The sequence below is a fragment of the Gopherus flavomarginatus genome, chromosome 4 (genome assembly GCF_025201925.1).
Source record: "Gopherus flavomarginatus isolate rGopFla2 chromosome 4, rGopFla2.mat.asm, whole genome shotgun sequence".
Lineage (NCBI taxonomy): Eukaryota > Metazoa > Chordata > Testudines > Testudinidae > Gopherus > Gopherus flavomarginatus.
This window is the reverse complement of record NC_066620.1, coordinates 211,753,063-211,876,652: the sequence shown is the minus strand read 5'-3', so window position 1 is coordinate 211,876,652 and position 123,590 is coordinate 211,753,063. Positions and strand designations below refer to the sequence as shown.

The 123,590-nt window shown below is 48.0% G+C and overlaps 1 protein-coding gene and 1 long non-coding RNA gene across 2 annotated transcripts in view; both read left to right on the top strand.

Annotated features, from left to right (window-relative positions):
• Positions 1 to 49,622: 49,622 nt before the first annotated feature.
• Positions 49,623 to 104,378, top strand: LOC127050134 (uncharacterized). The gene is made up of 5 exons (XM_050951660.1): positions 49,623 to 49,756; positions 50,645 to 50,711; positions 64,519 to 64,591; positions 99,631 to 100,394; positions 102,733 to 104,378. Exons 1-5 carry the CDS (start codon positions 49,623 to 49,625, stop codon positions 102,772 to 102,774), a joined length of 1,080 nt encoding a protein of 359 aa, XP_050807617.1. The 3' UTR covers positions 102,775 to 104,378.
• Positions 104,379 to 119,602: 15,224 nt separating this feature from the next.
• Positions 119,603 to 123,590, top strand: part of LOC127048898 (uncharacterized) — a 4,299-nt gene continuing 311 nt past the window's right edge. Inside the window, exons 1-3 of the long non-coding RNA XR_007773797.1 lie at positions 119,603 to 119,753; positions 121,897 to 122,025; positions 122,745 to 123,590. The exon at positions 122,745 to 123,590 is cut by the window's right edge and continues 311 nt beyond it. This is a non-coding gene — a long non-coding RNA (uncharacterized LOC127048898). The remainder of the gene's footprint in view (positions 119,754 to 121,896; positions 122,026 to 122,744) is intronic.

Sequence of the window (123,590 nt, the reverse complement as noted above, 5' to 3'; positions counted from 1 at the left end):
CAGAAACTTTGCAAACTGCCTGCAGCAATATCTAGGGTGAGAAATACTATGTGTAACCAATTTCTTTAGTGAAACTAGCGTAGTTTGCGGGTTTGATTTCATTTGCTTAGTAATCTGCTTTGTGCTGGTTTGTTACCCCTTTTACCACTTAAAATCTGCCTTTTATAATTAATAACATTTGTTTGCTTTATTAGTAAACTCAGTTTCTGTAATTTCTAACTGCGGAGTGGGGCAAGACGTGTGCACATCACTCTCCACATTGAAGGAGGGGGCAAATTTCATAATATATCTTTGGGTCCGCACAAGGGAGGTGGACATCTGAGTGCTGGAGCAAGTGCCTTAAAATGAGTCTTCCCAGAGCTGATCTGCATCTGGGTGCAGCCCTGCCTGGGTGTGTGTTATTGGAAGTTTTAAGAGCCTGGCTCAGCAAGACAAGTTCAAAGGGGCCCATGGTGGCAGAACAAGTAGACTCAGTGGTATCTCAGCACATCACACTGAGGTCTTGTTACAACTTTCAGGCAACAAGCCATCAGCAGATAGCTTAATCTGGGGCCTAATCCGGCTGCCATTGAAGGCAGGGGGAGTTTGGCACTGACTTCAGTGAGGGCAGGATGGGGGCTTTTGAAAGTAAACCTCCTTGATGTTATTCTGCATGTAGAGAAGTCTAGACAGCAGCAAGCAAAGCAATAAATAACCCTGTTATTTCTTTATTCAAGGTCTGCTTTCCAATGTATGTATTAGTGCAGCAAAAGACCAATGATTGTTCTCTGTACCAGTTGTTTACTGGGTTAGAGAAATAATAATAAAACATAGCTCTCATTTAGTGCTTTACATCAGTGGATCTCAAGGCACTTTACAAAAGAGGTCAGTATCATTATACCCATTTTACAGATGGGGAAACAAGCTCTGGTCAGGTCATTTTCTTTTCTGTGTGGGAGTTTGATTTCAGCAAATTGCAAATATGCTACCTGGCCACACTAGGAATCTGGAACTTAGATCTTGTAATTTTATAGCACTGTGGTTTCCTGAGTGTTGATCCCACCAATCCCTGAGAAAACAGTGGATGGGAGCAGGCTGTGTGGGCTTGATCCTGTGAGGTTCTGTACATCTCAATGTCCACTGAGAGCAGCAGGGTTGCACCTCTTTATTACAGCAGTGCTGATTTAACTCATAAACTTTATATGATTGTGGATGTTGAAAGATTATAGGATCATAGAAATGTGGGGCTGGAAGGTACTTCGAGAGATCATCGAGTCCAGCCCCTTCCACTGAGGTAGCACCAAGTAAATCTAGACCATCCTGGACAGGTGTTTGTCCAACCAGTTCTTAAAAACTTCAGTAACAGGCGTTCCACAACCTCCCTTGGAAGCCAATTCCAGTGCTTAACTATTCTTATAGTCAGAAAGATTTTCCTACCCTACATCTCCCTTGCTGCAAATTAAGTCAATTACTTTTGTCCTACCTTCAGTGGAGAACAATTGATCCCTATCCTCTTTATAACAATCTTTAATATATTTGTAAAAGCAGCAAAGAGTCCTGTGGCACCTTATAGACTAACAGACGTATTGGAGCATGAGCTTTCGTGGGTGAATACCCACTTTGTCGGATGCAGCTTGCAACTTGCATCCGACAAAGTGGGTATTCACCCACGAAAGCTCATGCTCCGATATGTCTGTTAGTCTATAAGGTGCCACAGGATTCTTTGCTGCTTTTACAGATCCAGACTAACACGACTACCCCTCTGATTCTTTAATATATTTGAAAACTGTGATCAGTTCCCCGCTCAGTCTACCTTTCTCAAGACTGAACATGCCCATTTTTTTAAACCTTTCCTCGTAAATCAGATTTTCTAAATCTTTCATAATTTTTGTTGCTCTCCTTCGGCCTGTCTCCAGGTTGATCACATCCTTCCCAAAGTGTGGTACCCAGAATTGCATTCCAGCTGAGTCCTCACTTTTAGCTGGGAAGATAGACAAGAATACCATCAGTGCTGAATCCTTTACCCTCACTCCCAGAGTCCTGTAGTCACTGATGATCTGCTCAGGGTCATGCCTGGCAATATCGTTAGTGCCCATGTGAATGAGCAGCCCGGGGTGGTGGTGGTCAGGGTAAAGAATGAAGTGGATGCTGTGTTCTTCACTGGCAGTTGTTATTTTATTATAATAATGTTTTTAGTAAATAAAGTCTGCCACTCTGTAGAACATAGAAAAGACATGGTCCCTTCTGTGAAGAGTTTACCACTAAGGCCCTGATCCGGCACCTGGTACTATATGGGCAGGCCATTATAGCAGCATGGAGCCCCATATAACAGCATAAGTTAAGTTATTAAAACAGACACAACAAAGTGTGAGGACATCTGTAACACAAGTAGCACTATGGGGGGGGGGGAGAGATAGCTCAGTGGTTTGAGCATTGGCCTGTTAAACCCAGGGTTGTGAGTTCAGACCTCAAGGGGGCCATTTAGGGAAATAGGGTAAAAATCTGTCTGGGGATTGGTCCTGCTTTGAGCAGCAGGTTGGACTAGATGACCTTCTGAGGTCCTGTCCAACCCTGATATTCTATGATTATGTAGGTCTATAAATTATTCCTCACTACATTAGAAACCAGAATGAAGTCAAGTCTATACTGGAAATCTTAGGCTGGCACCTGAGTATTATACCTCACATCCTCTGAAATCAACTGGAGTTAGAAGCTACAAACTCAGCTTGTTTTGTACTAAGTAATGGCTATTCAGGTATTTTTATTAATGGAATAATTTAAACGTGTTTATGGACACACTCAGTGTTTGGTGGCTAAGAACATTAAAGTTTTAGGCCCCTATTCTTGTATCCATGCAGAGCCCTACTGAAGTAAATTGGACTCTGCAGAAGCACAGGGGTTGGCACTAGTGAATCTTGCATCAGGGTGAGGCACTTTATTAGATTTGTCACACTTCCAGTGTTACATATCGAAGAGTGGCATGAGCAGCAGAGGTTAAATATGAATTCAGATTTCAAAGCCTCAAAATTCTACTTTGAATGGCCTCTATTACTTCTAATATTGGGAATGACAGTATTTCTCCTTCCTCTACTTCTTGTTTGTATGGATTGCTCAGGGTGGCCTGAATATCATATGGGATTTGTTTTGAGGTCTTGAGGTTTTCTAAAAGGTCCATCTCCCCTGCTCCTCTACAGGGGAGCTACAACTCTTGGAGGTACTTTGAGCCTCCCTCCTCCCTTGTTTTGAGCAATGTGACCTTGTTGATCTTTCCTAGGAAGGAAGGAGGTGAGATCAATCCTTTCCTAGATTCCTATCAGAATCTTTTAGGACTCTGGCAGAAGTTCTAGCCTCAGAAGTGTTTGTGGCACCAGAAAGATCACCTCTAGGTATGGACCCTAATGCTGACTCTGAAGTCTTGGTATCTTCTATTTCACTTGAGGATAATCTTAGTGCTTCCCTCCCCTTTCACCCATCTGGTCTGAGACAGATGAGGAGAATGGCTAGCAACCTTAACTATCCAGACACTAGTAATGGCTTGTCCCAATTTTATCATCCGAGGTTCTGTGGAGAAAGTTAGAATCACTTTACCCACAACTGAGGGAATCTTCTAGCCTGCTATGAAGATGGTTAACCTCAGTTTCTGGATCTTCTGTGTTTTTACAGAGTCTAGCATAATGGGGCTGTGGTCTCTGAAAGAGGTTCCTAGGCATGACCATAATACAAATAATAAATAATTATAGCTGAAGGGATTATACTAGGAGGCTATGGATTTGTTACAGTACAAATATGTTTCCCTAAGATGAGATCCCTGCAGTTCTGATGCGCTAATGCCAATGTCTGCCTTGTTCAGAGAAGGCCCCAATCTGTATCCAACAGCTTGTCTCTATTCCAGTTTCCATATTTTCTCAGTGGGAGACTGTTGGGGAGATACACAGTATCCAGGCTCTTGTTCTGAAGGCAATACCATCTTTGTTTTTCCTCTTGGTACATTGATCCGGAGAGCAAACTTTCCTGCTGCCCAATCTGGGTTCTGACAAGCATTTAAACCCCCATTAAAATAATCAAAACCAACATGCCTATAAGCTGCAGCCACTGTTGGATGTTCATCTGCACTGCCTGCTGTTAAGATGCTTGGAATTGATGTTTTCTGTGGGCACACTCTTATGTCACAATAAACCTATAGAATCATAGACTATCAGGGTTGGAAGGGACCTCAGGAGGTCATCTAGTCCAACCCCCTCCTCAAAGAAGGGCCAATCCCCAGACAGATTTTTGTTCCAAATGGCCCCCTCAGAGATTGAGCTCACAACCTTGGATTATAGCAGGCTAATGCTCAAACCACTGAGCTATCCCTTCCCCTCAATTTTATGTCAGCTGAGCTTGCTCCTGTGAAGTTACAACTGTATTTACAGTTTTTATATACAGCTTTTAATAAATTACTTAAATACATAGCATTTTTGGGTGCCAATATTCACATTGAGGAAATCTTGAGCACTCAGTTCTGAAAATGTCTCAAGTTGGGGATCCAAAAGTTGAAGCACCCAAACTCACGAGTTGCTTTTGAAAATCATGGTCACTGCCTATATCTACACATTAAAGAGGAGGATTTTGGTCCATTTACCTTAGTGGTTCTCAGCCTTTCCAGACTATGGCCCCCCATCAGGAATCTGATTTGTCTTGCATAGCCCCAAGTTACACCTCACTTAAAAACTATTTTCTTCTGAAATCAGACATAAAAATACAGAAAAAAAAGGGTCACCACACCCTATGACTGCAAAATTGCTGACTCTCCTTTTTACTGTATCGTTATAAAATAAATCAACTGGAATATAAATACTGTACTTGCATTTCAGAGTATGGTATATAGAGCAGTATAAAGAAGTCAGTGTCTGTATAAAATTTTAGTTTATTGTCTTTGCTAGTGCTTTTTATGTAGCCTGTTAAACTAGGCAAATAAGCAGATGAGTTGATGTACCCCCTGGAAGATCTCTGCGTACCCCTGGCTGGGAACCACTTATTTACCTTACACCAAAACAAGGAAGGAAATCATTTTATGGACAGTCACATGAATTTATACACACAGATTAAATTATATACACATTTCTAATCCACGTATAATCAGAAATACTTTCAGAAATGTGCAAAGGAAAAGTGTAATAATTGAACATTCCCTGGCAGTGTAAGGCAATTAGTAAAAACAGTTCTATTAAATAAATGCTTAGGGAAACAATCCATAGAAATGTGATAAAAATTCACATACAAAAAAATAATCAATGATCCATTAAAGAGGCTGTCAACACAAGAACCGTTAGATGTAAATCATTATTGCTGCTATATGTTCTGGTAGGAAGTTGGGTACATACAGTTCTCAGTGAATCCTTTGGAGAGGAGAGGAGAAATTTAAATGTTTTACCAGGAAAAGTAGAGAAATCACATCATTGTAGTTGTGACAATGAGGAAAATAGTCCTGTAAGGTGCAGATCACTTTGCTGGTGATCCAGCAAAGCACTGAAGCATGTTAGGGACTATTCACACTAGGGCCAGATTTAAAGGCAGGCGACCCAGGCAACTGCCTGGAGTGCTGGGCTTACGGGGCTCCATGCTCAGGGTGTGTGAGCTGTTTTTGTTGTAAGTGACAAAGGGGAAAATATAATGTTTGAAGTAAAATATGGCAGGTATTCCGTACGTGGCTTCATTTTTCACTCACCTCCTAGAATGTTCTGAACCTTTGTAGAATCTGGTGGAACCTTCCAGACTTTCTGAGAACTACATTCTTCTCGAACCTCTTAAAATGTTGTCAGCCAGGCCTTTGCGGCTATACAAGGGGTGGGGCATTGCCAGTCAGTCAGTGAGAGATAAGAACGAAGGGAAGTGAGAGCCCACCTGCAATGTTATGAACCTTATTTTATTGTGTAATAGTGAAAGTGTAAATTTATCATATGACAGGGATAAATCATGCATGCAAATCGTGTATCAGAGCCGTGAAATGGGCTACAAATGCAAAAAAAAAAAAAAAAAAAAAGGTATTCAAAAGTTTAATAAGGGCGGGGGAAGGGGCGCCATTTGCTCTAGGGCCAAATGCTTAAGGTAAGCATGTATTTAAGAGCTTTGCTGGTTCTGGGCCAGAATGTTCAGCACCAGGCAGGATCAGATATAATTCCCTGAAACTCTGGAAATGTAGAACCCAATCTTCAGCTGCTGTAAATTAATGTCACTCACTTGACATCCACGTAGAGTCAATACTGACTTACCCCAGCTGAGTATCTGGCCCATAATCAATTATGCAGCTGATACGCTCAGGCTTTTAAGACAATTTATGCCTTTTTGAAGACATACAGTTAAAGTAATAAGACAGAGAATAAAGGGATCCAAAAACTAGATGAATGCCCACTCAGGGTCATACAACACCACTGGAATACAAGTTGGCATGTTTACATTTTGAAAGATACAGCAGCGTTGTACATTACTTAAAGGTTTTAGGTACAGGAAAAATGGGTTGTGGCCTTTTTTTTGCTTCTTTGTAATATATGAAGGAAGTTTTTAAGAGATATTAATCTACTTGTTTTACACATTAGTAATTCAGAGATTGTCTACTTGGCTTTTCTTGGAAGACAGAAGGACTAGCAGAATTATGACATCACGTATATCAAGTGACAGAAAGTTGAGTGGGAAGTGACTTTTATTCAGATTGCTTAAAACTTAGCATTGGTTTTGTTTTTGGAAACAGCTGTTTAACTCAATCCCTTTGTAAACAGTTGGAAGGAAAGATCCGTTTGGTAAAGACGGAACATCACCACTCCTTCAATTAAAGACTTTGAACTCCATTTATATGGCTGAGTCCTACAAGAAGATATCCAGAATAAGATCACATTCGCTGTTCTATTGTTTCTAATGTTAAAAAAATATTAACCCTCTGGCCCTCCAGCCAGGACCGGCTCCAGGCACCAGTGCAGGAAGCAGGTGCTTGGGGCAACCAATGGAAAGGGGTAGCATGTCTGGGTCTTCGGCTGCAATTCAGTAGCGGGTCCCTCAGTCCCTCTTGGAGGGAAGGACCTGCCGCTGAATTGCCACCGAAGACCCCCATTTAATTTCCCTTGCACATCACCTTTAATAATGATAGCAATTGCTCACAATCCTTTCCAGGGAGCACGGCTGCCCGGGGGCAGGAGACAAGTGGGGCAATTTGCCCCAGTCCCTGGGCCCCACAGGGGCCTCCACAAGAATATAGTATATTCTATTCTTGCTGGAAGATTCTGTGCAGCTTGAGATCTTCAAACCACAATTTGAGGACTTCAATAACTCAGACATAGGTTAAGGGTTTGTTATAGAAGTGGATGGGTGAGATTCTGTGGCCTGCGTTGTGCAGGAGGTCAGACTAGATGATCATAATGGTCCCTTCTGACCTTAAAGTCTATAAGTCTATAGTATTGCAACTTTTTTTTATGGAAGAGGCCCCCAAAATTGCTTTACCCCAGGCCCCCTGAATCCTCTGGGCAGCCCTGGCAGGGAGATGTACAGAATCAGCTTGTAACAGTTTAACAATGTCATTTTTACTGAGATAAATATGTTTAAAATCAAGGGCTACATCCTACTCTTAGTCAAGAACATTCTTTAATATTGTAGGGAGGCTGTTTCTGCAAGGTGGAAGCTGGACTGTCCTATCATCAAGGGTCTTTGCTGAATGGCTTAGTAGCACCATGGTGGGATTACTGACCAGCTATATTGGCTTGTCCACAAGCGATGTGCAGAGGTTGGCATTCATAAAAACAAACTAATACCTGCTTCCATGTAAGTACCAAATATCGGAACATTTGGCTACTAGAGGGGAGAGGAAGCCCAATGATTAGGGCTCTAGCCTGGGACTTAAGGTTCCAGTTCAAGTCCCTGTTCTGCCACAGACCTCCTGTGGGATCTTGGGCAAGTTACTTAACCTCTGTGCTGCTGTTCCCAATCTGTGAAATGGGGATCATACCATTGCCCTACCTCACAGGGGTGTCGTAAGGATAAATGCTTAGATATTGTGAGGCAGTCACATCCTGCAGTAACGGGGATGTATAAATACTGTTTAGGAGGAGAAGAGTCATGTGACCAGGGATCTTTCAGTACTCACAATTATAGAAGAGTGGCCACCTCTCCATAATTTATATCAGGGGTCGGCAACCTTTCAGAAGTGGGGTGCCGAGTCTTCATTTATTCACTCTGATTTAAAGTTTCGCGTGCCAGTCATACGTTTTTAGAAGGTCTCTTTCTAGAAGTCTATAATATATAACTAAACTATTGTTGTATGTAAAGTAAATAAGGTTTTTAAAATGTTTAAGAAGCTTCATTTAAAATTAAATTAAAATGCAGAGCCCCCCGGACCGGTGGCCAGGACCCGGGCAGTGTGAGTGCCACTGAAAAAATCAGCTCGCTTGCCGCCTTTCGCACATGTGCCATAGGTTGCCTACCCCGATATAGATTAAAACTCATTTTCTATTATGAATCTCTCAAAATGGAATTTTGGCTCCTGGCCAAAGCAGTTTGCTGCTGTTGTAGTTTTTAACAAAGATGCCAGTTAGTTGGTCAAACTGTTTTTAAAGATGCAAAATTAAAAAGAGAGGGGTTATCAGAGTTATAAAATTCTCCTAAGTCTTTTTTGCCACTTGAGTTAGAAAATGGGAAGTAGACAAATCAAGTGTATTTTGCTAGATCCATCTAGTCAAGAGGTAGAGCACAAGATCAAATTTCTCAGCTTCCTGGAACATTTTTAAAAGTCATAACGTTTTTAAATAGGAACATCAGAATGGCACACCAGCGCTGGAGGGCTTGAAAATAAGGTCACAAATAGCTACTATGACATAAGATTTAATTACAAAATGCACGTGTGGCTACTGGCTTGGTATGCCTCAGTTCTGGGGAGACCCCACCTTGGGTCTGTTTTTCATAAATGCTGAGCACCCGCTCCTCGGTTTGAAAAAAAAAATAAGTCAGGTGCTACATGTCTCAAGTTGGGTACCCTAAGTCAATGGCCATTTTTGAAAACTTTGGCCTAAACCTTGAGCTCTATTCTTTGCAGATGAATGTTAATGTGTAAACCAAACGCTATGGGGGGGGGAAGAAATCTCTGCAAGTTTATCTGCAAGGAACTTCCTCCAGAATCATTCCATCCAGGGGTAGGGTTTGCCTTCCACAGCTCAAGCTCCATGTATGGCCCACAAACTGCACGGATCCCTGAAATCTATGTGGAATCTGGGGCATCCTTGGAAAATTAAACCCACCCTTGCAGAGGCCCTGGAGTTTCTTGCTGGCCCTGAATCCATGGCGGTTGGTTTCGGGTCCTGTGATAGTGCAACTCCTGTCCAGGGCAGTTCCTAGGACACCTCCTAAGGGAATTCCCCAGCAGGGCTCATGGGCCACAGAAAGGTAGTAAAGCCTCAACCTGTATCTCTGCACTGTGATCTGGCAATTCCAGTGTCGACTTGTGAGCACAAACTCTAGACTGCCCTACTCTCACACATACAAGGGTTGCACAAGCCCCAGCTTTCTTTACAACTGAGCATAGTCAACCAAAAAAAACTACGTATTTTACAAATTCCCAATTAGACAGAATAGCATACTGGAGGCCTTTCTTCCATATTTTTCATTGACTCCATGTGCTACCAGTTACACAAGTATCAGTAAAATACCAAGCTAACGTGTCTATGCTTTACCCAGAAAAACAATTCATTAGAAGGATGTGACTGCTGCAAAGTCCAGCACTCTAAAGTTAGGAAACCACCACTAGTTTTGTAAACATAAAAAGACACCAATATAGTAAAATTCCTTCTGTATGCGAGGACGGCATGAGTCAGACAGTGATGTGTTGCTTGCTCAACAGGGCAACAAAGTATTAAAAACCTCATAGCTGATGAGAAGCCAGTATTGCTAAACAACTCACATTGCTAATGATAGGGTCTTTGGTGCTCAAAATATACCTTCGCGGCTATACCATTTTACAAAGTTGGCCCAGCAATCCAAGAGGGGAAAAAGGGAACTAACATATTCTACCCAATATTTACCTTAGCAAACAAGTCATTTCAGCTGAAGTGCACCTGTGCTGGACATCTGATGTGTCAGCAGGTGCCTGTAGCTGACAAAGGAAACATAATCGCCTCCTACGATTCCCAGAAAATAATAGCAGCAAGTGGGGTTGTATTGATTAGGACTGTGGGCAAAAAAGCAATAGGTGCAGTTTCTACAGTGCAGTATTTATTATTCTTTGATTAACTGCACATCATGTACAGCCATTTTCAATATAAAATTTAATAGCACAGGGAAAATGGAACATTTAGGGGCAGTGTAAGATGAATCTAGTCCCAAATTAAACCACACCAGGGACACTGTTCTGATTGCATTTCTCGTTTTCATGGTTAATTCAGTAAAACCATCTAATTTCAAATGTACCTTGAAGTTGCCGCAGCAATCCCAGTCTGCTGCCCAGGAGCGCCATAGACAGCAGGGGCCTTGCCACTGAATGTCAGTTGAGCTCATCATGGAATATACTTCCGCCAGTGATGATGAACTCAAATCCATCCTTTCCCTAGGCAGGACAACTGCTGGGCTTGGTCCCATCAGTGTGGGCAGGATAGGATCCAATCATCTTTGATGCATGGTCTCTCTTCTCCCCCTCTCCACCCTTTATTTCACATTGACTGGTTATTTCAGTGTCTGCACTGCAGCATGATGCACCCTAACAATCAGCCTTGTTACCTGCCTATTTGTGCTGCTTCACCACCATCCGCAGTCAAGGGAGTGAAATCATCTGGCTAATTCCAGCATAATCACTACAAAGCAACTATGTGGCATCACTGAATATGTCACTGCCTCTCTGAGGGGTGGAGGATTTTTAGAAGGTGCCATTTTGGAGGGAGGTGATTTTTAGAGTGCCATTTTGAAGGCTGCAGTACCCGAGGAGGAAATTGGCCATGGCATGGACCATGGAACACTGGAGAACAATCCTGCACTGGGGTCCCCACCAATGGTTCTCACAATTGTCATAATGCGTACTGCATCTTAACAGAGAGATTAAGCCAGATTCTGATCTCACATTAATGTGTCTGCAAAACAACTCCACTAGCTTTAGTGGAGTGACTCCAGATTTACACTACTGCTCAGCATTTGGTGTATTGCCCTGGGGACACAGTCCCCACCATTTGCAATTGCTCAAACCATCTTGCCTTTCACTTGCCATCATATAACATTTCCATGGCAGCTGCTGCAATTCTTTACATGGAGGAGCAATACTAGGAAAGTTTGCATTTTTAGCTGTCTTAAACGGAGAACCAGCATCATCTGATTAACTAGCTCACTGCCCATCACCCATGCTCTGTAGACCACAGCTTGGGACCCACCCGCCTCTCCAGGATTCTTGAGCTTTTTCCACCAGAGGCGCAAAAATCAGACATGGTTTCCTGGAGTGACCTAAAATATCAGCATCTCCTACATTCCTTATGAGAGAAAGTCCTAATCTAGGTCTTCTCCATCTCTGATTTCTGTGACTGTAACAGAGATAGAATTTAGTCATCTGAAATTACCTCTAATCTGGGAGAACTAATAGGAATGTGGAAAGCTGCCTACACATTACTCCAATATGAGTGCAGTTTTCCTAGTTTCTGCCCTACAGACCTACAAATGGATGAAAACCAGCAGCACTGGAAAGTCAACTAGTCACAGCACCCACTGGGCTGAAAGAGAGGGGAGATTTGCCTTCCACTGGCCCAATCTAAGTAAACCCAAGTCTGGCTTGAAGAGTGTCTTCCTTACAAACTGAGACTCTGGGGTTGATTATTAGAATCCATACTCAGTTTCTTTAATTAGATCCTGTCCTTTTTGCTGGAATATATATTTTAAAACCTTGGCAGAAAAAAGTAAAGATTAGTAGGTGTCTCTAGATAGCGCTGTAGGTGAAATGGGACAGTTTTCATAGCCAGGGACTGTGCCAAGGGTGCTTTACTTGCCAGGACCCCATCTCCAGAGCATAAGGAGAATACTGGACTGGACCCTTCCCCACCCATTCTCCGGGTCTTGAATATTCCCTGAATATTCCTATCTACCAAATCCTCGTTCCTCCTGATATGACGGACATCCCCAACCTGGCCTTGCCCCCCTTTAACAAGTGTCCTCAATATTCCATTTGCCCCCATGATGTGCCAGGAGAAGCGACTGGCAGGAAAGGAAGAAGCACTTACTCACAACCAGATGTCAGATGATGTGCAGAGGCCAAGGAAGATACTAAAAACTTATTAGCAGAGTCTGCTAGAAGCTTGCCACAAAGAACAGAGAAGACATGTAATTAGGGTGGAGTCTGCTCGCTTAGTAGCTGAGAAAACATTCAGATGTTTGCCAAGAAATCTACTTACTTTATCAACTTTTCTAGCAGAGTTTGGACTCAGGACCTCAGACCATCTAATCAACGGCCAGAATTTTCAGCAGAGCTCTGCCTCTAATAGCTCCCACTGTGGCACTTTTGGTCAGTTTTAATAGGGCTGAATCCAACATGCTGAGTTCTTCTGAAAATGTAGCCACTTATTTTGGTGCCTAAATGGAATCTCAGCTCTTTTGATAATCTGGCACAATCGTGGGTTGTAAATGGGTTGGGACTCACCACCCGGCATCTCCTGCTGGTAACTCTGGGCATTAGCTCGATTCCAGTGGAGCGCCCCCTCCTGGTGGTGTCCCATCCATTGTTCTGCCCTCTGTTGGCATCTCTGGACCCGCATTGCCCCTTTTACATGGGGTTATGCCCCCTGGTAGCAACCCCTTTTCCTTAGGGGTGTCCCCTCCCTGGGAACCCCCCGCCCTCTATCCCCACTTTGCTTCAGTGTAGGCTACTGCCAGTCATTGTCTAGCCCCACACCCTGGGGCAGAATGCAGTATCAGCCACTCATCATCAGCAAAGGGGTTTGGACCTGCTGCCTTGGCCTACCCCTGGGTTGCACCCTACAACCCCAGTACCTCCTGGCCTAATGCTAGGCCACAGCCTGGGGCTTTCCAGGCAGGAGCTCCCCAGCTTTCCCCCAGCCCTGCTTCATCCTAGGTACCTTATCTCAGCTTCTAGCAGCCAAGCCCTTCTCTCTCTGTGTTCAGAGAGAGACTGTCTGGGTTCTAGGCTTCTGTGCCCTTATATAAAGGCCTGTGGCTCAGTTTGGGGCGTGGCCCCCAGCTGCAGCCACTTCCCCAATCAGCCCAGCTTAAAGGCTGCTTTCTCTAGCCCCAGCCCTTAACCAGGGCTGTTTTAACCCTTTCAGGGCAGGAGCAGAGATCCACTCTGCTACATGGGTGCTGTGAGCCTGTGACAGGGTGTACCAGGTGTTCAGTACCCCAATTCCCACTGGACACCCCACTGCCTTGGTGCACACTGACTGAAAGTAAGTGATGGTATTCACCTTTCAAGGAGGGGAAAGACCCTGTTTGCACACAGACTGGCTGACCTAGTGAGGAGGGCTTTAAACTAGGTTCGACGGGGACAGGTGAGCAAAGCCCACAGGTAAGTGGGGAACATGGAGACCTGGGAGATGGGTCGGAAACAAAAGGGAGCGTGGGCTATAATGGCAAAGAGAAAGGAGGGTCAGAGCAAAACTGGGAGGCAAGCTCAAACCAGTATCTTAGATGCCTATATACAAATGCAAGAAGTATGGGTAATAAGCAGGAAGAACTAGAAGTGCTAATAAATAAATACAACTATGACATTGTTGGCATCACTGAAACTTGGTGGGATAATACACACAACTGGAATGTTGGTGTGGATTGGTACAGCTTGCTCAGGAAGGATAGATAGGGGAAAAAGGGAGGAGGTGTTGCCTTATATATTAAAAATGTACACACTTGGACTGACGTGGAGATGGGCATAGGAGACGGAAGTGCTGAGAGTCTCTGGGTTAGGCTAAAAGGGGTAAAAAACAAGGGTGATGTCATGCTAGGAGTCTACTACAGGCCACCTAACCAGGTGGAAGAGGTGGAGGAGGCTTTTTTTAAACTACTAACAAAATCATCCAAAGCCCAAGATTTGGTGGTGATGGGGGACTTCAGCTATCCAGATATATGTTGGGAAAATAACACCGCAGGGAACAGACTGTCCAATAAGTTCTTGGACTGCATTGCAGACAACTTTTTATTTCAGAAGGCTGAAAAATCTACGGGGGGGGAAGCTGTTCTAGACTTGATTTTAACAAATAGGGAGGAAGTCATTGAGAATTTGAAAGTAGAAGGCAGCTTGAGTGAAAGTGATCATGATATCATACAGTTTGCAATTCTAAGGAAGGGCAGAAGGGAGTATAGCAAAATAGAGACCATGGATTTCAGGAAGGCAGATTTTGGTAAGCTCAGAGAGCTGATAGGTAAGGTCCCGTGGGAATCAAGACTGAGGGTAAAAACAACTGAGAAGAGTTGGCAGTTTTTCAAAGGGACACTATTAAGGTCCCCAAAGCAAGCTATTTCGCTGGGTAGGAAAGAGAGAAAATGTGGCAAAAGACCGCCTTGGCTTAACCATGAGATCTTGCATGATCTAAAAAATAAAAAGGAGTCATATAAAAAATGGAAACTAGGTCAGATATCAAAGGATAAATATAGGCAAACAACACAGGAATGCAGGGGCAAGATTAGAAAGATAAAGGCACAAAATGAGCTCAAACTAGCTATGGGAATAAAGGGAAACAAGAAGACTTTTTATCAATACATTAGAAGCAAGAGGAAGACCAAGGACAGGGTAGGCCCACTGCTCAGTGAGGAGGGAGAAACAGTAACAGGAAACTTGGAAATGGCAGAGATGCTTAATAACTTCCTTGTTTCGGTCTTCACCTAGAAGTCTGAAGGAATGTCTAACATAGTGAATGCTTATGGGAAGGGGGTAGGTTTAGAAGATAAAATAAAAAAAGAGCAAGTTAAAAATCACTTAGAAAAGTTAGATGCCTGCAAGTCACCAGGGCCTGATGAAATGCATCCTAGAATACTCAAGGAGCTAATAGAGGAGGTATCTGAGCCTCTAGCTATTATCTTTTGAAAATCATGGGAGATGGGAGAGATTCCAGAAGACTGGAAAAGGGCAAATATAGTGCCCATCTATAAAAAGGGAAATAAAAACAACCCAGGAAACTACAGACCAGTTAGTTTAACTTCTGTGCCAGGGAAGATAATGGAGCAAGTAATTAAGGATATCTGCAAACACTTGGAAGGTGGTAAGGTGTTAGGGAATAGCCAGCATGGATTTGTAAAGAACAAATCATGTCAAACCAATCTGATAGCCTTCTTTGACAGGATAATGAGTCTTATGGATAAGGGAGAAGCAGTGGATGTGGTATACCTAGACTTTAGTAAGGCATTTGATACAATCTCACATGATATTCTTATCAATAAACTAGGCAAATACAATTTAGATGGGGCTACTTTAAGGTGGGTGCATAATGGCTGGATAACCGTACTCAGAGAGTAGTTGTTAATGGTTCCCAATCCTGCTGGAAAGGTATAACAAGTGGGGTTCCGCAGGGGTCTGTTTTAGGACCGGCTCTGTTCAATATCTTCATCAACGACTTAGATGTTGGCATAGAAAGTACGCTTATTAAGTTTGCAGGTGATACCAAACTGAGAGGGATTGCAACTGCTTTTGAGGACAGGGTCATAATTCAAAATGATCTGGACAAATTGGAGAAATGGTCTGAGGTAAACTGGATGAAGTTTAATAAAGACAAATGCAAAGTGCTCCACTTAGGAAGGAACAATCAATCAGTTTCACATATACAGAATGGGAAGAGACTTTCTAGGAAGTACTACGGCAGAAAGGGATCTAGGGGTTATAGTGGACCACAAGCTAAATATGAGTCAACAGTGGGATGCTGTTGCAATAAAAGCAAACGTGATTCTGGGATGCATTAACAGGTGTGTTGTGAGCAAGACACGAGAAGTCATTCTTCCGCTTTACTCTGCGCTGGTTAGGCCTCAACTGGAGTATTGTGTCCAGTTCTGGGCACCGCATTTCAAGAAAGATGTGGAGAAATTGGAGAGAGTCCAGAGAAGAGCAACAAGAATGATTAAAGGTCTTGAGAACATGACCTATGAAGGAAGGCTGAAGGAATTGGGTTTGTTTAGTTTGGAAAAGAGAAGACAGAGTGGACATGATAGCAGTTTTCAGGTATCTAAAAGGGTGTCATGAGGAGGAGGGAGAAAACTTGTTCACCTTAGCCTCCAATGACAGAACAAGAAGCAATAGGCTTAAACTGCAGCAAGAGAGATTTAGGTTGGACATTAGGAAAAAGTTCCTAACTGTCGGGGTAGTTAAACACTGGAATAAATTGCCTAGGGAGGTTGTGGAATCTCCATCTCTGGAGATATTTAAGAGTAGGTTAGATAAATGTCTATGAATCTATGACCTAAGAAGTGAAAGGCAGAGAGTTTGGACTTCCAGGAGTTGCCTAAAACGGCCTCCCAGGGTCAGTTGCTGGTGGAATCAGTGAGACTTGGTCCTCCAGTGGCTAAAACGACTGGGAGTAGGCAGAGGCCAATCAGAGCAATATCCCAAATTAAAGTTAATAAATTTAATGATACAGTTTAGATATTAGCATCCAAATATTCAGGTACATCACTCATAACAGGTTATACTATGACTAGATTGTGGAAAGCGAATATAGCAATGAGTGTAGATTGTTGCTCAGTAATTGAGAATTTAAGATAGGTTGTCCCTCAGTAAATATAACCCATCTTAGAAGTATTTCAGTTACTTTCCTGGCTTCACTAAAGTGAACTGTAACCCAAAACCAGCCAAAATTGATCACTTTGGCAAAGCAGCTCTGCCTGTTGAATACCCAGGCAGAGTAGGTGTGTCTATGCAAATATTGTCTGCTCCTGACATCTTTTCCACCGTTTTGTCACTAAATGTTAACTGGGCTACTGAAATTAGGCAAGCTCACTTTGCGAAACGTCCTCTGGCTGAGGCGAGCTTGTGACAGAGCCCTTCAGAAAATTCCAGCCAGTGGATCAAATCCAGTGGTGCGATATCATAACCTTCCACTTACAAAGCTCAATGATCAGCAAAAGGATGGTGGAGGGGAATACACCTTGATGTTTGCAGTCTCCAAGGAGTCACATTGCGTCCATCCACATATGATGAAGAAAGAACCTGGTAATGCCAGATGATAGTTTGCTGGTGCATGACTGAGTTGAGTTTCTGGTTATTATGTGGGAGTGGGTTTCTTTTCCTCCAAGTCTTGGAGGCGGATTATTCCATCTTATTCCATCTTCATGATTGCAAACACATCACTCCAGGTTTTGGCTTTCCAAGAGCATGTTTACTTCTTGTATTCTTCTGAGCTTGGACAGTGGAAATAAAGTAGTTATTTTCATTTATGATCTAATTTTGGATTGGTTTCAAATATGCATTTGCCCAATGCTGCAGTGCTTGGACTGCAAACACAGGCTGCAGGGGAGTTGTTTATTATGTATTTCAATTTACATCAAAGCACCCATCCATTACTCTGAGCATTTTTACCAAATTAAAAAAAGCATGGAAGCATTTTTGTTGGTCTTAGGCTTTAGACAATCTTGTTCTTATAAAAGCTAAATTTGGATCCAAATTTGCCCTGATAATGGCACAAAAAAAGTCACTTCAAAGGGAAAAAGAAAAGAAAGGCGGTTTTGTGCAAATAGCACAGGACTGGGAGGCAGGGGATAGGGGCTCTATTGCAGGGCTGGTTGTAGGGGCAGCCACAAGCAGGGTGATTGCCCTAGGCACCAACTTCCAGGGGGCGCTAGACCACTGTACTGTCCGTGCCTGATCTATTCCCTGACCTACCATAGACATACTCTCTGATCCTGGGCAAGCTGCCCCAGTTTTCTCCAGCTGTATAAATGGGGGATAATCCTATCCATTTCACAGAGCTGTTTGGAGTTTTAATTCTCCAATAGCTCCTATCCTTCAACTGGGGTCACATTGACTTCAATGGAACGGGGCAAGAGTGCATGGCCAGATTCCAAGATTGGGGCCAATATTTGTAAAGCTTTTTGAGATGTTGGATAGAATGGGCTATCAAAGTGCAAAGCAGAAGAACTGGAAGGAAAAGAATTCAGCAACCTTATCCAGTCATTTTACACCATGTCCTAGAGTCTCTCCAGTACAAAGTTTCTTAGTCGAGCAAATTCTTGGTCATTAACCTGGTGGGGTACAAGAATTATAAAAAGATACTCCTTTGACAAATAGGGAGGTACCTCCTCCTTGGATCTGCAGCCACATAACACATCTGGAAATATTTCCTCTCCCCCTCAACTGTTCAGTAGGGAGAGGAATTCAGCAAATCAGTAACAGACACTTTGGAGAAGGAAACAATTCACTCTAACCCCCTGGAGCTTAGTGAATTTCTCTGTTCTGATGCTGGCCAGCCAAGTGAGAGTGTGATCATTTTGTGCAAAAATCAGATGCCCTTTTTTGTTCTACCTTCTCAGGGCTAATCCAACGTAGGAATTATAGAATCATGGGGAGATACAAATACATAGGCTTGTGGCCAATGCACACGTCTAGCCATCAAAAGGACAGGGTTCTATTCCTGGTCACGCCGCAGAGTTGCTATGCACCCTTCAGTGGCTCACTTAGCCAATCTGAAACTCAGTTTCTCCATCCTCAAGAGTTTAACTATCCACATCATAGGCTGTTGTGAGGGTTGATTCATGTATCCAAAGGGCTGTGACCCCTGTGGGTTGAGGATGATATTGAAGGTGTCTCTAACATTATTAAAAACAAACCACCACCACAGATAAAAAGCAACACTGAACACACAGGGTGAAACTGACATTGACGTCAGTGAGGCTGTGAATTCACTCATACTGTAGTGAGCTTCCCAACAGATGGTGCTGCTGAACCTGTTGCACAAAGCCAATATGCCCATCAGCTAAATGAGAAGATGGGGGCCGGTGGCTCGCCTTTTACTCTGTGATGATTACTTTGGGAAAGTGTTTGTATGAAGTGCTATCAAAAGTCTGATAGGTTGGGAAACTTGGAAGATTTGTGTGTTACCTTTGGGGGAAAAAATGTTGAAAAATAGTTTGAGGTGCCACAAGGTATGTGGCAAAATTTGGCCCTCTGGACTTATTTAACATTCATAGTGCTTTGGTGACTAGAGACCTTACCCACATCAAACACCATTGTACTAGGCACTGTGCAAACGACAACCCCTGCCCCAAAGAGATTACAGTCTAAAAACCCTTAGAGTTTAATGGCTACACCCTCAGATGGTCCAAATTGGCATAGCTCTGTTGACATCAGTGGAACAATGCTGATTACACCCGATGAGGCTCTGGCCTAGATCTCCTTAGGGAGGCTCCAAGTACATGCTCCATTACACAATAGCGAATAATAATTTCCTGTGCAGCAGGAATCTCCGGGTGCAATCCTGTACCCTGTGTTACGCGGGAGGCCAGATTAGATGACTCAACACAATTGTCCCTTCTGGCCTTAAAACTTACGAATTTATGGCTATTGCTATAGCTGACTGACTGTCAAAAACAAGCATCAGTGCTGCTGGAAGAGCAGAAAAACTAATTCACATTAAGCTTAATTCACATTAAGCTGCCATTTCAGAAGCTGAAATGGGATATTAAGATACTCCCTTTAAACAGACAAAATAAGGTATCTCCATTCTGAAAGGATTTCCAGGCTTTAAAACGTTAATAAATAGCAGCTGCAATAATTCCTGGCATTTGTGAAGAGATCTTTCAATAGGAGGACAAAAAAAACCAAACTTCAACACAGTAAAAGTTTTTGTGGTTAAGCCTGGGATGACTTATTCTCGACTTATTTTCACTGCGAAACCAACAGATTTGTGTTTTACAAAACGGATAGTGGGAGTAATCCTATGTTGGGGAGATGAGAGAGGATTTCTCTAATTTCTTCCTTCCAGTAGTACTTGTGGTGTCAGATAAAAGAGGTTCTCTTTGCTGAGCTGTAGAATGCTCCCCTGGAGTATGGGATTCAAATTGCGTTGAGTACACCAGTTTCAGCAAATTAGATACAACTCATGGCCCACATTCAGCAATCATATCTTCCAGCATAGTACCCTGTTTTGGGGGTCCAGGCAGGTGAAGAAGGCCATTCTAATTGATCTGCCTACAGGATTGCAGCTGAAAACGTAAGAACGAGCTGGAGAATATCCACTGGAGGGCAGTGCAGAGATCTCTGAAATGAGAGTGTAGGTTAATACTTATAACAGGGAAGCAGTCAGCGCCGTGACAGAATATTTAGATGGGCTGAGCACTCACAGTTCAGTTCGGCAACCTGGGAGTTAAGCGCTCTGAAAAATCTAGCCCTATGGGTTACATCAGTTGTGGTGGTAAATAAAATCCTGCTTTTGAGCAACACACAGCAAGCCCCCTTTCTAGCCTAATGTAAGCAGTAGTTCAGTAGCCTTGTTTCCAGGACTTTAGCAACAGACTCTTCCATCGCCTCCTCCTGGAGATTATTCCACACCGGATAAATCTTTGGGAATTTGCATGAATTCCTGCTGCCCTACAGCAAACCCCAAGTGCGGGCAAGGAAAACCCCAATGTGCTCTGGTGAATTTATCCTGGTTTTGAGCAGGGGTAAGTTCCATCAATGCAAATCACAGCTGGCCTTGGGTACTCTGGGGGTTTCCACAGGAGCAGCCTCATTGGTGCAAATTCCCAATGTAGGCCAGGCCTAAATTACATCCTGTTCCTCTTAGTTATGCCCCCTTGTACCACACTAAATCATTCCTCTCCCTCCCACCCAGCAAATATTTGTAGATGGTTATTTTGTCCTGCCCTCCCTTAGTCATCTCTTAGCCAACCAATATTTATTTTGTTTGACACTCATGATACTGCAGCAATAGAGCACATATATAGCTGTCTATGTATCCCAGGGTTGCATTTCCTCATTTTTAGGGTACTTAGTCATAGTCAGAATATAGCAACCTTAACTCTTGGGTAACCAAGATTTTAGAGTGGGAATGTAGATAGATTTTTGTCTTCCCTCTTACACCACTCCACCACGTCCCCTGACAGCTTTTGTTGCTCTTCTTTGAACCCCTTCCCTCTAAAGCAGACTAAATATGCAGGGCATGATTCACCATAGCACTACATGTAGTCACATTCACTAGTGCAGTGAGCGAACAATGCTACCAGCAGGATTTAGTAAAGTTTTACACCAACTTCGCACTGGTGTAAATGATGATACAAGGTGCAAGGCAATGGCGAATCATGCCCATGATTCATAGTAGTATTTTGAGATGAATGCTGCTGCAGATTGGTGGGCCTGATGGGTATGGTAGAAGAGTCTAGAATAGAACAAATGTAAGGGGACAGGATGGGTATTTTAGTATTTCATATTCAAAACAAAGATCAGAAATGTCTTCCCTTTGTCTAATATCTTTGTAAGTGACTCCATTTCCCCACCAAAATCCCTTTTTTTAAGCTCCTTACTCTTAAATGAGTATTTCAATTTGTGTTCTGCTTAGCTGTGGTCCCTTCCCCTTTTGGAAGTCCTGAATTGCTGTCTTCACTCAGATTTCTTCCACAGATTGACTTGTTGCCGTCAGCAGAAGGCTTTCAAAGCTCACGCATTTTTCAAACACTCTCTCCCATTTCAAATAAATGATTCCAATTTTTAAAATTACACAAATGCACGTTGGTTTGGAGTTGCTGAAACAAACTAACCCGAGAGTGATGGGGGAGGGGAGTGTAGTGGTTAAATAGAACTGGGAGAGTTCAGAGGTTTTGTGTTGCTTTTTAATTAAATGACTTACAGTAATTTACTGCCTGAAACAACAGGTTTAAATTATTCAGCTTGCGGATTCCCCCCGCCCCAATTGGGCTTTTAACACTTTTTATTGCTTTTTATGTGCTGCAGTGTCTGAATTCTAATGAAGTGACAGTAAAGTGATTATCTCATTTCAGTAAAACTTGCCATCTTAATTGAATAGAGCAATAATATACATTGCCACAGTTCAGAGACTCGAGGAGGAGCCAGTTCTACCCAGAGGCACAACAGTACAAATTATGGCCCCAATTCAGCAAAGTACATGCTTAAATGAAAGCATAAGGGTAGGTCCATTGACCGTCATGGGACTTCTCATGTCTTTAAAGCTAAGCACATGCTTTAATTCTTTGCTGAGTTATAACCCAGTTTATTTAGTTAAATATGGAACAACTGAGCCCTTAAGAGAACAAAAGATTATTAATGGATTATATTATTTATTTGTATTGCATTAGTGACTAGGAGACCTAGTCGAGGGCCAGGATTCCACTATGCTAGGTGTTGTGCAGACACAACTGAAGGATGGGCCCAGTCCCCAAAAGTGTACAGTCGAAGTAAAAAAACCCAAGAGAACAGATGGATACACACCGACCGACAGGGGACCACAAGGAAAAAATGAGACAATATTGGATATTGGTCACAGCACACCAGCTACCTAACATTAAAAAGATGAGCTTTGTCTGGCACCTGGAAAAGGAAAACTCCATAAACTTCAGTTTTTCCTTCCTCTTTCTCAGCAGCTGCTCTTTTTCTCATCCTTCTTCCACTCAGAGGACATGCCCACTTAACTACAGTTCCCATGGCTTGGCTTCCCCTAAAACAATAGGGAAGCCTAATTTGGTTCTCCTGTATACCCTTTCTCAAATGCCCAAAGAGTCCTCTTGCTCTTGTAAATGAAATGGCATCACATCTAAAATTGGATATGGCGGAATCTCTTATTGCAAAACACAATTATCCTGTGGAACTCACTGCTACTGGATACTTCTGAAACAAACATCTTAAGATGCCAGATAAGATAAAAGATGTTTACAGGATTAAGAATAACATGCAGTTATACTAGTTGGGATAAATGTTATAACAGCTATTAGTGCCCATGCCTCAGGCCATCAATTTGATTCCCAGATAGGGTCAGAATGAATTTTCCCCTTTCCACAACTTTATGATGTTACATTATAGAAGAGCGGCAGTTCTGCTATAGTTAAGGTTGAGTCTCACTTACTGTTTCAAAGATGATGACACTAAATGCTCTAAAATTCAAATGCTCTCTTGGATTTTCTTGAAATTTGCTGTGCCCCATGAGGCTGTAGGGTAGGGTTAATGGACCAAATTTGAGATCATTTGAGAAAGCAGTTCCTGAGATACAGCCCCCCTAAAAATCATGAGTTTACAAAAATCACTTGCTAATTGAAATTTGCAGTGTTGCTGTAGCTGTGTTGGTCCCTGGATATTAGTAGCTCAAATGCTTGTCTCTTTCACCAACAGAAGCTGGTCCAATAAAATATATTACCTCCCCCACCTTTTCTCTCTGGTGTTGGGAATGTTTTATTTGTGCACACCTGGGGCTTAGACTGCGGAATTATAGAAATGTCAGGCTAGAAGGGACCTTGAGAAGTCATCAAGTCCAGCCCCCTGTGCTGTGGCAGGACTAACTAGATCTAGTCCAGGGATCAGCAAGCTTTGGCATGTGGCTCGCCAGGGTAAGCACCCTGGTGGGCCGGGCTGCTTTGTTTACCTGCCGTGTCCACAGTTCAGCCGATCACGGCTCCCACTGACTGTGGTTCGCCACTCCAGGCCAATGGGGTAGCAAGAAGCAGTGGCCAGTAAATCCCTTGGCCTGAGCCACTTCCCGCTGCCCCCATTGGCCTGGAGCGGCAAACCGCGGCCAGTGGGAGCCGCGATCGGCTGAACCTGCAGATGCGTCAGGTAAACAAACCGTGCCAAAGTTGCCGATCCCTAATCTAGACCATCTCTGACAGATATTTGTCTTACGTATTTTTTAAATCTCCAATGATGAGGGTTCCACAGCCTAACTCGGAAGCCTGTTCCAGAGCTTAACATCCCTTACAGATAGAAAGTTTTTCCTAATATCGAACTGAAATCTCCCTTGTGCAAATTAAGCCCATTTCTTCTTGTCCTACCTTCAGTGGACATGGAGAACAACTAATCACTGCCCTCTTTACAACAGTCCTTAACATATGTGAAGATTGTCATCAGGTCCCCACCTCAGGCTTCTTTTCCCATGACTAAACAGGCCCAGTTTTTTTAACTTTTCCTCATAGATGAGATTTTCTAAACCTTTGCTCATTTTTGTTGCTCTCCTCTGGATTCTCTCCAATTTGTTCACATCTTTCCTAAAGTGTGGTGCCCAGATACTCCAGCTGAGGCGTCACCAGTGCTAAAGAGAGAGGAACAATTACCTCTCGCATCTTCCATACGACACAACTGTTAGTACATCCCCAAATGGTATTAGTCTTTTTTGCAGCTGCATCACCTTGTTGACTCATATTCCATTTGTGGTTCATTATAACCCCTGTCTTCTTTTCAGCAGTATGACCACCTAGCCAGTTATTCCCCATTTCGCAGTTGTGCATTCAATTTTTCCTTCTTAAGTGAAGTCCTTTGCAATTGTCTTTATTTAATTTCTTCTTGTTGAATTCAGACAAATTCTCCAATTTGGCAAGGTCATTTTGAATTCTAATCAAGTCCTCCAAAGCGCTTGCAGCCCATCTCAGCTTGGTGTCCTCTGCAAATCTTATAAGTATTCTCTCCACTCCAGGATCCAAGTCATTAATGAAAATACTGACTAGGACCACACCCAGGTCGGACCCCCTGTGGGGCCCCACTAGATACACCCTCCCAATCTGACAGCAAACCATTGATACCTACTCTGTGAGTACGGTCTATGGCTCGGATCCGCTCCCAACTGCTCTCAGCTGCTTGGGATTTATCTCAGCTAATGCATGGCGGCCACTCTCTCTTTGGGGAAGCAATATTAACTGAGAGTTAAGTATAAAACTCCAGGTTGACATGATCTAAACTGGTGCTGAGGAAAGATGAAATGTGCAAATGGAGCTAGACTGTGGCCTGGTCTACATTAGAAATGTAGGTCAGCTTAACTATGTTGCTCAGGGGAGGAAAAAATCCATACCCCTAAGTGGCATTGTCAAGCTGACCTAACCCCCAGTGTAGACAGTGCTAAGTTGACAGAATAATTTTTCCATTGAGCTAGCTGCTGCCTTTTGGGGAGGTGTATTATCTATGCCAATGGGAGAACCCCTCCTGTCGTGTAGGTAGTGTCTATACTGAAGCGCTACAGCGGTGCAGCTGCTCTGCTGTAGCATTTCAAGTGTAGAAAAGCCCTCGGGCTCTGTTTGTGCTAGAATGTTTGCAGGCAGGGTGTTGTCACAGTAACTGGATGGCACAAGGTGATCTGCTGTAGTCATCAAACCTAAGCTAGACCCATGCACTATAAATTCAATCTCTACCCTTGCCAGCTTTCACAGGATTTGTCATTACTGCATGGGCTCCTTTGGTAAGTTTTGCCTGGAGACCAAAATATCTTTTCTAACAGCAATATTTTAAAATGCTTGTGAAATCTACATACAGATTCTGATTTCACTTCGGAAGTGCTGTCAAGCAAAAGCTGCATGAATTAACTAGAGGGAAGATGAAAGACTCTAGCAAGCTATTAGGTTAGCTTAATTGTGACGCATGCTCCTCAATCATTTCCTGAACAAAGGGACTTTGATCATACAAAGGAAAGGAAGTCACAGTGCCAAAGGAAAGCAAATTTTACAAAAGGTAGATCACGTCAGACCAACCTGATGTCTTTCTCTGAGATGATAATCAATTTTCGAGACAAAGGAAATACATAGACCTAATCTACCCGGATTTCAGGAAAGCGTTTGATACAGTTCCACATGGGAAATTATTAGGTAATCTGGAGAAGATGGGGATTAATATGAAAATCAAAAGGTGGTTAAGGAACTGGTGAAAGGGGAAACTACAACTGTGCCTTGCCCGTCGTCACGTCTGCTCTTGGACCCATGTCACCCTCAGGACCCCAGCATCCTCTTCATGACACAGCCCTCTAGCCAGGTCACCATCTATACTCCCCACTTCTGGGGTTTAGTTCAGCTGTCCAACTGTCCAGCCACTTCCCTAATGGGAAGTGTGTGTGGGGAGAACCAGAGCCCGTTCACTACTCTGGGTCCTGGCCCAAGGACCCTGTAGATAGCAGCCACATGCTGTGTCCCCTCCAACTTCTCCTCACATATCCCTGGGCCATGTCCCTGCCACCCCAGCACCTTCTTCACCCTTACCTCAGGGCCTCTGCATGCTAGGAGCTCCCTCTTGCTCCCTTAGTCCTTGCTAGCAGCAGCTCTATCCACGCTTCTAACTTTCATCCGCCTGCTAGGAACCCAGTTCTCCTTCCTCAAACTCCAGGCAGCAACTGACCCTTCTCTGCCTGCAGCTTTTCTTATATAGGCCTGCCAGGCCCTGATTGGCTGCTCCTCGCAGCCCCTCCCCTATTGGCAGCTTCTTGACAGCCTCTCTAGGGCTTTATTAACCCCTTTCAGGCCAGTGTGGGGCCAACGCACTTCACGGTGTGCTAATAAAATTTGTGGATGATACAATGTTAGCAGGCATTGCCAATCTGGAGGAAGACGAGAATATCATATAAGAAGATCTGAATGACCTTGAAAGCTGGAATAATAGAAATGGGATGAAATTTAATAGTGCAAAGTGCAAGCTCATGCACTTAGGGACTAACAACAAGAATTTTTGCAATAAGCTGGTGATGTATCAGTTGGAAGCAACAGAGGAGGAGAAATACTTAGGTATATTGGTCAATTACAGGATGATTGTAAGTCCCCAACATGATGTGGCTGTGAAAAAGGCGAATGTAGTCCTAGGATGCATCAGATGAGGTATCTCCAGTAGAGACAGGGAAGCGTTAGTACAATTATACAAGGCACTGAAGAGATCTCATCTGTAATACTTGCAATTCTGGTCTCCCTTGTTTAAGAAAGATTAATTCAAACTGGAAGAGGTGCAGACAAGGGCCACTAGGATGACCAGAGGAATGGAGAACCTACCTTATCGAGAGTTTCAGAGGGGTAGCCGTGTTAGTCTGAATCTGTAAAAAGCGACAAAGAGTCCTGTGGCACCTTATAGACTAACAGATGTATTGAAGCATGAGCTTTCGTGGGTGAATACCCACTTCGAAGAGGAGTAGAGAGCCCTTACGGAGAGGAGAGGAGAGGAGCTTGGCTTGTTTAGCCTATCAAAAGGAAGGATGAGAGATGTGATTGCTCTCTATAAATACATCAGAGGGATAAACACCAAGAGGGACAGGAGTTATTTCAGTTAAGGGCCAATGTTGGTACAAGAACAAATGGATATAAACTGGCCATCAACAAGTTTAGGCTTGAAATTAGACAAAGCTTTCTAACCATCAAAGGTGTGAAGTTCTGGAACAGCCTCCCAAGGGGAATAGTGGGGGCAAAAAAACCCTAACTCGTTTCAAGACTCAGCTTGATAAGTTTACTGAGGAGTTGGTATGATAAGGTTGCCTACAAAGGCATATGGCCCATCCATGACTGCAAGAAGCAAATATCTCCAACAGCCAGAGCTGGGACACTACATGAGGAGGGCTTTGAATTATTATAGAGAATTCTTTCCCAGGTGTCTGGCAGGTGGGACTTGCCCACATGCTCAGGGTCTAACCGATTGCTGTATTTGGGGTTGGAAAGGAATTTCCCCCAGGTCAGAGTGACAGAGACCTGGTGGTGGGAGGCGGCTATGCCTTCTCTACAGCACAGGGCATGGGTCACTTGCTGGTTTGAACTAGAGTAAATGGCGGATCCTCTGTAACATGAAGTCTTTAAATCATGATTTGAGGACTTCAGTAACTCAGCCAGTGGTTATGGGCCTGTTACAGGAGTGGGTTGGTGAGGTTCTGTGGCCTGTGATGGTCAGGTCAGACTAGATGATCATGATGGTTCCTTCTTGGTTTAAAGTCTGAATCTAAGACACTGTGCCAAAACATAGCCTCCAAACATGAGTGGCTCATAACATTTTCAGATTCTTACAACTGTTTGTGGTGCAAGCTAGATAATATAGGAGTCAGAACAGTGAGGGGAAATGCGAGGGAGGCAGGAGCAGTGCAAAGGGAAAGGGGGCTGGAATGGCGGGGGGACTCTGCACCTTTGCCCACCTTCACTCCTTAGGGTTGTGCCCTGGCACAGCTATCGAGGAGGCAGTACTGTATACGCCTAAATAATGACACTTATTAGTGGAAGGGATCATCCAAACATTATGTTTTGAAAAAACAAATTAAGTGACTAGAGCTTTGATGAAGAACTGGGTTTCCAAAAATTTAGTTTTTCTATGATCACATAGTGAGTCAGTGACAGAGCCAGAAATATAACCCATATCATCTTACTCCCCAGCTTCACAGAAAGGGGCCTTCACCCTCTGTGTGCTAACAGATAAAGCATGAAATGGGGTATTAGTTGGTGTCTGCTACAGACCACCAAACTGCATGAGGGAATAGGGTGACCACCTCCTTACATACGTATCTATAATGTGTAGGGGAAAAAGCTGCGTGATTGTGAGGAACTTTAATCTGAGTGACATATGCTGGAGGTCTTATGCTGCCAGTTCTAAAACATCTCTGGAATTTTTAAACACTGTAGATGTCAATTTCCTAACTCAGGAAGTGTTGTGGCCCATGCAAGGGAATTCTTCATTAGGCATTATAAAGAGGAACTGATCCCAGAACTAAAAATTAATGGTAGCTTAGGTGATCATGACTTGATCACATTTATATGGTGTAATCAGACTACAGTCCAGACCAGTCATATCTATAACTGGTGCTTTAATAGGGCCAATTTCATACAGCCAGGGCCGGCTCCAGGCCACAGCGTGCCAAGCGCATGCTTGGGGCTGCACGCCGCGGGGGGCGCTCTGCCGGTTGCTGGGAGGGCGGCAGGCGGCTCTGGTGGACCTGCCACAGGTGCGGCTGCGGACGGTCCGCTGGTCCGGCGGCTCTGGTGGACCTCCCGCAGACACGCCTGCGGCAGCTCCACCAGAGCCGCGGGACCAGCTAACCGTCTGCAGAAACACCTGCGAGAGGTCCACCGGAGCCGTGGGACCAGCGAGCAGCAGAGTGCCTGCCGTGGCGTGCTACCGTGCTTGGGGTGGCGAAATTGCTAGAGCCGGCCCTGCATACAGCAGAAAACATTTATGAGCCAAATCAGTTGGGAGGAAAAATTTAATATGAAAAATGTGATTGATAATTGGGAGACCTTTAAGAACATCTTACTAGATGTCCAAAAAGCCATGATCCCACAACTAAAAAAGACCATACTGGTTAAAATACTGCCCTGGTTTGGAAGTTAAATGAAGGCAGCTTTAAAAAATATATATATAACAAATCAAAAAAAGGGGAAGTTGATAGTAATGAATATAAATTAGAAGTTAGGAATTGTTAAAAATTTGTAAGGGAAGCAAAAGGACACAAGGAGAAATATATGGCCAGCAGAGTTAAGCATAATTGGAAGTTTTAAAAATATTAGGAACATAAAGAATCCTGACAATGATATTCGTTCATTACTAGGTGGAAAGGGTAGATTATCAATAATAATGCAAAAAAGGCAGAAGTGCTCAATAAATATTTCTGCTCTATATTTCAGGAAAAAACAGATGATATAATCTCATCATATGGTGATGATAACATTCTTTCCATTCTTCTAGTATCTCTGGAGGATGTTAAATAGAAGTTACTAAACTTAGACATTTTTAAATCAGCAGGGCCAGATAACTTGCATCCAAAAGTTTTAAAAGAGCTAGCAGTGGAGCTTCCTGGACCATTGAAGTTGATTTTCAATAAGCCTTGGAGCACTGGAGAAGTTCCAGAAGTCTGGAAGAAAGCTAATATTATGCCAGTTTTTAAAAAGGGTAAATAGTCTGACCAGGATAATCACAGGCCTGTCAGCCTGACACTGATCTCAGGCAAGACAACAGAGCAGCTATGTTATGGGACTTGATTAATAAAGAATTACAGAAGGGTAAGGTAATTAATGCAAATGACCATGGATCCTGTCAAACTAACGTGATACCTTTTTTTGATGAGATTACAAGTGTGGTAGATAAAGGTAACAGTATGGACATAATATACTTAGACTAATGCAAGGCATTTGATTTGGTACTGCCTAACATTTTGTTTGAAAACTAGAACAATCTGATATTAAATGGCACACACACAAAATGGATTACAACTGGCTAACTGATAGGTCTCAAAATGTAATTGTAAATGGGGAATCATCATCAAGTAGGTGTGCTCATAGGCGTGGCGTGTGACTGGCATTTGGGGAGGCTGGGTGGGAGTACCGGAAGCTCCTTAGAAGTGGAAGGGGCCAACTAGCACCCAGACTGTGGCCTCGCCCCCACCTGGCCTCCTCCCCCAAAGGCCCTGCCCGCATTCCACCCCCACTCCACCCCAAGACCCCACTCCACCTCTTCCCCCAAGGTCCCCTCCCCTGAGACACCCCACACCTGTTCCTCTATGCCCCTTCCCTGAACGCCCCCTGCCACTTGCTCCTCTCTGCCCCTTTCCCGAACCCCCTCTGCTGCTTGTTCCTCTTTGCCCCTTCCCCTGAGCCCCCTGCCCACTGCTTGCTCCTTTCTGCCCCTGGTGCCTTAAGGGCAAGTGATGGGGGGAGGAGGCAGAGAGGAGAGAGAGACGGGCAGCGGGTCTCGGGGGGAGAAAGCAGAGCAGGGGCAGGAAGATGCTGAATGAGGGTAAGGGCTGTGCGAGGGTGCGGTGGCCCCCTCAATTCTCAGGAGCTTCCAACAGTGGTGCTCCACAGGCTGCGGGCTGGTGCTCCTCCACCAGCATTTCAGCATTCAGCACACTGCATCCAGCATTTCTTGCCCCATTAATCCTTTTATACATACTGCACATGGGTGTGCTTCCAATGGGGTGCACAGGAATTGGTTCTTGACTATTTAACATTTCATCAATGACCTGGGAGAAGATATAAAATCATCACTTAGACAGTTTACAGCAAAAATTGGGAGAATGGTAAATAATGAAGAGGGCAGGTCTCTGATTCTGAGCGATCTGGATTGCTTGGTAAATGGCCCACAAGCAAGCAAACAATAAGTATTTTAATATGGCTAAGTGTAAATGCGTTATCTAAGAACAAAGAATGCAGGCCATACTTACAGGACGGGGCACTCTATCCCGGGAAGCAGTGACTCTGACAAAAATGTGATGGATAAAGATTCTGATGGATAATTAGCTGAACATGAGCTCTAAGTCTGACTCTGGCCAAAAAAGCCCACAAAAGCTTATGCTGAAATAAATTTGTTAGTCTCTAAGGCGCCACAAGTGCTCCTGTTCTTTTTGCGGATACAGACTAACACGGCTGCTACTCTGAAACCTGGCCAAAAAAGGTAACACGATCCTGGGATGTCTCGAATAGGAGAAGAGAGGTTATTTTACATCTGTATCTGGCACTGGTGCGACCGCTACTGAAATCCTGTGGCTGATTCTGGTGCCCACAGATGCTGATAAATTTGGGAGGGGTCAAAGAAGAGCCACGAGAATGATTTGAAGACGTGTTTGTGTGATACGCTCAAGGAGCTCAGTCTCTTTAGCTTGACAAAGAGAAACTCAAGGGGTTGCTTGACTACAGGTGCCTACATGGGAAACAACTGTGTGATAATGGGCTCTTCCATTTAACAGAGAAAGGTCTCACACAATCCAGTAGCTGGAAGTTAAGCTAGACAAATTTGGAGTGGAAATAAGGCATACCTTTGTAAGAGTAAAAGTAACTAAACATTGAAAGCATTTACCAGGGATCGTGGTGGATTCTCCATCACTGACAATTAAATCAAGACCAGATGTTTTTCTGAAAGTTCTGCCTTAGGAATTATTTCGGGGAAGTTCTCTGTCCTGTATTATACAGGAGGTCAGACTAGATGATCACACTGCTTCCTTCTGGCCTTGGGATCTCTGACTTTCCTAGCCTGCTTGGTGTTTTTTTTTTTAGAGTGTAAAAACTTCAATGATTAACTCAGTGAGCAATGCAAAAAGGTCAGTCCGTTTCCTGGTACTATAAAACAGGGCTAAGTCTCTGTTGCCTTGTGTAATCATATATACCTGTATAAAGTGAGAGTCAGATGCTAGCGCTCTGGTCTGATCCTTTTTAACCCTTACTTTGTACAGGTGTCAATGACAGCACAAGCTGCAAGACCATGGACAATCAGGCCTAATAATTATTCTTTACACAAACCCATTAGGAGGGCTTGGGGGAAACCATTCTTCCTACACTGGAGCGTCAGGATACTCCAGGCTGCCCTGCTCAGACCCCCAACATAAGGTTGTGGCTGGAATGCTTTGATGAGCCCTCCTACCCAGCTGCTGCAGCGGCACTGAAGCTTCTCTGTGTGATGCTGGAAGGTTGAAGCAGCTCTGGGGAAGTCACTGGGGGGTGCCTTACTGTACTTAATTTGTAATCAAAGAGGTGCCAAGACTCAAGCAATTGTTTTACATTCATAACTGATGGAGCAAGCCCAGAGGTGCTGGGGCTAGGAACTGCCAAGCCTAGAGATGCCAAGGCTCAGGGTACCAATTAAGCATTGATACCTTGTGGTCCTGAACCCTGTGCCCCCAGTAGAGCCGCAGGGGGACCATCTAAAGGTACGTCTATATTACCCGCCAGATCGGCGAGTAGTGTTCAATGTATCGGGGATCGATTTATCGCTTCTCGTCTGGACGTGATAAATCGATCTGCTAATCAATGCCTGTACTCCACCTTGGCAGGAGAAGTAAGCGCAGTTGACTCGCAGTTGTAGTGTAGCAGTTGTAGTGTAGCTGAAGTTGTGTATCTTAGTTCAACCCCCGTCCTCCCAGTGTAGCCCAGCCCTAAGTCTCAGAACTGAAGGTGGACACATAGGATCTCAATTGACGATTCAGCCCACTGCAAAGACTGGAGCAAGTGGCAAAACTAGGACACTCATCTGGATTTGAATTTCAGGTATGCAACTGCTGAAGTTCTGGGGTGTTCAGATCTCGGGGGGTTGGCAGGGCCGGATTAATGCAGGGGCTTTAGGGGCTGCAGCCCAGGACTCCGGGCTAAGGTGGGCCCTGGTGCAGAAGAGCTCAGGCGCATAGGTGTTGACTTTTCCCGGCACCAGTGGGTGCTCACCCCTGCCCTGCCCCCATTCCAACCCCTTCCCCAAAGTCCTTGCCCCAACTCCGCCCCCTCCCTCCCCCTATTGGACTTCTTTCCCAAATCCCTGCCCCGGCCTCGCCTCTTCCCGGAGTGTGCCGCATTCCCCCTCCTCCCTCCCAGTGCTTGCTGCTGCGAAAGAACTGTTTTGCAGAGGCATGGGTTGAGATCTAGGGGGATAGGTGGGGACGTGGTGCACTCAGGGGAGGAGGCAGAGCAGAGGTGAGCTGGGGTGGGGCGGGGAGCTGTCAGTGGGTGCAGGGCACCCACCAATTTTTCCTGTGGGTGCTCCAGCCCCGGAGCACTCATGGAGTCTGCATCTACACACAGGCAGGCTGCCTGCATGCCATGCCCCATGTCTCTCCCAGAAATGGATGGCTTCTGGCAGATTTCTGTGGCCCCTGGTGGGGGGAGAGGTGGCTCCACGCTCTGCTCCCATCCCCAGCACCATCCCCACTGCTTCCATTGGCCGGGAACTGGCCAATGGGAGCTGCGGGGGTGGCGCTTGTGGACATGGGCATCGCATGGAGATATGCTATCCCCTTCCCCCCATGGGTGCACAGAGATGTGTCAGCAGCCGGCCGCTTCCGGGAGCGGTATGGGGCCATGGGATGCAGGCAGCCTGCCTGAGCCCTGCTGCACCATCGGCCAGGAGTCTCCTGTGGTAAATGCCTCCCGGCTGGAGCCTGCACCTCACATCCACTCCCTATGCCCCAGGGTCAGAATCTCCTTCTGCAACAAACTCCATCCCAGATTCTGTACCCCTCACCCTCTCCTGCATCCCAACACTCTGCCCCAGCCTGGAGCCCCCTTCTGCTCTCAAACTCCCTCCCAGATCCCACACCCCCTCTTTCACCTCATCACTCTGCCCCAGCCTGGAGCCCCCTCCTGCACCCAAACTCCGTCCTAGAAAGAAACTAATATAACAGCTGTTCTAAGGTAAGACATAGGCTATTCTGAATTAATTTAACTGTATTCTATATGTTTTAAGACTGAAATGTAACCACAGAACAGCTTATGTTAATTAAAAAGCAAGCTTAGTATAGGGTTAACAGCCTCAATTTCATAATTATTAGGATTTTGTTTTAAATTAGGAAAAAAGACTTGTATACATGGCCCCACAAAATCTAATAGTTTCGGGCCCCCAGGAAAGTTAATTCGGCCCTGGGGATTGCTTGGGCCACTCTCTAGAGAGAAGGGGACTTGCTGGGTGAATAGGTCAATATAAAGGTTTGGGTCGGTTCTTTAAAATGGGTACTTTATCCATCCCTAGTGTCCCATTATGGGGCCAGGGCTACTGCCCATGCTGGTTGGACTCTGTCTGGGCCCTTTTTACCTGTATAGCCACAGGTGGATCTGTTGTTTTTGGCAGATGTCTTTGCTCTGTGCCCTGGGCCGACTCTGCGCAACCAGGAAGTTCCTGAGCCAGCAGCTACCCACCCACCCACAGGCTCCTGTTCAAAGTTAAGAGTGCTGGTGAAGGCAGCTCACAGCTGGGAGAAGGCTTCCCTGCAGAGAAGGAAGCCCCCCTCCCCCTTCCAGAAGGCAGGGCAGGTTGGGACCTGCAGGAAACTCTGAGCCAGGGACTTGCTTCTCCTTGTGGTGAGTGGCTTTGTGCTCACAGAAAGTTTGTTCTGGGAGAAGCAAGTAGAAATGAGAGTGGAGGTAGCACTAGTGTGCTCTACCCTGGGGCTTCCCTCTGCACTGCCCTGGGGAAAACCAGCATGGGGGCACCCTGCTCTCCCTGGTGGGATACAGGGGTGACTCCTGCCCCCTTCTCTTCCCTATGGCTCCTCTGCTGTCCCTGAGTTTTGGGATGGGGGGGAATCTACTCTCTCCCATGGGGAGTCCCTTTGCTCTTCTAAGGGGCCTGCCCCATATCCCCTAGTGAGCCCCTTGTCCTCCCCAGGGGGGCCTTCTTCCTCTGCTCTCCTGCAGGAGTTGTGCCTTAGGAAGGTTCCCCTCCCTCCTCCTGGAATTAAACCTGCTGCCTTGAATTGCTCAGACAGGGGAGACTGGGAGGCAAGGCGGGGCTTCTCCTGGTGGGTTTGAAGTGGGGACTGGCAGGATCCAGGGGTGTGTGAAAATGGGATGCAGAGTATGAGGGTCTCCAAGCTAGATGCAGGGGGATCTCAGAGTTGCCAGCAGAAGGGGGCATGGCTCTGTAAAAGTGGGGAGCTCCTGGAATTGCAGGGAGTTGGTTGGAGGACAGTGGTTATGAAGTGCTGTGGGGAGGATGTGGGGGGCATCAGCAGGGTGGTTGTGAAGTGGCATGGGGGTGTGGGGGATAGAGTGTCTGGGAGTGTGGTTGTGAAGTGGCATGGGGGTTGGGGGAAGAGTGGCAGGGGTTTCAGAGGGGTGGTTTTCCTGTGGTTATGAAGTGGTATGGGGGGCGGGGTGGTTGTGAAGTGGCCTGGGGAGGTTGTTGTGGGGACAGTGTGGGGGTTCAGAGGGGTGGTTAGGGAGTAGCATGGGGGTTATGGGGAGAATGGCAGGGTTTCAGAGGGGTGATTTCCCCATGGTTATGAAGTGGTATAGGGGGAGGGGTGGTTGTGAAGTGGCCTGGGGGTTGTTGTGGGGAGAGTGCGGGGGTTCAGAGGGGTGGTTGTGAAGTGGACTGGTGGGGAGGTGGCCAGGGATCGCGACGCGAGGGGATGGCAGAATCCCCAGTTTGCATCCTGGTAGGAGATCTGAGTTGTATGCAAGGCCTGGGGTGGGGGAGCCTGGGAGCCCAGATCAGGCAGAGAGGTGGCTGGTATCTCCTACCAGACTGCTTTTGTGTCCCTAAGGGAGGGAGGCAAATCACTGAGGGACTAAGCCCATGAGGGACTATGTGGCACCTGGTATCTCTGGGCCAGGCCCTCTCTGACTTTATTAGTACTTGGGCACTGGGCAAGCACCGAGTAAGAGCCCATCCCTGCCCTAAAGAACTTGCATTCTATATGCACAACAGACAGTGCGGGGATGAAGGAAACAGGCCCGGGGAGGGAAAATTATTTGCCCAAGATCACCAGCAAGCTGGTAGTCAGGATTAGAACACGGGTCTCCTGAATGTGTCCTAACCATTGGATCACACTGGTAGACAGTTTCAAGCACCCTTCAAGGTGCCTTGACGTGTGGGGGGAAGGAATTTAGCTTAGGCTCCTATTGTGCTGCTTTATGAAGCATAAAGAAGGCCTGAAACTTTGGTGGGTCTCTAAAAATAGTGGTGTTTTGTTTTTTTTTTAATTTTGCCTGTGCTTTTTTTTCCTCCTTAGAAATACCAGTGACAACTCCTGTCTCCCCTCTGGTGTTCAAGTTTTGCTTGGGAGCTTTCTCATCCCTTCACTGAAGAAGTTGTGAAGGTCGGGGGTGGGGGAGATTGGCTCTTTAAAAGAGACATTTCTCCCAAGTGTTTCTCATGTGTTTGAGTTAAATAGGTATGTGGGGTAGAGGCAGAACAATGAGTTGTAAGCAGTCTAAATAAAAATAATTTCCCCTCCGGTTTCACTTTGGTCCTGTGTAGGCTAGAAAAATTGGTTGTATTTGAAAATCTGGTAGCTAATAGGTTTTTGAAAGCACAACTGGATACCTAGCTCAGACGCAGCTCAGCAGCTTTGAAAACCTTTACAACTGCCTTGGCAAACTCCCATGGGAGCCTTTAAAAATATGCTAGCTGGCCATAGCCCTAAGACTGGCCATGACCAGCTACTCTGTGTCAACACTAGGTGCACAATGCCTACTGAACAGCTTCTCTTAATTTAGCATTGTCCATATCAAGGCCATTACATTGGTGTGTGCCCCCCCAGACCGCTGGTGAAGAGAACCGTACTGCTCCTGGTACTGACTAGTGTCCCCCACACCCCGCTGTTATCACTTACCTATTCACTAGCTGTTAGTACTTACATACTTTTCTGTTCACTTCCTTCTTGGTTCTTGTTCCCCAGCTGCTCCTCTTTGAGAACACTTGCTGTGAGTAACTAGGCTGTAAGAGAGACATACCTTGCAGCCAAGATTTTTCACTAGCGCCCAAGGATTTTGGATGCTCCGATATGACACCTTAAAAGGGGTCTGATTTTTCACCAGCCCAGTGTAAGGACCCTTGTCTTGATGTGCACCCAGATCCACTAGTTATTCCTGGAAATCTTGGTCCATATTTTTCCACCTTCCTCTCCAGCTAGCCCACGTCTGCAGTCAGATGGCACCTTCCTGTCTGTGCCACCTGATCAGCACTCTGGTTTTCTTCAGCTCTCAGAGCTTCCATCTCGTTCACCAGGCAGAAGCTCCTGTGGCTTTCACCGTGAGCTGTCTTGGATCCATGATGACCACTCGTATTCCGAGTCTGTCTTTTGCCTTCACATATTCCTCTCCTCTTGTTAGATGGTGTCTGAGAGCAGAAAGTCCTGGTGTGTTCTCTAGGCGCGACCTGTCTAATGCTCTCGGCCCTGTCTGTGCTATTAGACCAACCTCCTGTGTCTCTCACACCTCTGGTCCCTACAGCTCTTTATTAATAAGGACGAGCTCAGTGAGCGGTGGTGATGCAGATTTCATTCTGAATGTTCAGTTAGCTCTGTAATATAATTTAATGTGACCACCATCCTGTCAAGTGTGGGTTTTGCATCTCGTTTGCAGTTTAGATGCCAGAAACACCTGAGTTATTCTGCAAGCACTTTACCCATCTAAGTGGTTCGTGAGATGAGCTTTCTTTAATATTTCTTGGATAGAGATGGAATGCAGAAAAAGGTGACTAGACTGGTTCTCCTTAATTACAGTATAAAGCTCTTCTGTAGTGCAATTCATCTTTTACAGTCAGTATCATTATCCCCACTGTATGGGGAAACTGAGGCTCAATGAGGTGACGCGGCTTGCCCAGTCCAGTGCACTAGGCTACACTGCCTCCCCTAATGAAGAATCTGAAATAACATGTAGCATTTCCCAGCTTCCAAAACCGTTTACAAGCATTCATGAAACAATTCTCAAATCACTAGAGCTCTGCAAATTTGCAGATATCTGCTCTATATCCACAGGCCATGTTTGCCGACCAGATGCAGATACAAATTTTGTATCCATGCAGGGCTCTGCAAAACACCCTGAGGTAGTTCATAATTACTATTCCCATTTTTTTCATGGGAAAACTGAGTCTCAGAGTCTTTGCCATGATCACACAGCACATTAGGGTTAGAAGCCAAGAATTCTTGGATCCCAGCCCTTGCCTCAGACCTCACCACACCATGTTTCTGACCTATAAGTATATTGCAATTGACACTACCATGATGTGCTCTTCTGTCATTATCTGAAATAATTATTGTGCGAGGCATTGTACTCACCCCTAGAAAGAGAGAGCCCCTGTCCCAAAGAGATTACAGTCTAAACAGATATGATAGACAAAAGCGGAGAGAAAGGAAGTTGTATTCTCCCCATTTTACAGATGAGGAACTAAAATGCAGACTGGTTCAAATCCATATAGATAGTTAGGCTCCTAACTTCCATTGAAATCAGTGGCAGTTAGAAACCTAAGTGATTTGACTAAGGTAACACAGGAAGTCTGTGGCAGAGCTATGAATTGACCACCACCCCCAACCTCCTGAGTCCCCAGCCAGTGCCTTAAGTGCAAGGCCAGCCTGCTTCAGCTTAACCTTCCTTCCGCACTTGGGGTCTATTCCTGCAATGTGTCCTTGGAAATTATTGAGGACATTCAGCACTTTTCCATAGCAAGTGATCAGCCAGGATGACTGATGGGGGATTAATGATCTCTTTTTGTTGTTCGAGGGCAGGAGCTTTGTAGCTGTTGAGATCTTCTCTAGATGCTAAATTTAGATGGCCAATTTTCCCCATGGTGTGGTGTTTTAAGTCAAGAAGCTTTGCCCCCACTTGAGCAGCCAGACCACATATCATTGAGAAGAAAATGAGCTATTGTTTTCTCAGGGCTTTCTAATTTGTGAAGGTTCAGAGAGGAAATTCTATAGCGTCCTAGGGAATTGGAGAATCATATTGTTTCTAAGTGTGTTCAGTGTTGGTGAAAGGTGCCAGACTGAAAAACCTAGAGAGCTAAGCCCCCGAGGTACTCAAAGTAGATCTAACATGAATGGGTGATGCAAATCCTCCATTCTATTCTGTCCAGGTTCTTACACCATTGTCATTGCTCATCACTATAGCATCTGAGTGCCTCCCAGTTAGTGCATTAACTGCTGTCCTAAGCACCTGTCACCTATTGTATCTTCTCTCTTCCTCTCCCCAAGGGGAGAAATGCATACACTGGAATGCCTTGTTTTGGTGAGGGTTTTGGGTTTTTGGATTTTTTTGTTTTAAATATACCTGCTGCTCTGTATTTGTTAGAGAAGGCCAGGTCCAAAAAAGGCACCTTGCACTTGGAGTGGAAAGTGGTGAGGTTTGGGGTGGTCCATAGTTCCTGGGGGAGTTCATGCTGCAGGCTCGGACCAGCCCCTGAGAACGTTCTGTCTCCTTCACAGACAAGCTGTTCCCATATCTTTGAGAGTTCTGTTGTGCCAGAGGAGCAGAGTTGCTGAGCAGGGTCTTCATCCTGGAGCTTTTGGCTGTTTTAAATAGGTTGCACCCAGGAGCATTTTGAAGCTAAGAAGTGAGGCCTTGAACTTGATCCCAAAGTGTCTGGGAAGTCAGTGTAGAGAGCAGAGGGTGGATGTGATGTGCTCGTGGTTGCCCATCTTGCTGAAGGGACACTCTGCAGAGTTCTGTACTAGTTGGAGTTTCCTAAGTGCTGAAGGCTTCATGCCCAGGTATAACACATTACTGTAGTCCTGCCAAGCATTGACAAAGGTGTGTGTAACCAAGGCCAGGTCATCATCCATTGGGATGGGACAGAGCTTCCTAGACAACCAGAACTGATAGAAAGCATTATTTGTGGTTGCTGCTACATAACACCTTAGTGTCAGCAAGAGTTGAAGAGTACTCCTAAAGTATAGACTGAACTGACCAGTTCAACCACAGACAACTGCAGCATGGCTGCAAACTCCTCGAAATACTTCCCTCTGCCCACTATCCTCACCTGTCTTGCCTGGGTTCAGTTTCAGCCAGCAGCTTATCCATGAGCTGATCTTGGCCAAGCACTGGGCCAGCTTCATGGCAGTGGCATGGTCATATGTGGTGAAGGATAGGAACAACTCTGTGTCATCTGCATATTGCTGGCACTTGAGTGAGTGTCTTCTGACCAGTCCACCTACTGGTTGTGTGAAGAAGTTGAAAAGGACCAGAGAGAGAACTGATCCTTATGGGACTCCACAAAGGACGGGTCCGGCACTGGAGATATTCTTTCCCATCACTACTCTTTGAATGTGCCCTTCCAGGAAGAATTCAGACCATTTTAGCACATCCCCCTGGGCCCCTGTTACCTCTCTCAGATGAGGGGCACCACCTTGCTGCCTGCATGCCGCTCTGAAAGAAGCCCCTCTAGTGCGGTCCTAGGAGTTTGGTCTATGTGGAGAATTCAGTCCTTAGCCTCCTGGCTGAGAATGCCAACAAGTGTGGTGAGGTTTGGGGATATGACACTGTAACAAATATACATGCTGCAGGTAAGTGTGAATGTCAACTCCCCAAACCCCATTCCAGGAAGTTCGGCCATCAGTCTTAGATTCATAGACCCTAGGACTGGAAGGAACCTTGAGAGGTCATTGAGTTCAGTCCCCTGCCTTCTTGGCAGGATCGAATACTGTCTAGATCATCCCTAATAGACATTTATCTAACCTACTCTTAAATATTTCCAGAGATGGAGATTCCACAACCTCCCTAGGCAGTTTATTCCAGTGTTTAACCACCCTGACAGTTAGGAACTTTTTCCTAATGTCCAACCTAAACCTCCCTTGCTGCAGTTTAAGCCCATTGCTTCTTGTTCTATCATTGGAGGCTAAGGTGAACAAGTTTTCTCCCTCCTCCTGATGACACCCTTTTAGATACCTGAAAACTGCTATCATCTCCCCTCTCAGTCTTCTCTTTTCCAAACTAAACAAACCCAGTTCTTTCAGCCTTCCTTCATTCGTCATGTTCTCTAGACCTTTAATCATTCTTGTTGCTCTTCTCTGGACCCTCTCTAGTTTCTCCACATCTTTCTTGAAATGCGGTGCCCAGAACTGGACACAATACTCCAGTTGAGGCCTAACTAGTGCAGAGTAGAGCGGAAGAATGACTTCTCGTGTCTTGTTTACAACACACCTGTTAATGCATCCCAGAATCACGTTTGGTTTTTTTGCAACAGCATCACACTGTTGACTCATATTCAGCTTGTAGTCCACTATAACCCCTAGATTCCTTTCTGCCGTACTCCTTCCTAGACAGTCTCTTCCCATTTTGTATGTGTGAAACTGATTTTAATTTCCTAAGTGGAGCTCTTTGCATTTGTCTTTGTTAAGCTTCATGCAAAGGGCTCTACCAGCTGAGCTAAAGGAGCATTCCCTGTGGTCCCTAGCCCAGCCACTAAGGTTCTGTCTGTGCTGCAGCCAATGATATAGCAATAGCACGGGTGGACATACCTGCCCTAGCTTGAATCTAACTAGCTGGTAAGGACAGTACTGTAGACGTGGAGGCATGGGCTTCAGTATGAGCTAGCAACCTAAATAGGTCCCCCGCAGGCTTGTACTTGGGCAGCTAGATTAAAGCTAGCACAGGTTTGCCCATCATGCTACAGTAACACCTATTGCTGTGTAGACACAATCTTAAGGGCAACATCACTTCCTTTAACGTGTTTCGCATGTGCGAGGCCTGAGAATGTCTAAGACTTCGTCCCCAGTATTATCATCACTTTGTTTCTATGGCACCATGAATGCACATGGTGGTAGCCCTGTATAATCCTAGATGTTCTGAGCAATAGCCGGAGTCCCTGCTTGCAAGAACTTCCAGGGAGCATGAATGCAGCAGAGAGGAGACATTAAATCTCTGTTGCCAATAAACTGCCTTTGCCAAGACTCAGGGTCCAAGGCTAAGCTGGTGAAGGATCAGCTGGAACACAGCAATGCTGGTATGTGTCTTAGATTCTTTGGTCTGAACGTATCAATCTGAGGCCAGTCAAAACCAGGAGGAACTGAAATAAATCACATCGGTGCAGCTGAAAACAATGCAAGCCTCTCTTGTGAGTCAGGCTCAGCAAAATTGGCTCATCTTGTTTGTTGTTTCCTGGGACCACGTGGATCTTGCGGCTGCTTCTCTGGGGGGTCTCATCTTTGTCCCCTCTGCTCCAGGTTTTTGTTTTTTGTTTTTGTTTTTTTGAAAAAATTCCTTTTCTAAGTTTTACCATTCTCCCGGGGCTACTTATGCTAATATAATCCATCTGTTGCTCCACCCAGGGAACAAGGGTCTCAGCTATTTTTTCCAATGCGGATTGAGGGCCAATTTTCTTAGTTTGTCATCTTAAAAAAGGGAACTTTAATTTCTTTCTAGGGGAGAGAAATCTGCCTGATTTTAGCCAAGCCCCTTCAGCTTCTGGCGGGAGAGAGGAATAATGTGGTTCATGAGGCTGAGAAATCGGTTTCAGGGTCAGGGGCAAATGTTTCTTTGGGGAAATAGTTGGTCGTCTTTTTCTTCCCTAACTTTGGAAATTAGGAACAGAAGGTCCAAGCCTTAGCTGGGGAATCCAACAGGGCTCCACCAACTGCAGATCTGGCTCTGTCTATTTCCAGGTGGGATCTAAATGCAGGGCTGGATTAAGGTGAGAATGCACGGAGATCTAAATTGGGAGGGACCCACTCGGGAGGGACCCACCCACCCACTAATATTAGAGGGGTGGGCACTGTCCGAGTGTGCTGGATCTCTCCTGAGAATGGGGAGCAGGAAGCAGCCACAGAAAAAGAGCCAGAAGCACTGTGATTCGTTGGGTCTATTGGGCCAAGCCCAGTTTCAGCTCAATCCCTCACTGTCTAAGCACATTCCATGCAGTTCATGCTGCTGGAAGGGACTTGTTGCTTTCACTTCTGTATTTTAGTTTGTTTCATTATTAGTATGCACAGGGTTTTATAGGAGAAGGTTGCAGCTGAACAGGTAACACCGCCCTTGCTCGTAAAGGACTCGCTCTAAGTGAATGCAAACCGTACAAGACCAGACAGATCATACACAGAGCAACAGGGTGGGGCCAGCGCAGCTTGACTGGTTCATGGCATAGGTATGTTCTGAAAGTCTCTTCCCAGAGATGGAGGGTGGTGTGGGCCACTATTCCAGGCACATGGAGTGGCCTGGGAAAGGGGTTGCAGATCCAAGCACTGAACACTGAAAATAGTAATCGGCACTCCTTTGAAGTGCCTTTAAATACAGGGTTCTGGAGCTCTTTGCAAACATTCATTCATTCTCCAGACTCCCCAGGGAAAGGAGAGAATTATGGCACAGAGAGGGAACTGAGGCAGGGTGAAGGGAAGAGACTTGTCCAAGGTCACCTGGGGGGTGGAGGGCAAAGCCAAGAGGAGAGCCCTGCTGTAAAGGTCGATACCAGTGTTTCCCAAGCAGTGTGCCATGGCGCAGTGGTGTGGGTGTCAGGTCTGAACCAGTGTGCCGTGTCAGATTTTTTTTTGAAATGCGGGAACAAAAACATCCTTCCCTTCTATTTGAATGAGTGTTGGAGCCGGATCCCAGGCTGTACTTTTTTTCTCTGGGACGAAGTCACATTCCATCCCTCAAAGCCAGGTTAAGATAGCAAGTCTGAGCCCTGCAGGGTGGGGGGTGAGAAAGGAAAGGGGGAAAGCTGCCTTCAGATTGGCTGTCTGCCTCACTGCCCCGCCTCCTCCAGTGGCAGAGCAACCAGTCGGAGCTTCAGCTCCCTCTCCTCCCCTCCGGTGAGCAATGGGTGAGCTCCTCCCCCTCCCCCTCCCTCCTGCAGCCAGGGGTGGGGCAAAGGTGCCCTGGAGTCCCCAGCCTGGAAGGGGAGCGGGGACCCCAGGAGAAACAGAGGTGAGGCAAGCAGGGGAGCTGAATTCGGGTGGGAGCTGGGTGTGAGGTGGTGGACCCAGGGGGGCAGAACTGGTGGGGGCAGCACTGGGGGCAGGTAGGGGCTGGACTGGTGATGGGTAAGGACAGAACTAATGTGGGGCTGCAGGGTAGAACTGATTTGGAGACTAGGGACACAGGATTGATTTGGAGACTAGGGGCAGAATTCATTGTTGGGGAGGGGACAGTAGGGTGACCAGACAGCAAATGTGAAAAATTGAGATGGGGGTGGAGGGTAATAGGAGCCTATATAAGAAAACAACCCTAAAATTGGGACATCTGGTCACCCTAGGGGATGGGGAGATGTGGAAGTGAGAACTCCTGCAGCAGGGGCCATACAAAAGAAGTGCGTCGAAGATGAAAAGGTCATGACGTAAATCTTGATACAGAATAATATTGGCAGCTGTTGTTTCTTGATTGGTACAACTTTTGAATTATTCATTCATCATATAATAAAACAATTTTTGTATTTGGCGTCTGGATGTGAGTGCGTGAGTCGACTGAAAATGCATGTCACAGGCTGCACAATAAAGTGAATGATGTTTGTTGGAGTCTGTTGTAAAGACTGTGAATGGCCAGGATGGTAAACAGCTTGAACCAAGGCGATAAGAGGGCGAGTTCGTTTTGGAGACAAAGTAACTGAAAGTTTCCAGGTGTGCCAAGGCAGAGAGAAGGTTGGGAACCACTGGTATAGATCAGTGATGCTCAAACTTTTTTACGGTGACCCCTTTCACCCTTGCATCTGAAGAAGTGGGTATTCACCCACGAAAGCTCATGCTCCAAAACATCTGTTAGTCTATAACGTGCCACAGGATTCTTTGCTGCTTTTACAGATCCAGACTAACACGGCTACCCCTCTGATACTTGATCCCTTTCACACAGCAAGCCTCTGAGTGCGACTCCGCCCCCCTTATAAATTAATAACACTTTTTAGATATTTAACACCAAAGCGGGGTTTGGGGTGGAAGTTGACAGCTCGTGACCCCCCCATGTAATCACCTCACGACCCCCTGAGCAGTTCCGACCCCCAGTTTGAGAACCCCTGATCTAGATGTTTTGTCACCTCTTTACACCCCCTTCCTTTGCTGTTTCATTCCTTTCCTTGTCTCTGCCCACTTTGCAGGATTTCCCCCCAGCCCGAGTGGGACAATCTCACCTCCCATTTCTGTTCCCACCCACTCTGCAACCCAGGCCTTGTTCCCTTGCAGTGGCTCGGGAGGGCATCATGGTGCTGCCAGTGCCAGGGTAGGAGTTAGGACAGCTCCTTGCAGGGCTGGTGCTTCTATTTAGGCGACCTAGGCGGTCGCCTAGTGTGCCAGGATTTGGGAGGGCAGCATTTTGCCGCCCTTGGCGGCAATTCTGTGGTAGGGGGTCCTTCTGCGCTCTGGGTCATCGTTGGCAATTCTGCGGCGGGTCCTTCACTCACTCTGGGACCCGCCGCCGAAGTGCCCCGAAGACTGGGAGCGCAGAAGGCCTCCCCCCCCCCCGCTGCAGAATTGCCGCCAACGATCGGGACCGCGGAAGGACCCCCGCCTAGGGCACCAAAAACCCTGGCGCCCTCCTGGCTCCTTGTGGCAGCGGGGGTGAGTGCTGAAGCTGCAGGGAGACAGTCCTCAAAGGAGCAAATGGCTCGCTGACTGCCGTGTGCAGCCATGGGAGCTCTGTCCCCTACTGGTGGGAAGCAGGAAGCAATCCCTTAGGCCAGGTCCACACTACAGCGTTAAATCGATTTAACGCTGTAACCGTCCACACTACAAGGCACTTAAAATTGATTTTAAGGGGTCTTAAAATCGATTTCTGTACTCCAGCTAAACGAAAGGAGTAACCCTAAAATCGATATTACTAAATCGATTTAGGGTTAGTGTGGACGGATATCGAAGTTATTGGTCCTATTCTTTTACTGAGCTACCCAGAGTGCACCGCTCCGGAAATTGATGGTACCCTGGGACCATGGACGCACACCACCGAAGTAATGTGCCCTAGTGTGGACGCGTAAAATCGATTTTATAAAACCGGTTTTATAAAATCGATTTTACTAATATCGATTTAAAGCTGTAGTGTGGACGTAGGCCTAATGAGGCACTTCCGCTTCCCCAAGGCTGTGAGATGGCAGACCGGGCAAATGCAAGTAGACTGCACTATCTTTTTAAAATCTTTTTTTACAGTGCAAATATTTGTAATAAAAATAATATAAAGTGACCACTGTATCCTTTGCATTCTGTGTTGTAATTGAAATCAATGTTTTGAAAATGGAGAAAAACATCCACAAACATTTATAATACATTTCAATCAGTATTCTATTATTAACAGAGCAATTAAAACTGATTAGCTGAGATTATTTTTTTAATCGTTTGACAGCCCTAGGTTTTTAATTTTTATTTTTCATATGATCTTATAATAAACGTTTGAAAAGAAAAGTCTTTTTCAAAAGGAAAATTGAAACGTTTCATGACGAAAATGTCAAAATAGGACATGTTGATGGCATTAGGACTTTCCCCTTTCTTACTCTGAAACAAAATTTTAGCAAAATCATGTCAGTTTCATGAAGCGTTTTGATTTTGGCAACACTGCATTTCCTGACAAAATTCTTGTTCAACCTTTTTCTAACCAGCTCTAGCTGAAAGGCAGCTAGCCTGGCAGAAGTGAAGCTTTAGGATGGATCTGGGCTTGAGGTCAAGAGCTCACTAATCATTTTCGCTTTCTGGTTCCAATATTCTAGCACTTGGTGCTGTTCATTTGATGTTCCTCCCTTGCAGTGTTAGGAGTTTAATAACCCCTGGCAACATTTCTCTGGTTGTTACAGGAGGGTGCATAAAACCTTAAAAAGTTCCATAAACCCTGCTGCTGGGCTTGGGGCGTGTTCCAAGTCCCTTTCTCACCTACTACCAAAGTCCAATCCCCATCTCACACCACCTCCCTAAACTCTATACATGCACATATATACATCATACCCGCTACACAAACCTTTAGATACAAGCACGCCCTTGTGCAGACAACACCTGCTGCCTCCTCCTGCTACCTGAATAATACAAATGTTGCAGCTTGGCGTTGGTACTCTTTGTGATTTTTATTTGCTGTGTGTGTGTTTCTTTTTTTCAGTGGTTTTATTGCCCCTCCCCTTCCACCTGGCCACATGGCTCCCTCTTCGGCAGAGCAACCTGAGTATTCGACAGTCACTTTCAGCTCTTGCCTGCTGCAATGGAGTTTAGCATCCATTGTCCCTGTCCTGCTCACGGTTCTCCTGCTCCTTCTCTGCATCCCCTTTAAAAGGTAGGTGCTCTCCCTCCTAAATCTCTCACTCTTGCTTGCTCTCATTATTCATGATGAGTGCTGCTGGTGGAGGGGGCTGGCCTGGGCTGTCAGCCCTGGGGACAAAGGACCACATTCAGAATGGAATCTAAGGGCTTGTTGAATTCGGGAAAACTGGCACTGGTATAACTACACTGCGGTACAGTAGTTCCATCGCTGTAACCCCCTGGTGCTGGCACACTGTGCTGGTACAAAATTGAAGCTAGCCAGTTTGAGACCAGAAATAATGCAGAAATTAATTACCCCTCACTGTTAAAAATCACTGGAACAACTTATCAAGGGCTGGGGCAAATTCTCCATTGCTTTAAAATCAAGATTGTATGTTTTCTGAAATATAAGCTCTCGTTCAAACAGGAATTAATTCAAGGAAGTCCTATGGCCTGTGCCATATAGGTCAGGTTAGAGGTTCACAGTGGTTCCTAACCTATGAATATGTGAAAATGGGTTTTGCACCAGTGTCTGGTCTATATGCAGAACTGTACCAATTTCACTAAAGGTGTGTTTTGAATGAGATTTAGTTTAAGTGGTGCAAACTGCTGTGTAGATGCTCTTAAATCAGTTTAAACCTGGTCTATAGCTTAATTTGGTTACTAACCGTTTTTAAAATGTACCAGTTTAAGCATGTCTGTAATAGGCTCTAGATCAATTCAGTTAAAGCAGTGCCCTGCTTTCGTATAGACAAGGCATCCCTAACACTGGTCAGAGAACATAAGTGGGTCAAAGGGCATTTGCATGTAAAGGAGTCTGACTCCCCCTCCCTCACCCCAGAAAAAATCGGGCCATAGCAACGGACGAATCAGAGACTTAATTTTCTAGCTAGCACAAATATCAGGCCTAGGTCGTGAGCTGGATATTTCTGGTGGGTATTCATCTATCTGTATGCTGAGCTGCTCACTGCCCTGTCTGATGTGTCAGCGCCTCTGCAGGGAAGGGGATAAGAGAGAGAGAGCGTGAGAGCACCTTGCATTTGTTGATGCCAGTCTCCTTGGCCGATTGAGGATAATACAGATCAGACTTAATGGGGGTCCCCTAAAGTTTGTGGCAGAGCTAGTGGAGAGAAGGGGGTGAAAGGAGCCTATGAGAGGGACAGAGAGGCTTACGCTTCACTTCCGGGGAAGGAAGCAAAGCTGTGGTCAGGCACTGGGCCAGCTGAGAGACCAGCTGCACCCTCTCCAAACTACACTATGTGCAGTGGTGCTGTGAGATTTCTCCCCTGGAAGTGTGTTTTGCCAGATTAACCACTGGGTGGCATCAGCTCACACACGCGGCAGTGAAAGAGCATTTGTGTGGCAATTTAACTTTAGCCACTAACTCACACAGGGCAGAAGGGGAATTCGGCTACCCAGGTTTCATGTCGCTTAGAACAGGGGGTCCTCGGCCTTTTTCTTTCTGCCTCTCCCCACCCACCCCAAATCTAAAAACTCCATGGCCCACCTGTGCCACAACTACTGGTTTTCTGCATATAAAAGCCAGGGCCGGCGTTAGGGGTAGCAAGTAGGGCAGTTGCCTGTGGCCACAGGGTCCTTGCAAAGCTAAGTTGCTCAGGCTTTGGCTTCAGCCCCAGATGTTGGGGCTCAGGGCCCTGGGCTTCAGCCCCATGCGGTGGGGTTTCAGCTTTCTGCCCTGGGCCTCAACCAGTCTAACACTGGCTCTGCTTGGAGGACCCCCAGAAACCTGCTCATGGCCCCCCAGACGGCCCCGGACCCCTGGTTGAGAACCACTGGCTTAGAACATCTCTTGCTGCTAGTATCGTGTGGGACTTCATCTGCAAAGCCTCATTGGCAGAGCCAGGTTTTAAAACCGAGTGGTGGTGGGGGGGACAGAGTGAGGGGTCACTGTTGGTGGGATGGAGAGCGAGCCAACCCCACGCTCACTTGGCAGCAATTGGTTGTTGCGACCTGGCACATGGGGTTATGGCACCAGCTCAGGTTTGGCCCAAGCATCATCCATCATGACTGACGGGGTGGCTGGGACAAATCTGAGCATGTGGTGGTGTGACATAGCGTAAGGGGTCACGGAGACACGGGACACTGTGCACCAGTGTTGCAAAAGAGTGGGGAGCCACGCCCAGCCCCCTACGACAGGCGCTGCTTCTGCCCTGTGTGAAAATTTGTGTCCTGTGCCTCCTTTTGTCCGCCGCGTAAGGCCCTTGAAAAGGTGCCCCACGTACATCGAAAGGCTGCTGGTGGAGGAAATGGCCTGGTCACTGCCACTGCATATCCCGTGCACTGCTCCTCCTGACCGTGTGCACAGAGGGCTCCGCAAGGGGGAGGGGAGAAGGGGGATTAACAGGCATCCCAACATATTTCAGATGGGACAAAAACACAAAGAGTTTGTCTGCACGGCAAGTCACTGCCTGGCAAGCTAGGGTGTGACTCTCTCACACACACGCTGGCCATGCAGCTATGTGGATGCTGCTACGGTGCAGTGAACGCCCTGGAGTGCAGCTTGGCTACTGCTCCTTGGAAGTGTTACTGCGCAGCAAGCTGGGAATTCACACCCTGGCTTGCCACGCGGGAGCAGCAAAATACTTACGCAGGTGCCTGAAATTAAGCAGGAGACTCGTCCCATTGTTGCAGTCAGTATTCAAGTGCTTTGCTGGCATGGGGTCTTCCCCTGAGCCCATTGAAATGAGTGGAAATACTCCCAGGGCAGGTTTACACTGCAGAACCAGACCCATGGTGCTGACACAGGTCAGCTGACACAGGCTCGCTGAGCTCTAAAATGACAGTGTAGACATTCAGGCTCCAGGCTCTGAGACCCCGCATGGAAGCCATGGCACTCGTTACAAGGTCTCTCTCTGCCAGTCACTGTCCAAGGGGCCCATCACCCTGCAGTGTGATTATTCATAGTCCGTGAAACAAGGAGGAAAGGGCTTGACAAATGAGGACAATACAGCAGGGCCACCCAGAGGATTCAAGGGGCCTGAGGTCCCTGCTGCCGAATTGATGCTGAAGACCTGGCACTTTGGCAGCGGGTCCCGGGGCGGAAGGACCCCCCCCCCCACCGCAGGTCTTTGGGGCACTTCGGAGGCGGGTCCTGGAGCGGAAGGAGCCCCCGCCGCCGAATTGCCGCCGAAGACCCAGAGCGGCAAATGTAAAAAACCAGGACAGGGGGTGAGGGGTAATAGGAGGCTATATAAGAAAAAGACCCAAAAATCAGGACTGTCCCTATAAAAACGGGACATCTGGTCACCCTACAATTCCCTGAGCTTCCTTTTAGCAGAGTTTGATGCTGATACTCCAAGTTATCCATCTATATAATTCCTCTCTCTGTCCTGGCTGGGGGCAGGAAATATCTCCTGGCCCCCTTCTGATCTGTCCAGCTAGTGGCTTTGGGCACAGAAAGGTGATGAACATCAGAGAAACATTCCACGCATCCTCCAGAGGAGCAAAGTGAATCTTTTGTGTCTTTTTCATCTTTGCAGGAAAAAACGAAGTTTTTCCACCAGACCCACTGAGAGACGCGTCGACTCCTCCAAGCTCATCAGAATGGTAAGTTCTGGAGGCCTCTGGAAAAGGTGCTTTTCTTCAGTGCTTCTGCAGTTGGATGGTCCTACAGCAATGTTTTGCTTCCCTCTTAATCGTGTTGTAACTGGTGCTGGGCACTCTAGCTCTTAAGCTTTGCTTGTGCTTGGAGAGAGATAGGACAAGGTGGGCCAACCCTGGTGTGAACTCCGCCAGCGTGAGCTTGTGCAAATCTGCTGGAGACTGGCTCTTTGAGGGCAGGACCTTGAAGGAGGGGAGAGGAAATGCCTAGAGATAGCAAGGAGCGTGGTCCAAGAGTTCAGACCCAGGAGTGAAATTAGGAACTCTTGGCTCCCTCTGATATTGGACAAGTCACTTCCCCTTCTGTGCCTCAGTTTCCCAGTTCAGTAATGTCATAGTTACGGAGCTCATTGCACCCCTGTTCCCTTCTGGTCTCTTTCAGTGCATCCTCCCAGTGTCAGGCCTCATGCCTTTGCTTATCCTGCAGTTATATCAGGCTCAGAGTACAATCCCCACCCACCCACCTATGCCAACCACTTCCGTGCAGGTCTCACTGGACACCTGCATTTCTTCCCTTCAGGAGTTTGAGGGTAGCTCTGACACTCTGGCCCAGGCTACCTCTGACCCCTCTACAAGGGGGAATGAAGCAGCTCAGGTTCACCTGGGAGTAGTTACTCAGGGAGTTAATCAGTCTAGCAGGGAGGCACTGGGGTATGCTAAAAGGTTCAGGAGCTCAGTTAGATGTGGAACGTCGGAGAGGAAAGGTGGCTGCCAGAGAGACAGAGGGATTGCAGAGAGAGGTTCCTTCCAGCAGACTGATGAGAAGCTGCCAGACAAAACCACCATTCCAAAGAGAGAGAAACAGCGCTGACAGCTGGGGAAGGCTGCACAGGCGGAAAGTAGCTCTGGGAACAGCAAGGGACTGAGACGAATTGGTTCTGGCTGTCGCAGATAAGGGGCCTGAACTGGAACCCAGCGGAGTGGGCAGGCCTGGGCATCCCCCCCACCACACAACCCAGCCAGGGACTGTTAGAGAAGAAGCTCCTAAACCCCTGAGACCTAGGGCTGGTTAGCCCCTACTAGAGCCCTCCTTGGTCCCAAGGGAGCCGTTGGGAGGTGACAGTGGCTGGTGATGCACCATGCTCAATGTCCTTTTAAAACAAGTATGTTTATTAGCAAACAGAACAAAGCATTGCACAAAATGACTTCAAAACAACAAGCATGCCTAGGCTCATCCATGCTTACACTTCGCTACAGGCTAAGTTATGATGGGCTTTCCTCTGGAGTTACAGGAGAACAGACCCAATTTACATTCATTTAGGAAGGCAAAAGGCTCCTGACACCCAGCCTCCTCCCAGTTTGCCTTCAAGGGCAGACTGCCCCAGACTGTCTCTCCACCTCCCACTTCTTAGGCACAACTGCCTTTTTTCCGCTCCCCCCAAGCCCCACCCAACCTGTGTGTGCCCGAGCCCACTTCCCATATTGCTCAATGGCCTTTGTTACAGGGCCATGGGGTAAGATCATCTGTTTGCCAGTGACTGGTGTTTCCCAGCCAGCCAGGGCATAAGAGTTCTCCTATGATTGTAGCTATGTTGTTTGACACTTAAACAAATTCAGTCTTCTACGGCTCTCAATCCCAGGCCCCGTGGCTATGGGGGAGGGTAACAAACCTGTCAGCTCCCTCTGACATACCAACTCCCCACCCTGTACATGCAGTACTGGGTGGGGTAAAGATCCAGATGCACCACAGAGCACCCCCATGTTCATCACAAGTCAAATGAGCAAACCTGCTCTTAATTACCTGCCTGGCTGAGCTTTTGCAAGGAGTAATTATTAAGTAGTTCAGGCAGGGGCTTTCTTTATTTTTGTCTCTTGTATTGAGCTAAGCACAATGGTGCATAATTAATGATTAGATCAGGGATCGGCAACCTTTGGCACGTGGCTCGCCAGGGTGCTTACCCTGGTGGGCAGGGCCGGTTTGTTTACCTGCCGCATCCACAGGTTACCTGCCACATCCACTACATTCCTATTGACTAGATAAGTTCATGGAGGACAGGTCCATCAATAGATATTAGCCAGGATGGGCAGGAATGGTGTCCCTGGTCTCTATTTGCCAGAAGCTGGGAATGGGTGACAGGGGATGGATCACTTGATGATTATCTGCTCTGTTCATTCCCCCTGGGGCACCTGGCATTGGCCACTGTGGGAAGACAGGATACTGGGCTAGGTGATCCTTTGGTCTGACCCAGTAGGGCCGTTCTTCTTACTCTAATTGTTCCACTCTATCTGAAACCATGCCCAGCACTCTGAACTGTTAAATGGTACCGGTGCCACTGCAGAAGGATAAGCAGCGGGAATTGTTCTTAAGTCATGTCATCCTCTCTGACTATTTGAAAAGGCTGGCAAAACCAGTGGAGTTCCCCGAGCACTGCCTTTTGTGTCTTTAGGGAGAGATGCTATGGGAGGAAGAAGAATCCCTGAACTAACAGAAAAATATCTGTTTGTAACTGTCAGTGGTGCTTACCTGTCCCAATTGTTGCTGAACAGTCCTGATGTTAGAAGGGACTAAAAAATGGCAGAGGCAGCCCTTCCCCTTTGGTTCAGCATCTCATAGCTAGTCACTACAGGTCTGTAATGACTGGAAGTTGTTACCATCTCTTAGTTGTTTGGTACCTAGGTGTAGCAGGTCTCAGAGCACTTCCTAGCAGGCAGGTATCCATCATAGTCTGGATACCATGGAGTGTGTGGTATATCCGTACTTGCACCAACTCCCATATTGGAAGTCTCAGCCCTGAGACTAAGGACTGAAGGGGCCTTTGATTCACACCCTCGTGGTTAGGATAGTCACATTGGGTCGGAGTGCGGGAGGCTGGTGCTACTTTGGTCTTCGTTGCACGTGCGGGTTGCGCAGGGGACTCTGTCCAACAGTGCCTTTCACCAACACATCAGAAAGAAAGGCCCTAGTGAGGGAGGGGTACAATGGAATTTTCCCTTTAGCAAAGACGAGAGAGAAGTTCACGTTCATACTGAGAGACTTCAGCCTGGCTTCACTTCTGGTGGCCTGGAGAACAGGGCGGGAACAAGTCGTAACTCACTATGAGCAGCCTGGTTAAACACAACCCTTGCAAACAGGCTGGCTGTGGGTTGAAAATAACCAGGAGAGAGAGAATGATACTAATTAATATCATCAGAGGATCTTTCAGCCCTTTACAAGCATGAATTAACCCTCCCTGCCCTAGGGTAAGACCGAGAAATTCTCTTCTTGTGGTTATCTCCATTTGTAAAATGAGACCCAGAGATTCAGTGACTTGCCCCTCATCACCCTCAGCAAGTCTGTGGCTGAACTGAGAACTGAATCTTCCGCATGTCCCATAAGTGGTACCTTTCCGCCTATCATCTGATGGGGAATTGATTAGTGATGCTAATGATCACCTGGCAATACTAGGTGGAATGTGTAAGCCCATGTGGCGGGAATCTGTAATGTCACTTCTGTACCAGTTGTGCTCTGTACAAAATATCAAGACTCTGGTGTCTCGTGCTATGACAGCCCTCTAGTGTCAGAAAATGGAAGGTTCTCTGCCTTTTACAGTAGAATCTCAGAGTTACAAACTGACCAGTCAACCGCACACCTCATTTGGAATCGTAAGTACGCAATGAGGCAGCAACAGAGACAACCAAAAAAAGCAGATACAGGACAGTACTGTGTTAAACCTAAACTACTAACAAAATAAAGGGAAAGCAGCATTTTTCTTCTGCATAGTAAAGTTTCAAAGTTGTATTAAGTCAATGTTCAGTGTAAACTTTTGAAAGAACAACCATAACCTTCTGTTCAGAGTTACGAATGTTTCAGAGTTACAAACAGCCTCCCTTCCCGAGGTGTTCGGAACTCTGAGGTTCTACTGTATAAAAGGGGTGTTTGAGATAAACAGTAAATGTTTCTATAGCAATTTGAAACACTGAGTTTTACTTGAACGCTAAAGATGATTAATTTTAAATAAATGTTTGGATGGAGCAGAGACAAGATCAGTAAACAGGAATACGGCCAATCCTGGCATCCTGCAGCTAGAGCCAGCCATTGAAAACCATGCCCACATGAATGGCAGCAAGCTGCTAAAAGCATGAAGGTTCTGTATGTCAGAGTCAAAGATCTAGGGTGAATCTCTAACCGGGAGCCACTGGGTGCAGTGTTGCTATGTGGAGAGACAGGCGTTGGCTACTCGTTGCTTGTGACTTCTGGATTTTCTGGGGTCAAGTCCAGGAAAGGAAAGCAGACTAGAAAGGACTTTGTTTCTAAATGAGCTCCTTTTTTCAGGCTAATTGCAGTTATGCTGGTTCCTCTGGCACCACCAAGGGGAAGAGCCCAGGGGGATAAGAAGATGGTTGCAATCCCTGTTCTGGTCAGAGAGCCTGCAGATGCCTAGCACAACTCCCGAAGTTGTTGGTTGATCTGTCTGCTGTGCTCATTACCATACACTGTGTAATCAAAACCACCCTGCAACTACTCCCCAGGCTAAGCAGAATTCCCTAAGGGGCAGAAAATAATCTCCCATTATTGGCTCTCTCCTGGCGCCTGAACCAAAGTTACTCAAGTCGACAGGAGTCTTTCAGGCCAGCTCTGGTCAGCCTGGCCTGCTGATGGCTGTGCCATTGCCTTGGCAGCAGGCAAGTGGCAAACACCACTGATTTGGTCGACTTAATATACTCTTACTGCACACACCACCTCATGCATCATTTGAAAGCTTATTATGTTTACTTTTAAGATGAGATATGTGTAGCTGTCAGGTGGTGCCGTTACCATAGAAATGGCAATAAACCATCTCATCAACACATTAAAATGACCACTTTGAAATATTTGCATTCATTTAGAACATAAGAACATAACATAACAATGGTCATACTGGGTCAGACCAAAGGTCCATCCAGCCCAGTATCCTGTCTACCGGCAGTGGCCAATGCCAGGTGCCCCAGAGAGAGTGAACCTAATGGGTAACGATCAAGTGATCTCTCTCCTGCCATCCATCTCCACCCTGTGACAAACAGAGGCTAAGGACACCATTCCTTACTCATCCTGGCTAATAGCCATTAATGGATTTAACCTCCATGAATTTATCTAGTTCTCTTTTAAACGCTGTTATAGTCCTAGTCTTCACAACCTCCTCAGGTAAGGAGTTCCACAAGTTGACTGTGCACTGTGTGAAGAAGAACTTCCTTTTATTTGTTTTAAACCTGCTGCCCATTAATTTCATTTTGTGGCCCCTAGTTCTTATATTATGGGAACAAGTAAATAACTTTTCTTTACTCACTTTCTCCACACCACTCATGATTTTATATACCTCTATCATATCCCCCCTCAGTCTCCTCTTTTCCAAGCTGAAAAGTCCTAGCCTCTTTAATCTCTCCTCATATGGGACCCGTTCCAAACCCCTAATCATTTTAGTTGGCCTTCTCTGAACCTTTTCTAATGCCAGTATATCTTTTTTGAGATGAGGAGACCACATCTGTATGCAATATTCAAGATGTGGGCATACCGTGGATTTATATAAGGGCAATAAGATATTCTCCCTCTTATTCTGTATCCGTTTTTTAATGATTCCTAACATCCTGTTTGCTTTTTCTGACTGCCGCTGCACACTGCTTGGATATCTTCAGAGGACTATCCACGATGACTCCAAGATCTTTTTCCTGATTACTTGTAGCTAAATTAGCCCCCATCATATTGTATGTATAGTTGGGGTTATTTCTTCCAATGCGCATTACTTTACATTTATCCACATTAAAATTCATTCGTTATTTTGTTGCCCAATCACTTAGTTTTGTGAGATCTTTTTGAAGTTCTTCCCAGTCTGCTTTGGTCTTAACTATTTTGAGCAGTTTAGTATCACCTGCAGACTTGGCCACCTCACTGTTACCCCTTTCTCCAGATCATTTATGAATAAGTTGAATAGGATTGGTCCTAGGACTGACCCTGGGGGAACACCACTAGTTACCCCTCTCCATTCTTAGAATTTACCATTTATTCCTACCCTTTGTTACCTATCTTTAAACTAGTTCTCAGTCCATGAAAGGATCTTTTCTCTTATCCCATGACAGCTTAATTTACTTAACAGCTTTTGGTAAGAGACCTTATCAAAGGCTTTCTGGAAATCTAAGTACACTATGTCCACTGGATCCCCCTTGTCCACATGTTTGTTGACCCCTTCAAAGAACTCTAATAGATTAGTAAGACACGATTTCCCTTTACAGAAACCATGTTGACTTTTGCCCAACAATATATGTTCTTCTGTGTGTCTGACAATTGTATTCTTTGCTATTGTTTCAACTAATTTGCCCGGTACTGATGTTAGACTTACCGGTCTGTAATTGCCGGGATCACCTCTAGAGCTCTTTTAAATATTGGCATTACATTAGCTATCTTCCAGTCATTGGGTACAGAACTGATTTAAAGGACAGGTTACAAACCATAGTTAATAGTTCTGCAATTTCACATTTGAGTTCTTTCAGAACTCTTAGGTGAATGCCATCTGGTCCCAGTGACTTGTTACTGTTAAGCTTCTCAATTAATTTCAAAACCTCTGTTAGTTTAATGACCGTGTATTATTTCAGGATATAAAATTGGATTTCTTTGTGACCTCAAAGCATCACCACCACAACCTACAGCATCAAACAAAATCGAGTAATAAATTTGTACAGGTATTATTGAAATGTCATAGTGCTGGTGAGATTTCTGGTCAACATCATCATCACATCTTGTTCATCACTATGATCTCGGTCAAGAGTCCACAGGTTACCACATTCTTCGTTGCCTTGGCATGTAAACTGCTCTGTTCAGGGGTGATTATTCTCACTACAGACTCAGTTGATTGTGCAGTGACCTCTCCTGATACCAGCACAAATAAGATCTTGTAGAAACTTAGATGTCACTGGGCCCTTGAAGAATACAGGAAGTAGTTCATCATCTGAATTTTTCCATCCATGGTGATCTAATATCTGGCTTTACCAATCTATGAAGCCATCCAAATCTTTGTTTGCCAAGATGCTTTTTTGACATGCTCTTCAAAATCGTCCTCTCGTGGTGGGAGTTTGGCCAGCAACTTGTGATGGACAGATTGAGGTGCAAGCAATTCAGGTCTCTGAGTCTCCTTTTCATTCTCACTCAGGTCATACAGCCCTGCTACCACCTTCATTGCTGCAGAAATTGTGTCTTGCCCATCGCTCTTTTCCAACTGGGCAAGATCTCTGAAGGGATAAGCTCCCTTTGTTTTGAAAACATTAAACACAGATTCCCCCACCCCTGCCTGGTACTAGATAGGGATGACATAGCTCACAGTCCTGTTTAATGTGTGTACAGCAGGAAGTCGGGAATGTGTACACCACAAATTGCCCATTCAGGTATGAAGTGACGTGTGTCAGTTGTGCCGGTAATGGTGCCTGTTTCCAGAAATGGAACACACGGATAATATGTGCATTGAAAGTATGGCACAGCAAGGACCAAAACATCTGTATCAAGTGGCCTAATTACTATGGTTCCTTTTGACAAGCCATATTGACACATGTGGAAGCATCCTTGTGTCTGCTTCCACTCGAATACTGTACAAGCCTTGGGTTTCATCAACACCTCTCCTGGTGATGGACTTTGCTACTTTCCTGTTGGAAAAGCCTCCAGCAAGGAGGAGTGTTTGTGCTGCGTGTGCTCCTACACTCTCAGGTGCATTTTGAAGAACCATATATTGACAGAGGAATTTTTACAAATGACTTTAAACTTGGCATCCAGCAAGCAAACCTTTCCCATGGAGGCACAGAGCATCCCCCAATCACCTGGTATTTTTGAATCCAACATTTTATCCTGTCCAGCTCTGTCCTTCTGTCATTTTTATGGAATTACTGTTGTCCTATCTGTCAGACTTCGATTACAGAATGATTTATGCTAAATTCTTTTAAGACACACCTCAAGCACTCAAGAGACAATTCATCTAATAGCGGAATTTGTCTCCAGCCATCATTTCTGTGACAGCTGTGGCATCTCTGTGGCTTTCTTTGTTGCATGCCCTTAGCTCATGGATGCTTTCAGCTTGAGCATCCAGTTGATGCCCTAATTCAGCTATGTTTGTCCTTCTCATTGTTCTATCAGCATTGAAGAGGGACATAGTCACTCCATAGGATCTGTGCCTAAGAATAGATGCTATTGAAACTGTGACAGGTTAGATCACAGAACCCCCTCTTGGGGGCTGCCACTTGATGTACCAAGACTACCTCTGCTCCTGCTTTCGCTGCCAGCTCAGGACCCCAGCACCCTGTCTTGCTGAGCCAGATGTGCCCGTCTGCTCCAACACAGACCCAGGGTCTGAATTGCTTGCCCCAAAGCTGCAGACTTAACTGAAAGCAGCTTACAGAAGTGTTCTTATCTAGAACACTCAGATGCCCAACTTCCAATGGGGTCTAAACCTGAATAAATCCGTTTTACCCTGTATAAAGCTTATACAGGGTAAACTCATAAATTGTTTGCCCTCTATAACACTGATAGAGAGAGATGCACAGCTGTTTGCCCCCCCCTCCAGGTATTAATACATACTCTGGGTTAATTAATAAGTAAAAAGTGATTATATTAAATACAGAAAGTAGGATTTAAGTGGTTCCAGGTAGTAACAGACAGAACAAAGTGAATTACTAAGTAAAATAAAATAGAACATGCAAGTCTATGTCTAAGAAACTTAATACAAATAACACCTCATCAGTTCCAGTAAGCTTCCTTTTATAGGCTAGTCTCCTGCTAGTCTGGGTCCAGCAATCACTCACACCCCCTGTAGGTATTGTCCTGTTGTTCCAGTTTCTTTCAGGTATCTTTGGGTTTGGAGAGGCTCTCTCTTTAGCCAGCTGAAGGCAAAATGGAGGGGTCTCCCATGGGCTTAAATAGACTTTCGCTTGTGGGTGGAGAACCCCTCCTCTCTCCTATGCAAATTCCAGCTCCAAGATGGAGTTCTGGAGTCACCTGAGCAAGTCACATGTCCATGCATGACTCAGTTTTTACAGGTAGCATCCATTGTTTACATGCTACCTTGAATGTCCTCAAGTAGACTTCTTATGTGGATTAGAGCATTCCAAGATGCATTGTTCCTTAAGTGCTTCCTGATTGGGCACTTAACTTTGTGAATTCCTTTTTCCAGGAACTGACCAAATGCTCTACTAAGGTTATTTAGAAATCAAGCCAGTACACTGCCAATATTCATAACTTTGAGTACAAAAATGATACATGCATACAGAAAGGATTGATAGAGTCAGTAGATTGTAACCTTTACATAGATATGTTACATGGCATATGTAGCAGATAACATATTCCAGTTATGTCATATATATTCATAAGCATATTTCCATAAAGCCTTATAGGGGGCGCCGTCACAGAAACATCATCTCTTGTTAAGGACAGGACTCAGCAAAAAATAATTTCTGGACTGATAGCTGCTGTGATTGTCCATCCCTTGCCCAAGAAAACCATATTTAATTCTGGCATTTCAGCAAAAGTTTTTTTTATGCCAGAGTTCTTGACTGAGCTGAAGAAGTTCCATGTCTCATCAGAATCAAGTGCACTTCTCATAGGTCTCTCCACTTGTTCTTCATCAGCATCTGCTATTTTTGGTACTGACTGCTCCTGTACATCTGATATTACATGCATTCCAGCAGATATGCGGATAGGTACCTCTGGGTGTGATTCAGGATCACATAGGTTTGTCATATTGATGACACGGGTGGTAACAGCTGTAACATGCTCTTCACCCCTCTTCAGGGCAGAGACAAGGACTTGTTTGTGGACTTTGTCTTCGTTACTTTTTGTTAGGCCACTTGTTTCTCTCATAGCTTTTGCATATTCATAACATAAATGTGTATCGTCGCCTCCAACACTTATATTGACTTGTGCATGACTGTCACTGAACTCAAAAGGTAGTTTCTAGAATATTTCAAAGCCTAGTACTGCATGCATAGGTCACTGAAAAATTAAAACCTTCTGCGGGGCAGACTAGATGCTACATTGTATGTGGCTATGTCCGATGAAGTGGGCTGTAGCCCATGAAAGCTTATGCTCAAATAAACTTGTTAGTCTCTAAGGTGCCACAAGTACTCCTGTTCCTTTTGCGCATACAGACTAACACGGCTGCTATCTGAAATATGTCTACACTGTGCACCTTACAACGGCGAGGCTGTGCCTCTGCAGCCATGCCATTGTAAGGTGTAGCCGATCTTTATCTTCGGGAGAGAGCTTTCCTAGCAACAAAATAAAACCACCTCCAATGAGGAGCAGTAGGTGCATTTCTAGGAGCGCGGCTCACGCTGCTGAAGTGCTGTCCACACTGGCACTTTTCGTCGCTAAAACTTTTGTCGTTCGGGGGTGTGTGTGTGCGTTTTCACCCCCCTGCCTGACAAAAGTTTTAATGACAAAAGTGCCAGTGTGGACATAACCTGTATGTACAGAAGCTTATACATGGAAAAGCATTGCATTAGGAATTCACATACACCGCTACTTCGATATAACGCCACCCGATATAACACAAATTTGGATATAACACGGTAAAGCAGTGCTCCCCCCCTCGGTGCACCTGCAGACACTTTCTGGACCTGCAGGGATAAAGGGCAAGGAAGCCGTGTGTAACTACCCAGCACAGATCGGGCCAGGATGCATCGTGTCAGGGAATTCAGTGTGATGTGAGAGCTGCAATAACTGCAGATGGTCAGGACTCTGGTTTCACGCATGTGAGACGTGTGCTAATGTCTTCTGCCTATGGGTGGCAGCAGGCACCTACACATTCTCGTCCCGGCTGCACTGAACCGTAGGTGGCTGGGTTAGGCTCCTTACTGTGTAAGGCTCCAGGCTCTGTGATCCAGCTTAGGCTCTCTGATCTCTACAACCAGAGGTGGCCAGGCAGCCACATCTGGGCACGGCTGGAGGTGGGAACCTTCAGGGAATGCATGAATGCTTCAGTGCCAGTTCTAGACTAGCAACGCGCAGGGCTAGCCCAGGGCTCCCAGCGCTTTGCTGTGGAGAAGGATGTGTCTGCCCTTGCTCTATTCATCCAGCCCCCTCCCCCGGTCCTGCTGATATTCCTATCAGGAACCACGGCTTCAGACACTGTGGTCCTCACTGGGGATTGAACCCAGGACTTTCAGCACGACTCCACCCCTAGCACTACCAGAGCTCCTAGGGCTGTGAATATGTAGCAGGCTAATCCAGCAGTGGGGGCTAGATGCTAGAAGGCAACGTGATCACACTCGCTAAGTCAGTGTACTGTATTGCACTGAGATGGCAGAGCCCCTCACTAGCTGCTTCTCTGTCTAGTGGTGCTCATGCTGCTAGGTTGGCAGAGCCCTGATCATAGGCACTGTGTGTGGGGCAGGAGCTCCTGTCTGGGTTAGTCGATTGTTGCTGTCCCATTGGTGCTCAGCTCCCAGATGGTAGGAGCAGAGAGACCCTTTTACGGGTGCCCATCAGTCACTCTGGGGATTGCTGGAGGGTCCAAGCAGGCAGCTCTCAACCTTTCCCAGTCTGAGACCCCTCCTCCTATTCAGCAGTACAGGAAAGGCAGAATGCTCATAGCCCCTGACACCTGGTCATGACCCCCTAGGTTGACAACCCCCGGTGTAAGAGATCGCTCTTTGCTGTGGGTGGGGGAGGCTGGGAGAATGTTGCTTACAATGAGAATGCAGAACAGGGTCCTAAGAGTTAACCTCTGCTGCAGCCTGCTCTCCACAGCCTGCCAGCCCATCCACTTGCTCGCAGCTCCCCGGCTGTGGCTGTGTTCTCCAGATAGCCTTCCTTTCGCTCTCTATAGCCCCTCAAACACAAGCGGAAAGGTCCACGTGGGTGGGAGCAGGAGGTCCGTGACCACAGCTGGCTCTCGGGCACCTCTGCGCGTGTAACCTCTTCTCTGCTGGATCGCTCGCTCTAACCTGACAGAATAGCGCAACCTTGCTGTGTGAAAGTGGCCCTGCAAAGCAGACCACAGCGCTTGCACCAGCTCCTGGGTCTGTATCTAGGTGGCCTCATCATACCTTGTCTCTGCTTGTCTTGCACATCTGGAAGGTCACCTTCACGTTCTCCTCTCTCTGCTTGAAGATCTTAGAAAGATTTTTGGAGGACCTGACTAGTGAGGTCCCATGTGGCTGCTGTAGTCTGAGCTGCTGCCCTGCCTGCTCCCAGGGAAGAGGGACGGGGATGCTGGTTATTAGACAAGCCTCAACATCCGCTCCCCTTCAGCTGGGAGCCACATGTAAGCTTGGGAGGTTTTAACCCCTTTATGCGCAGCTTCAAGAGAGCTACAGTGACAGCAGTGGGTTGGAGTTGCCCACTCGCTAAGCTAGGGCATCCTCTGCCTTGAGGCCAGGTACAGATGAGTTTAGCACTGGTCAGAGCCCTAGTCTCGAGGCAGCTGCTGAGGCAAGGTATTCTTCTCCCCATGTTAATGACTATTCCCCCATGCCGGAAGAGCTCCCACCAGCACCAACCCAGGTTCAGCTGCAGTGGTAGGAATACTCTGTGTCTCCCGGCAGTGTAGACACAGCCTCAGTGTCTGTATCAAGGTGGGGAAGAGGGGAACAGTCAGGGTTTGAAGGGCCAAAGAAGATGCAAGGTGTCCAAAGGGGTTATAACTAGGACTAATGGGAAGAAAGGGGGAGACTGCATGGGATAGGACGCGTGGGTTCTCTTCCCAGCTCAGCCACTGCCTTCCTTTATGACCCTGGGCAAATCACATTCCTTCTCTTAAGCTTCTCCTTCCCCTCCAACCCTATGTCTGTTAGGTTGTGAGCTCTTCAAGGGACTATCTTGCAATGTGTAGGTGTGATGCCTAGGGCGATGGGGCCCTGATCTAGACTCAGCTTTAATAATAAGGGAAATTTAGGCTGATTACAATGGCTTTTGGAATAATCCCCCAAGGGAAACCATGCTGGAGCCCTTGTGTAGATGGGGCCCACTAGCTGCTACCATTTTAAACACCATGTCAACTAACCTGGCTCAGAGCAGGTCTAATTAACACAGTCCCCTCACCCCCTACCCCCCTGGCCACATCAGGCCACCTTCACCCATCGCAAAGAAGTAGGGGTACTGTACGTCCGGGTTTTCCCAGACGTCGCCTCTTTGAGGCTCTGTCCTCTATCTGGGCAGATTTTTTCAAATAACAGGAAATGTCTGGGATTTTTGCAGAGCAGACACTGGTCTGCTTCCCAATTGGTCCTTCCCCTGCATCCGCAGCTGATTGGTCCATTCCCCGGCAGCCACAGCTGCTGGATCCCACCTGCCCTCCTAGCCCCGACTCCCAGCCCTGGGAAGTGGGTCCAGTGGGGAGGCACTGACTGATGGCTGGCACTGCATCTTGGGTAGCCGCCCTACTACTGTGATGGAGCAACACTGCCTCACACCTCCAGTGAGTACCCCCCTGCAGTCCCCCCTCCCCAACCCTCCGGTCTCCCCTCCCCTCCAGCAGAATCCTCTTTTGGGGAAACTGAGATATGGTAACCCAACAAAGAAGCAGAAACTGGGGGGCCATAATCCCATCATGTTGGAGAGAAGGGACTTACCTCTGTGCTGTGTGATGCTCCAGAAAGCATCTAATCTCAGTGTGTTTACACTGTGCCCATCACCACGGTATGTTGGCACCTGTTCGGTTTTTGTGTGAAACCGGTCCTGTCAGGTCTGAAAACAGAAAGGTCTGGCTAGAGATTAACACTCCATTTCAGCAAAACACTTCACCAAGTTCCTGCTTGCTTTGCTGAACCAGGCCCCCTCGGAGGGCCGAGAGGGCCGCTGTCAAACTTCTGTTCCTCTCTGCAGACTCGGCTAGGAGACCAATCAGCCAGCAATCATGCAGGGAAGCAACCAAAGGCTGGAACAGCCGTGCGGGAAGGTAGGACAATGAGATGGTTTCCGTTGTAACAACACCAGGTATTAACTGATCACAGTGCCTGCCTACCCTGTGCTGCAGCAGGGATTTGGGTCCATCCCCAGCACCTCCTGGGGCCAGTGGGAAGTTCTAAATCTCTGTGGATACATAACGTGGTTTGATACATGTCACAGCAGGGGTGTCTGAGGGGGGGCCTTGTGAATCAGTTCAATTCCACGGGGGAAACTTACACAGTGCCTGGGGGAGTTGCTCTATCCCTAGCTCTGTTGGGTGCTGCCAATCCTTTGCTTCTGGGAACATGATGGGGTGTGCAAACCCTGCGCATTCCTGGGCAGGTTAATGTATTGCTGTGAGCTTAATCAGTCTTGCCTGCCACACCTGTATTGTGTGTTAGGCCAGAAGGGTGGGGTAAAAAGGGGAAAGTTGCTCACAACAACAGACCTGTGGAGAGAGCAGCTGGGCAGGAGTCCAGAGCTGAATAAATCTGATTCCTGATCAAGTCTCCCTGGAGAGGTTGTAGGCCCTGACAAGGAGCCATTCGGATGTACCTGGCACCTGCTGGTGAATTTTAAACTGAGCCAGGGCAGAGGAAACAGGAGGAGGACAGAGAGCTAAACCCAGAGGGCAGATGGATGAATAACCCAAGGAGCTGAGGACTTTAGCCAAGTTTATGGGCAAAGACTCCTGTCTTTATTGACTTTGGACTCTGCTACCCTGGAAGGGAATTGAACTCATGTAGTGACTGGCCAGAAGGCTGAGCTACGTAAGCCACCAGAGCGGGCTCGAAACACTGTTGGGGAAACTGAGGCAGAGAGCCCCCTGCTCCATGTCATCACTAGGAGGCATCAATCCAGTCACAGGGAGTCTTTTGCAAATTAAAAGAAAACAGGTCTCTAGTGCATTGTGATGGGTCAGTGGCTGTGTATGGTGGGGCAAGCTCATTCTGGACGCAGCCCGGCTTAAAGCCTACGTGACGCTTGGGCCTACAGGAGCCTGCTGCATGGTGGGGAATCCATTAATGACACAGGTCCGTGTGGTGTCCATTTTATTTCATTTCCATTTCATTGCTGCTTAGGATGTTTAACCTACCTATGTAGGCTGATGGGCAAAGCTTGTCCTAACTCTCCCAAGCTAAGCAGGGTTTGGACTGGTCGGTACATGGATGAGAGGTTTCTCTTCCCCACTCAGCTACAATGTGAAATTGCTTAACCCAGCTGAAACAATCCCACACCCTGGTGTTGTTTGGATCTGTTTATTCCCGGCTGACATGAAAGCCAGATCGAATCGTTAATGGTTCACGTGAGCCGAGCCGTTTATCCCAAGCGCTGCCTGGCAAACAGTAATCAGGCCATCACTGGGTATCTGCTCCAGGACTCTGAGCTGGCCCAGCGGAGCAGGATTTATAATGTGTGTATTGCTGGCAAGCACCTGTCCCCTTGCATGGCTAATCTTGTGTAATCCCTTTATAAAGGCACTATAAACATTTGGCTTCCTCTGGGCTTTGTTTGCATTTCAGTGTAATTAGGATTTCCTCCAAGTGAACTCGGAAGGGGTGAGGGGGAGGGAAGGGGGAGAGACTCCTTTGATGGCAGCAATGCTCTGGCCTTTGAAGATGTGCCTGGACCTGGCATGTGAGTGCTGCCTGTTTCTGCTGGAGCAGGGAGATGTTCCTATGGTGGAAGGACATGCAGCCAGAGTGAGAGCCCCGTGCGTCCTCTCGCTCTCTAGGATTGCCAACTTTCTAATTGCACAAAACCAAACATCCTTGCCCTGCCCCCTAGGCCCCACCCCTTCTCTGAGGCCCCACCTCCACTCACTCCATCCTCCTTCATCTGCCCTGCTCGCTCTCATCCTCACTCACTTGCTCATTTTCACCAGGCTGGGGCTTGGGGTGTGTGGGGGGTGAGGGCTCCGGGGTGGGGCCAGGAGTTCAGGGTGCAGGGGAGGGCTCTGGGCTGGGGCAGGAGGTTGGGAAGGGCCCCTGCTGGGGGTGTAGGCTCTGGGCTGGGGCCAGGGATTAGGGGATTGGGATGCAGGAGAGGGCTTTGGGCTGGGGCTGAGGGATTCAGAATGTGGGAGGGGGATCTGGGCGGCAGCAGGGATTGGCATGTGGGAGGGGGTGTGAGCTCTGGGCTGGGAGTGCGGGCCCCAGAGTGGGGCCAGAAATGAGGGGTTCAGGGTGTGGGAGGGGGCTTAGGGGTAAGGTAGGGGCTCGGGGCTGAGGTAGGGGGTTGGGGTGCAGGAGGGGGCTCGGGGCTGAGGTGGGGGTTCAGGGTGCAGGAGGGGGCTCGGGGCTGAGGTGGGGGTGCAGGAGCAGGCTTGGGGCTGAGGTAGGGGGTTGGGGTGCAGAAGGGGGCTCGGGGATGAGGTGGGGGTTCAGGGTGCAGGAGGGGGCTCGGGGCTGAGGTGGGGGTACAGGAGCGGGCTTGGGGCTGAGGTAGGGGATTGGGGTGTGGGAGGGGGCTCGGGGCTGAGGTGGGGGTTCAGGGTGTGGGAGGGGGCTTGGGGCTGAGGTAGGGGCTTGGGGTGTGGGAGGGGGCTCGGGGCTGAGGTGGAGGGTTGGAGTGCGGAAGGGGGCTCGGGGCTGAGGTAGGGGATTGGGGTGGGGGAGGGGAAGGGATGAGGGCTGTGGTTGGGGATGCGGGCTCTGGGCTAGGGCCGAGGATAAGCACGTGCTCAGGAAAGGGCTGTTGGTCGCGCCGGATTCCTCCCCTCCCCTCCCCTCCAGAGTCCCCAGGGTTGAGGCCGCGGAGGCAGGTGGAGGATGCCTCGCCTCAAAGGAGCACGGAAATCCTGGTGTGTGTCACACCCCAGCTGGCAGGGGTGGGCAGAGCCACCCAGGGCAGCAGTGCCCCCAGTTCCTCTCGTCCTACCCAAAAGCACCAAGTTTCCTTGCATCGAGGCAGGTGTCCTGCGACAACTCCTTATGCAGCCCCTCTGTGTGCCCTGATTTGAGCACTGCTCCTTTCCCCTGCCCTGCTCCCCCTTCCCCAGGGCTATTGCCTCCACAGCACCCCCATCCCCAAGAGCCTGAAACGCAGCTGGAAGCCTTACAAGGGCAGGGCCGGCTCTAACTTTTTTGCCACCCAAGCAAAAAAAACGAGCACCACCCTGCCATAACATCCGCCCCAGCGAGCACCGCGTCGCTGAAACTCCTACCCCCCTAGCGCCATGCTGTGCCATACCACTGAAGCCCCCGCCCCCCTGAGTACCACGCCATGCCGCTGAAGCCCCTGCCCCCTCGAGCGCTGCGCCACCGAAGCCCCTGCCCCCTCGAACGCCGCGCTGCCGAAGCCCCCGCCCCCTTGAGCGCCGCGCCGCCGAAGCCCCCACCCCTCAAGCACCGCCGAAACCCTCACCCCCCCGAGCGGCGCACCGCCGAAATCCCTGCCCTCCCGAGCGCCATGCTGACGAAACCCACGCGGCCCAAACCCCCGCCCCTCCCGTGCACCACACCGCCGAAACACCTCCCCTCCAAGCACCACCCGGCCGAAACAAAAACAAACAAAGAAGAAAAACCCTCCAGAGCTGCCCGGCCAAACCATAAAAAAAACAAAAAACCACCCGCGCGCTCTCCGCCCCAAGGTGTCTGGAGCGGGTCCTGCACAAGGGAGTACTAAACCATCCCACAACTCATCCTTGCCCTGCCTGGCACTGGATGTACCCTCAGCGTTTTCATTTCACTTGGGCTCATTGCTCTGCTCCCCTAGGCCATGGGGACTGTTGAATCTAGCACCCATCATCACTGTGGTCTGTAGGCGCTCGGAAGAGACACCTCCGCCATTGCCAGTCTGGCCCATCTCCGCTGCTGCTCCTCAGGCAGGGCTGGGTGTTTAAGGGTCAGGCTAGATGGGGAGCAGGGGAAGATGCCAGGCCTCCATTTATTCTTCTTTAGTGAGGAAGCACTTGGCAAATAAGTGCATCTTCCACCATCGCCATCTCACTGCTGGCAGGTTGCATTAGGGATGGAGGAGGCTGGTGCTGGAGTAGCGAGAGGGAGAGGCCAGGTCTATGAGGCCAGGGCTACTCCAGGGGAGGCTTTAAAAACAAGCCCGCTGAATATCGCTTCATGACACAGTCTCCATGCCAGTGGCCCCAGTGCACAAAGGCGCCTGGTACAAGCCCAGGGGTGTCTCCGTGCCAGTTGGCATGCAGATGCTCACACTGGCAGGGCTTCCTCTTTCTGGTCCTCAACACCAGAGCAAAGCAGCTGGGAGCGAAGCAGAGGAAAAGCCCAGGAGAGGGGACTGGTGGCCGACTGTAGGTCACAGTTAGTTGACCAAATGTTCATTTTAATATGGCTTCAAAATCAAGCTCAGCCAAATGAGAGAGCCATCCCCTCCACAGGAGCGTGAGAGAGGGGCTCCCTTCTCCAAACCTCTGGCAAAGTGTCTGGCTGCAGCAATGGGAAACCCGCTCTCCCGTTGCTGAAACAAGTGCTTCCTGCCGGTGAATAGCTATATATCTAATCAGAGCGCTCTGCCTGTCTGCTCAGTGTCTCCTTTTCAACGTGGCCTTGTAGGCCCTGAGGATGGCACAAACCCTGTTATATCATCCAGCCCATGTCCCCAGGGCCAGCCTAGTGCTCTTCCTGCCAGCGTAATAACACGTGTCGTTGGTCCAATCTAGTGATCCAATCAATGGGATCCCACCCGTTCCTGTAGCCTGATACAGGATGTGTCCCCTGATATCCAGCCCATCCCTCCCACTTTATAAACCCTTGTGCCACCCTTAATTCTCCTCCTCCCCTGCTGCTTGCAGCCTTCAGATGTTTGTTTATAGTGGATCCTCTGTGCTTTATGCAGCCAAGCGACATGTATTTAACTCTTTCACTCTTGTCGAGTGAGTGAGAGGGGAGTTATAGATAAAGCCCCTTAACAGGAGCCAGGAAATGTTTTTTCTTATTTGTGATTTCTATTATAGCACCATTTATAGACCTGCAGCTGAGATCAGGCCGGAATGTGTGAGGCGCTGTAGCAGCGTAACCTAAGAGGCAGTCCCTTCCCCAAAGAGCTATGGAGACAAGACAGGCAACGGCTGGGGTAAAGTTCTTTTCTGCTGTTGGTTCTGTTTTGTTCTCAGGTCTGCCGCTGATGCCTGTGTAACCTAGGACAAGTCACTTCATATGTGCATGCACTGGTTCCCAATTTGCAGATAACCCCTCTGAGCTGTGTTGTGGGGATCAGTGCTTCCTTTCCCTGGAAAATGCTGTAAAAGTTCAAAGTATGGGCACGAACTGCCTGGTGTGTATTTTGCCCTGCTGTCTGCCGCTGGGGAACTGCTCCCCTTGGGCCATAGGCCGTATATTGCTAGTGGAGATTTGGTAGCTCAAGAAGCCAGTGCTTGTGGTTAATCTGGTCTGAGGTCTGTCCCTGCGCTAGCCATGAAGTGCCAGGATGGCAGTGGATTTATTACAGTATTATTGGCCCTTCCAGCCCCTAGCTGTCATTGTTGCTCATCGCCAGTTTTTCTAACAGTCTGGTAATGCAGTGCCCGGAACTCACTGCACCCGAGTTAAGGTCACGTCGGCAGTAATGTGATTGGTGCGGCATTCTCTTCATATGGGCCACCCTGGCGTAACTTGCCGGCTCGTCTGGGGAGAGCTGAAAGGCCTCTGATGCAGTAGAGCCCGTATAAGGCTACTGGGATTTATTTAACATGGATTATACTGCAGAGTAATAGCAGATGGAGGCTGCGGTTTAGCACAACATCTGCGGAGCTTAAGCTGCATTGATTTCATGTCCGAGGCTATGGGATGGGGATAGGAGTTTCTGCTGCAAAGGAGGATTCCCTGTCCCATCTCCTGCCTCCCCAGCTGATTTTCCAGGCCTGGCTGGTCTTTACTCTCCGGGTTGCCAACAGTGAAAGGGTCCGTCTAAGCAGAGAGCGTGCTTTCCAGATGGAAATGCATCACTTAGGCCCAGCTCCGCTTCTTTTAAAGCTGATGGTGAAACTCTGGCTCCGATTTCCCTGGGAACAGGCTGGGGCCTTGAGAGCATGTTGACTAGAGCCACAAGTGACTTACATAAAGGCTGCACTAGCCCCTCACATTCCCTGTCCAGGAGGAGGTAGTAACCGTTGTGTCTCTGCCATCCTCGGCCCTGGTAAGGGAGCTTTTGAGAGGTGAAACCACGAAGAGTCACCCAGAGCAAGGACAGTGTGATGACAGCATGAAGACTCTTCATAGACTTTAAGACCAGAAGGGGACCATTATGACCTAGCCGGACCTTCTGCATAACGCAGTCCCGAGAACTCATCCAGCCTGTACTGAGCAAATCACAGGGCTAGGTGGCGGCTCTAAACAAGAGGGTGGGGGGGTGTTCTTTGGGGGAGGAGGTATTTGCATTGTTCCGAGGGGAGCTCCCCAAAAGATCCATGCTGAGGCAGACAGGATCTTCCCAGGAATGACTGGCAGAGAAGTAATTGCTACACTCTCCTGCGTGGTACAGCACCGCCACCTCGGCTGTGCTGGCTGGTGCAAAAGATGGCATGGTCATGACGCTGTCCCACCCCCACTGGGAAAGCCAGTATTGCTGCCCGTGTTAGCCACAGGCAGGGAGCCCAGGACCAGGGGTGAAAGTAACTTAAAGGACTTACCGGTACTCCAGAGTCCTGCGGAGGGGGAGGGACCTCAACCAGAAGAGGCGTGGCCTCTATCAGAAGGGGTGGGGCCTTTAAATCCTGGGGCTTTTAAATCAGGATTTAAAGGGCTCAGGGATTCGGCTGAAGCTAGGAGCCAGGCCCTTTAAATTAACCCCAGAGCTACCAGCTGCAGAGGTGGCTGGGAGCCCTGGGGTTTGGGCAGGAGTGAAAGTAATTTACATTTCTTACCCATATGGTCCAATCACAAGCAACCCACCCACCTCTCCTATGTACTTTATGGATCCCTCCCATTGCACAACATAGATAGAGAAAATAAAGCTACTATTACTACTACCAGTACTGTCTGTAATAAAACTTTACTATTGGAATAAGCCTGAAAAAGTGAAAACTCACTGTCACATTTTTCTCTGTGTCTTCCCTCCTCCTCCAGCCAGGCTGCCGATGCTAGGCTCTGTGCCTTCTCCCTGCCTGGCACTCACCAGCTGCTGCAGAGGCTTCCCTCTAGCTTGCAGCAGGGAGACTGCCTCCTGCAAAAGAATAGTTTAAACTCAGTTGTTCCCTGATGGTTCAGCCCCCAGGGTTAAGAGAGGTTTCTGGCATCTTTATTAATTTCACTCCCAGTTGGGGGGGGGGGGGAAGCTGTGTGTGACCATGGCAGGGGCAGTTCTTTTCTGCCTCCTGGATGAGGGGATCTCCAATACTACTAAAATACAATAGTAGGGGCCGGTTGCTGGGGTTGGGGCAGTCGGAGGCAGGCTGCAGCTGCATTGTTTGTGACACACACATTCACACACACACATATATACTGTATGTATGTGTATGTGTATGAATGTGTCACAAACAATGCAGCTGCAGCCTGCCACCAACCAGCAGCGACCCCAGCAACCGGCCTCTGTGGGCTGCTGCCTGCAGAGAGTCTGCAGGTGCCGCTGGGCTGGGTCTGCCGAGGAGTAAGTAACCAAGGCAAAAACCACAGCCAGCCAGCCAGGGAGGGTGCCGTGGGGAAGAGGAGAGGAAGGGAAAGTCAGGGGTGAATGAAGGACAACTGGAATAGCCTTCATGAAATATACAAGATATTTAAAGAAAGTTTTATCAATTTCAGCCTCTGCACTCTGCAGGCAGGACAAAACAAAAAGAGATCTGAGATTGCACCCGTTGTCCTAAGGACATTTCAGATGTTTAAATCAATATAGAAAGAGGGTGGATTGGAGTGAAAACTACTATTTCTTTCAAAGGAGGCACAATAATTTCGCTGAAAATTCAGTTTTCCCCTTCAATCCCTTTGTGGTTTTGTCTATGGGGGCTATTTGCTTTCCCTGTAAATCTTTAGTTGCTTTAGCAAAATTGCTTTGCCCAAAATAAACCCTAATCATCATGACACATCTTTCCACCATGTTCTCCATGTTTTTTGTGTAGTTTTTTTTTAAACAGTAACGTTTCAAAGAGGATCTGCAAGCAGTTTGGACATCACAACCATGATCCTCTGCTGGGGAGGGAATGGGATAGATTTGAACTTGGAAATGGTTCCTGATTTTGATTGTGTTTAGGAGATCCCCTCATCCCGGGGGCAGAAAAGAACTGCCCCTGCCATGGTCACACACACCCAACAACAACTGGGAGTGACATTAACAAGGATGCCAGAAACGGCTCCTAACTCTGGGCCCTGAACCGCACAGGGAACAGCTGAGTTTAAACTGTTCTTTTGCAGGCAGCAATAGCAGGCATCTCAGCCAGTCTACTGCCAGCTAGAGCCTAGAGGAGAACCCCTGCTGGGGGGGAATGGGGAGGAATTCAGAGCTTTGTCTGCAGCCTGGCTGGAGGAGGGGGAGGGAGGAGACGGGAAACCAATGTGACAGTGAGTTTTCCCCTTCCACCTGCTTTTATTAGCTTAGGATTTAAGCTGTGCAGCCAAATGCTTGTATTTGTTGTATATATTAGTAGGAGAGATCCCCTCATCCCCGGGGTCAGACAGGGACTGCCCCTGCCATGGTCAAACACACCCTCCCTTCAACCCCCTCCCCCCAGCTACGGTGAGTGAAATTAACAAGGAGGCCAGAAACCTAGCCCTGGGGACTGAACCATCAGGGAACAGCTGAGTTTAAACTATTATTATGCAGGGAGCAGGCTTCTCTTTCCCTCCCTCAGTCAGTCTCCTTTTCTTACTGGTCCTCTGGTCCTCCGTACGGGTGCGTACCAGCTTACTTTCACCTCTGCTCAGGACGGGTGGAGGGAGGAGACTGTCCCCAGCACAGATGTGCCCATGAGGAGAAGGTTTCTTGTACCCTCTTCCTCATCCTTGCACACCCACCCAGAGCTAGGATGATCTGGTGCTGCTTTGGGGTGGGGACCATGCGCATGTACAAGGCCGAGCCCCACATGCGTCCTATTCTGACTGGGACCTCTGGGGGCTTCTGCAGTACCTATTAACAATATGCCTTCAGCACCCTGTGAATTGCCTTGCAGCTACTACAGAAAGTTTGTTGGCTACTGTAAAATTAACCCAGCATGACAGGAGTCACTATCTGCCTTTGCAATGAGCTACAGTCTTAAGCAGATTATGCAGTCAGTGCATGGTTTTTGCACTACTATAGCACCTCATCCCAAAACGCTTCTCCGTGTACATATACCACACAGGGCCAGCGAAGTGCAGCCACCTTGGGGGTGAATGATACACAGCAGAGGCAGGGGAGAGGGACATTTTGCCAGGAATGTCTGGGCAGATCCCTGCCCTGATGAAAAATCCTGTCATATCTTTAACATCCACACGAAAGATCCAGGACCTACATTTTTCAGGTCTCCGTGGAGTAGCCCTCACTGTGTACTGTGTGGAACCCAGTGTATTGCTCTAAATGTCCCAGACGTAAATGTTTGCGACATGCTAGGGAGACAGACAGAGCTACAGTACTAGGGAGCTAAGAGGTGAAAACATTACCTGTGAAGGGCTCAGTCAGTCCAACAGGACTCATTGCTTCCAAGAGTCTGGGTGTTGCAGGCCTAGCACTGGGAGCACCAAGACATCCGTTTCTGGGCTTGCCCCAGAACCTCACATCTGAACACACCCAGAAGTGGGGAAAGTGCAGATCCAGATTCACGCTTACCAGACCAGGCCCATCCTTACCTTAGCCATGATAAATTTAAATGGAGCCAGCTGTGCCTCTGAACTCCTGCTCTGTGTAACTTGAGTGTGAATTGCTGATCCTGGGTCTGTTTCAGAACCTACTATCAAGGCTGGAGAAGAGGCTTGGAAATGTATCAGAGCTGGCTTTGGAGTGCACGTGTCGAATGACTGGGGCTCTTGGGAAAGAGCAGGGCCTAGCTGGTCATATCCCGAGGGGTGATGGAAAGTAGGCTCCATGCTGGCTGACCACATGCTGGTTTTGAGCAGTTTCTTGTTTCTCTTCCTATCTCTGGTTGTGATCTTGCAAACTAAGCAGAAACAAGCCTGGTCAGTCTTTGGATGGGAGACATCCAGGGCAAACGCCAGTGCTGCAGGAAGCAGTGTGGGTGGTTTTGTAGGAGCCACTTTCCCCTGTGAGTCAGCAATGAGCCGATGCACAAGAGTGGTGTTTAGGGGCATATTGTGCTGGAGTTATCTTTCAGCTGAGACCTACAGCTGACATCTTGACACTCGTGGCCATTACCGATCCCATGGGGCTTTTTGCAAGAACAGTTTTACTCTGAGCCAGCATCCAGCTCAGGCAGTTCCCTTCTGCTGGTCTAAACTTCCTCTTATATGGCTTTGTGTAGGGAAGTTTGCGTGTTACTCCCACCTGTTGCATCATGTCTGTAGTTAGATTGTAAACTCTTAGGCCATGTCTACATCTAAAATTTTGCAGCGCTGGTTGTTACAGCTGTATTAGTACAGCTGTATAGGGCCAGCGCTGCAGAGTGGCCACACTTACAGCAACCAGCGCTGCAAGTGGTGTTAGATGTGGCCACACTGCAGCGCTGTTGGGCGGCTTCAAGGGGGGTTCGGGGAACGCGAGAGCAAACCGGGAAAGGAGACCAGCTTCGCCGCGGTTTGCTCTCGCGTTCCCCGAACCACCCTGCAAACCGCAGGGAAGGAGACCTGCTTGCTCGGGGGTTCGGGGAACGAGAGAGCAAACCGGGAAAGGAGACCAGCTTCGCCGCGGTTTGCTCTCGCGTTCCCCGAACCCCCCTGCAAACCGCAGGGAAGGAGACCTGCTTGCTCGGGGGTTCGGGGAACGAGAGAGCAAACCGGGAAAGGAGACCAGCTTTGCCGCGGTTTGCTCTCGCGTTCCCCGAACCACCCTGCAAACCGCAGGGAAGGAGACCTGCTTGTTCGGGGAACGCGAGAGCAAACCGCGGCGAAGCTGGTCTCCTTTCCCGGTTTGCTCTCGCGTTCCCCGAACCACCCTGCAAACCGCAGGGAAGGAGACCTGCTTGCTCGGGCTTCGGGGAACGCGAGAGCAAGCCGGGGAAGGAGACCAGCTTGATTACCAGAGGCTTCCTCAGGTATGCTGGGATACCTGCTTATTCCACGGAGGTCAAGAAAAGCGCTGGTAAGTGTCTATACTTGATTACCAGCGCTGGATCACCAGCGCTGGATCCTCTACACCAGAGACAAAACGGGAGTACGGCCAGCGCTGCAAACAGGGAGTTGCAGCGCTGGTGGTGCCCTGCAGATGTGTACACCTCCTAAGTTGCAGCGCTGTAACTCCCTCACCAGCGCTGCAACTTTCTGATGTAGACAAGCCCTTAGACTCAATGACTGCATCACCGTGTGTCTTCTCTGAAGTGTCTGGCCTGCTAGGTGCTGTCCTTCTTGCCCTTTGTAATGCTGATTGTACAGAAGTGTTGTGCATTTCCACTGCCTTGCTGTGGTAAGTAGAGCGATCCTATACACTGAGAACAGGCAGTTTGTGAAGCACTGCTTTCAGGATGAAAGCTATTAGAGTAAACTGTGCAGGGCTATAATCTCTTCTGTGCAAGGATCTCCATGCGCTTTGCCCGCACACACGAATGAAGAGTTCTAACCCGTCTGGGTGGTGGTGTCCTTTCCATTGCAGGTTACGTGACTTCTTTGAGGCTGCACAGCAAGGTCTGTGGGGTAGATCCAGAGCCCAGATCGTTCGACTCTCAGAAATGTGCCTCACCAAAAAGGCACCCTCTTCTCTGATCTAATCTGGCTAATGATTATAGGTTCCCTTCTTTCAAGCCATGCCATATTATCCTGCAATGTGAACAGCGAGCAGATTCAGTTCTGCACCAACTTCAAAACTGATTTTCAGAAAGCCATAAGAATGTCTCAGTAAATTCACATAATCTCCTCATCTGAGCTGGAGAGCTGCCTGATCTGACAATGCTGAGAAGGGAGCTGCAAATCTTTTTTCTGGTGGTGACCACACTACTCTGTTATATGTCAAGGCATCTCTGCTGCCTCAGCACCTCCCGCCACCCCCAGCCTTTTTGTACTCCCCACCACTTCCTGCCTGTGTGCTATGAATGACTGTGTGTGGTAATGCAGTGTTGTTGTAGCTTGAAGTTCTGTCAGCCCCAGTCTATTAGAAGGTACAGTGGGTGAGGTAATGAACTGGTGGTGAGCGAGACATGCTTTTGAGCTACAAAGGGTATATATCTACACAGTAAAGCAAAACTGGTCCTTGCTAGCCAACTTGGGCTCATGGGGCTCAGGCTACAGGGATATTTCACTGCTGTGTAGACTTCCAGGCTTGGGATGTAGCCCAGGCTCTGGGTCCCTTCCACTCTGCAGGGTCCCAGAGTTTGGACTCTAACCCAAGCCTGGAAGTCTACTCAGCAATGAAACCCTCCTGCAACCTGAGCCCTGCGAATCTGAGTCGGCTGGCACAGGCCAGCCGTGGGTTTTTCTTTGCTGTGTCGACATACCCACAGCACTTTTCTCGAGGTCTGGGAAGGATGCTAAGAGCGTCACAGCTAAATCCAAGACCAAACAGAGAGTTTAGCATAATTGGGTTTGGAGTAGTATGTAGTGGTCAGCTGCATAGGGCACCAGGAAATCTGCGTGCTGTTCCAGCCCCTGCTCCGCCTCTTCCCCATGGCCCCTGCTCCTGCTCCGCCCCAGCCCTGCCTCTTCCTGCCCCTGCTCTGTCCCAGCCACCCCCCACTCCACCCCTTCCCCAAAGCTTCCCCCCATTCCACCCCCACCCTGCCTCTTTCTGCCGCTGCGCCACCCCAGCCTCGCCTCTTCCTACCTTTGCTCTGCCCAAGCCCTGCCCCCACTCCACCCCTTCTCCAAAGCCCCTGCCCCTGTTCTGGCCCCGCCCTGCCTCTTTCCACCCCTGCTCCACCCCATCCCGGCCTCCACTCCCCTGAGGACTGCAGCAGAGGTGGGGCGCCCTGCACTCACCAGCGCCAGTAAGAGTGACCTGGCCCCAGCCCACTCCGCGCCGCCGGCTCCCAGCCGTGCCACTGGTGAGTACTGGGGGGTGGTTTCCCCCGTCCCACAAACCCCAAGGCTGGGAGGGATGGGAGCAGAGGGGAGCAGACTGGGGCCGGGTCGCTCCACTTCCTGCCGCCCCGTGAGTGTGGCGTCAGGCCCGCCCTGCACTCACTGGGTGGCAGGAAGTGGAGCGACCAGGCCCCAACCCGCTCTGCTCTGCCAGCTTGTGCTGGGGGTGGTTTCTCTCCTGCCCCACAAACTTGCTCCTGCCTCCCCGTGGAGGCCTGGGATCCCCCCCGCCCCCCGTGGGAGGGCTGCATAGGGCACCAAAATAGCTAGAGACAGCCCTGGTCAGAATGTTATTGAGGGTAAGACCTCTGGGGATGATGATTTGTTTCTTACGTTTGCTCGGGAAGTAGATGTCACTGTTACGTTTTGCTTCCTTTTTCTTCATGTTGTGGAGTTTCCAGTTCAGATGGCGAAATTTGATATCTTCCATTGATCACTCTGTCCTCATCCCCAAAAGAAACCTGCACAACACTTTCAAAAACCGAGCCTGGGAGCTAAGTTTATAAAGTTGCTAGACACTGAAAATTATGGTCTTAATAAAGACACTGCATTTGTGGCTCATTTGTGGAGAAATGGTCTGAGGTAAACAGGATGAAGTTCAATAAAGATAAATGCAAAGTGCTCCACCTAGGAAGGAACAATCAGTTTCACACATACAGAATGGGAAGAGACTGTCTAGGAAGGAGTATGGCAGAAAGAGATCTAGGGGTCATAGTAGACCACAAGCTTAATATGAGTCAACAGTGTGATACTGTTGCAAAAAAAGCAAACATGATTCTGGGATGCATTAACAGGTGTGTTGTAAACAAGACACGAGAAGTCATTCTTCCGCTTTACTCTGCGCTGGTTAGGCCTCAACTGGAGTATTGTGTCCAGTTCTGGGCACCGCATTTCAAGAAAGATGTGGAGAAATTGGAGAGGGTCCAGAGAAGAGCAACAAGAATGATTAAAGGTCTCGAGAACATGACCTATGAAGGAAGGCTGAAGGAATTGGGTTTGTTTAGTTTGGAAAAGAGAAGACTGAGAGGGGACATGATAGCAGTTTTCAGGTATCTAAAAGGGTGTCATCAGGAGGAGGGAGAAAACTTGTTCACCTTAGCCTCCAATGATAGAACAAGAAGCAATGGGCTTAAACTGCAGCAAGGGAGATTTAGGTTGGACATTAGGAAAAAGTTCCTAACTGTCAAGGTAGTTAAACACTGGAATAGATTGCCTAGGGAAGTTGTGGAATCTCCATCTCTGGAGATATTTAAGAGTAGGTTAGATAAATGTCTATTAGGGATGGTCTAGACAGTATTTGGTCCTGCCATGAGGGCAGGGGACTGGACTCGATGACCTCTCGAGGTCCCTTCCAGTCCTAGAGTCTATGAGTCTATTACAACAATCTGTAACCCATCAACACCCCTTTTTTGTCCTATGACTTACAGGGATGTTAATAGGCCACTTCATCTTGAATGGCCCCTTAGAATATGTGCTAATTACTTCTGCTAAAACATCTGTTTGATCTTGTATTTAGCTGCGACATCTTTTTTCTCAGACCTGAAGAACTCCAAAGCTTGTCTCTCTCACCACCAGAAGCTGGTTCAGTAAAAGATATTACCTCACCCATCTTGTCTGTTATATTTACTTGCGGTGTAGTATTCAGTCACTAGATGGCTCTGTGTGCTTTATAGATCTCCAGTCAGGGTGGGTCACTGGTAAATAAGGAAGGCAAAGCTGGAACTCAAGCTGTGTGGAAGCCTGTTTGTATCTATAGCTAATAGCGGTTTTCTCTAATAAATGTTTCCTGTTTCAAGAGAACTGTGATTCCATCTATCATGACACCATCAGGGGCAGTGACTGAGATTTCAGGGGAACTTAATCACATCAGCCACGCCATCAGGGGCTCGTTCACCTGCACATCTACCAATGTGATATATGCCATCATGTGCCAGCAAAGCCCCTCTGCCATGTACATTGGCTAAACCGGACAGACTCTGCGCAAAAGAATAAATGGACACAGATCTGACATGGGGAATCATAACATTCAAAAACCAGTAGGAGAACACTTCAACCTCTCTGGTCACTTAGTAACAAACTTAAAGGTGGCAATTTTTGCAACAGAAAAGCTTCAAAAACAGACTCCAATGAGAAACTGCTGAACTTGAATTAATATGCAAACTAGACACCATCAATTTAGGCTTGAATAGAGACTGGGAATGGGTGAGCCATTTCACACATTGACTCTATTTCCCTGCGTTAAGTATCGTCACACCTTCTTGTCAAATTGTCTGAAATGGCTCATCTTGATTATCACTACAGAAGTTCTTTTTCTCCTGCTGATAATAGCTCATCTTAATTAATTAGCCTCTTAGAGTTGGTAGGGCAACTTCCACCTTTTCATGTTCTCGATATGTGTATATATATCTCCTTACTATATGTTCCATTCTATGCATCCGATGAAGTGGGCTGTAGCCCATGAAAGCTTATGCTTAAATGAATCTGTTAGTCTCTAAGGCACCACAAGTACTCCTGTTCTTTTTGAGGATACAGACTAACATGGCTGCTACTCTGAAACCGGGTTTTCAACATCACTTATTTTTCTTTGTTTCAGGGCAGAGTGCCTTCACATCCCTTTGCAGAACCCGAGAATCCCTCTTGCCCCCTTATCACACCCCATACTGCAGCTGTTCCCCTTCTGCCCAGAGGAGACTGGATGAGGCTCCATTTGGAGAACACTCATGCTGTTTCTCAATCTGCTGAGTGATGTGAGGTGGTCCCTCTTCCCATGGGGGATGCTCAGAGATTTGGGAACAAGAGGCCAGAGCAGGGAACTGAACCTGGCTCTTCAGCCTGGCAGTGCAGATCTTACCACCAGACAGTCAGGCCAGTCCCAGACTCAAACTGGAGAGCATTCGGCGCAGAACCACAGAAATGATTAAAAGACTGGAAAACTGGGCATACAGTGAGAGGCTCTAGGAGCTCTATCTGTTCAGCTTATCAAAGAGAAGGTTAAGAGGCGACTTGATCACAATCCGTAAGTACCTACATGGACAACAGAAATTTGGTACTAGCGGGCTCTTCAGTCTAGCAGAGAAAGGCCTTACACGATCCAAGAGCTGGAAGCTGAAGCTAGACAAATTCAGACTGGAAATAAGGCGTCCAATGTTGACCAGGAAGGTAATTAGCCTTTGGAACAGTTTACCAAGGGTCATGGTGGATGCTCCATCGCTGGACATTTTAAAATCAAGACTGGGTATTTTTCTAAAAGGGCTGCTCTAGTTCCAGCAGGAGTTAATTCCAGGGAGTTCTAGGTCTTGTGTTATGCTGGAGGGCCAACTAAATGATCACAATGGTCCCTTCTGACTTTATAACCTATGATACCCAGCTGCTTCCTCTCAGAATTTCCTGGAACGTTTGCATGGTGTTTTACAACTAATATTTATGTGCTTGTTCCCAATCTTGTTAGATTGCACCTGAAATCTGAAAATTCTTATGAAATGCGTCTTTGTCCTCCCAGACCCAGTAAACGGGCAGGCAGTCAAGTAGTTTGTGAGTACGGGCACCATGTGCCTGTGTGTTATTGCAGAGCTAGTCTGCGTGCCCTTTATTATTGTAGAGTTACTTGTGAGCACACAGTTGGATGCACCGTTTGATACTGTAGGGTCACTTGTGAGTTGTTGGCACAGCTTATTCCATAAAGCAACTGCTTTCAGTGCTGGTTGTTATTCTCTGGGTACGTCTTCACTACCGGCTGTATCGGTGGGTAGCAATCAATTTCTCAGGGATCGATATATCGTGTCTCATCTAGACGCGATATATCGATCACCGAATGCACTCCCGTTGACTCCAGAACTCCACCAAAGCGAATGGCGGTAGCGGAGTCGACAGGGGGAGCCGCGGATGTTGATCCCGCGCCGTGAGGACGGTAGGTAACTCGATCTAAGATACTTCAACTACACTATTCATGTAGCTGAAGTTGCGTATCTTAGATCGATTCCCCACCTAAGTGTAGACCAGCCCTCTGTCTCCCTTGAGCTATACCAATGTCCTGACTGTGTATGGCTTGCAGTCACTGGTGTTTCTAGGAACAGAGAGAGCACGGAGCAGCCACAGCATAAGGAACTGATACCTTGCTGATATCTGACAAATACTGAGCAGCTTCAGCTCTCCCTGGCCTGCAGGTGAACATTACAGGAAGCTTGATATTTATGCTTCTGGCTGGAACTCTTCTCAACACCTGATCAGTCTGGATGAAAGAAGTGCCTGAGAGCAAGGAAATACTAAGGGAGCTTGTTAGCAGTGAGCAGCAGCTTCTTACATTCCCTACCCCAGGAACAGGACCGCGGAATGAAGCAGGCCAGGGGAATAAGATTTCAGGAGAGACGGTTTTGGAGAATTAAATCTGCAGCCGAAGGGCGAATTAAAATCAACCTGTGGAGAAGAAGGCTGGGGAATCCCAGCAGCCACCAGACCAAATCAAACTCCACGACCTCTGAAAAGAGATGCTTGGAACAAGCAGTGGCCAGTGTGGCTTCCACAGCGTCAGATCAAGAAAGGAATAGTCAAATACCTCGACTGCGATTGGAAAAGGCAATCAAAGCAGGTCTGAGAGTCAGTAACAAGGCGCAGGGAAAAGATAAGGGCAGGAGAAAATGGAGAGGCTCTAACAGGTATATTGGAGGAAGGAAACACTCAGTGGAAATTAGGCCAGTGAATGAAATGGGGGTGACAGTTTGATAATGATTCTAAAATGACTGAGATATTGACTCACTTTTAAAATTATCCGACGCTAACAATGACTAGAACAAAGCAGTTTAGACATTTAGGAAGAAGAGTAGATCTCCTAAAAATAGCTATTGATTTGGAACAGGGCAAGGGTCTGATTGCATTGGAACAAATTGTTTGCCGCCTAGGAACATCAGCACTGGCACCAGGGCTGTGTCTACACGGCACAGTTAGCCTCAGTGGTCAGCACCCGAGTCAGTCTAGCCCAGGTGCGAGCATCCCTACTGCAAAGTCCTATTTGCATGTTCACTAGTTCTGTACTCACCCGGGTGTGGCTGGGACTGAAGCTCCTGGTTCTTTGTGCTGTGTCAGTCAGTTATGTCAGTTGCAGGAGAGCTTGCCTGTCATTCAAGGGACTTGTCGGAAGGCATTGGAGGACGGTCAGCGCTCCAGAGACTTAGCAGGCATCCTCATTGCAAAGTGGATGAGTTCCAGTCTGAATTCAAGTAACCTACACCCCAGCCAAGTGAACTAGCCCAAGCTTAAAGCCCCTCCGCACCCAGGCCAAAGGTTTTTCTGTGTAGACAGTAGAGGGGTTAAGTCTAAAACTCTACTAAAAGTCTGCGTTAATTGTACAGTATAGATACATGCTATGCTGTGCTCCACTTTGCACTTCACAACAGAGCTAGAGCTTGGATTCTCCTGATCCAAAAGCGCAGCTCCCCACCATCAGAGGGAAAGGAGATTCTCCATTAGCTGGTGTCAGTCTAGGAACTTTGATGCGCAGTAAAGCAGTTTTATTTATGTCTACTAGAGGGCCCTGCTACACTAGCACATTCACTTCACTAGAATGGTTTGTTGTTGGTTTAGAAGAGACTTGACTCTGTTCAGTAAGTGGTGCTGCTAGCCGTCTCCTGTCAATTGTGGTTTCACAATGTCCCCATATCTGGGTTTTGTATTGGCCTGAAGCCACTTGACATGGGGAAGCTTTTTTAACAAAATAATAAGTACGTGTAACACTCCAATACGAGAAATCAATCTGCAGTCTTAAAATTTCAAAGTCCGCCTGCATATCAAACAAAAGGATAGTTGAATGAGAGTTTCTTTTCTACTTACCTGTCCGCAGTAATACGTTATTTAGCGTTGTTCATATGATGGGAAGCGTTGTGTAGCAAAGTAGAGGCAGGGCGCTTGACAAAGAGAGGCCAAAAAGTGACTAGTGGTTGCGAATGCCCAAGTTGAGACGTCTTAAGCTAATTTTCAGAGGGTGGGTGCTCAGCACTTTCCAAAAATCAGGCCTGTTTTTAAGGTACCTCAAGTTGGGCCCCTGGAATCATTTGTCACTCTTGAAGCGGGCAAATTCTGTGGCACTTCATCAAGCAAGGCTCCCCAAAATCTGAGAGGTTCTCAGGCTTTGTAACGGAGCAGAGCTCATCTTACTAGAGATTGCCTTGTGGACACTTCGCATTCTGTTCCCCGTAGCCGGCCTGTCCCATTTACAACCATCCACTCTCTTCTCATTCACAATCTCATAATGTCCCTATGGCAATTGCAGCTGTTACTCATGTGGTAGAGTGACATTAGGACACTTGTGTATTGTGTGCTTTATTAATGCAATGTAACAGTCAGAAATGAGGAGGAGGAGCCAGCATCGGGTGACCAGCTGGTTCTCTGCAGAGCACTCTGCAGACCTCAGCTGGGGGACCGCAGATCTAACTACTAATAAATGATAAAGGGGCACTTCCTTTTTCTGCCCATTGGTTGGTGATGCCTCTGCCCAGGAAAGGAGCTACAGAGGCAGGTGAGGCAGCGAGAAGGGCAGGCTTTGTGATGATAGCGCTGGATTGAGATTTCAGAACAGGCTTAGGCAGGCAGTGGCTCCGAGGGGACGTGGTGTAGCCCCTCTGCTTCCTATGCTGAGACACGGCCGGTGCGTTCCAGGCCTGGCACCCCCCCAGCTCCCTGCTTTGAAAAGCTTTGAGTGTGAGCCCTGGGGGAAGGCAGAAGAGGGGAACCTTGTGACTTCCTGGCCTCTGGTCACTGGGTTTCTTCAGGGAGTGTGGACGTGATGGGTGAGGAATAGGCATCTGACATGCAGGGCTCAGAACAATGGCTGCTGCTGTTCCTGATGAATCATTGTGGTTTCCCTGTGAGACGCCTCGCTGAGAAGATGATAGGTTGTTTTGGGAGCTAATTAGCAGGGAGCCTGGCTAAGCGCCCCCTGGCTGGAGTGGGGTGGGGGGAGATGAGGAAACGGGAGCTGTGCTGAGATGATTTCCCCACAGGCTGCAGAACAGGAATGTAAACCCTGAGCAAGAGTTAAAACTTAGGGGGGACAAAAAGCCCAAGTGTAGCTTTGGCTGTTGAAACGAACGCTGTGCTGCGTGCTGGGTGGTTTGCAGTCTCTCTGCACCTGATGCCTTGCTTGCGCAGTGCTGCGGGAAAGGGGTCTTGCGGTCTGGGAGCCAGGATTTATAGAGTTCTAATCCCGTCTCGGATGCTGCTTGTGGCTGCATGTGTCTTTTAACCCCCCTGTCTCCATTTCAGGGTATGCCCCAGGCTATCTCCCAGAGGCACTGTGACTGCAGATCGGAGCGGGGAGGGCGAAGGAAGGATGGTCGATAAGGTTAGCAATGTAATTGCAGGATCAAAGCTCTAATGCTGGCCTCGCTGATTTCCTCTTTGAGTTTGGGGGTGCGTTACTTCCCTGCCTTATGCCTCAACTTCCCCATCCAGAAAAGGGAGATGACACCTCTCTGCTCTCACAAAGGTGCTTTGATGTTTAGCTCATTAATATTTGTGAAGAACTTTTTGCTCCTCGGAAAGTTCAGTGTATGATTTTAGCAGCTGTTGCCTCTGAAGGTTGGGGTTCCATCTCAGAAATGAATCTCTGACTTCCACAAGGTATTGGCCACTAACTCCATTGCGGGGTGGAAGTGGGAAGGGGGTTGGGAAGTAAGTAGGAGATAGATCTGTAAAGTCAAATATCCCGTGACCTGCCGTGGGCCCAGCAGACTTTTCCAGTCACAGCCCCAGACCCGCGATCGGAAGGGACAAATGCTGCTCCCTGTATTGCTGCAGATTCTTGAACTACCTGGGCACTTGCTTTAGTGAAATTTCCCGTCATGGAGGGAATAGGGAGTGCCTTCTTGCATAGCCGGGACTCAGCTCTGGCTCAGGCTGCTTGCTGCTTGTGCATTCTGCCATGCTAAGGGCTTGCAGTAGGGTCCTCCGCCTCATTACACTTGCCTCTTTCCCTGGAGGGGAGAGCACTTGACAAGCCCCTGCTCTTCCCCCCTTATCTTGGTCTCAGTGACCCCTTTAGGTGGCTGAAGAGACTTTTAAAAGGAGAAGAAACCTTTTTAGGGTGCTGTTGGCCCCTTTAAGCCTGGGTGGTGGAATTTTGGTTCCCTGGCGGTGGAGCTATTTGGTGCCTCTCTCTCTTTTGGTGCCAGTGTGACTGGGAAGGGGGGTGGGAGGGATTGGAGACAGCGTGCGCACTGCTAACAGAATTAACATATGCCCACCCAGTCAGTGACCATGGAAAACAGCCAGGGCGATTGGCAGCTCTCCCATCAGCAGCGTGACAGCCTGCTCTGACCCTGGGATCAGAAAAGCCTTTGAGGTTCAGAGAGAGCAGCGAGGGCCAGATGTTGAATGAGAGGCAGAATAACCCTCTGGTCTGTTGTGGGGCTCAGGTTGTCAGTTCTGACCGCCGGGCTAGCGTCTGTATGCGTGTTCATGCATGTTGTTGGCTGGGTTAGGCGTGTGGTGGTTATTTTTAGCTGCAGCTCTATTTGCATTGAATTGGAGCCAGTGGAGCCTGACCCCTGCCATGTGACAGGGGGTGTTAATCTTTAGTAACCCTGCCCTATGCCAGGCAATAAAGAGCCGACTCCTAGTAGCACTGCTCTGTGCCGCACCCTTATTCCACTTTCTGGGATTGGCTCCTTGGTATGAGTCTCATGCAACAGGTTGCGCAAGGAGCACTTAATACAGAGGCAGTGTAAACCTGGCTGGGCCTGGGAGAGCCACAGCCCTGTCTCAACCACATGGAGTTTGCTTTTCTGGAAGAAACCTTTCAGCATCTGTGGGTTTGGAAGGGTGCGAGGGAGAGCGTGTGCGTTCGTTGCTCATCGGGTCATGCCCTGTGGTACAGGGTGGGTGCAGTTTTGGAGACAAGCAGAGCCTTGGCTGCGACACCTTGGCTCTGCAGGCCCCTGCTTGCTTCCTCTCCCTCTACTCACAAAGCTTCAAAAGACTGTGGCTGCTGGCACTGCTCACGCTGTGATATGTGATGTTCGCTGCTGCTCCGGGGAAGAGCAGGCAGCAAGATCCAGGTCAGACAATGGTAGTGGTTTGACACGAGGATGGTGGTGGCGTGTATGTCTGTTATATTCCAGCACTCAGTTTCATGCACATGTAATCTGGGCTGGATTACCAGACCGTAATACGCAACAGCCAATTATATCCTATTAACCTGTGACGGATTAGTTTATAAATAGACCTATGCCCACTTTTGTATGAATTCAAGATCCCTATTACATAATTGCATATTAGTTACAAATGTGCAAATGTGCGGTGAGTGACTGAGACGTTCCCCACCACCCTCTAACCAACCCAAAGCTCCCAACATTGACCTGACGTGCACCTCTGATAGGCAAATGCCCCGCCTGCTCACAAGGGTAGAAAGGTGATATGATCTTTCACCATAGGGGTTAAAGTGAGGCAGGGAGTTCAGCTCCCCCTCTTCTGCTAAAAGCAGCAGGAGCTCTCCATCACTGCTAGGCGTGGGTGAACTCCCACTCCTCTGTGGCTGGTGTGGGGAGAGTTCCCCCCGCCTATTTCAGTCCACAGTGGCCTCCCCTCTGCACACAGTACCGAAGGTCAGAGCCTTTCATCTCCCATTATTGTTGGGAAAGAATCTGGAATGTGGAGTCAGAGTATGTTGTTAGCGTAACTTATTTTTTTACGCGCATACACCAGTACTGGAACAGAGGTGGTCACAAACAGCATGCAGGCAAACTCCTCCGTCAGGAATCTCAGCCCAAACACCAATGCCTGGCTCCCAGGGAGCTGCTCTGCCCCAAAACCTGACTCTGGTTAGAGAGAGCCTGGCACAGAGGAAACTCCCTTGCTGCTTTCCCGAAAGCAACTGTATCATGAAACAAATGACAATGAAGCATTTCTTCAAAGACTGGACATTGCTTTACATTAAGAAATAGAACTGATGGGATTACATGAAACACCACCATCCAGTGACTCCTGCCGTACCCACAGCTTGTATGTTTTACATCACACTGTGTTCAGCTTTCTGGGTGCATAAGCCTGTGGGTCACCAACTGGGGAGCTAGGCTTTGAGCAGCCGTAGATCAGATGAGGAAGTAGATTCTATTTTTCAGCAACAACAGGGCACTTAGGTAAAAGGGCGAGGACTTTTGGGGTATGTTAAATACTGCGCCAGTGCCTCAGAATTCAAGTAAGTCTCTTTCAAAAGCTTTTTCTTCTTTAGGTGAACAAACCTGCTTAGCGTAGAGCTTTGCTGAGCACCGCTGTTGACAAATCCCGTATGGGGTGTAGAGAGCCCCTTCTTAAATAAATATTTGACTATAGAAATAAACTCGCTGCAAGAATCAACATTCTGCGCCCTGTGGACTTGAATACTATGGTCCTCCGTGGTTAGGAAGAATAGACCAGCTAAGCAAGTGTTAGAACCTGCCTCGGCCTGATCCCTGTCTGTGCTGCAGAGTGTGCAGTGCTCCGAGATGAAGACCTGGCAGCGAAAGAAACAGGTCCCAGAAATAGACTGGCTGGCCCAAATCCTCTGGAGTCAGGTGTTGCACATACCACACAGCCTGTTTGTTTGTTTTGTCGAGAACCTTCATTTTAAGAAGGGGATTGAGGGATGTTTGCTCGTCGCCTTGTGTCACTGCGGTAGATGCTAGCCAGGCTTCTCTTTCGTCCCCATCGGAGCCAGGGGAGAACCAGCAGTGGCTCGTCAGCCTGTTGTATCTACAGGGGCCCGGGAAGCCATTCTCTTCCCCCTCCGCCCACACTGCTGGTGCATGGGGGGACAGGCAACATCTTTGTGTCTCCTACTGTGCTCCGCCAGGGCACTGGAAGGCAGAGGGAGCAGGCAATGGCCATCAAGCACAGGGACTCTTCAAGTCCAGAGCCCTATAAGTGTAGGTTACAGTCAGCACAGCACAGTGCATTGTGTGGTTACGAATGCCCTTGCCTGGGGAGGTGGTAACACCACAGATGATTAACACTGGAAGTTCCAGTGCAGTTTTTACCCTTTTTGCTGTTTGTTTCTTCTCTTGTCCTGTTAACTTTAGACAACAAAAATAGGAATTTAGGAATTGCCAGAGCACCTCAGACCACTCACCCATGTGTCCCAATACCCTCTCTCTGACAGTGGCCAGTACTAGCTGCTTCAGGGCAAATACAAGACACCTCAATGTAGGCAGTGATAAGATAACCTGTCCCCAGGGATGTTCCTTGTGCCCTGGAGCCAGAGGGTTTAGATCCCTTCCCAAGCTCCTGTTAACTATTTTATCATGAATTATTATAACTCTGGATATTATTCATTGTGATCAGGTCTGACCTCCTGTATAACACAGGCCATAGGACTGCCCTGAATTAATCCCTGTTTGAACTAGAGTGGATCTTTTAGAACAGCATCCAATCTTGATTTGAAAGTTGCCACCATGACCCTCAACCGGTTGTTCCAATGGTTAATTACCCTCCCCGTTAAAAAATTGTGCCTTATTTCCAGTGTGAATTTGTCTAGTTTCAGCTTCCAGCCATTGAATATTGTTAGACCTATTTCTGTTAGATGGATGGGCCATTCACTAAATTTTTGTTCCCCGTGTAAATACTTATAGACTGTGATCAAGTCACCTCTTAACCTTTTCTTTGATAAACTTAACAGACTGAGTACCTAGAGCCTTTCACTATAAGGTGTGTTTTCCAATCCTTTGATCATTCTCGTGGCTCTGCTTTGAACCCCCCACCATCAAAATCCTGCTTGAATTGTGAACGCCAGAACTTCTATTGTTATTCATATACATATCTCATTCCTTCTTTTTGAACCCTCCTAAACCCTTGGCCTCAATAATACTTTGTGGCAATGAGTTCCACAGTCTAATTATGTGTTTTGTGAACAAGTATTTCCCTTCATTAGTTTTGAATTTGCTGCCCTTCCATTTTATTTAATGTCCCCTTAGTTCTGGACTGGCCCATATAACTTTTGTTTTCTAGACGTTTTCACTTTTTAGTACTCCTGCATTAGCATAGCACTGCGATGTCTGGGTTGCAGTTGCTGCAGAGGCATATTTTAAATCCGAACCCCTCAAAAATTTGCTTAAAAAATATGGAAACATTTCTAATGGTCATAGGATTTATAGTTGCCTGTTTCTATAAAACCTGAAGGCTGTGCCTACATAGACATTTAGAATTATTACTCCACTTTCTTAGCCAAAAGGCCAATAAAAATTAACTGATGTTCAAATAACAGATTCATTCCAGCTGTTACGATTAGTTTTTTGTAAGTGAGATTCACAAATGTACCCAATTTTCATAAGCGTAACATTCTAAAATTACATTTAAAGAAGGAAAAAACAGAATATGGGTTTCTATCACTATTAATGCTTTTATGATGGTAGTGATTGAAGACCCCATCTGAGATCAAAGCCCCATTGTACCAGGCACTGTACAAAGGCATAATAAGACACAGATGCTTCAGAAGAATGGCCATACTGGGTCAGACCAAGGATCTATTTGCCCAATATCCTGTCTTCCGACAGTGGCCAATGTCAGGTGCTTGAGAGTGAATGACCATAACATGTAATCATTGAGTGATCCATCCCCTGTTGCCATTCACAGCTTCTGGCATACAGATTCTAAGGGCATCATCCGTGCCTAAAGATCTTGCAGCCTAAATGGAAGGAGAAAGAAAGTGTTTTCATCAAGCCCATTTTACAGCTTTGGACCTGAGGCACAGATAGATTAAGTGACTTACTTCAGGGTCACATAGGAAGACTGTGGGATAGTTGGGAATGGAACCCAGCTCTTCCAGGGCTCTGTGATGTAACCACTAGACCAGCCTTCCACTTTGTGCTGTATTTATTGGACCCAGATTTGTTTGAGGGTTTGTCCCTGCTTGTATTTTGTTAAAATAGAGATTCTAGGTAGATTTTGTTAAACAGGTTTCACTGAAATCTCTAATTGATTCTAACATCCCCACTTTCTGTTGGTGTACAGGGAACTTCTCTGGTAAATTGCAAAGTCTATAACAGGCTGGCAATTTGCCTGAAACATCCCTTTCCTGCTATCGGGTGTTTGATCCTGCCAGGAAAGGGTGAAGTGGGTTCTGCTGACTTACCGGGGCAGGTGGCTTGTCACCTGGATATAAGAATGTAAGAATGGCCATATTGGGTCAGATCAGTCCATCTAGCCCAGTATCCTGTCTTCTGACAGTGGCCAATGCCAGGTGCCCCAGAGAGAATGAACAGAACAGGTGATCATCAAGTGATTCATCCCTGTCGCTCATTCCCAGCTAACTGGCAAACAGAGGCTAGGGACACCATTCCTGCCCATCCTGGCTAATAGCCATTGATGGACCTATCCTCCATGAATTTATCTAGTTCTTTTTTGAACCCTGTTATAGTCTTGGCCTTCACAACATCCGCTGGCAAAGAGTTCCACAGGTTGACTGTGTTATGTGAAGAAATACTGCCTTTTAGTTTTAAACCTGCTGCCTATTCATTTCATTTGGTGATCCTTAGTTCTTGTGTTATGAGAAGGAGTAAATAACACTTTCTTATTGACTTTCTCCACACCAGTCACGATTTTATAGTCTCAATCGTATCCTCCCTAAGTCATCTCTTTTCCAAGCTGAAAAGTCCCAGTCTTATTAATCTTGTCCTCAGATAGAAGCTGTTCCATACCCCTAATCATTTTTCTTGCCCATTTCTGAACCTTTTCCAATTCCAATAGATCTTTTTTGAGATGGGGCAACCACATCTGCATGTAGTATTCAAGCTGTGGGTGTACCATGGATTTATATAGAGGCAATATGATATTTTCTGTCTTCTTATCTGTCCCTTTCCTAATGATTCCCAACATTCTGTTTGCCTTTTTGACTGCTGGTAATGACTCTCCAGAAAAAGAGGGTCTAGAGCGTGGGTTGAGCATTCCTCAGGGAGGAATCCTAGGAACAGCCAAGCCTGGGGAGGAGTGATCAGATCTTTGTTGTATTATTGTTAACCAAACCTGGGAAGGGTGTGAGTTTTGGCTTTACACGGAGTGGGGGCTGTATTTCAGAGCAGGTTGGGAATGGCACATAGTCGCTATATTCCATTGCTTCTTGGAAGGGCAGCTAGGTACTGGTAATGGGATTCTATAAAGTTCTGATCTCATTTGACTAGACCTTTAGCCTTCTTGAAGGGTGGCTGTTTAATGCCCATTGATTTATGGGGTTATTTTAAAGTGATCAGTTAGGATGTGGGATCACCTATTGGAGGAGATTTACTGTATCTCAGTTTTTGCTGGACTGGGATCTCTGCAGATTCGAACCTTCAGTTGAAATAAATGCAAATGAGGTGCAATACACCCTTGTGCACAGGGCCAACTCCTGTGCACCACATAATCCCACTGGATCCTTCAGCATGGATGGTCCTATGCTGGCCCTCTGTGGACCATAGGTTCCCAGTCGGGGCTCACAAATGGGTGTCAGGGCATGACCCCCCCTGCCCTTCAGGTACTGCCAACTGGGAGGGTGTGATGCTGTGGGGTTCAACTCAGACCAATAAGGGGCTGTGTCACCTCTCACTCTACGACTCTGGGTGCCTTGAATGCTATGCTGCCTCTGTTCACAGTCCTCACCCCTACAGCCAGCCTACCAGCATGTGGGTCTAACTCTGGCTTCCACCATCCAGTTCCTGTTTGCAGAGTGACCCCAACACCCTCCCAATCCTGAGTTTTCCCAACACCGGCATCTGCCCTGTTACACTCTGCTGGGTTTCCCAGAATTGAGATTTACTGTGCTACCCCCTCTCAACAAGTCAGAGTTTTACTGTGTGACAACTCCCTGATACACCGGCTTGTCTGCCTTGCTAGCAAACTCTTCAGGGCTCTGCCAGCCCAGATCTTGCCTTGTAGGTAACAAACAATGAACCCCAATTCCTGAATTCCCCAGAGACATCTCTCTGTGGTGTCCAGCCCTCTCCTGGAACACTCCCAGAAGTTATTCAGTTAGTTAATCCTTTAAAGAGACAATATGCTACACCTCGTAAATTTAACTGGGGTTTGACAAAGACTTTTATTTAATAACAGGCCTGAACTGCTTTATAGTAAAAGTCATGGGTTTAACTGATCCCAAGTATAAAGAGTAAAGACAGAAATGGTTACAAACAAACAGAAGTAAAAACTATATTTCTAAGACTAAAACTTAATTTCAGCAAGTTACAATCTTTGCCTAAGCAGGTTTCTCACCTGTGTTCAGTTCCCAGAAACTTCAGCCCCTTGGCTGAAGGATCCAATGTTCTGTGTTTCCAAGAACTCTGGCCCCTTTAATCTCCCAAGTGATGGCTACCAAAGTGCGTTTCTGTCGCTGCTTATATAAGAACATAAGAACGGCCATACTGGGTCAGCCCAAAGGTCCATCTAGTCCAGTATCCTGTCTACCAACAGTGGCCAATGCCAGGTGCCCCAGAGGGAGTGAACCTAACAGGTAATGATCAAGTGATCTCTCTCCTGCCACCCATCTCCACCCTCTGACAAACAGAGGCTAGGGACACCATTCCTTACCCATCCTGGCTAATAGCCATTAATGGACTTAACCTCCATGAATTTGTCAGGTTCTCTTTTAAACGCTGTTATAGTCCTAGCCTCCACAACCTCCTCAGGTAAGGAGTTCCACAAGTTGACTGTGCGCTGTGTGAAGAAGAACTTCCTTTTATTTGTTTTAAACCTGCTGACCATTAATTTCATTTGGTGACCCCTAGTTCTTGTATTATGGGAATAAGTAAATAACTTTTCCTTATCTACTTTCTCCACATCACTCATGATTTTGTATACCTCTATCATATCCCCCCTTAGTCTCCTCTTTTCCAAGCTGAAGAGTCCTAGCTCTTTAATCTCTCCTCATATGGGACCCGTTCCAAACCCCTAATCAGTTTAGTTGCCCTTCTCTGAACCTTTTCTAATGCCAGTATATCTTTTTTGAGATGAGGAGACCACATCTGTACACAGTATTCAAGATGTGGGCGTACCATGGATTTATATAAGGGCAATAAGATATTCTCCATCTTTTTCTCTATCCCTTTTTTAAGAATCCTAACATCCTGTTTGCTTTTTTTGACTGCCGCTGCACACTGCTTGGACATCTTCAGAGGACTATCCACGATGACTCCAAGATCTTTTTCCTGATTACTTATAGCTAAATTAGCCCCCATCATATTGTAGGTATAGTTGGGGTTATTTCTTCCAGTGTGCATTACTTTACATTTATCCACATTAAAATTCATTTGCCATTTTGTTGCCCAATCACTTAGTTTTGTGAGATCTTTTTGAAGTTCTTCCCAGTCTGCTTTGGTCTTAACTATTTTGAGCAGTTTAGTATCATCTGCAAACTTCGCCACCTCACTGTTTACCCCTTTCTCCAGATCATTTATGAATAAGTTGAATAGGATTGGTCCTAGGACTGATCCTGGGGGAATACCACTAGTTACCCCTCTCCATTCTTAGAATTTACCATTTATTCCTACCCTTTGTTCCCTGTCTTTTAACCAGTTCTCAATCCATGAAAGGACCTTCCCTTTTGTCCCATGACAACTTAATTTACGTAAGAGCCTTTGGTGAGGGACCTTGTCAAAGGCTTTTTGGAAATCTAAGTACGCTATGTCCACTGAATCCCCCTTGTCCACAAGTTTGTTGACCCCTTCAAAGAACTCTGATAGATTAGTAAGACACGATTTCCCTTTACAGAAACCATGTTGACTATTGCCCAACAATTTATGTTCTTCTATGTGAGTGACAATTTTATTCTTAACTATTGTTTCAACTAATTTGCCTGGTACTGATGTTAGACTTACCAGTCTATAATTGCCATAATCACCTCTAGAGCCCTTTTTAAATATTGGCGTTACATTAGCTATTTTCCAATCACTGGGTACCGAAGCTGATTTAAAGGACAGGTTACAAACCATAGTTAACAGTTCTGCAACTTCACTTTTGAATTCTTTCAGAACTCTTGAGTGAATGTCATCTGGTCCCGGTGACTTGTTAAGGTTATCAATGAATTCCAAAACCTCCTCTAGTGACACCTCAATCTGTGACAATTCCTCAGATTTGTCACCTACAAAAGCCAGCTCAGGTTTGGGAATCTCCCTAATATCCTCATCCGTGAAGACTGAAGCAAAGAATCCATTTAGTTTCTCCACAATGACTTTATTGTCTTTAAGTGCTCCTTTTCTATCTTGATCATCAAGGGGTCCCACTGGTTGTTTAGCAGGCTTCCTGCTTCTGATGTACTTAAAAAACATTTTGTTATTACTTTTTGAGTTTTTGGCTAGTCATTCTTCAAACTCTTCTTTGGCTTTTCATATTATATTTTTACACTTAATTTGGCAGTGTTTATGCTTCTTTCTATTTGCCTCACTAGGATTTGACTTCCACTTTTTAAAGGAAGTCTTTTTATCTCTCACTCTTTCTTTTACATGATTGTTAAGCCGCGGTGGCTCTTTTTTAGTTCTTTTACTGTGTTTCTTAATTTGGGGTATATATTGAAGTTGGGCCTCTATTATGGTGTCTTTAAAAAGTGTCCATGCAGCTTGCAGGGATTTCACTTTAGTCACTGTACCTTTTAATTTCTGTTTAACTAACCTCCTCATTTTTGCATATTTCCCCCGTTTTAAATTAAATGCCACAGTGTTGGGCTGTTGAGATGTTCTTCCCACCACAGGGATGTTAAATGTTTTTATATTAGGTCATTATTTCCAAGCGATCCTCTTATAGTTACCTCTTGGACCAGCTTCTGTGCTCCAATCAGGATTAAATCGAGAGTTGCCTCTCCCTTTGTGGGTTCCTGTACCAGCTGCTCCAAGAAGCAGTCATTTAAAATATTGAGAAATTTTGTCTCTGCATTTCATCTTCAGGTGACATGTTCCCAGTCAATATGGGGATAATTGAAATCCACCACTATTATTGAGTTCTTAATTTTGATAGCCTAATTTCCCTTAGCATTTCATTGTCACTATCATTGTCCTGGTCAGGTGGTCGATAATAGATCCTTATCCATAGAGATTCTGTGGAACATGTGGATTCACTTAAGATTTTTACTTCATTTGATTCTACATTTTCTTTCACATATAGTGCCACTCCCCCGCCCTCACCTGACCAGTTCTGTCCTTCCAATATATTTTGTACCCCAGAATGATTATGTCCCATTGATTGTCCTCAGTCCACCAGGTTTCTGTGATGTCTATTATATCAATATCCTCCTTTATCACAAGGCACTCTAGTTCAGCCAGCTTATTATTTAGACTTCTAGCATTTTTGTACAAGCACTTTAAAAACTTGTCACTCTTTATTTGTTGGCCCTTTTCTGATGTGTCCGATTCTTTATGTGAATGTTTCTTGGCTGATCTGGCCCTTACATTATCCTCTTCCATCCTCTGCTCCTGACTATAACCTGGAGATTCTCTCTCAATAGACTCTCCTCTAAGAGAAGTCTCTGTCCTATCCATGTGCCCCTCTGCAGCAGTCGGCTTTCTCCCATCTCCTAGTTTAAAAACTGCTCTGCAACCTTTTTAATGTTAAGTGCTAGCAGTATGGCTCCACTTTGGTTTAGGTGGAGCCCATCTCTCCTGCATAGGCTCTCCCCATCCCAAAAATTTCCCCAGTTCCTAATGAATCTAAAACCCTCCTCTCTACACCATTGTCTCATCCACACATTGAGACTCTGAAGCTCTGTCTGCCTACCTGGCCCTGTGCGTGGAACTGGGAGCATTTCTGAGAATGCCACCATAGAGGTCCTGGATTTCAGTCTCTTCCCTAGCAGCCTAAATTTGGCCTCCAAGATGTCTCTCCTACCGTTGCCTATGTCATTGGTACCCACATGTACCACGACCACTGGCTCCTCCCCAGGACTATACATAAGTCTATCCAGATGCCTCGAGAGATCCGCAACCTTCGCACCAGGTAGGCAAGTCACCATACGGTTCTCCCAATCATCACAAACCCAGCTATCTGTTTCTAATGATCAGGGCCGGCTCCAAGCCCCAGCATGCCATGCGCGTGCTTGGGGCAGCATGCTGCAGGGGCGCTCTGCCGGTCGCTGGGAGGGCGGCAGGCAGCTCCGCTGGACCTCCCGCCTGCGGGAGGTCCACCGGAGCCGCGGGACCAGCGGACCCTCCTCAGCCACGTCTGTGAGAGATCCACCGGAGCCGCGGGATCGGCAAGCGGCAGAGCGCCCCCCCACGGTGTGCAGCCATGCTTGGGGCAGTGAAATGGCTAGAGCCGGCCCTGCTAATGATTGAATCTCTCATTACTAACACCTGCCTTTTCCTAGTGACTGGAGTTCCCTCCCCCAGAGAGGTAACTTCAGTGTGAGACGATACCCTAACACCATCTGGAAGGAGGGTCCCAACTATGGGACAGTTTCCCTCTGCTCTCATTGACTGTTCTGCTTCCCTGGGCCTTTCAGCCTCCTCAACAGTGCAGGGGCTGTCTGTCCAGAGGTGGGACAATTCTACAGTGTCCTGGAAAGCCGCCTCAACCTACCTCTCTGCCTCCCTTAGCTCCTCCAGTTCCGCCAGCCTGGCCTCCAAAGCCCGTATGTGGTCTCTGAGGGCCAGGAGCTCCTTGCACCGAATGCACACATGTGCCACCCGCCCACAGGGCAGGTAATCATACATGCTGCACTCAGCGCAATAAACTGGATAGCCCCCACTCTGCTGCTGGGCTTCTGCCTGCATTGTCTCCTGCAGCTACCTAGTTAATGAAGAGTTTTGTTTAAATCAAGAAGTTTTGAATGTAGTTTAGTTTACAGGTTTTAAAGAACCTTGCCCCCTTCTCACTCCCCTTCCAAACTCCCTTGCGAAACTCCCTGTTAACAGCCCCTCTCCCAAAGTTCATTGACCCTGTTACAAGAGGCAGAAAAGCTTCCTGCTGTCCTTCCTTTCCTGTGGACTTCCCATCTCCCTGCTGATTTGTATGTAAATACAGCCTCCATTGTTTTGATTCCACAATGCTTAATTTACTTTGCAGACAGTTAGATTGCTGCCTTCCCAGGGAGAAAAACTCTGGTTAAAGCATGATATCAGTGAGTATCCATAATTCCTCGTGTAGTGGTAAAACAGACATTTCACAATGACGTTAATCATCAGAGTGTCACAGGCTTTCATAAAAGACCTTATTCTATACACTTTTATAGTACAGTAATAGTGTGTACAATCAGTTGATTCAGTTGCTTATCATTTGAGATTCAGACCACCTGTCTTCATAGCCCAATAATTCTTGAAAAGCAAGCCTAGACCAAGCTTCTCTTCCCTTCTGGAATGGAGATGCTGAGCTGCCTTCCCAAAGTTCATTGACCTTGCTTCAAGAGGCAGGAGGTCTCTCTGGCATGCAGTTGCCATCCCCTATGGAGATTGCTAAGTATTCATCTTTCCCCACTTGCTGTCTTTAAGGCTTTGTTTACCTTGCATATAAACATGCTTTTCTTTGTCTTTGGTCACACCTTGCCTAACTTACAGTGGAGACGCATTCAAGAAGGTGGAACCACATTCCTTTGTGTAGGACGAGGTACAGTTCTACCCCGATATAACGCTGTCCTCGGGAGCCAAAAAATCTTACCGCTTTACAGGTGAAACTACGTTAGATCAAACTTGCTTTGATCCGCCAAAAGCGTGCAGCCCCACCACCCTTGGAGAGCAGCTTTACCGCGTTATATCCGAATTCATGTTATATCGGGTCACGTTATATCAGGGTAGAGGTGTACCTTGTGGGGTACTTCTAAGAACATATTTTCAGCATGTGTTTGTAGTTTTGCATACGCTACCCGTTTGTACACCATACAATAATATTAATGAGCAGTGAGTTATGAGTCTTCCAGTGCTATATTACACGCCACCTGTTGCATATGTAGCCTGACAACGGTGTTAGGTGTAGTGAGACTGTCAGGCCTGAAGAGTTGCTGACTCAGAGTAGTGGGTCATCATTGGCACTTGGTGTCACAGACAGGGATTCCAGTTAGATGGGTTGAGGTTGTAGAAGGGTCCTGGCATGGAAAAGGTGGAGAACCACTGCCACAGGGCATTTATTTGTGCATGTTCACTCAGTCCTTTTTAAATTAAGGAAGTTCAGTGCAAAAATCTTGTTCTGCTGGAGCACTATGGCCAGGGATTTTAAAACCCAAACCAGGCAGAGCTGATTTTCTGTGCAGAGCTGTGAATAAACATCTTGTCATCCATGACAGCTATCTTGAGAGAGAGAGTGTGATCCCTCTTCCCACGTCGCACCCTGGCAGTTGGAGTGAGTCCCATCCTAGACACACATTGTCTTGAATATGCTGAAGATGAGTTGGCACCCAAGAGATTAGCCCTAGGACATACCCAGGGAGTCACAGGTTTGCTAAGGGATTAGAGAGAAAGAAACTGATCCTTGAAAGTCTTGAGAGTTTGTGATGATGCTTGGGGGCATCAGGGTGCAGAACCTCTCATCCAGTGCCGTAACAAGGGCAAGGCAAGTAAGGCACTTGCCTCGGGCGCAGAAGGTGAAAGGCACAGAAAGTCTCTCTTTCGACGGCAATTTGGCGGCAAGTCGTTCCCTCTGAGAGGGACTGAGGGACCCGTCGCCTAATTGCCACTGGTAGTCAGCAAAGAAGAGGGGTGGCACGTCCGGCTCTTCAGCAGAAATTCGGCGGCGGGTCCCCCAGTCCCTCTCGGAAGGAAGGACCAGACGCTGAATTGCCGCCGAAGAATGGCAGCAATTTGGCGGCAGGTGCTTCCCTCCGAAAGGAACCCGCCACTGAAGAGCCAAACATGCTGCCCCTGTCCCTTGCCTCGGGCAAAAAAATCCCTAGATACGGCTCTGCCCCCATCCCAAGTATGTTGCTTGAAAACGTGCTGCAATGCACTCTCCACCTACCCAGCAGAGTTTGCTCACCCAGCTGGTTTTCCTCTTGTTGCAGTTGCCTCGTTTGTCCTACTTTAGTTTAATTAAAACGAGGATCATGGATTTGGGTCAGTCTTTCATTCTGCGTTTCTTTCTGCAGGCAGCTCTTTGCCCAGCGACCCGGGAGCACCAGCCCAAAGGCAGATAAATGGCTTCACTGGAAACTCCCATCCTCAGCCAGGAGGCTCCAGCCGCACAAAGGATTTGGACTCCTCTCCAGAAAACCATCGAGGGGAGAGAGAATCCAGAGCATCAGCCCTAGGTGACTTGGGAAGCCGCTCCCCAACTACTTCTCAGAAAAACTCAACTTCCCCAGACTCTTTGCAGTTCCGGGAGCTCCCAGTGGCTCCAAGGAATGTGCATGTAATGACGGCAGAGCAGCTTAGTTCCAGTCAGGATGCATATGGTCCAATCTACGAAAGCATCCGGGATAAAGGAATCACTTGCTACCGAGGGAGTTTGTATGAACTAAGTGCTGACACCGCAGAAGGCCCTAATATGAACTCAGGCCATGCTACTGCAGGGGGTGAGGAGAGTGAGCCAGGGGAAACACTGCCACGACGCACTAGCAAACAGGAGCCGCTTGTGGTTGATGGTTTCAGTGGGGAGCCCAGGGAGTCACCTCTGGAGTGGCAGGAACTTGTCTTGGAGGAAGATGCCGTGAATGAATCCTTGACTGAAAGGGAGAAGAAGCTAAGGGCGATGTACGCGCGAGTGTGTAAGAAATCCAGGTCTCCCGGGCACACACCACCTGCAAGCCCAGACGCGTCCACAGAGCCGGAAGAGGAGGAGCCTCCGCCCCTACCAGAAAAGCACTTGGATGTGATCTATGAAACCCTGGGGAGCCTGGGGTCTGAGACGCAGGTAATGCAGGGGGCCCTCTGCCTGGCCTGATGTTCAACGGGCCCTGAGTTCCCTGAACATCTCCTGCCCTCTCGCCTGTGAGGTTCTGTTTGATCTAGGCTGGGATTTCTCCCTGCTCCCCCTTCTCCAGACGTTTCGAAGGGGAGGCTTCTGGCTGTCTCCTTCTCTATCAGCTAGGAGCCTCCAAAGGAATATTTGAGCTACTACTCTGCTGTGATCTTATCAGCTCTCCTAAGCTCCCCAGGGCTGGGCCTGGCCAGTACTTGGTTGGGGGACCTGCCAGATGCTGAAGGGAGTGTTGTTTGGCACTCGGTATGTACAGCTCCTCCCCAAGTCTGTGCTCATTGGATGCCCCACCATGGTGCCGGGCGCACTCTGCGACTGGAGGTGCTGTCTGATGGATGGGACGTGAGCGGGACCTTGGATGTTGTGGAGTTAAAGATCCCATGGCATGGTAGTTTCAGTATAGATGGAGTCTTAACCCCAGTCTCCTGGCTGAATTCCGTCCTGGGGAATTGCATCCTGACCTGTTAATTCACTTTGAAGTCTCCCCTGTCCCTCCAGTCAGACACTCCTTCTGCTCTTGGGGCCGGATCCACAGCCCAGTGAAGTTAACAGAAAGCTCCTCACTGACCCCAATGGGCTTTGGTTCAGGCTGTTGCTGCACTGAGCTTAAACGTCCCCGCAGTGACTGAACTTTAAAGACTCCTATCTTTCCGAGTCAGCACCACTATTATCAAGGCCCCTGTTTGGTTTGGGTTTTTTTTCTTCTTCTTCTTCTTGTAACTATGTAGCCCAGCCTGTGGCTCTCCTCTCTCCCTCTCCGAGGCACGTTCCTTATTCCGAAGCCAATCTCCACCCACGCCCCGCAGACCTGGGGTTATCTCGCGCCTGCCCGGTACATTCTTTGCACCAGAAATGCTGATCTGGGAAAGTGGCCGTAGAGGAAACACGCTACTAGATGAGCGAAGCCCATGTGGTTTAGGGGCCATCCATCAATTGCATAACATGTTTTGTGGTGATTTTTCAAGACCCACCCACCCCTTTGTAACACGGAAACAAGCACTCATGCAACATTAAGGACCCAGCTATCTCCCAGTGTGTTATGTAATTTACGGACACCTCTTGATGCTTCTGGTTCATGTGTCCCCTCGTTCTGCATCTTGATCCCATCTTCTCCGGAGGTTTAGAGCTATTTGGGAGGAGGAGGGAGAGACCAGGATGAGAGGAGGAGGGGAGGGGGTGGAGCAGGCCCTGGAGAGAGGCATTGGAGGTGGAGGGGATAGGGAAGGCTGAACAATTTGGGAGAGGGGCAATGGCACACTGAGGGGGTAGGAGGGACAGCGGCATGTGGAAGGAGCTAACTGAGCTGATCTCAGTATTACCGAGTCGGTAGCTAGCGCAGACTTTGCAGCACCGGCTGGTGGGTGAGCTTCGGACCTCTCCAATAGAATCCTGCACATCAGCCCAGCTCTGACGCTAGGAAATGACATGTAGTGGGAGAAGAGGGGAATCCAGAGAACTCACTTCAAATAAAACATGGCAGAAATCCTATCTGAAGTCACTGGGGCAGATTGGGTGCTGGTGTGAACATGGACATCAGCCCTGAATCTGTACTCAGAAATCCCCGGGGGGTTTCACATCTTTCCCATGATGTGTGGGAGAAAATATGGGTTCTTTTTTCTCTTGACCAAGCTGAGACAGGCCTTTGATTCACAAGCATTTCTAACTGTGACCCATCCAACTTGCTGGCACGTACAGTAAGCATCACATCCACAAAGCTAAATCACAAGATATGGGCTTGATGCAGGACTCAGTGAGTTTCTCCAGCCTGTGTTATACAGGAGACTAGATAATCCCAATTGTCCCTTCTGGCCTTAAAACCTATGATTCTACCCTGCCAAAGCTCTGGCCTGGCCTGAGCAGGTGTCATCCCTTGCCATCATCTCCCTTCGATAGATGAGAAAACAGAGACAGAGAAGGGCAACATTAACAAGCTGAGCGTTGTACAGAAAATCAGCAACACAGCAGGGAATAGTATCCTAGTCTCCCCTTGGCTTGGATGGTCCACAAAGCCATCCATCATGATCAGGCCTGAAGCTTCTTCCAAAAGAGGGAAAAGACAAAACCTTCTCTTGTAACGAAACAGATGAGCTGGGTTTAGTGGGCACTATAGAGGCACTATAACATTATTATTATCTTAGAGAAGTCTGGACCAGACTCCCAGATCTGGCTGCTGCCAAACTCTGGAGAAGTTTGGACTTGGAGCCGCTTTGGATCCATCTCTAATTATTGCTCATGCTAACAGGCTTCTGCTTTCCTCTCTGTCGTCCCTCAGGACAGTGAGATGCCAACCATCATAGCCCAGCCAGAAGAATGAGGAGCCCCAACTTCCGGGGAAGGCTACATCGAGTGCAGAGAGAACTCCAAACCTGACTGGCCCTACCAGGAGAGGCAGACGTTTCCTGACCTTTCGTGGAGGGACGCCATGAAGCCACGCCTGACACTAAAGCATCCCTAGCTCCCGCCTCTATCCTGTTAATGGTGTTACCCAGATACACCAAGGACTTCCTTAGAGATCTCAGTTAGGAATGTTCTGCTGCCACTGATGTCGCAGTGTCGACAGCTCCATCAGAGGTGCTGGAACAGCATGTCTTACCCGCAGCAGCTGTTGAAGAAACTGATCCTAATCGTGTTTGAGCATGGAGCACAACATGACAGGCTCTGAGAGTTACAGGGAGACTAAGGGAGTGATAGATCTCCACCAGTATCCTCCTGAGACCTACACACTGGGAAGGGATGTCTGCACTTTTGGAGACAGCGTTGTACAGAAGCTGCCAGAGCCCTCCCTCCCTCCCACCCAACTGTTATTCCAGGGTTTGAAAGCCAGCGCTGTACAACAGTGTGGTACAATAGCTGTGCACTCAGCTGTGATGAAGTCTTGGCTATTAACCGAATGCCCTCGAAGAAGCATTCCCTGGCTGGGTGCAGCAAGGTTTCAGAAATGAAGAGCGTGTCTTGGAAGTCCCCAGGGGAAAGCAGAACAAGCAGGGTGATTTCAGTGCATTATGCAGGCAGGAGCAAATCAGTCTAGGTCACCATGTCCCACAGGGCTGCTAAGAGGTGGCTTTTGGAAACTCAGGTCTAATTCTGTAGAAGCCCAGATGTTTATCAGACCAAATAGTAACTTACCAAATTTCTCTTTCTCTAGCACTTGGTCTGGGAATTAATAGCCCTGCTGCAATCTGATAGTAATCTGTAGCCTTATCTCAGTTTCCCCCTGAATCTGCTCTCTGATACTGGCATAAATCCATTGGCTTCAGTAGTGTTACTGCTGAATTACACTAGCAGAGGAGAATTGGACCCAGTACTCTACCTGAGCTAAAATATACTGTCAGCATGTCCCAGCCTGACTTACCTATTTTGAGTAGGTCATGACTACAGAAGCTGATGCCTTGTGACTGTTAGTATGATCACTGTAACTTTGTCAAAGTGCCAGTGGGGATGTTGTTCAGAGCTGCATCTGATAGTGTTTGGTGCAAGTGAAAGGGCCATCCCTTCTCGTTATCAACCTGGTTATTCAGAGTTAAGACAAACAAATATCTGAGCCAAGCCTCTGAAAAGCATTTCGCGGAAAATGGCTGGGGGTTGTGCCAGAGAATTCTGCCCTCCCCCCATTAGCTGTCCTGAAAATAAACCCAACAGAGATGAGTGTGTTCATATTGTAAGGAGGAATCAAGATCAAGACCCATCTGAAGTCTGTCTCCCACCCACAAGAACTGCCAAATAACATTTGACAGGAAATCTTAAAGCTTGACTACCCAGCAGAGAGCTCACACAACCACCTCTTAAACAAAAATTTCCATCATTCTGCTCTGCCTGGGGCTATGAACGTCCACAGGGTAAGAAACCATTCTCACTGTGAAATGTGTGTATTTTTTCATTTGTATTAAGGTTTTGTTTGTAAGTAGTTTTTAAATGGTTAATCGGTGATTAATAAATGGTTCATAGATTGTTACAGAATCCAGCACAGTGAGAGGTTGCTTAGAACCAATGGCTTATAACTATCTATAACACCTGCTGTTACCTTGTAACTGTCTATAACATATTTATCCCCTCATTTATTAACCTGTGATATTAACCTGCGTCGTTATAAATTGAACCTTAACAAAGGGTGACTCTCTAGCTGAAGAGGGTGGTATTTCAATCACACTTTATTCAACCCTGTTTCTTGCTTTGTTGGTTTGGACCAAATGGACCCTGTGGATGAGCTAGCCCTGGTTTTGCAAAATGAAAACTCCATCCAGTCCCATCCTATCCTGTGCTCATCATGCTGGTGTGTGCGTGTGCCCTGTTTTCATATGTTCAACTCTAACGACCAGCAACAGCCAAAACGTTGCTACTTGCTGAGGGAGCTGTCATGGACCACAGCAGGAGCTATGTCTGCGGTAGCTGGTGCAGGACCAGGGCTGTAAAATCCTGTGGAAGTTCATGCTCCTCAGCTAAGCAGAACGGTTCCCTTTTCCTTTAAATGGCTGATTGTGCAATAAGTGATCAAAGGACAGATAAAGGCCCACAGGGGATACTTTTCTCACTGGGGATTGAGAGTTGAGACCCATTCTCTATTCTTTCACATTCCTATACTGTGCCCATCGCTCTGGTATCTGAGCACAGGACATAATCAGAACAGTAGGCAACTGGGAGTAAATAGGGATGAATATTATTATTTATTGTTTGTATTGCAGCAGTATTCAGGCCCCATTGTGCCCGACGCTGCACAAACATCTAGGAAACCTTTGTCCCAGCACTGAAGATCTTACAGTCTAATTACATCTAACGAAGGCAGGTCTAATTCATGCAAAGACTTGTGGAAACAATAGCCACAGCAGCTGGACCAAAGTGTGGGACAAATTCAGCCAGGTGCAGATCTTAATACTGAGTGCCAGAGCTGTGGGCTGCTAGGCGATCTAGTCCTGTCCTCTTCTGCCTCTTCCAAGGCCCTTCGGCTAGGGCCTACCTGCCCCTACACATCCACGAAGGTACGGGGTGCCTAGACGCCAGCCTTAGGCACTTAAGTTCCAGTTTTAGGTTCTATTCGATCCACAGAACTCCCACCGAACCCTGCAGGCACCTACATTTCCAGTGTGAATGTTTTACTGGCGCCTTTGTTTGTGGCTCCAAGCATGCCCGCTGCTGCCTCGTGCTTGGTGGCTGGATGCCTATCTCCTGCTTAAGCCCCAGAGTGCTCTGCGATCTAGGGGAAGATATGCGTTTGGCTCTGTAATGTGTGTGTATGGGAGCCCCCTTCAATTGGCATGCTCAGAGGCTGTCTGCTGAACCGACTCCCATTCAAAATTGGGGGAGAGGAGGTGACCCCCCCCCACCTTATAACTTTTATCCCAGGGGATAGAGCATTCACTTGGGAGGTGGGAGACCCAGGTTCAATGCCTCCCTCAGCAGAGGTGGAGACAGGTGAGAGACCCCTGTTCAGAACCTCCCAGGTGGGGGTGTCCTAACCCCTCAGCAATGGCATGTTCTGATATAGGGCTCCTTCAGTCATAAGCGCTGACTCTGTGGGTGCTCCGGGCCTGGAGCACCCATGGGGAAACAATGGTGCTTGCTGAGCACCTGCCGGCAGCCCCCATCAGAACTTCCCCTTCCCTCAGCGCCTCCTATCTGTCGGCGGGCCACACTGATCAGCACCTCCCCCTCCCTCCCCACACCTCCCACCTGCCACAATCAGCTGTTTCATGGCGTGCAGGAGGCGCTGGGGGAGAGGGGGAGGAGCTAGACATGGCATGCTTAGGGGAGGGGTGGAACAGGGAGAGGAGGGGTGGGAAGAGGTGGGTGGGGCCTTGGGGGGGGTGCTTGACCCCTTCCCCCCGGCACATTGGAAAGTCGGCACCTGTGCCTTCAGTCTCTCCTGCTGAAGCTGTTCCTCTGGGTATACCTAATTAAAAGGCAGTAGGCCAGAGAGAATGAGCAAAAGTGAGAAAGACGCTATAGGCCAGTGGTTGGAGCAATCACCTGGGTGGAGAGAGACCCAGGGTCCTGTTCCCTTGCTCTCATTAATGTCAAACTTCAAGTATTGTGTCAGGGGTCTGTATATCTTGAGCCTCAGGGAGTGGCTAGCTCAGGGATTGCTTAGGGGACACAGAGCCTTTCATCTCCAGGTGATTCAAATCCAGCCAACCTTGATGATGACTGAACATTTTGTTGATGGTAGGTGTCCTGTGTGCAATGACCCACTAGTCTCAGTCTCTTTCAGAGTGGATGGGCCTGCGTATATCACACTGCTGGTGCTGGTTGGTCCCCTTGCCTCAAGCCCTGGTGGCTTTGGGTGCCCGTGATCCAGCTGTGGTGCGGGATTTGCTAGGGCTGCATGGAACGTGAGCCCCTCAGAGTGGGAGCAAAAGATGAGACCAGACCTACCTTCCAAACCGGATGGGAGCAATAGCAGCAAACCCTGGGGGTTCAGATCTGCTGACTAAATGCTGATTCTGTGGCCTGGGATGGGAAGGAGAGAGGAAACTGGGATAGAAAAACAGGCAGAAAAGAGAGAATGGAAAGAAGAGAGCTCTCTTCTCGTCTCTCCCCCTCCATCTCTCCCCTTCTTCCACACTACAATGCCCCCCGCCCTCCCACAGGACCCATTGTCCAAACATCCCTATTTTTTGGAATCCTTTTGTAGCGTTCACTCTGTGGTTGGTGCTCTAACTGTGGCTCTGCGGGTTCAGCCCTTCTCCAGCACCTGACAGGTGTCTGTCTCCAGATGGCCCTGCAGCAAGTTCTCTGGAAGCTAGACAGTAAACTTTACCTTTTGTCATCTTGATCATCAGGCTCCTAGCACACTCTAGGAGGCTGTGCAATAATAACATCAACATGCTGTAGAGGGGTGGTCACCTGATCCTGCCCTGAAGGGCTTGAAATCAGCCCTGAGAGAGGGCTGCTGTTGCAACAGGGCTGCTGCTAGGAAAAGCAGCAAGCCTCAGCTGATTGGGGAACCAGCCACAGATGCGGCCACACCCCAGTTAGGGCCCAGCTGGCCCTTATAAGAGAGCAGAGGGCCAGGAGCACACAGAGACACTCTCTCTCTAGATGTGGAGAGGGATGGGCCTGGCTGCTAAGAGCTAAGCAGGGTACTGAGACTGAAGCAGGGCTGGGGGAAGGCCAGAGGAGCTGGGGAGCTCCGGTCTGGAAACCCCCCAGGTTGCAGGCCTTGTTAAAGGCCAAAGAAAGGTCCTGGGGTTGCAGAGGGCAGCCAAGGGTAGGCAGAGGCAGCAGGTCCAAACCCCACTTGCCCGTGATGAGCTTTGCCACGGGTAAGCACACTCCATACGTTCACTAGAGCATCCCCAGTAGATTAGTCTCAGAAACGGGATCTGGGATGACCTTGTGCTCCAAGGGACTGTGAATGATCCTCAGTCTGGGAGTCCTGGTGAATAGTCTTTGTGTCTCAGTCCATCCCACAGGAACAGTAGGTAAAGAAAACACAGCAGGAGCCTCACACTCAGCCATGAGCTGTGCTGGGGGAATTGAATTCTGTGCGGGGGACATTGTAAAAGGTCCCCTCAGATCTGCAGGCTGTAAGATGGTGGCTGTCGGGGAGCAGTTTTCACCCAATTGCAGTCCTCTCCCTCGACCCTTCTCCTACACTTGAACATCAATGAGAACATTGTTTGTGACCTAATTTTTTCCCCTTTGCTGAACTCTGGCTACTATCTCTGTAGTCAACTAACAAAGAGGGGCTATGTTAACACAGCGAGGGTCCTGCCTAAACTGGAAACAAAGCAGGGGTATTCAGAGTTAAGGCCCCGACAGCCTAGATATCACCGCCCTCGCTGGCTGTATGGCTGCTGCCTGGCCTGATAGAAAACCGGGTGACACAATGGGGCAGAGAGAAGGAGAGAGAGTGAGACACCTCGAGAAGAGCCTTAGCTTGGTGTTCTTTATTTGTGTGTTTCAGTATGATGCCGGCGGTTACATTCCTTTCATGAGGTGGCTCTGTTTCATTATAAGCTAATTATTCATCATATTTACTGGTTTTTCAATAGCACTTAGAGGCCCAACCAAGATCAGGGCTAGGTGCTGTACAAATGCAGAGTAAGGGACAGTCCTTACCCCAAACATTACAATCTAAGTCAACATGACAGACAAAGGGCATGTTATGTCCATTTTACAGACTGGGAACTGAGACACAGAGATTAAACGGTTTGCCCAAGGCCATGCAGTGAGTCCATGGCAGAGTTTGAGTCCCAGGCCAGTATATTGTCCATAGAACCATCCTTTCATCCTCCCTACCTCCAAGCTCACACTATCTGTGCTACATGTCCATAGGGTTGCCAACTCTCTAATCACACAAAACCAAACACCCTAGCCCTGCCCCCTTCCTGTGGCCCATCTCCCTGCTCTGCCCCTCCCCGAAGCCCTGCCCCCACCCACTACATTCTCCCTCCCCCACCCTCACTCACTTTCACTGGGCTGGGACGGGGTGCAGAAAGGGGCTCCAGGTTGGGGGATGGGGCTGAGGGATTTGAAATGCAGGAGGAGACTGCAGATTGAAGCAGAGGGTTCGGGTGCAGGAGGGGGTATGAGTTCTAAGGGCTGGTCCAGGGGTTCAGGTTGTTGGAGGGGGCTCTGGGCTAGGCAGAGGATTGGGGTGCAGGGTGGTTAGATCTCCAGCTTGGCGTGCAGGCTGTGGGGTGGGGCCGGGGATGAGGGGTTTGAGGTGCAGGAGGGGCTCTGGGTTTGGGGGGCTCAGTGCTGGGACAGGGGGTTGAGGCAAGGGGATGGGGTCCAAGCTTACCTTGGGCGGCTCCTGGTCAGCAGCACACCAGGTCTAAAGCAGGTTCCCTGCCAGTCCTGGCACCTAGCGGCCAGCAGGTCCAGCTCCTAGGCGTAGGGGCCAGGAAGCTCCGTGCGCTGCTCTTGCCCGCAGGCACCACGCCCCCAGCTCCCATTGGCCGAGGTTCCCGGCCAATAGGTGTGTGGAGCCGGTGCTCGGAGTAGGGACAGTGCATGGAGGTGCATGGCCCCCCACCTAGGAGCTGGACCTGCTGGCCACTTCTGGAGCACCGCACGGTCCCAGGACAAGTAGGGACTAGCCTGCCTTAGCACTGCTGACTGGACTTCTTATGGTCCGGTCAGCGGTGCTGACTGGAGCCACCAGGGTCCCTCTTCTACCAGGTATTCCAGTTGAAAACTGGACACCTGGCAACCCTACAAAGGCCATCATGTTATTGAGTGAGGCCAGACCCAGTTCAGAATGAGCCCAGTGTGTCTCTGATTTCAGGGACAGACCATCTGTGATGTTGCATGGTTTCTGTACAAAATGAGGTGGGGCACAGCCTGCTGGACTCCTGGATTTGAGCTTTTGGGTTAACTGGAGGGAGGAATTGGTGGGGGCGGGTGGGGAGGAACAATGCCGGAGTCTGCTTTGTGTGTAATTTACATACGAGAGATCCAGTACTCCCTTGCATTGCAACTGGTACTTTCATCTTACACCTTTTCAATGTGGAATTGTGCCCAGATCCGGATGAAGTTTGGACCCATGTCAGCTGAAGGAGCTGTAAAGTTCCACGGCAAATGCAGGTGTCCCCAGAGTTGAGTGGGTCTCACAGATGAGAGTTCTGTTCAATTGAAGGTCCATTGCTACTTAGCATCTTCCGAGGGAGCCGTGCCTGGAAGCACTCTGCCCGTGCCCTGTTGCTTCTACAGAGGCCAGTGCCCACGGTCTGCGCCTCTCTGTCGTGCAGATACCCATGATGAAAGCAGCTTTGGGGTGTCTGTTCAAGACCAAAGCAAAGTGCTGATTACAAGACCCGCAAAGGCTATTGTTAGCTTGGTCATTTCCAGGCTCCAGCAGCTTCTGGGGATGGAGTGCAGCCATTCTGAACAGAAGTGGATTGTGTGTGAGGCTGCCAGGATCCATCAGAGAACAACTGAGAACCCCTCACCCACACTCAGCTGTTTCAAGGCACCCGTTGTCAGGCTTTCTGAGGGGAGGGTAGATAGCAGAGGAGTCAGGAGCTACTGAGGCATTTCAGGCCAGGATGAAAGCAGTTGGTACCACAGGAACCACTAGAATGTTTTGGGCCATGGTTTTTGGGGATGTGGAGGGTGCAGAAAGGATGGTGGAGCAAGAGAATCGGAGCTAGTCCTGGGCAAGTCTCCAGTGAGTCCCCCTGCTCCAAAAACACAGGACCTGATTAACTGAGTGGAAGAAGAATCTGCATCTTGGAGCCCACTGCATGAACTGCAGCTTGGAATCCACTCCAGAGCCATCTGCAAGGTGAGGCCAGAGAGGGATATATAGCGAGAGAGCAAGATCTATATTAGGGCTGTCGATTAATTGCAGTTAACTCATGCGATTAACTCAAAACAATGAATCATGATTAATTGCAGTTTTAATTGCACTGTTAAACAATAGAATTGAAATGTATTAAATATTTTGGATTTTTTTCTACATTTTTAAATATATTGATTTCAGTTACAACACAGAATACAAAGTGTACAGTGCTCACTGTATATTTTTATTACAAATATCTGCATGGTAAAAATGATTAACAAAAGAAATAGTATTTTTCAATTCAGCTCATACAAGTACTGAAGTGCAATCTCTTTATTGTGAAAGTGCAACTTTCCAAATGTAATTAATTTTTGTTACATAACTGCGCTCAAAAACAAAACAATGTAAAACTTAAGAGCCTACAGGTCCACTCAGTCCTACTTCTTGTTCAGCCAATTGCTAAGAGAAACAAGTTTGTTTACATTTATGGGAGATAATGCTGCCCACTTCTTATTTACAATGCCACCTGAAAGTGAAAACAGATATTCACATGGCACTTTTGTAGCCAGCATTGCAAGGTATTTACGTGACAGATATGATAAACATTCGTATGCCCGTTCATGCTTTGGCCGCCATTCCAGAGGACATGCTTCCATAGTCATGATGCTTGTTTAAAAAAATAATGCATTAATAAAACTTGTGACTAAACTCATTGGGGGAGAATTGTATGTCTCCTGTTTTGTGTTTTATGCATTCTGCCATACATTTCATGTTATAGCAGTTTCAGATGATGACCCAGCGTGTTGTTCGTTTTTAAAGAACACTTTTTCACAGCAGATTTGACAAAACGCAAAGAAGGTACCAAGGTGAGATTTCTACAGATAGCTACAGCACTCGCCCCAAGATTTAAGAATCTGAAGTGCCTTCCAAAATCGGAGAGGGATGAGGTGTGGAGCATGCTTCCAGAAGTCTTAAAAGATCAACACTCGATGTGAAAACTACAGAACCCAAACCACCAAAACAGAAAATCAACCTTCTGCTGGTGGCATCTGACTCAGATGATGAAAATGAACATGTGTTGGTCAGCTCTTCTTTGGATCGTTATCAACAGAATCCGTCATCAGCATGTCCTCTGGAATGGTAGTTGAAGATGAAGGGATATATGAATCTTTAGTGCATCTGACACATAAATATCTTGCAATGCTGGCTACAACAGTGCCATGCAAATGCCTGTTCTTACTTTCAGGTGACATTGTAAACAAGAAGCGAGGAGCATTATCTCCTGCAAATGTAAATAAACTTGTTTGTCTGAGCAATTGGCTGAAGGAGAAGTAAGTCTGAGTGAACTTGTAGGCGCTAAAGTTTTACATTGTTTTATTTTTGAATGCAGTTATTTTTTTCTAAATAATTCTACATTTGTAAGTTCAACTTCCATGATAGAGAGTGCACTACAGTACTTGTATAAGGTGAATTGAAAATTACTATCTCATTTTTTACGGTGCAAATATTTGTAATAAAAATAGATACAAAATGTACAGTGCTCACTTTATATTGTGTGTTGTAATTGATATCAATATATTTGAAAATGTGGAAAACATCCAAAATATTTAGATAAATGGTATTATTGCTTAACAGTGCGATTAATTGCGATTAATTTTTGTAATCGCTTAACAGCCCTAATCTATATATAGGTGCAGGAGGTCGGGTCTCGGTTAACACTATTTCAGCCTTTCTGAAGTAGGGAGGGAGGCAAGTTAGTCTGGGAGATCCACGAGGGATCTCAGCAAGTGAGAGGCAGCAGGGGGCAGAATGGAGGGAACTGGTGGGGTGGAGAGGTTAGGCTGACGTGTTTGGGAAGCGTGAGACATCTGGAAGGCTGTGCCATTGAGGGGGCAGGATGAGGCTGTGGGGCACAGGGTTAGACTGTCTCTGTTTAGGGGGCAGGACGGGCTTGGTGTTTTGGGGCAGTGCAGAGGGCTGCAGGTAGGAGGAAGGGAGTCAGATCTCTGTGGCATAGAGGCCAGACTGGGGGAGGGAGAGGCCGGTGGGCCAGCACTCCATGGTTATCGTTTCACCTATTCTGGCTCTCGCTGTTGTCACATGGAAATTCCCAGTAAAGATCCTGAGCCCTTGTCCTTCCTGGCCCCAGAAGAGGAGTTTGCCAGGTGCCTGGTGTGACTGGGTGGGCATGTTTACACTGCAGTACAGATAAGATGCCTGCTGGCAGCCCAGTGGTTGGTGTTGCTAGCTGGGCTGACCGGCCAGAGAGAGGGGGTGCAGAGCAGGCTTGTCCCCAGTGCTTGCTGTGGTCAAGGAGGCTGACAGGAGTTTTGGCATAAAAACTGAAACAGTGCTGCTCCTGCCAGAGTGTGGCCGGTCTCTAGCTCCAAGAAAGGAAGGCAGGCCCCATTCCCCATAAGTGTATTCCTCCCTGAGGGAGTTCGTTCTGGGCTTGCCTCTAGCTCTGCCACAGACTCCCTGGGTGACCTTGGGCACGTCACTGCCCCACGCTGTGCCTCAGTTTGCCCATCTGTAAAAGAGGGATTAAAAGTAAGGCCCTACCTCCTTGGGCAGCTGCAGGGATTAATTCACTGATGGCATCTGCAGCTCCCGTTGGCCACAGTGAGAGTCTGGCCAGAATTAAAGCTGCCTGCATCAGGCATTCAGGATTTAAGCCTTTTGGTAACAATGACGTGCTATTGTTGTTTGCTACGTACTACAGTGCTGCACTGTGATAGGGGCTGTACAAACACATAGTATCCCTAAAGCACTTACAATCTCACCAGCCAGGGGAGAAAGGAGGATGGTTGTCCCCGCTTTACAGATGGGGATCTGAAGTAGAGAAGGCTTAAGGGTGGGATTCACAAAGATATTTAGGCACCTAACTCCCATTGCTTTCAAGTGACTTGCCCACCGGGAGGCTGTGGCAGAACTAGGGCTGAAGTCCCCATTAAGCGCAGCAGTGCCCTGGACACACAGCTCAAGCTAATTGTGTTTTGGGTGGCGTATCCCAGCATGCAAGCTATCTCTGGAGATGTGCGATATGGATCAATAAATAAACCACCTCGGAAGGCGTAAGGGATCCTGTGTGCTTGGGAAGGGGGACAAGGTCGGGGTGAAAATGGATTGAGTATCACTGAGGCAGGGAGTCCGTGCAGCTGGCAGGCACTGAGCTGCAGAGGAGAATGCTCTCTGCTCAGCAGAGGTGAGGGCGTGTGGCTGGGGCGGGGCTAATTAGTGGAAGGAGCAGGCAGGTGAGTGGAATGAGGGAAGGCCCAGCCTGGCCTGCAGGAACAGATCCGCAGGGTGGGTCTGAAAACCCAGGAGGGCAGATTGGAGCTGGCTCCTGAGAAGGGAGGTGCCTGCGTGCTGTGGAGCAGCGTGGCTCTGCTCCATGAGGGGACGGCAGGTGGCAGCACTCTGCGCAGGCTGCAGGCAAGCCAGCTGGGATGGGGGATGCTGCTGCAGACAGGGTGTGTGGCAGTTGGGGTGGCAGGGATGTGTAATGAGGCTTTGCATTTCAATAGCTCCATTCACAGGGGAAGGCCAAAGTCCTTTGCAAACAATGGGGCCTGCAGGGAGGGAGTCAGCCCTGCTTTGCACGTGAGGAAGCTGAGGTACAGGCTTCATTAATGAAGTGATGTGATTGGCCCAAGGTCACCTAACACCTTGGTGGCAGAGCTGGCACTCAGGTATGTCCTGACTCCCGGCCCCGGGCTCTGTCTGTCTCTGTCATTGTATTTACCGCTCACCCACCTCGGTAGTGGCTGGGGAGTGCACACTAGACTCTGGCCATCCTAAGGATCAGGCCCTTCCCCTACTTAGATTTTTTCCTTCTCCCCTGTGCTCCAGCTTCCTTCCTGTTATCCGGGGTAGGCTGCAGAGAAAGGTACTGAAGCCAATACCCCAGCAATGGGAATAGAGGGCGCTGGCGCTGGATGATGCCTTCTCAGATGTAATGTAAAATGGACCCTTGAATTCAGTGAAGTCCCAGTGGCTCTTTTTGCATGAGCAGGGAATGTAACAGCACCTAGATATGATGATGATAAAAAAGCTGATGATGGATAGATGTGGCCGGGTCAAATTCCAGTATTCTGCCTGAATACCGTTTCAGTTGGGGTGCATGTCATTCCTGTGTGAAATGGCTGGGCTGTGGTGCTGTGCACGGCTGAACAGCTTCCACCTTTCAACCCAGAGGTGCCTGCACTTCACTGATGGGTCTCTGTAGCAGTGTTTTTTCCTGTATGCACATGCTACATAAAGCTTTAGAAACCTCTGTGCTCCTAGCAGCTCTAGTTTTAAACCTAACTATCTTGCTGGGGCTAGTATATTTGGATGGCAATAAATCACAATCTTTATTTTCCTCCCCTGCCTTGGCGTCCTCTGTCTGTAATATCTTTAGCTGCTGTCGTCTGGGGTTGTTATTTATGCTGCTTCCCGTGGCTGCAAATCGGCCGTATCTACGCAAACTGCCACCAGCGTGCACAGCAAAGCCAGGAGCTGGGCTGTATCTGGAATCCAGCCTTTCCCTTTCTTTTTCAGTACAATAATTTTTAAAGGTTTTAACAACCTGGGATTTCTTTATTTTAGTGACTTGGCCTTCAAGTTGCTTGACATTTTCATGAGGAAACGTAGCTGTTTGCCTTACTGGTTCTTCGTAAAGGCCAACAAAATTCCTTTTTTGATGCTTTATAATGGAGATAAGCCCTGAAAGATTTTTCCCCCCTCTTCCAGAAAAGGGATATGGGGTATTTTTGGTGGGGGAGCAGGGGTTAGTTGCTTTCATATTGAAATATCTGTTTTTTCTCTCACTCTGTCTCTGCTGGAGGGCTCTGTGGAAGACGGGAGAACTACTGAGGTTATAGGATGAGGAGGAGAGAGGTGACTCAAAGCTGAGTTCTTGGGAAGGGAATTTTAAATCAGACAATTTAAAATTCTTTGTTTAACTCAAACACATGAACTAAAAAGATCTTCTCCGGAAAGCCTGGGACACACTGATGAAGGGCAAGGAAAGCTCACTCTCCAGGTCCAGCCAGGGGCGGCTCCAGGCACCAGCACGCCAAGCGCGTGCCTGGGGCGGCAAGCCACGGGGGTACACTCTGCCAGTCACCGCAAGGGCAGCAGGCAGGTTGCCTTCGGCGGCATGCCTGTGGAGGGTCCGCTGGTCCCACGGCTTCGGCGGACCTCCCGCAGGCTGCCGCCAAATCCGCGGGAGCGGGGATCTCCCGCAGGCAAGCCGCCAAAGGCAGCCTGCCTGCCGTGCTTGGGGCGGCAAAATACCTCGAGCCGCCCCTGTCTCTGGCCCATCAAGGAGGCCTCCAGGAAAAGCAGGGGAGTTATCCAAGGTGAAAATCCCTTGTCTTCACTTCCCAGGTCACCCTGAATGTTGTTGGATAACAACAGTGCTTTTCATTTCTTGAGCGCCCTCCACCCACGTGCTTTTATTACAGAGGCCAATGGATGATGCTTCACGGAGCCTGTGTGACGTAGCAACCATCATGGTCCCAGATATGGGGAAACTGAGGCACAGAGCAGTGAAGGAACTTCCCCAAAGTCATGACCTGATCTGTGGCGGAGCAGAAACTACACGTGGGTCTGGCACTTTAACCACGAGGCTGCTGTTCCCCCTTACACTCACAATAATGCCCAATGATGTGCTGCTTGGGAAGATGGTCTAATGGCTGAGACATTGGACTGGACCTCAGGATAGCTAGGTTCACTTCCCAGCACTACTATATGTTCCCTGTTTTGGGCAAGTCATTCAATTTCTATAAGCCTCAGCTTCCCCGTCTGTAAAATGGGAACAATCATCTTTTCTTTTCCATCCTTTGTCCTGTCTAGTTAGAGAGGGTAAATTCTGCCAGGCTGGCGCTGTCTGTGTGTGCTCACGATGCTGAGGACATAGGGACCTAAGCTTGGATAGGGCCTGTGGGCCCTACTGAAAACTGAACCACTATTACAAGGCTGCCATGTGGCGGGGGTTCCTCCCCCTGGAGGCAAGAGGTTTCCCTTCCTTTCCCCGGCTCCTCTGTGTTGCAGCCATTGCCCTGACAGCCCAAGGGGACTGGATTGGCCTGGGCTGGTTTGGATGTGCACACAGCTGTTTCTCATGTGCGGATGCACACGCACCCTCTATCTAGCCATGTGGTTTTTGTGCAACCCCCTGTTTGGGTTGTCGGGTAGGTCCCAAACTTGTTGTACCTGTTTTGCTCTCAGCCTGGGCTGCTCACATACACTCCCTTCTTATCCCTGTCGCTGTCTCTGCTCCCTGCGAATGCCACACACGGAGCGGAGGCTTGAAAGCTTGAGGTGGAGGGAAGCTGCCCGCTGGCTCATTCCCATATGGTCGGCACAGGTTCAGGGAGAATTGTAACTTAGAGCCTCCAGGGCCCCATACTTTTAAGGAGGCTGAGCCAAAGGACAAAAAGAAGCCAGGCCAATGGTGGGGGGATGAAAACTAGCAGCTTAATAACTCTCTTGACATGGGGAGGTGCCAGGCTGCAAGCACCAGCATTGTTATCAGCAGGCTACTGTGAAAAGATTAATGTCAGTTATAAGGTGCGTGTCTCAAAGGGAATGATTAAGCAATGGTGCATAGTGCGGTGCCATGCTTGCAAGGAAATCATCTAATCACAGAGATGCTTTGAGGACAGAATGCAGCTGACTGCCTCAGAATACCGAGGGCATGGTAATTTCATGATAATCAACACTTCCGCAAATTGTCCTTCAGTTTTCTGCCTGAAGGCATCGCAGGGTTTTAGTGCATTAGAGTCACAGGCCATGACTACACTGGCACTTTACAGCGCTGCAACTTTCGCGCTCAGGGGTGTGAAAAAACACCCCCCTGAGCACTGCAAGATACAGCGCTGTAAAGCCTCAGTGTAACCAGTGCTGCAGCACTGGGAGCGCGGCTCCCAGCGCTGCAAGCTACACCCGTAAGGGATGTGGTTTACGTGCAGCGCTGGGAGAGCTCTCTCCCAGCGCTGGCGCTCCGACTACACTCACACTTCAAAGCGCTGCCAGCGCTGCCGGGGCAGCGCTTTGAAATTTCAGGTGTAGCCATAGCCACAGCAAGAGATTCTGTTCTAAGGGCTGCAGCGTATAATACCTAGGGACATGTCAGCTAGAAACAGGGAGACGGACTGGAAGGAGCTAGAAGAGAGACACACATGGCCTGGCCTCTGACTCCTGCTTTTCAGGAGATCTAATCAGAAATATCATTGACCCCTTTAAATACTGATGCTTCCCCCACATGCCTGGTAGCTTTTTCCAGGTGTTCATGACCCTCAGCTCCCTACCCCCAAACTCCTCTGTGTTTAATTATGGTTTTATGCTACCTTAAGTCCCACTTGCAGAACAAGGAAAATCACTTTCCCCTACTCTTTGGGTTGTCTGTGAACTGTTCCTCTTGATCCACTATTCACGATGTGTGACTGGGTCCCCTGAATGACCCAGAATAGTTTCTTCTCCCTGCCTGGATGACTGAAACTCCTCCAGTGGTAGCATAGCAGAGTGAAGGAGGGATAACGCCTTTAGAATTTCTGGAAAAACTATCATCTGTGCTAAAATCCCTGCATATGTGGGAATTTGCAAGTGTTTCCCCCAACTCCCAAGGGTGGTCCAAGTACTTGTAAAAGACGAATAATAAGACCCCACTGGCAGCAGTGACTCGGACTGGGAGCTCTGATTGAGGAACTGATCCGATTCTCCACCGCTCCCCTCCAGATCTGTTGTCGACACATTTTCCCCCATTGATCATCAGCACGATTTTGTCCCAAAATGTTGTCATGCTGCCAAATTTGCGCACAGAGAAGGCCAGCAAGCAGGGAGAAGCCTGTCCCGTCTAACCTACAAAGCACCGCCAGACCAGAGGGCTTGTTTCCCTATACCTAGTTCAGTGTCAGGGCCCTAAAGTGGGTCATTGCAGAGCTGCTACAGTAATCCCAGGTGCAGACACCTGCATGGCAGCAAGTCCACCAGAAAGGAGCCCACTGGGTTCTTGGAGCTTGGTTTCCTATCGTCTCAGTGCCCTGAGTTCTGGGTCAGAGCCGGCTCCTAAGGTATACAGCCCAGGATTCCACAAACAAATCGCATCTCAGCCCTCGCTGTCAATAGTTTGTACTCCCCTTCCAGATGACACGCATCAGCCAGCCAACAACTTTTTGTCTTGGTGTCACTCAGTAGGCTATAAAAGCAAAAGTCTCTCTCAGGCCCTACCGCTGCTCCATATACAGATCAGATGAACTGTAGGGGGGGCTAGAGACTATGGAAGGAAAGCTGGTTAAATAGACTCTAGCAACCGTTCTGGCCACTTAACAATCAGATAAAAATCTTGTCCCCTTCTGCAACTCCTCTCACTTGAAGGCCTCGTGGCACTTTATTCCACTAAGGAGTTAATCCTTGTGATGCCCTGTGAAGTTGGTAAGAGAAGGGGAGTGTGTATGTGCCACCACTGCCCTCCATTGAATGGAATCAGAACTGTTCAGATGTGTGTCATAGGCCCTATACTGCCAACAGCTAATGAAGATTATCCATTAGCTCCAGTGGCTGGGGCCTGTGCTTCTGGAGCAGAAAGATCTGGGCTCAATCCCAGTCACTATTGTGAGGTTCTTTGGAATGGCCAGAATGAAGTGCTAGCTGGATTATTATCCCCACTTTACAGTTGTGTGAACAGAGATGCAGAAAAGTTAAGGGATCTGGCCAAGGTTTCATGGAGGGTTGCTGGCAGAGCTGTGAAGAGAAGATCTCTCTCACTGTCTTTCCCTAAGTGCAAATGTCTTTTCAACTTTACTCCTGCTGTCCTTCGCTGGCAGCAATCCCTGGGTGTGGCATAGCCTGGTGGAGGGGTGGGGCTCCACCATGGACTTTCACTGTTTATCTCCAAACAGCCAGGCTTCTAGACGTCACAGGGAGACTTTGATGCCAGCATACAATTAGAAACAACAGGGTATTTTGGAGCAACCAAGATAACTTTGTTGTGAATGTTCCTGGGGCTTGTGTGTGTGTGTGTCGTAGCATGTTCAGGCTGCCCCCACAACAATGCACAGAGAGCCAGCAGGCACAGCAATCAGGTAAATAGCAAAGCCAGTGATAGCAGATACATGGGTTAATGATTCCCAGAGGGCGGAAGACCTGAGCTGCTTGGGCGCACTCTAAACCCGCCCTGTTGTTTGGGGGTTATCTCTCAGCTGCCGCAAGGTCCATGTTCAAGGTGGCAGTGCAGACACTCTGCTCCCTCCCCAGTGTCTGCATTAGCTGGGCACTTTCAGCGGCACATGACATGCGCAGGCCATGACCTCAGTCGACAGAGAGGCCGAACTCCAAGCTCGGGCACCTAGAGGAAGGCTGGCGGCAGGAGGCACAACCCATGCTATACCTGCATTGGGCCAGATTAACTTTCTGTAGGCCCAGTGCCAAACATATTTGTGGGCCCCCAGGGGGGCAATGGAGCGTGGCATGAGAGGGTCAGTCCCTGGAGTGAGGGGCCAGGCAGGGGCAGGGCAGGGGCAGCCCCACTCTGCCCAGCCCAGTGCGAGGGCACTGTTTACAAACTGGCAGTTGCCAGCAGCACAGTGGCCCACCTGGCCCTGTGCTACTAGCGTGCCCCTTCCCCTCACGGGTGAGTCCATGCTGCATCACCCAGCCCCCATGCCCAACACTGGAACACCCCTCTATGGCCAAAGCCCCCCCAGACCTGCTATGCCCAGTGCCCCCCAGACCCTGCCAAAAATGCACAGCGCCTTGCACAACACTGCAACTGCCTAGCACCCCACTGCCCACAGCCCCGCCACAACTGCCCAGCACCCCACACAGAACCCCCACTCCCTTGTGCCCTAACAGAGAGATCTTCCCTGCCCCTCACAGCCCAGCACCCCCTCAAGCCCCCAGAGACTCTCCTCCCCCATGCCCTGCCTCCTGGCCGCACTCACTGGCCCTCTGGGAGGTGACTATGTCTTCCGGGCGGAGCCGGCAGTGCAGCCAGGGCTGGTCCCGGGGCGGGGAATCGTTCCAGCCCTTCGGGAGAGGCACGATCAGCCAGACCAGGGCCTGCCCCGACCAGGCTCCCTCAGGACCCACTTGCCTGGAGGGGCCCAGCCAAGCCCCTCATACTGTGTCTGCTCCCCCCAACTGGCTGAGACTGGCCAGGCTTCTGCACTAGTGCCAGGTGGCTCAGCTCCGGGGAGACAGGCGGGGCTCCACAGATGGTGGGAAGCAGAGACTGCCTGGAGCCAGAGGGGCACTGGGGTCCTGCCAGGAGGCAGAGAGAAGCCGGCAGATGGGTCCAGGGGGTGGAGAGGAGCCCTGGGCCAGCCGGTGAGCTGAGAGGAGCAAGTTGTGGGCGGGATGGCGGGGAAGCCAGCGGGGGGCGGGGGTCTTGGGGCACAGTGCAAGTGGAGCAGGCCAGAGCCCCTTCTGAGCATGGGATCAGCTCCATGGTGCCACTGGTGCCATTGTAGACCCGGGACTGTACCTGTGCTGTAAGGAGACCTTACACAGCCCCCATCGCCGTACTACCCAAGCACCTCACAATCTGTACCGTAAATATCCTCACAACCCCTGTGGGGCAGAGCAGTGCTGTTCTCCCCACTGCACAGATTGGGCATGGAGGTACCGAGTGGCTGACTTGTCACAGGTCACACAGGGAGTCTGTGGAAGTGCAGGGAATTGAACCTGTGTCTCCCAAGGCCTAGGCAACCACCCAGGGCCGGCACTTCCATTAGGTGACCCTAGGCAGTCGCCTAGGGTGCCAGGATTTGGGGGGCGGCATTTTGTGCGCTCCCCACAGGGCGCACGGGAACTTCCGGTTCCGCTCCCGTTGCGCCACCGAAGAAAGACCTTCTGCCGATGTGCCGCGGAAAACAGCAGCAGGCAACTGAGCAGCTCAATGACTGTCGCTGCCGCCTGCAGCATTTTGACGGAGGGTCCTTCTTCGATGGTGCAATGGGAGTGGAACCGGAAGCTCCCGCGTGCCCCGTGAGGAGCGCACAAAATGCTGCCCCCCCCCAAATTCTGCCTAGGGCGCCAGAAACTCTGGTGCCGTTCCTGCAACCACCTTAACTACTGGGTCATTCTTCCTCTCTTGTGAACATAAGAACATTAAAACGGCTGTATCGAGTCAGACCAAAGGTCCATCTAGCCCAGTATCTGTCTATCGCGGTGCGGTGCTTGTTTGCTCAGACTCTGGGTTCTTGGTTTGACTGATTCTCCCTGTAGCCACCAGAAAGCTACCGGAAGAATGAGCTGCTTCCATCACAGTGGGCAGAGCATCAGAGTCTTGCACAACACCATTGGAACAATTGGGGCACTTGGAGGACACCAAGAAAAAAAGTCTCAGAGACGTGGGTAAGTGTGGGATCAAGGTAAGGCTTGCCAGTTAAAATGTTCAGGGGGTGATGTTCCACATCAGATGGTTCTTTTAGAAGATTCAGCAGTGAAACATTGTTCAATGTTGGCATTTAAATCACCATCATTAGGTTTCAGAGTTAATGGCACTTCGAGATGGATGAGGCAATTCATACCTTTCACAGAGTGTATTGGCTCAGTCTTTTCTCCCTGCAGACTCAGGGAAGCAGTACTTTACTTCACATTTGGCAGGTTTAATTGCATTTCCCTTCTGGTCTGCCTGTAGATTTGTACTTCTCATTTTTACTGGTAGGGAGGGGAGAGTTTGTCTGGGATCCATCCCATTTTCCCCCTGGCCTTAACAGCCCTGCGGTCAGGCTGACCAGGCTTTTGGGCTAAGGAAAGTTGGCAGCAGCGCTCCCTGTGCATCTTCTGGAAGATCAAAAGGGGTTGCTGAGATGCACCATCAGTTAAATTTGCTGATAATTACTTAACACCTTTGAATTAAGACGCAAATAATAGCAGGGAACATGGAAGGCGTCGTTTTTACTGGTAGAGGCTCCGTCGCTCCTTTAACTCGGGCGTGCTCGAAACATCTCAAGTGCCGGGCTTCATTGACTGGATTTATCACGTGCGCTGGGTTTATTTACACCTGAACAAACAAAGCAGGCCCACTTGTAGCGTGGAATTTAGACCCACTTCGATTTTTCCATTGCCAGAGAGCCTGGCACATTCCTGGCATAGAGCGAGTGCAGAAATGCATGAAAGATCAGAAGGAACACTGCAAAAAACAAATAACAGAGCCTCTAGTGACCTGGAACAATTCGCGATGCCTGGGACGGTTCTGAGTCCATGGTGCTTTCCTATGTCATCTGGCTCTGAAACACGTGGCTCTTTGCCCTACAACAAATGGAGGAAGGAAGCACTTGTGGTTATGGCACAACCCTGAGCTGCAATAAAGGTCTGACACGGGGGTGCTGGTAACAGACTGGTCTTTATTTGCTGGAACTGGTCACCTGACATAGACTATCCCTGTCTTGTGACATGGGTTCGCTGGTGCAGGAGGCCTGGTCTCATAGTCTTGGAGGCCAGGGGTCTGCCCTTGTGGAACTGTGTGAGTCCTTGGAGCCCAGCCCATTAATGGGTCACTCCCAGGAAACTGGCTCCAGGCTGGACAGAGACATGACACTGCCATTTTGCATCCTGATCACATGGCCACTTCCTGTTTCCAAAATACAGTGGCCTGATGGGAGGCTAGGAAGTGGAAGCACAACCAGTAGAGCCTCTGCTTGTTGCTCCTGGTGTATTTCATGGTCAGTGATTGCATGGACTTGTGTTACTTCTGCTGCTTGGGAGTTCTGCCAGCAGCATTCGAGGTGTCCTCAAGCAGCAGTCTGAGCACAAATTAGGGATGCCTTGTCTTAGCTATGTTAACATGCCCGTGAATCTCTGTAAAGCTTCCCTGCTTACAGTCTGTCCATTTGTCCAATTCCACCATTCAAACGCCTGTGTCACTAGCCATCCTGGGTAGCTAAACTCATTTAGCCCACCCTGGCACTGGTTCC

Bases quoted from the DNA above. Each gene is read 5' to 3' on its own strand.
- LOC127050134 (XM_050951660.1), top strand. From the start codon at position 49,623: ATGTGGATGCTGCTACGGTGCAGTGAACGCCCTGGAGTGCAGCTTGGC. The intron at 64,592-99,630 runs GTAGGACAATGA...TTCTTTCTGCAG, and splicing joins TGGAACAGCCGTGCGGGAAG to GCAGCTCTTTGCCCAGCGAC. The intron at 100,395-102,732 runs GTAATGCAGGGG...GTCGTCCCTCAG, and splicing joins GCCTGGGGTCTGAGACGCAG to GACAGTGAGATGCCAACCAT.